Source organism: Lipophrys pholis, assembly GCF_963383615.2.
Source record: "Lipophrys pholis genome assembly, chromosome: 8".
Lineage (NCBI taxonomy): Eukaryota > Metazoa > Chordata > Actinopteri > Blenniiformes > Blenniidae > Lipophrys > Lipophrys pholis.
This window is the reverse complement of record NC_137630.1, coordinates 27,739,200-27,882,115: the sequence shown is the minus strand read 5'-3', so window position 1 is coordinate 27,882,115 and position 142,916 is coordinate 27,739,200. Positions and strand designations below refer to the sequence as shown.

General features: G+C 42.4%; 8 protein-coding genes across 14 annotated transcripts in view; 2 read left to right on the top strand and 6 right to left on the bottom strand.

The window, feature by feature from the left end:
- Nucleotides 1-23,029, top strand: part of camta1a (calmodulin binding transcription activator 1a) — a gene marked incomplete at both ends in the record, with an annotated part of 307,848 nt that extends 284,819 nt beyond the window's left edge. The window contains 13 exon segments of the mRNA XM_080468566.1: nucleotides 1,000-1,134; nucleotides 14,147-14,355; nucleotides 14,541-14,737; nucleotides 14,848-14,926; nucleotides 15,020-15,919; nucleotides 16,661-16,839; nucleotides 17,114-17,357; nucleotides 18,271-18,342; nucleotides 18,441-18,461; nucleotides 18,600-18,799; nucleotides 20,107-20,181; nucleotides 20,560-20,590; nucleotides 22,997-23,029. Coding sequence (XP_080324692.1) covers nucleotides 1,000-1,134; nucleotides 14,147-14,355; nucleotides 14,541-14,737; nucleotides 14,848-14,926; nucleotides 15,020-15,919; nucleotides 16,661-16,839; nucleotides 17,114-17,357; nucleotides 18,271-18,342; nucleotides 18,441-18,461; nucleotides 18,600-18,799; nucleotides 20,107-20,181; nucleotides 20,560-20,590; nucleotides 22,997-23,029 — 2,375 coding nt within the window.
- A 5,818-nt stretch (nucleotides 23,030-28,847) lies between these two features.
- On the bottom strand, nucleotides 28,848-31,996 carry LOC308112802 (urotensin-2-like; the record flags this gene model as incomplete). The annotated part of the gene is made up of 4 exons (XM_080468565.1): nucleotides 28,848-28,961; nucleotides 29,046-29,089; nucleotides 29,184-29,309; nucleotides 31,891-31,996. The coding sequence occupies 4 exons, from the start codon at nucleotides 31,994-31,996 to the stop codon at nucleotides 28,848-28,850; spliced, it is 390 nt and encodes a 129-aa protein (XP_080324691.1).
- A 3,120-nt stretch (nucleotides 31,997-35,116) lies between these two features.
- On the top strand, nucleotides 35,117-53,881 carry ccdc187 (coiled-coil domain containing 187). 5 transcript variants are annotated; one of them, XM_080468607.1, is made up of 13 exons: nucleotides 35,181-35,457; nucleotides 37,046-37,138; nucleotides 43,945-44,007; nucleotides 44,366-44,504; nucleotides 44,667-44,757; nucleotides 48,390-48,468; nucleotides 49,273-50,625; nucleotides 51,050-51,171; nucleotides 51,260-51,331; nucleotides 51,421-51,555; nucleotides 51,684-51,778; nucleotides 51,853-51,935; nucleotides 52,021-53,515. In XM_080468607.1, exons 2-13 carry the CDS (start codon nucleotides 37,090-37,092, stop codon nucleotides 52,164-52,166), a joined length of 2,427 nt encoding a protein of 808 aa, XP_080324733.1. In that variant the 5' UTR covers nucleotides 35,181-35,457; nucleotides 37,046-37,089; the 3' UTR covers nucleotides 52,167-53,515. The 5 variants fall into 5 exon arrangements, with proteins under 5 accessions (XP_080324736.1, XP_080324733.1, XP_080324734.1 ...); XM_080468608.1 differs by having other exon boundaries at nucleotides 35,193-35,457; nucleotides 51,442-51,555; XM_080468610.1 differs by lacking the exon at nucleotides 49,273-50,625 and having other exon boundaries at nucleotides 35,117-35,457; nucleotides 52,021-53,881.
- On the bottom strand, nucleotides 53,865-58,056 carry tnfrsf9a (tumor necrosis factor receptor superfamily, member 9a). Of its 2 annotated transcripts, none has more exons than XM_080468628.1 (7): nucleotides 57,698-58,056; nucleotides 56,236-56,355; nucleotides 55,917-56,054; nucleotides 55,764-55,836; nucleotides 55,540-55,646; nucleotides 55,308-55,442; nucleotides 53,865-55,160 (listed from the first exon to the last, which is right to left on the bottom strand). In XM_080468628.1, the coding sequence occupies exons 1-7, from the start codon at nucleotides 57,825-57,827 to the stop codon at nucleotides 55,045-55,047; spliced, it is 819 nt and encodes a 272-aa protein (XP_080324754.1). In that variant the 5' UTR covers nucleotides 57,828-58,056; the 3' UTR covers nucleotides 53,865-55,044. The 2 variants fall into 2 exon arrangements, with proteins under 2 accessions (XP_080324754.1, XP_080324755.1); XM_080468629.1 differs by having other exon boundaries at nucleotides 55,938-56,054; nucleotides 57,698-58,021.
- Nucleotides 58,057-63,394: 5,338 nt separating this feature from the next.
- LOC308112846 (segment polarity protein dishevelled homolog DVL-1-like) lies at nucleotides 63,395-91,666 on the bottom strand (the record flags this gene model as incomplete). 2 transcript variants are annotated; one of them, XM_080468615.1, is made up of 15 exons in its annotated part: nucleotides 91,244-91,666; nucleotides 85,753-85,822; nucleotides 79,732-79,853; nucleotides 77,042-77,160; nucleotides 70,429-70,570; nucleotides 69,446-69,539; nucleotides 69,229-69,298; nucleotides 69,006-69,145; nucleotides 68,435-68,511; nucleotides 67,556-67,623; nucleotides 67,384-67,461; nucleotides 67,134-67,268; nucleotides 66,272-66,439; nucleotides 65,942-66,157; nucleotides 63,395-63,915 (listed from the first exon to the last, which is right to left on the bottom strand). In XM_080468615.1, exons 1-15 carry the CDS (start codon nucleotides 91,411-91,413, stop codon nucleotides 63,395-63,397), a joined length of 2,190 nt encoding a protein of 729 aa, XP_080324741.1. In that variant the 5' UTR covers nucleotides 91,414-91,666. The 2 variants fall into 2 exon arrangements, with proteins under 2 accessions (XP_080324741.1, XP_080324742.1); XM_080468616.1 differs by having other exon boundaries at nucleotides 70,429-70,567.
- A 2,095-nt stretch (nucleotides 91,667-93,761) lies between these two features.
- LOC308112852 (matrix remodeling-associated protein 8-like) lies at nucleotides 93,762-103,440 on the bottom strand. Its single transcript, XM_080468626.1, has 10 exons — nucleotides 103,293-103,440; nucleotides 99,162-99,188; nucleotides 98,735-99,046; nucleotides 98,513-98,614; nucleotides 97,966-98,427; nucleotides 95,516-95,674; nucleotides 94,926-94,956; nucleotides 94,764-94,843; nucleotides 94,611-94,664; nucleotides 93,762-94,523 (listed from the first exon to the last, which is right to left on the bottom strand). Exons 1-10 carry the CDS (start codon nucleotides 103,318-103,320, stop codon nucleotides 94,498-94,500), a joined length of 1,281 nt encoding a protein of 426 aa, XP_080324752.1. The 5' UTR covers nucleotides 103,321-103,440; the 3' UTR covers nucleotides 93,762-94,497.
- Nucleotides 103,441-104,341: 901 nt separating this feature from the next.
- On the bottom strand, nucleotides 104,342-108,008 carry aurkaip1 (aurora kinase A interacting protein 1). Its single transcript, XM_080468630.1, has 4 exons — nucleotides 107,907-108,008; nucleotides 106,358-106,463; nucleotides 105,812-106,275; nucleotides 104,342-104,606 (listed from the first exon to the last, which is right to left on the bottom strand). Exons 2-4 carry the CDS (start codon nucleotides 106,407-106,409, stop codon nucleotides 104,490-104,492), a joined length of 633 nt encoding a protein of 210 aa, XP_080324756.1. The 5' UTR covers nucleotides 106,410-106,463; nucleotides 107,907-108,008; the 3' UTR covers nucleotides 104,342-104,489.
- Nucleotides 108,009-109,177: 1,169 nt separating this feature from the next.
- On the bottom strand, nucleotides 109,178-133,129 carry rap1gapa (RAP1 GTPase activating protein a). Its single transcript, XM_080468617.1, has 23 exons — nucleotides 133,042-133,129; nucleotides 125,841-125,888; nucleotides 125,438-125,476; nucleotides 125,137-125,328; nucleotides 124,137-124,240; nucleotides 123,585-123,663; nucleotides 123,428-123,481; nucleotides 121,305-121,388; nucleotides 120,213-120,313; nucleotides 119,909-120,038; nucleotides 118,904-119,059; nucleotides 118,126-118,197; nucleotides 117,919-118,005; nucleotides 117,663-117,803; nucleotides 116,164-116,295; nucleotides 114,796-114,873; nucleotides 113,713-113,822; nucleotides 113,505-113,624; nucleotides 113,230-113,365; nucleotides 112,816-112,927; nucleotides 111,694-111,773; nucleotides 111,394-111,441; nucleotides 109,178-110,982 (listed from the first exon to the last, which is right to left on the bottom strand). The coding sequence occupies exons 2-22, from the start codon at nucleotides 125,877-125,879 to the stop codon at nucleotides 111,433-111,435; spliced, it is 2,055 nt and encodes a 684-aa protein (XP_080324743.1). The 5' UTR covers nucleotides 125,880-125,888; nucleotides 133,042-133,129; the 3' UTR covers nucleotides 109,178-110,982; nucleotides 111,394-111,432.
- Nucleotides 133,130-142,916: the final 9,787 nt, after the last annotated feature.

Genomic DNA, 142,916 nt, shown 5'->3' with positions numbered 1-142,916 from the left:
AGCAGCTGCATGCAAGTTAGTTTGGACTTTCTGGACACAATAATGAGAAGATATTTTGTGTTTGAGTGAAAGTGAAGTGCTGTGATGTTCATTTTTAAATACTTTATTACTGTACTTGTCATATGTCTCATTTGAGTTATATGCTGTAGGTGATACTGTGGTGACTAATAAAACAAATGTGATGATGTACAGAGAATTCCATTCGCCTGTCTATTATACATTTTTATATTTTTTATATTTACAAATTTCTCCACATGCGAGATAAATAAAGGGATATCTTATATAAAGAAGCATAACTTTTTGTCTTTTTGGCCACGGTGTGTTTGTTTTGGATCTTATCTCTCATCTGCCATCAAATTGAAAGCTGTATGTTTAAACCTGTGTTGTTATTTCTTGAGTGTAATATGCTGGGACACTCTTCAAAAAAGTAAATGATCTCAGTTTGTTTACCCTTGCATATTTGACAACATACCTTCTCTCTGTCTGATCCCAGTTGAGGTTGTGAGGAGGACAGGTTACCAGTCCATCACAGGACGGACACATAGGAGCAGACAATCACCCATTCTCACAATTTCTTCTAGTTATCGCTCGGAAATGAACTATTTCTTTGTAATGCGGGAGCAAGTTAGAGTTTCCTGTGAATCTCTTCACGGGACCATGTACAACATGCAAATAGGTGAGCACTGCTCACCACTGTTCCACCATGCCACCTACAGAGGCGCCTTGTTAAGGCACTGAAACTCAATTAATTCCACAACTTAAAATGGTGATAACCAAAGTCAGTGTTTAGTTGCTCTTTCTGCATTTATTGATTCTAAAGGTTTAATGACCACATGTTGTTGTGGGAAATCTCCCGGCTGAGCTTGAGCTTTTTATTTTTTTGTTGTTGTTTATGTTTCTCCAGTTTTCAGCAAATTTCTTCACATTTGGACAAAACTTGAACTATTGTGACTGTGTGTGTTGTACGCTCGGATTAATTCTCATCCCGTCCCTCTGCAGCTCACGACACAGGCCTGGTGACGCTACAGGTGGCCATCAGTAACCAGATCATCTCCAACTCAGTGGTGTTTGAGTACAAGGCCCGCGCTCTGCCTTCACTGCCATCATCTCAGCACGACTGGCTCTCTCTGGATGGTACGTCTCCGTCACTCTCTCTCGTGTGTCTGTTCCAAGTTCAACTTTCTGCCAAGCTTTATAAATCTGCTGTGGAACTATTTTTGGGGGGGGGGCGTCAACTTCACATTGCCTTCACATTATGGTTGTTTAGTTTTTGGGATCAGTTCTGCTGAAAATATGAAATATTTATGAAAACAAATATAAGCAAATAACTTAGATCGATACATATATATAGTATTTTATGGGGTAAAGTCGGACATTTAACTTGCAGTATTTTGGCTGCTGTTTAGTGTGTTGCTGATCATCCATGATTCTTTTCTTAAAAGCCGTCTAGACCTGCTCAGTAAGAACTCACTCCATTGGTTGTTCGCAGTGATGAAGGTGAAACGTTTTAAAAACTAAAGCAAGTCCAGTTGTCTTTTCAGTCCAGACTGGCTGTACAGTATATATATTGTACTATGGAAACATAAGTTTAAATCATGAGATCTTTTCATCCGTGATCAGCAAAGTGCTGCTTGTGCTTCAGATTTTCTAAGTCATCATTGTTAGACTCCCGTTATATTTTCTTCACGGCCAACATTTTAATTTACTTGAGTCCAAGAGCAACAATCGATTGTGGTGATTATTATCGATTATTAAACAGGAACACGAGCAGGAATCGGGATTCATAAACATCATGTTTCCACATCCAACATGACAACATGGAATCTGTGGTCCTGAGAATGAATAGAATAAAATTACATGTTTCACTTGAAGCATTTTGGCTATTGTTAAATGTTTGGGATGTTAAGTGTTTTACTAAGTTAAAGTTGCTCTGGAGATTGAATCTTTGCGATGGAAAACGTTCTTGCAGTTTGTAGAAAAGTTTAAACAGGAGACACTAGTATCCGCTGTGACTTGAGGGGATTATGTTATTGGGCTGGCCGCTGCTCCGTGTACAGTGTTTGTTTGATTACACTGTTGTATGTGTCAAAATCAGTGGATCCTTGCGTGCGTGCGTGCGTGCGTGCGTGCGTGCGTGCATGTGTGTGTGTGCAAGCGTGTGCGTGTGCGTGTGCGTGTGCGCGTGCGCGTGCGCGTGCGCGTGCGCGTGCGCGTGTGCGTGTGCGTGTGCGTGTGTGTGTGTGTGTGTGTGTGTGTGTGTGATGGATTATTCAGAAAGTCGGCCTATGACCCATTATTAGCTGGGATTGTCTCCAGCCCTTTGTGGCCCCAATAAGTCAGATAAACCGAATAATGAAGATGGATTGATGAATGTATAAATGTTTATTTCACCCAAAGCATCAACAACCACTTGACATCCATCATCTGCGAGGAGCTGTTTTGTTGTATTATAGCTGTTGTGCTCAGATTTGTTGATTGTGATTTTAGGGTTAGTTACTCTCCACCTTTCACAGTTGTGTTTATTTTAGTTGGACAAATCCTTGTTTCACGATGCTTAACCATTCAACAAGAAACCTATTAGTGTAAACAGTGCAGTGATGAATTCAGATTTTAATAACGCTAAAAGATGACGACTCTGTGTGTGAGCCTCTTTGCTTTTGTGGAGTGGAAGTGTATATGTAGTTTACATGTAATAATAGATGCTGCAGGGCCGGCAAATGTCCGCTCTGTTTGAAGTCAAGTTAAGCGGGTGAGTGAGGACACTCGACTGTAGGCCTGCTCTCCACAATGTAACGACTATATAAGTCGTGGTATGTCCGTGCATGTTCCGCGTCTGCTGCCAGGAGGAGTGTTGCTGCAGTGTTTGAGCACTGACAGGATAAAGTAGGGCACGGTGAAGCACAAGCTCGCAGGACAGCTGCATTGCAGAAGGCCCTTGAGGGAGTGGGAGTGAGTAATCGAGAGCTGGCAGCTCCCATACATGGCAGCAGCAGCAGCAGTGGATCCCTCCGCCATTCATAGCCTACTGCCTCACTGGCCCATTCACAGAACCAGTTAAGGAGGAGCTGACTGTCTCAGGAAAAACACAGCCCACCCTATTACCTTACTTACATTAACTCCTTGCCTGCCATACCTGCTCATTTGTTTCACGCCAGTCTGTTGTGTCTGTTTGAAGACAGTGAGGGTTATCCACAAATATGAATGCTTGCACTGGGGTATAGCCAGATCCACAGCAACAGAGGGTGATATATGCCTCGATTGTGCAAGAAAGGGCTCAATAAAGTTTTATAAGAGACTGTGTGACAGCGCTGTGCACTGTTCCAAATTAGAAGTGAACATATGTAAATCTGGTGTGTCACCCGGAGGCTTGTGTGTCTCTGAGTGTGCAAAGGGCTTATCGTGATGCATTGATGCACTCAGCATTATCACGCGAGTGTACCGCAGGGTTTGGGGGGAATCGTGTGTCCCCAGGAGCTTCAGCACCACCGCTGGCTGGACAGCGGCTGTGGCGCAGAGCGCAGTTTTATATCCACGTGTACACTTTGGATGGATTTGGACTTTTTTTTGTTCTTGTAATAAAGAAGGAGAAAAAAAAACTTGACAGGGCAACTTGATTTTTTAGAAAGTAGGGCATGGTGAAATGATGTGCGCGCATGTCGATAAGAAGCGCCTTGATTGTGGCGCACATTTATCAAAGGAAACAATGGCTCCGAGCCATTTAGTTACCCAAGACTTTGTGTTTCCTCTCCGAGTCTTGCAGTCGGTCACCTAATTACCAGGAGTAGCTATAGGCTGCTGAGATTTACGTGCCATACGTGCAATATTTAGTCTGGGTCCGCAGCGGCGGTGTGCGCTTGTGTGCAGCTCTGCGAGTTTGTTCCCCCATGGAAGACTAACTGTGCTATGATGTGCTAATGGCACAGCTGCCTGCCTGCCTTGATTTGTCATAATGCAGAGTGGGGGAAGGGGCGCTTTTCTCTGCAGCACTGCAGGTACGGAGCCATGGGCAGGACAGAAAATCTGTCGGAGCTGCAGAGCGCTTCGCCGTCGCCCCTCCAAAGTCCCCGAGCAACGGATCCCACGATCCGGTCCCGGGGAGGGGGAGGGGGAAAGGGGGGGGGGGGGGGGGGTGCCGGGGGAACTGCCCAAATTCCAGCCCCGCATAGCGGCATGCAGCGTGTCGGTGTGGAGGGGAGCGTGTTGACAGCACTCACTCTCTCCGATCCCAACTACACCGGCATGACAAACGGCACCGCGTGCACACACAATGCAGGAGCGGAGGAGTGGGCGTGTTTGGGTAAACACGGTAAACTACCGCAAACAGAACAAGGTTTTTTTTTTTAAGGCTTAGGCGACAGTTAAGTGACGGGAAGGAGACTCCAGACGGGTTTTGGAAGAGACTTTTTCTCCAGTGAGGGAGAGAGAGAGAGAGAGAGAGAGAGAGAGAGACTCCGTGAAGGCGCGTCGGATAGATATGGTCAAATACTCACGTTTTTATCGTTTTGGGTTGTTTTGTTTTTTTATGATTATTATGGCTGAAGGTAATCACTTCAGGAGCGAGATTTGAGGACACCGGCTCGTGCAGGAGGCGACAAACGGGAATTAGGGCGTCTGTTTACCGGCGGCACGTGCGCACCCGCACCGCGCTTCCTCGCTCGCAGCGGCATTTGTCGTTTTACTGCAGGCTGGGAGAGCAGCGACTACTAGAAACACTGGGAAAGTGTGCATGTGTGTGTGAGGTGAAACAAGTGAGGAGGAGGAGGAGGAGGAGGAGGAGGGGGCTATTAGAGGAAGAGGAGTAGTGAGCGGTCTTCCTCTCTCTCTCTCCCTCTCTCTCTCTCCTCACGTCGCTCTCTTCCCTCACTTTGTTCTATTGTTGACGAGTGCTCTGTTGAGATTGAGAATCAGTCCACACCAAGGATAAATACTCTTTTTTTTTTTTTTTTGAAAGATATTTTTTCCTCTCTTTTCTCCGTGTATTACCATGCAGTAGCCCTGACGGTCAGACAGTGGGGGGCAAAAAAAAAACTGCAGTTTGAGTGAAATGCAGCTTTTGGTTGGACTTCTCTGGGTCAGGATGCCAGTGAATGACACCTGCATTTCTTAAAAGACAAAGGGGCTGTGTTTTTCTGGCTTTGAGGTGGACTCTACCAATGGAAAATAAGATAGAAGGTTAGAAGTGTTCAGTTCAACCCTTTGGCTGTGGTGCTGTGCTGTGTTGTGACTGTGTTTGTGTTTGGGCTGCTTTTTCTATATTCTGTGCGTTTCCTGTGTGTGCCAGAAGAAGTTCCCCGTTTCTTTTAGCTCCCTGCATGCAGAAATAATTTTGTCTCCGTGTAGTCCTGCGGTGTTTTGTGTCTTGTTGTAAGAGTTTCAAAGAAATCGACTGGGCTTTTTCTTTTTTTTTCTTTTCTTTTTTTTTTTTCTTTCAGTCACATGCTTTCCAAGTGTTTCATGTGGCTCTGCCTCATTGCAGAAGAGAGTTGATGCTGATAGTAGCATTCAACTCCTGACTCACCACTTGTGCGTGTCAGGCTCTCTGACCACAACAATATTTCATTTTATTTTTTTTAACCTTTAGAAATAACAAAGTTAACACGTGCATCTCTCGTCCCTGAAGCCAGGCTTTTTAAGTGGTTTTTAAGTGTGCACTCTTTCTCTGCAGTTTTAGTCCGCTTGGTGTCAACTAGCAGGTCACTGTGACCCAGGCTGATGCAAGTGCAGTTTCACGTGTTGTTGGATGTACAGTAAGTCTCTCCAGTCTAGCGCATTAGAGGACTGTCGCATCCCTCAGAGCTGCTGAGGTTATCGGGGCCAAATGGGCTGCCTTGAAAATGCCTGGATTCCTTGCAGTGTCGACCTTATCACCTTCATTGGCGTATTTACAAGAATTGTGGAAAATCTATATTCCTCCGTTGCAACAGTGCTTTCAGCACCACATGTTTATGGACAGCAACTTTGTTCTAAGTGCAATTACTCCTCAAACTTTGCTGTAGTTCGGAGCTCCGTCTGTTAAAAGTGAGAGACAGTCACAAATACATGTGAATCTACCTGTTGCTTCTCTGTGAGGTTTGTCGATTTCCCATACAAAATAAATGCATTAACCCCATTCAAGCCTATTAATAAAGCTGTAACACATGTAAGACTGGATGTCTCAAAGTGTTTGGATGAGTCACCCTTCACTATATGATGCTTCACAAAAGCCTAATGCACAACCATGTAGAGGTAGCAGAGATTTGTGGCCACTTAAATGCATCGTGGTTTTGAGTTGGCAGAAGCAGGAACAGCACAAATCCATTTATCAGGTGTACACGTGGTCAAAGCGTTGGAGGTTGTTGGTTCTAGGAGGAGTGATATTAATAATAATGATACTGTCATACAGTTCTATTTCCTTTATGGTTGTTCTGTCCCATTAATATAGACTGTGTCAGTGTGTTTAGTATCGGTTATGCTGTGGTGGCAGAAGTGTTGTGTCTCCTATCTTGCCTTAAATCGCGGCAGTTTTATTAGTTCTTTAATGATTTTAGAGGCATTGTGTTGCTGTAGTTGTACCAGTTGTATAAAGGGAGCAGTAGTAGTTCTAGTAACAGCAGCAGTGACGTGGGAACACTTACACCTGGAGGTGATAGATCACCTCAGACAAGACAGTTTAAAGAGATAGTAGCATTTAAAGAGAAACAGTCATTTTGGAAGAGAATGTAATTCCTTGCTGTTTATGTGCCTCTAATCATGTTTTTAAAATAACTAGAAATTGCTGCACTTAATCCAGCCTCAATGTTATTGATTCAGTTAAAGATAATTCTTTTTTTTTTCCTTCCAGTTTTTTTATTTTTTTTCAATCAGCAGTGTGTGTATACTGTGCATTGTATGACTGGAGGTGTGGTATTATTCACACCTGTACTGTATGAAACAACCAGGTGTAGAAGTTATGCAATGACTACCACCTCAGTGAAGTGTGTTATTTCTAATGGTGCTGTCACAGTGATGCTGTCAAGTTATTAGTGAGTTTTACAGCTGTAGTTTGTGGTTCCATTATGTTACGCATGAATCAAATGATGTCTGTATGAATAATGCAGTCTGCATCTGCGGTAAGAGGTAGTTTGGGTTTGTTTTGTACTTTGCTGTCTGCAGTCTGAGTACAGTATATTTTATTTTACTTTTTAATTGTTTTTTTTATTTGCAAATCAGTTTGCTAATGTACTGATTTAACTATGTATATATATATTTAGTTTGTCAATTTTTACTCCAGGACATTACACATGTGTCCAGTGTGTAACAACAGTCCAAACTGTGGTTTCAATCACAATGTTAAGAAGACTCAGAAAAAGGGCAGAGGAAGTTGAAAATCTCTCTGAATGCATTCAGCACAGCTCGTTGTTTCACTAATAATGAACACCATTGAAGAAGCCCTGCCCCTGGGCCATGGCGCTGTATATTAGATTGATTTATCATTGAAATTATTTCTCTACTGATACCTCATTTGAGCCTCTGCCTGCAGCAGATGTGTCAAGCAGTCTTAAGCTGTTCATGCAAATAGAAATCTAATGAAACATACTTGAAACTGTACCAACTGGACACCAAAAAAGAAGTCCAGCTACCTTTCCTTCCAAGACATAAAGCCGATTCTGCATCACTCTATTAGTGTGATAGCAGATGACAGAAAATCCCAGTGGTGTGCGCTCTTGGCATTTTACCTTGAATGTGACACAGTGTATCTAGTCTGCATCCAGACTGTACTCATATTGACCTAAACAGCTGAGCAAATGCCAGAAGGTTAAGAGCAGCATTGAAGCATTGTGACCTTTGCTGTAACCATAGAGGATATGCCAGAGCATTATTTATTTCTATAAGCAAATGCCATGGACACTGAACCTCCAGGACTCTTATATTGCATTTGTACTTGTGACTACCACTAATTTTATCACTTGTATTTAGCAGAGAGTAATGCTTTTATCCGGTGTCTTTCATTTTCAGTTTTTTTGGGTTGAAATAAAAAATAACACTGACATTAGCTGATTGTCTCTTTCATGAGTAATTTCTGTTGGTTTGCACAACTTGATAATTCATGTTAACAAGGCCAAGTGGGTTGTTATTTTTTCTATTGACATGATTGTAGATTAAGTGAGAAGTTATAAAAAAACAGGACCAGTTACCTGTTGAAAAGCAAACAGCAGATGTATTTCACAATATTGGATTTAAAAAAGGGAAACCATATCTTTATACGCGTGTGCAGAGATTGCACGCACCTGAGAGAGGCAACCCTCCTGCAAAAGTTAACGCTTCCAAGCTGAAGTAATCGAGAGCGTTAAATTACAGCTACTTATTATTGCCGCGGCATTTGGCAGTTTGCACGTGCCTCCTTGTGACTGACTGACAAACTGTCCAGCGTGTCTCTCGCCCCGCCCCTGATGCTGAACAGAGGGAACTGTGCAGCAGATGGACTGATGAATAGATGACAGCCTCAATAGGTTTGATGCCCAAATAACAGACTTTATCCTACACTCCTATTATTCAAGAAGAGACAAGCTCCTCTTATCACATTTCTAATAAAAGCCACGAGAAATAATAAAACACAACCACAACCAGTCATTACACTATGTCAAAGTACACTCTGTCGTCGATCAATGCAGCCATGTGCTCCAGCTGTGAAGGCGGCTGCCAGATGGCCTGGCCCCTTCCTCTGCATGGTCACAAATACCAGCCCCTGTCAATCAGCTCACGCAGAGACCCATGGGGAGGCTGGCCTCTCGTCCTTCCGCTGAGTTACATGTGGGAATGTGACTGGCTGAGGAAAGATAATGAGACTTAGCAGTAAACTTGATTGGCATGAGCAGAACCAGAGGTTGAGAAGTGACGATTAAAGATGTCCTCCTACAGCCTGTCAGGGGTTTGCTCCATGAATAACTCCTTTTCGGGATGAAAGATGAGTGTGTCTATTAATAAGAGATACAGTGTGTGATGATCGGGACCTCCGTCTAGTATGCGTTCTTCATCTAAAATCAGAAAAAGCATAAAGATCCTTGATAGCTTCAACACAACAGTCACTTGATATTATGCACAACAGGCGTCTGACACTTCAGTTTAATTTTCTTCTGGCTCAAGGGTGATCTAAATTTTATATGAGTGTGTTTCTCCGTCACGCAGGCTGATAATAGCTGCCGTGCTCTCGCCCGTGATGTTTCTGAGTTGAGACAAGCACACTGCCCTTTGCTGTCCACAAACTTGACCCAACTACTAAATTCTCTGGCCTGTCTTATTGACAGTTTGTCTCCTGGCATGTCCTCTAATTCCTGCCCTTTTGCTGGCCCCTCGTTTCCCTGCCGCTCTCCATCACGCCCAACTGTCCTGTCTCATCTCACTCCACCCTTGTCCTGTCCTTACTGTAATCTCTTCTGCTGTATTCTTCTTCCCATCATCCTCTTCTCACTTCCATTGTGCCCCACTGTGTCTCAATAAGCCGTCCCGTCCTTCCTCTTCTTATCTCGGCGTATATCAACCTGTGTCATGAGGAGTTGCTGCAGGCCCCCTGAGATGCGACAGATGACACATGGGCCAGGCCTCGCACATTTCGCAGGTCTTCTCTTCTTTGCTCCTTTCAGAGGACAAGAGTGTCCTTCAGTTCCCTAATAAGTGTAGCTTACTCTGCAGACATCTAGCACTGGTTTTAACCAATAGAAACTGTGTCGTGTATTTCAGTAGAATCGTGACTTTTCTTTTGCATCATCTCAAGTTATTCTAGAGGACCTCGTCAGACGCCAGTGTCTGGAGGCTCCCTGGATGACAACATTCGTAATTTGTTCTAATGAGTAACAGTCCCAGAGAAAACTACTGATTTGGGTTAACAGTCACAAAAGTTCAAGACCTGTTTTTTTTTTTCCCTCCACACGTGGCGCATGGCGTTCCCTTTTTTAGCCAGGGAAACAGTTTTTAGTTTTTTTTTCTTCTAACGTGTCTATGTTGAGATGTTTTCCAATCCTCTTTATAATTTCATCCCAAAAGTGAACATTTTTCCTCTCACCTTTAAGGTGTGACAAGTCAAGTCATTAGTTTAGCAGCACTTTATTATCCAAACGCAAACTTTTTGTGTCAATAAATATAACAATAATAATATAAATAATGGACTTTACGGAGAGAGAAAATTTTTTACTTGTGTTATCTCTTCCCCTTGCAAAGACGCTCACAAAATAACACTGAACACGCCATGGGCTTACTCACAGCAGAGATGAGCTCAGGGACATAGAGGTGTGAGACAACATGGAAACAAGTGCTGCTCTTTATGTGGAAAACCTCCTCCTCCTTTTGTGTTTTCCACATCTATTATCTAAGGTGAAAGTTGGGAAAAATCCTATTCTACTATGAGGACTGAGCTTCCTGAACGTCATTGACAGTCTTTGACATAGTGAATGAGCTACTTCATTTTGTCAACGGATTGCATTTTAAAATAGCACGCCACAGCCTGCCCTAAATGCGTGAGAGTGACCACGTCTGCTTCCACACACCGTCATGAGGGAGTAAACCAGAAAGAGGGAGGGAGTTAACAGCGTCATCGTGTTGTTCCAGTGCTGTTTGGCTGCTCACCTTCCCTGTCTCCTCCCTCTCCCCTCCCACTCGTCTCTACCCCCATCCTCCCTCTGCAGTGGACGTGCATCGCATTTGGAGCAGCAGGCAGCAGGTGGAGATGACATCATCTGCACTGCAGCACACTGCAGCACTGGGTCTGAACAAAGACATGTCAGCCTACTGCTAACTATCCCCCCTTCGCTCCCTCAGTCTCTCTGTCCATGTCTCTCCCCTCTCGTCAGCCAGATGGAGAGGAAGAGCGTTGCCTTATACTGACGCAGGTTATAGTGCCATGGCTTATCTCGGCCCCCTGACTGCCCTCCTGACACAAGCACTCAGTCTGGAACGTGGGTCTGCAGCCTCTGCAATCAAAAGAGCCCCCATTTTTGCCCTTTCTCCCCACCACCTCCTAAAAAAAACCACATGTTTAGCCTTCAAAATGAAGATGACACAGCAAAGGCGTCCATCTACACCAAATTAAAATGTCTATTTTCCTCTAAGAGTTTTCCTATTCTTTCAGTTTTGGTTAGCTCACTTAGGGCCAGGCTCAAGATTATTCACCAGCAGTGAAAGGTGTCCAGGCAGGTGACAGAGTTCAATGTGATGCGTATTTCAGTTGACGAAATATTGAACAATTCCTTAGTCCTGGTGTCACATTTGTCCACTCTACCTGCTCAATAAGTGTCCCATTAGTACATGAAATAAAAATAAAATGGGAAAAACTGTTTTTTTCACATAATTTCACACAATTTGTGAAAGTGACAGAGTGGGACTTAAGAACGGCCGGAGAACCGCGGATTGCAGACCTCCGGTCTCGGACATGCTTGCAATTCTTTACGCCGGGAGCCTAGATCAACACAGTAAGACGAACAGCAAACACTCTAAGCAGCTTCCCTGTTTTACATGGGAAAGATCTTACTATCTGACAGCGCGATCACTTAGTAGTTCACAGCGCACACAGAAATCGAAGGGAAGGACCTCATTGTTATCCTGTGAGCCCATTATTCACTGCAAAGCATGTAGTCACATTGAAAAGTCATTTACCACCCGGCTGAAATAATTGGATTATTTCATTTCCTTCCTTTTCCTGTGTCAGTTTGTGCTGCATTACTGTTTTATGGTTCAGTTGGTGAATCAGCATGTCGTTGCTGCTTGTCACCACCAGCATCAAAACACAACATGTGCTTTTATAACCACCGTAATGCTAGTTTGTCAGTACAAACCTGCCTCAGACTTTTTCATTATGGTGCATAGATCTGCATATGGCCTGCACAAATAGAATACGTTTACATAATTTATTAATCCCAAAGGGAAACAATTCACGTTTCTCCAGACAGAGTATTAGTTTACAGTCAATACGATAAAATAGCAAGGGCCAGCTTTAATCCAGCATAAGCCAGCGTTGACCTGATATGAATCTATGCATTAAGCCAGACTAGACCTGCATTAGCTCAATATAAACCAGTGTAAACCAGTACAGACCAACTTAGGTCTGCATAAATTAGCTTAGGACCACGATGTACATATAAAAATACATATAGGACAGCGTTCAATCACAAAAATCAGCAAACTATGGGATTAAACCAGCACAGAGCAGCCATAATTCAGCATTTGGCTACCATAAACCATCCACAAAATTATGCTTTTTGGTGTTTTAGTCAGGTCAGTATAAAACCACAAAAAAAAAAGCCATTGGGCCAGCGCAGACCAGCATCGACCAGTAACAAAATCAGTTCAGCCAGTTACAATATGCTTTTGCTGTTCAGTCACAGAAGTTGACCTCTTTCACGTTGGCTTCCAGGAGGTTTCACAATGACATTAGCTCTCCATGGAGCCCTTAGCGGTGACTGCCAAGACACCGCAAATGTCACCAGGTCGTGCTGCAACGGCTCCCCTCTTAGAGTCATTACGTCCCTACCTAAGGCATCGACACAGAGAAAATAGAGTATGCCAAGTACTCAGGAAAAAGATTTATAGCGTCTGTTTTTTCATTGTTTGGCTTTGTTTTATCGCGCTGGTGTACTGAGTCCTTCTCCTCCCCTTCATCAATAAGCCAATAGCACACAGGCAGACCATACACACACACAGCCATGCTCCTGTCGCCTAGTTACCGCTCGACAGCAGGTTGCCACAGAAACGCCCTCATAGTGGCTAAATGGGGAATGCTAATGCAGTCTTCTGTACTCCCTGCTGCAGTGGGCTCTCCGTGCCCATCCCAATCCACTGTCTGTGCGCTGTTTACTTTGTGTGTGTGTGTGTGTGTGTGTGTGTGTGTGTGTGTGTGTGTGTGTGTGTGTGTGTGTGTGTGTGTGTGTGTGTGTGTGTGTGTGTGTGTGTGTGTGTGTGTGTGTGTGTGTGTGTGTGTGTGTGTGTGTGTGTGTGTGTTTACATATGTGCTCGTACTGAGGTGTTTGTTTTTCGCTAGTGTGTAGTTGAGTGTTTGTGATCAGGTTTATCCTCCCTGTTTCAATTAGCCTTACAATCAAACAATCATTTATTGTTTAGGAAAGTCTATTTACTTTTTAATGTTAGTATCTCTAATGCCTTTTTTCAAATATTGGGAACTTAACTGTTATTTTATATATGCTGTGTTTGCTTCAATTTAGATAGTCTTTATTGTTCAGCAGACCACCACAAATGAGCATTATGTTCCTGCTGAACAGCATGACCCACTGAGAAAATTACACCTTTTAAAAAATAAGGGAAATGCTTCTGACCTTGTTATTCGGTATATTCTATATGCCTCAGATAGAAAATAGCTTTTCTTGTTACAAAGCTATGAATCTGAAAAAGTAGGACTTATTGACACAAGCGACAAGGTGGTTGTTGCCTCCTAAAACAACATATAGACATTCGCATGTCCACCACATTTCCATCCATCTTTTAATGTGAAGGCTGAATTTTCAAGGACGGTTTTATTGCTTCAAGTTGTGATTGATACTGTACTGTCAGTTTAGGGCCCTCTACTGTAAAGGTACAGGGAACAAGGGCAGGCTGGGCCTCTGTAGCGATAATAAGCTGTATTTAATCAGCTGGAAGTTTTCAGCTGTAACGCTCTCCGCTGAGCTTGTTTGAAGGCCCGTATGACTGGGTGGGCACATTTAACATGCCCCTGCTTGCTTGGCCAATAACTCAACCGGCATTTGTCTGCCAGAGCTGTGCTTTAGCGCTGTAAGAAAGATAGCACTTTAGTGATGGCAGCCATTAGCAGCTGATTGACTGGTGATAAAATATTTTTGAAAAGCCAATTATTTTGATGAAGTTAATGATTGATAATAGGGTTTCCACCCAATCAAATAAATCAACTTTGCTTCAGCTTTAATACAGTCTGGTGTGTTTGTTCTGCATCGATTTATTGCTTGGCTCGCAATGTTGAGCATCAAGCCATTGCAAAAGCCTTTGAGCATCTTTGAGCAACATGTTGGAGCCTTTTGTGGTAAATATTGTGTTGTCATTTGTCTTGTCAGGGTACAAGATTGTTTGCCCTGGTACTAGCAATCTCAGCCAGACTTTTTTTTTTCCCCCTCATGTTGGATGTTGCTTGAGTGCTGACGCATTTTTCTTCTGTGCCCCTCTGTTTGTCCAGATAACCAGTTCAGAATGTCTATCCTGGAGCGCTTGGAGCAGATGGAGAGGAGGATGGCGGAGATGGCCAGCCACCAGCAGTCGAGCAGTGCAGGGAGTGGCGGGGCTGGGGGAGGAACAGGGGGAGGAGGAGGAGGAGGCGGTGGTGGTGGAGGAGGAGGTGGAGGAGGAGGAGGAGGAGGAGGGGGAGGCAACAACAGCCAGTCACAAGTAATAAGCCACAACAAGCTGTGTGTATGTCATCTTGAAACCCGACATGTGGCAATGTACAGCAAACACATTATGTGTCATGTCACGACTGATTGACAAATGTTCTCCATAACCAAATAGAACTGAAATGATTGATCTGTGGGGCTACAGCAACCAATAACCGGTGGTTGCTTTGTGTATTTGAGTGTGTTTCTGGCCAGACGCAGGCCAGCAGCTCCTTCGAGAGCCGTGTTGTCGTGGTCTGTGAGAAAATGATGAGCAGAGCTTGCTGGGCCAAGTCCAAACATTTAATCCACTCCAAGACCTTCAGAGGCATGACACTCCTTCACCTGGCCGCAGGCCAGGGCTACGCCACCCTCATCCAGACACTCATCAAGTGGCGGTGAGAACAAAATGCTCTACATTGTGTATAATGGGGCTCTGGTTTGTAATTGGGGAAATTAAGCCAGACATAAGTGAGATACTTATTCTTCTCTCTCCTCTTCTATTCAGCACCAAGCATGCTGATAGTATTGATTTGGAGTTAGAAGTGGACCCGCTCAATGTAGATCACTTCTCCTGCACACCACTGGTAAGAAAGCTAATGAGGAAAAGTCTGATTTGCGGGTTTCTGTTATAAGCTGACCCCATATTGACTTTTTGTTTGTTTCTTTCCCCCATCCAGATGTGGGCATGTGCACTGGGTCACCTGGAAGCAGCTGTGGTCCTCTACAAGTGGGACAGACGTGCCCTGGCTATCCCAGACTCCCTTGGCCGCTTACCGCTGTCTATCGCCCGCTCTCGCGGCCATACCAAACTCGCTGAGTGTCTGGAGCAGCTACAGAGGGAAGAGCAGCAGCCTCCAGCCCCTCTGCCACCCACCACTCGCATGTCTTTCTCCCCAGCCCCTGACCCCCCCACTACAGACAGCTGGATGGTCAGCTGGGCAAACGACAGCGTAGTAGCACCCGGTGGCAAGAAAGGTCCTGTCACCACCACAACCACATCCAGCAGCACCAGCCTCAATCCAGGTCAGCAGATTTCAGGAAAACGACCTTCAAGAGCCTTTCTTTATGAGTTGCTTGCTAATTGGTATGTTTTCATTTTCGCAGACTTGAGAAGGCCCAGGTCAGAGCCGTCCAACTACTACAGCAGCGAGGGCCAAAGAGACCTCCCGCTAGCTAAAAAACATAAACCCAACCCAGAACTGTTTCAAATTCGGCCTGACAAGGCCATGTCTGTTCCGCTGAGCCTGGAGCAGCAGCAGCTCCACAAGCTGTCTTCGAGCACTAAAAGTCTGTCCTCAGAGGGCCTGAGCTCAGACAAAGGCCTGTCGGCGGGAGGAGGTACGGGGCCCAGATGGTCCTCCAGGGAGAACTTCTCCAGCAGCAGCTTAGGGAGGAAAGCACCGGGTATCAGTGGAGGCAGCAGCCTGGGGAAGGAGAAGCTGGTCAGTCGGTTACGTCAGCGGGAACAGCTCGGCATGCTGGTGATGGCAGACAGAGAAATGGCTGAGTCGGAACTGCTATCATATCGGGAGGATGTGGAGAACCAGGACTGTCTCACACAGATGGATGACCTGCAGGTGAGAATGGAGAAAGCAGTGTGTGTCCTCAGGCTGCTAAACGTGTAGGACCTGGCATCAGAGCTGCCAAACAACTGGGTCAGTTGTTCTTGCTGAATAAGACTCCATCCCTGAAGTATATTTTCTAATATAGTAGCAGGAGCAAAAATTACATGATCCATATACAAGACAAATATTTTACTTTTGCCAGTTTTAGCAGATCTAATTATTTTCATATTATTTTGTAAAAGTTAATGGAAAAACATTTGGATATATAGCACAAGTCATTTCCTGAGAGAGTATTATTGTAGAATATCGAGTTTACACACAGCGGGGCTTCACATTTATCAGTGAATAAAGCAGGGCAAAATTATTTAAATTCAACAATACAACCTCTTTTACGTCTTACATTGAGTAGTCAGTAAACCCCAGTCCATCCTGGCACTCTGTCGATGACCATCACTGCATAATATACTCTCTCTATTGATCCACTTCAATAGCCAAGGGATTCTTGACTGCATCCATATCGGCCTACCTACACCTCCAACAAATGAAGTGTTGGATTAAAAATATTTGCCTCCAGCATTATCACTGTCATCATTATCACCCGTCTGTACTGCCATCTAAAGCCATCCTTTCTGTCACAGAGCCAAACCCGCAAGATTAAAGTACAGACTCCATAATAGAAGAGCCGCTAAACCATAATATGGTGATAAAAAATTTCATTCATTTCAGTCTTTCTTTTTTGTCCCGACAAAACAGGTGAACATGATGACTCTGGCAGAGCACATCATCGAAGCGACGCCTGAGAGAATCAAAAGGGAGAACTTCACCCCTGCAGACTCTGTGCCCTTAGACACGTCAGGGGTCAGCAACACCATGAACTGGCTGGCCAACTACCTGGGAGACGTAGAACAGCTGCCAAGTATCATACATCTACGGTAAATAACACTGTGGTGCAGAAAGTCGGGGAAATGCACCTTGAATAGTCAAATAGTTTTGATTGCATATGTGTGTGTCTTTTTTCTTTTCATTGTGCCAGTATGGTGCAGGGAGAATTTATCTTTGATGTGATAAAATGCACAAGCAGCAGAGTAAAAGATACTGTAGTTTTAGTTTGATCCTGACATTCGACATCTATTACACATACTGACCGCCTGCAGCATTTTACCACGAAACACATGAAAAAATGATTCGCTCATCCTCTTCCCTCAGATCTTTGTACAATGAACCACTGACCCCATCATCCAACCCCAGCCTGAGTCCTGGGGGGTCTCCGCTGAGAGAAGGACCCCTGGAAAGGTCAACGCTCCCTTCTCCCGCTGACTGGAGTGAGTTCATCAATGCCTCCAACAGCAAGGTGGAGCGAGACTTGGCCCAGCTGACTCTGTCAGATCCAGAGCAGAGAGAGCTGTACGAGGCCGCCCGTCTAGTTCAAACTGCCTTCCGCAAGTACAAGGTACAGGCTCAGGTGCCTTCAGCTGTGTGTACTGTTGCCCTCACTGACAGGGCTGCAGCCTTATTACAACTGGTGTAAGATTAGATGGATATGTTGGTTGTTTTTTTTTGGGGGGGGGGGGGGGGGGGTTAAAGGGGGGGTGTGGAACGGTTCAGTTTTATTTGACACCAGTTTTGAAGCTTTGATATTTGATGTCATTTCAAGTTTTCAAAATGTTTTATTTCTTATTTTTTTTACGTGAGGGGTTCTTTTTCTCATCACAGTCAATACTGAGTTAATTTTGTTTAATCTCTGTCTCCTTCTCTGTTCCTCTGCTGATACATACATTACCGTGTAAATTAGAAAAACAACAACAAATATGTCCCTGTGGTTTCCGCATGGGAAAGGTGGCTTGAGCAGTGCATGGCCTTGCTTAGAGGAACGACTGCACTGTCCCCCGTGTCCCTGCTGCATTTAGACACAATTAAGCTTATTTTCTCCTCTTTTTTTTTTTTGTCTCTGCCTATACTTCTCTCTTTCTCAGTAAGGAGTATGGAGCTTGCTACTGCCTGTTTTTAAATAGCTCTCCACACGCCAGCCCCTGTCCCCCTGCCCGATCCCATCCCTCAACTCCTTATCCACCCCCAAGCTACTACAAACAAGTTTTCACATGACAAACTGTTTCCTGTCGTTCACAGTCGTCGGTTGCGCCCGTCTGGTCTGCCAGCTGATACTGGGGGTGGACCTTTGGCCCTCTGTCACACAGCATCTTACCTTCTCCTCCTCAGTATTGATAGGAGCTCCTTCGCTCCGGGGTGGCATTCACATGCTACCTTCCAGGAGCCTTCTGGGAGACAGAGCCACAAACATCCTCTGTGGTGAAACGCAGACTGTGGTGTCACCGCTGACTTGTCCCAATCTACTCTCCCAACAGGGGCGGCCTCTCCGAGAGCAACAGGACGTAGCCGCTGCTGTCATACAACGTTGTTACAAGAAATACAAACAGGTAGGCACCACAGTGAACTGAAATGTCTCCAACATGAGCCCACGGCTCGGTACTTTTCTGTGCATCGTTCATAATCTTTAATTTTTCCTTTTTACAAGCTAACATGGATAGCCTTGAAGGTAACAAAAGTTCATCAAATCAGTTCTATTCAGTAAACTTGTTGTTTTTGTTCAGTTCAAACCCGTCTCCTCCTTATAGTGTTCACACACAGAAATGCATGACTTTTGTTTTGGGGTTTTTTGTCATTTTTCCTGCAGTATGCACTTTATAAGAAGATGACGCAGGCCGCCATCCTTATCCAGAGTAAATTCCGCAGCTATCACGAACAGAAGAAGTTCCAGCAGAGCAGGAGGGCCGCCGTCCTCATTCAGCAATACTACCGCAGCTACAAGGAGTTTGGCAGGCTGAAGCCCCACCACCGTGGGGCTGCTGCTGCCCTTGTGCAGCACAAGCTGAGGTAAACATTCAGCTCCATACGGAGTAATGCTTCAATACCCCAATGTACTCGTCCGATTTAAGCAGTGAGTGACTAAGGAATCTACTCCAATGAGCCACAGTTTCGAGTACAGACACATAGAATGCAATGAGGAACTGTTTTATCTAATTTAGGTAGGCCAGAGTTGATCCCAGCTGACTATGGGTGGTACAACCTGGTCAGATCTCTAGTCCATCACTGGACAAAAACATGTGTACATCATCAAATATTAAAATTGAGAATCTTTGGCATATTTGAAAAATATTTGCCTTTTTTAGTGAGGGATGACTCCTTTCAAACAAGCTGCAATGACAGAAATACTTTGCCATAGATTCATCCTGTGGTAGTTGTGGACTGCAGGTAGGTCAGTTAAAGTAGCTTCCACGCTTCCATGCATAGTTACATCATGAAGGTCATACAGAATGGCCCACCTGAGAAACAGCCTATCTGGACAGTCTTCTCAAGTAATCTGAATCAAGTCAACTGGACGAGGTCCTATGTCTCATAGGACCTTTGCCTGAGCTGGTTAGTGGCCAAAAGTGTGAACAAGTCCAGTTGACCTGATTCAGTCGCTTTGAGACACCTCAAATGAACAATGGTGGAGAGTTACATTTGCTCCTCCAAATACTTACACGTACATATTGTTCAGTATTACTGGTGGCCTCACCAGTGTGAATGCATAGAAACAGAGGTTTCTGGCTGTGGGATGCTGTGCACTGGCTTCTCCCTTGTTTCTGACCTAAAAGACACAACGTCCATGATTTTCAAGGAGAAAAAAAAAAATCGCACTTTAAATGATCAGAATATTGAAAGCCTTTGCATTGCATTTGATAAATATCTTTCTTTAAGCTCTGTTTGCAAAGAAATGACAGCGATGAATTTTTCAGTCAGTGATTATCTACTATAGACCAGCAGTGAGTTTCACCACTGAGTCGTATCACATTTTTGTAATGTTGTCATATTGCCGTTTTCCATTACGTGTAAATTAATTATGCATCAAAGCATTTTGTTTAGTTTGTGTTTTCACTTTACACAGTGTCCTCGCTGCACATGCTACTAATGATCTGTGTAATTGAACAGTTAAATGATGTGGCTGAAGAATTAAAGGATGATCAAGTCTCTCATACATGGGACATATTTATTAAAGAAGCCTGAGCTGCTGAGTTATAATGAATAGTCACTCTCTGTGTTTTGTTCCACGTTTCCCACTGATTTGCAGGCAACAAACACTCATTTAACTTATTGCAAGATGATGTTGGCTACTCTCTTTTTCTTTCTTGTTCCTACAGAGGTAGTCTGCTCACAAAGAGGCAGGATCAGGCTGCCAGGAAGATCATGAGGTTCCTACGACGCTGCCGCCACAGGTAGGCCTCGACACCGGCTCCCACACATACTGACCTAATCAATACAGCGCACTTCTCCAAAGGCAAGATAAAGTTTACTGGCAGATATACTGCAGGGATTCGTTCCTTGCCCCTAAAGAGTGGAAAGAAACTGAGGTAATTAGTGAAGACACATTAGACTCGAGCAATAGTTCAATAACTTCTCTATTATTTCTTGACTCTGTGTGATTTATTTTTGTTGGAAAAATCAAATGGGTGGTTAGAAATGTTCCCAAATCCTAAGCTCCACCTCCCTCCCCCTCACTGTATTTGGCCCCCCCGACCTGTCCTCGCCCCCTCCCTCACAGTGCCTACTGTGTGCTAATAGCTGTCTGGTATTGTTTTGCTGTTTATGCCAAGCCCCTTGATGGACCATAGACTGTTCAAGCGGGTGAGTGCAGCCTCAGCAACTCAGTTCGTGCCTCTCTCTCTCTCTTTCTCTCTCTCTCTCTCTCTCTCTCTCTCTCTCTCTGACTTTCCAATCTCTCCTTCTCTCTTTTTCTACCTGCGTACTCTGTATGCCTTTATCTCCCTGACTCCCTCCTACGTCTCCCTCTCGCCCTCTGATAATTCGATTTTCTCCCTCCTTGCCTCACTCGTTTTCTCTTTTCCTGTCCCTCCTCCTCTCTCTCTCTCCCTCCAACCCACCCCACCCTTCCTCATTCTCCATCACTGTTGCTTGATGCCTGCTTGCATGACGGCTGCCGACTGGAGCCACAGGTGGACTGAGAAGCTCAGATTTTAGAGCAGAATCGATCTCAAACTAACAAAATGCTCATGAATGACAATATCACAACACTTAACAGGCACTTCTCTGACTCTCTTTACCTTTCTCTTTCTCTCCTTGGAAATGACTTTTCCTTTCTGTTTTCTTTTGTTTTCTGTTCCAGCTTTGTGTGGTTATGCAGATAGCCAGTTTGAGAGAACGGGGGGGCTTTTTCTTTTTTTTTCCTCAACCATGTTTTTATTCTGCTGCATGTCAAGTGGTGACAACTCCCTGGGCCTTGCTCTTCTACCTTTTAGGCATGCTATGGGCCTGCTGTTTCTCAAGTAGTTGTCTGTCTGGCTGGCTGGCTGTGTGCTCTGTTTCTAGCCACTCGACAGACCGCGAGGGGGGATTTGATGATGCCTCTACTTTCCGTTTACAAGAACTGTGTCAAGCCGCTGAACGTGATATTCCCACCGGTTCATGAAAACAAAAAGAAAACGACGCCGTGCCAAAAGTTACACAATAATATCTGTTTGAAGAGGAAGTTTGAACATTTTCCTGTAAAAATATTGAACCTCTTTGCTTTCTTCTGCTGAGAGAATCGGGTATTTGCTCATTTTAGGTGAGCTGTAAACTGTCCCTAAAATAGGTTATCACACTTTTCAGAACAGGAAGACGTGTTGACGCGACCGCCTCTGATTGTCTGTGATATAGGTTACGAAGCTGTGATAGCATATAGGTCACAGCAGAAAAACAAACAGTGGTTTCCTCCTCCCACTGGGACTCCATCACAGCGCCGTAATAGATTCACACCTCCAGGGAGTTTGCCAGCTCAGCATGTGAAGATTCAGCACACACACACACACACACACACACACACACACACACACACACACACACACACACACACACACACACACACACACACACACACACACACACACACACACACCTATAACTTATGTGTGTGTCCACACACTGCATCTCACCGTGCGTTAACACAGTGTGCTCCTCTTCAAAACACCGGACACCAGCTGACCAAAACATGTTAAAAATGTATGTTTATGCAGCATTTCAGCCTCTGCGTGTTCAACTAAATCAGAAGATAAAGTAGGACAAATTTGTATTTCAAAAAAGAATGTTTTGATAGTTTTTCAAACTGAAAGAGGCATCACATCCTACAAGCCAGTGACCGTCACATTTAGGTGAATAAAGCTCGAACCCCAGTATTCTCATTCATGGTAACATCATGATGTAAATGTCACAACCGCACCTCTTTTGGTTTTACACTAAATCTTACTATACAATTTTAATTTCTCAATGGCTATCATAATGAAACTTTTTATCAAAAAATATGTATTTTTAAGCGATTTGATGAAATAAAAGTTTAACCCTCCATGTTCTTCTAGTGAAAAGCACGGCTACAAACCAGCAAAACTAAAAGTCCATAAACCAGCTGAAAAGGGTAAAAAAAAAAGATTTAATTTGAAAGTGCAATACAAATACAAAATTTATAGTTTTTATTAAAGGGTATCTCCCAGGAAAATATCTCATATGCGAATCTGTAAAATACTTTTGTGACTTGTAAAGGTTTTGAATCAACAAACTTTTCCTGGATTTTACTGGTGTGTATTGAAATTACACAATGTCTGTTGAGAATGACTCATATTTTAACTCACTTAATCAAACTGACTAAATCAGTGCGGACTCGCTTTAATTGAAATGATCCAGTATTTCTGTCTTGTATTCATTTTGTCAAAGAAGCACATTTCATATGTAATAGTTTAACCCCAGATTGATTCTGTAACTGTGTTATATTAATCTCCTTTTGTTCGTCCCAAAGTGAAGACTCAGTTGAATTCTGACCAATATTTTCCTTCACAGACGAGCTGTATTTCCTGATGATCGGGGCTGAATTGATGTGTTTCTGATGAGTCTGCCTGAACTGTTTAAAACTGTGTTTTTGTGTGTGTTTTTGTGTGTGTTTATGTGTGTGTGGGTGTGTGTGTGTGTGTGCAATGAAAAGACTCTGGTCGTACTCATGGACTCCTCTCTCTCTCTCTCTCTCTCTCTCTCTCTGTGTCGCAGGGTGAAAGAATTGAAAAGGGCCAGGGAACATGAGACCCCTCAGAAGAGCCCCCTTGCGATGTGACATCACTCTCCTGACTCCTCTGATCTTTTTTTGTTTGTACCCGAGACATTTTACAAAGAGAGGGGAAAAAAAAAAAAAAAACACCAATACAAAGCACTGCAAATTATTATTACTACTGCTGCAGTGTTACTGTTTCGACTATTATTACATGTGCTTTTTTCTTCTTTTTTTTTTCCACATATCTTTTCTTTCCACTGACTTGATTTTCGCTTGGAGAGTGGCGACATCCACTGGATTATAAACTAAAAAGGGTCGAAGGGTGGGCGGGGGGAGGGGTGGGGGTGGGGGGGTGCAAAACATTTGCTTCTTGGCATTTTTTGCACTTTTTCATGGATTGCTTTGTCTTTGTTGGATAACGAAGAGGCTTGGAGACGGCGGAGGAAGCAAACGCAGGACGCGCGCGAGCACCTGACGAGACGTAAACTAAAAGGCTGCTGCAGAAGATCTCAGAGGACAAGAGAGACCATGCAGAAACACTCTGGGCTCTAATTGTGTTTCATAATTTTTTAAGTGACCAATCAATTCATTCGAAGAACGATTAATTTTTTTTTTTCTTAGCCAAATATATGGATAACCCACACACACACCCACTTCTATCCACTGCTGTAGATGCATACGAAAGCCAGTTTTAGCTCGACTCTCCCTCCTGTCCCGCTCTGCCCCTCCAAGTCTGGAGCTACAAAATGAATGTAGACGGGGTTCAACCACGGAGAAGCAGACGGGAGACAAAATATTTGTGTTTTACATTTCTTAACAAAAAAAAACTAAAAAACTATGCTTTATCGTAAATATCGTCACTTTATTACTTGAATTTGTTCCATACTGTCCAGTGTATTTCTTCCATCATGTCCAATGTATTGGTGATCTGTATCTCCAGGCTATATGTTGTTTAATCCTACCAAGAAAAAAATTGCATGACTTCTTGGCAAGAAAAGTCTTTGCTTGTGTGCTTATGGTCTAAGTCTTTCAGCCTCCCCTCTGGTTTTCGTTTGGTTTTCCACGTCAGTGGTCCGTACGTCCATGTTCCCCATGAGTTCGAACATTTCAGCGATGAAATGCTTTCCCTGTATCGTCCTGCTACGTACGTTTTTCTGTTCTATTTCCGTTTGCCTCCTTCAGTTGGTTGCTCCTCTGAAACCTAACAAGAGAAAAGAACTTGCCTATTTTATGTTGTAACGGTTATGGTCATGCAGGTTATTACTGTTCTTTTTAAACGAACTTCAGAGCCTGAGAGGGCTTTTGAGGGGAAGATCACATACATTGCCTTGACGTCTTAGAGATTCTTTGAGGGGTCCCTAAGCTTGTCCCAAAATAGGGGTTTGACAAATCCATATTTTTGACAATTGAGCGATTTCTGTATATAAAGAAGGCTGAAAGTACGTAGGGGGAAAAAAAAACATGTACCCAATGGGGATTGTATTTTAGAAATATATTATTTTATTCATTAAAAAAAATGGGTCAAAAACAGGTACGAGACAAAAACAGAATATTTGTATAGTTTTGTTTGAATGCCTAAGAAGTATGGTTGTATTGTTTGTATATAGTGTAAATACCTGGGATAAAAATGAGCTATGTGCATGAAAAGTATGAACAGAGTCAAAAGGGAAGAAAAAAAACAACAACAACAAAAGCAGTAGTGGCTATGCTCTGTAAAATTAAAACTATTTCACTATTAGAGTATTTTATTTTATTTTGATTGTTCTTGAGAAGAACATTTTGCTAAAGCATGATATTATTGCAATATAAAAAGTAAAAAAATACTGTATTTAGTGTTAGGAGAAGTCTTCGAAATTATCTTAAAAACAAGTATGGTTATGTTTATTTATTTATTTGATTTTTTTTTTTTTCTTTTGCCATTTCTTTTGTTTTGGGCTACCAAGAACATTTTGCCAATGGTGCCAAGGTATGTGAATGCTATATAGCTTAAGAAGAGAATTAAGTTCAACTTTTTTGCAGAACAGATAATCATACAGTGAAATACACACTCGCACTGAAGACCATAACATCACAACTGGCCGGGGATCGCAAAAAGAAATGACAATAAGGTACACAGTTTGCAAGAGGGAGTCGTATTCTAGAAGCCAAAAGCATTTAAGTCTATCTCGTCTTCACCGCTCCCACATCACTGACTTCACCGGATCAAAGTTGGGTTTTTGTTGTCATTACAAACAGGAATGTGATATGATTACTAAGGTATCTTGACTGATCTTAAAGATTGTAAATGGCAGCCGTGCCCATGGCGTCCCTATAAAGCAATCCATGTTATTACTCTCTGAAAGGATCGTTTTGGTTTGTGAATTCCAGGCTGATCCCTGTAGTATAGTGGTAACGGGATTATCTCGACACCATACTCTTTAATGGACAACGTCCTTGATCGACGCTGCCGGGGTCTAAATCGACCTTTTGTCCAGAAAACAAAAATATAAAGGACACAAGTCGTGTGGTGTTCCGTAGATTTCTCTTGTCAGGCAGCTGAAAACACATTTACAAAGTAGACAGTCAAGAGGTGCTATTTAAAAAGACAACAATATGAGATAACGATGAGCCAAAACGACTGTATAGAACAAAATATGCATAACCAGTGCCATTTATAACTACAAAGCATACGATATATGTACATTAGAGAATATATAGCATATTGATATGATAGCACAGACGTTGTGATTGGGCTGTTGGAACAATCTGAGAGAGAATAACACATGAGCTGCTGGTCTAGAGGTGCCTGCTGGCTGCTGTCTGATTCCTAGAATATATTCATACCAGAAAGTGTATTCTGTCTCCAAGTGATGATATGTGATTATTCAGCCAAGTGCCACTGGAAAACTTGAGTTTTCTTAATTGAAGTGTTGTCATGTTTGTTATATTATAATAATTAGGCTGAATGGGTATTTCTCTGATTGATTGAGTTCATTTGTTTGTTTGGTTTGTTTTGTAATTGTTTGCCACACACTTGGTATGTACATTTTATTTCCAGAGTGTTTATGTAGAAAGTGCCTATTCTTATCCAGATATATCGCCAGATCCAGTTTCAGAATGCGTTCGATGTACCTGAGGTTGCGGGAACGTGAGAGAACTTGGCCTCAGTGCTGAACCCTCCACACCATCACCGCGTTACGCCGTCACGCTCGCCAAAGCCGCAGCGGTATTCCCCCGTACTCACCCGCCTCCGTACTCAGCTTGTCGAAACATGCTTCTTTTCATTCTTTCTTCTTTTTTTTTTTTTTTTTAATGTATTTATTTAAAATTTTGTACTGGGACAGCTTGTTAAAAAAGAAATCACACGTAAAAATGCCACTACTGGGCTTTGTTGCCTTGCGTTCATCCTCCAGTCTGTGGTTCGAATGCATAGCCAGTGCAATGTTTCAGCAAAAAGGAGAAGGATTTATTACGCTTGCATGGGTAAAATAGTTAACTGGGTGACAGAACTGCACCTAAAGCATGCTTATTTTCCTAGAATCGGTAGTCAGATAGACTTGTTTAAAAGACTTACTGTTCTGTAAAGCAACAGGCGTCGGTTTTAAGTGTCACGGAACTCAGAAAGACAGAGGACGCGTTGAATTGAGCCGACGATCAACACTCGGTACCTGCTGACGTTTTCGCGGCCGAGCATGAGGACGGGATTCTTAGAGCGAGCTCTTAAATTTTTTAGACTTTTTCTTTTGTTTGTATGTTGTTTTTTTTTTGGTTTTTGTTTTTTAAAATTCATTTAGGTTTGATCCGTGTACTCCCAACTTCAAATTAGGAACAAAAAGGCGAGGACTGGAGACATTGTGCTATGTATAAATATATAAATATATATATATATATACAAACAAACACACATACACACACACACATATATATATATATATATATATATATATATATATATATATATATATATATATATATATATATATATAGATTAACTAAGTGACACATGGTATACACCAAGACACGCACAAGACATCGCACAGCACACTTGCAGACATGTCAAGATGTCGGTTTCACTTGTACACTGAGTTGTGGCGAAGGCAGCGTTGCTCTTTTCCAGACTGAGGGACTGGTTCACCTCCCTTCTGTATTTTACTCAGGGTGCCAAAATGGGGAGGAGGAAACAGAGCAGGACATGTGATTCACAGCAGGAGAAGCTAAAACTCAAATACCTTAATACAGCAGGTTTTTTTTTTTCCTGGTGGGGTGGGGAAAAAAAACACAAAAGTGAAATCTACCCCCCCCCCCCCCAAAAAAAATAGAATATATTTAATCTATTTCCTCTCAATAACCCAGACTCTAGTGGAACCCTGGATTTACAGTCTGTTTATATATAATGCGCATTAAGATGACTGATTTGGCTTTCTTTAATAGAAATCTGTCAAATCATTGTGTAATTCTGGCCAGTTCTTTAGGCCTTTAATTTATCTGTGTGATTAAATGTAGGGGGTATTTAAGATTAAGAGTGTAGTTATGTTACACCTGCAGATCTTGTTTTTACTGCCATTTATGAAGGGGACGACAGGCTGGCTGGTGGGCACTCGACATCAGTACACAGTATTCTCAATTTGAAGATGTTCTGTGACTTGACCTGAGAATCTGCCTTTCCTCCTCTTCTTTTTCCGAAGCACCCACACCAGAGAAAGGTAGGCACATCAGGACAACAGAACAGAAACAGTTTTACAATATATTCCACGTGTTTGACACAGAGCAATAAAGAACTATTTTGTGGAGACCTATAGACCTAGCAAAGTTTAAAAATGATTGGGACACATGTAGTCGACTTACTCTTATGCAAATGCCAGTATTGCAAGACAAGCATTCAGTAGTTTATGGACAGCAATTATATGGCACCCTTTACCGAACTGCACGTTTTCATCAATTCCAAACTGAGAAGAAAAAAAAAAGGCCCTGCTTTGATAGAAAGTCACGGGTCCTCGACACTTTGCATGTGAACTAGTGTTAGATCTATTTTCCTCTCCTCTATAGCTGTCTTTCTCTCTGTCTTTCCCTGTTATGTGACCCAATTTTTCTCTGCCCCCCCCCCCCCCCCCCCCCCACCCCCCGACGACCTTTGACCTCAAGAGTTTCATCTCCTCTCGGTTCCCCCCCTCGCCCTCTCCAATGTGTTTTTGCTTTCCTCCTTTTTCTTCCCTTCTCTTGTTTGTAAGTTTTATTTTTGTAATTGTGCATGTACAAGCGTCACTGACTCGATGGATATGTTTAAAAAAAAAAAAGGAGAAAAAAAAGAGATTTCAGCTGCTGAAGCCATGCAAAACGTTTTGAATTGCCCTTAAAATATGGAAGATGTTTTCTGAATGCTTTATATTCTTTCTGCTGTAAAATAATAAAAAAAGGAAAAAATGGAGAAAACTCGAGAACCACGTTTGCAAAGTCTTTTTGTTTCCGTCTTTTTTTACTCGCAGGGAAGTCGTTTCTTCTTCTGTATCTTTCCTCTCTTTGACATGTTTTTGGCACAAAAGACTCGGGGCGGACGGTTTATTTATAATACAGCTTTTATTTCTATTCAGCGACCTCCGACTGCCACGTCTCAGAGGTGTCTAGTCATGCATAATCACAACAACATAAAAGTAAAGTCTTAAAGTCTCATGCAACATGTCTCAATCACACACTTGTTCTAGTTCCCATGTACATGCGCCCAGGTGTGGATAGTGCACATACACTTTACTATGCATGCCTGATGGTTCACTTTTATTCAATATGCATGTACCTATAATGAGCGCAAGATGTTTGTTTTATTTCTTGATTGGAGTGCCGGCCCTGCCTCTTGTGTGTCGCGGCACCGCCGCCTGTTTAGACGCAGTACTTCCAGAAGCACTCTGAATTCCCCCCTCTCTTCCTGAACTGTTTCCGGATTCCCAGCACGTGGCTGAAAGGATTTAAGAGACTTTGTTTCTCCAAAAGCACCTGAAAGACAAGATAAAGGAAGTATGTAGTCGACTTTCTCGGCTGTTTTTTTTTCTTTAAAAGACAGAAAAGAGGAAGACTCGCCTCTCTCTTGATCCCCCGGGGGAGCAGACCTGTTGTTCTCACACCTGGAGAAGAATCAGCGGGATGGTTTAGTTTAGTTTTCTTTCAACGGGCTGCGACACATTTTGCCTCGTTAGTGCGTTTCCACATGTTTCTCACCATCTCTGTTCATCTCCCCAGACATCAGAGCGGAATATCTGAGTCCAGCACCGTCCTGAGGGGGGAAGTTTTGCTCGGAGAGCGTCAGATCATCCAGCCCGTTGATCCCTCGGTCCTCCACCGACACTGGAAACGGTAAAGACTCACAATCTCACACTTCGCGTCAAGAACGCCGGCGTCAAACTCGTTTCAGTTCAGGGGCCGGTGTGATCTCAGCTGGATCAGACAAATAAAACTATACTGTTCAAATTTATACGTACAATGACTCTTTCATGATGTGCAATATTAGTTATTATGTCGTGCAAAACCTCCACTTTTTATAGGAATATTTACTGGTTTTGCTTTGCAACACCAAACTTATCATGTGCAATATTGTTTTTCAATTCATTTCCCTGTTCAATAATTTCTTGACTGTTAAAAACCTCCAGTGCCCATTTTTTATAATCCCCAAAAATATTTTTGCACAGATTTATTTATTTTGCACACTTACTTACATCTATACGGGAAAGTTTTAGGGCCATTGAAGAAAAAAAAAAATTCGGAGGCTACAAAAAATAAAAAACATTCGTGGCCCCAGAAAAAGTCGAAAATCAAAGTCGAGATTTTTTTTTTCACGGTTGGAAAAAAAAGTCCGTCCATCCACACGTGTGTGACCGCTCCTCAAAATGCGTATCAGGCGGTTTAATAAAGTGATGAAAAGATGCTTCAGGACAGAATGTAGCTCATAAACACGGTGCAGTTATCATCAGCATCAGGATTATAAGAGACAGAGCAGCCTGCTGTGTTGTTCCGTCGCGGAAGTTCGTCGAGTACGAAGGACAAAGGCACGGATCCCGGGCTGCTTATTTAAATGTGTTCTTATTAATCAAGGAAATCCTGTGTAAAATCACATGTCCATAAGCAGTAAGCAACCAGATATAGTCAGAATTAAGTGATTTAATGTGAATTCACATCTACGGGCAAATGATGAGGGATGGATAGACGTCTCTCCGTGAAAAAAAAAAATCTCGACTTTGATTTTCGACTTTTTCTGGGGCCACGAAGGTTGTTTTTTTTAGCCTCCGAATTTTTTTTTTTCTTCAGTGGCCCTAAAACTCTTCCATACGTCTACATTCATACTTCAGTCATAGCTTTATTGTGCATTGTTAAAAAAAAAATATAGTGGAGTGTTTATCTTTATCTGTACAGGGTATATTCTATATTTTTCTTCTTTATCTGTTTTGCTGCTGTAACACGTACATTTTCCCATTTTGTGGGATGAAAAAAGTACAATCTAATCTAAATCTAAAGCCTTTTAAATAACTCCCAAGTATTTATGTTTATGCAAAGATGTGCAGGTATGAAAAGATCTACATTTGAATAACGGTTTTAAATGAAAATAAGGTCAATTTTAAATCTATTTCATTTTTACCAACGTTTCTTCGTGCAAAATATCGTGACGAATTCAAAAATCACACCCTTGGCTTGCAACTTGTGTTTGTTGCTTCAAAAAATTCAACAGAAGTGGCAACGCTTTTCGCCTTGTTCAGTAAATCGGCTCTGAAATCCTCCTCGCTAAAGTGTTTCTCTTCAGTTAGAACAAAAAAAAAGGCTGTTGAGCTTCGGGCTGCATCGTTTCTGTTTCTGTTTTACAAATTCCCCCTCACATCATGGCAGCGAAGGCGTACCTTGGTCATTAACATCACTAATTTATAGCCACAGATTGAATGTAAAGAGCCAAATGAATGTTTGTAAATTTGATTTATTTTTAATCCAACTTGAATCGCGTTCAGTTTTCTAATGTTTGAGCTGTAATACTGAATTCAACTGTGGTTAATTGATTTTCCTGCTTGCGCCACCATTTTTAGGGATCATCTCGTAGCCCACAAATAAAGAGCAGCACAGTTCCCTGTGTTTCACGTTGTAGTTAATATGCCGCCAGTGTTTTTACTCTTGTGTCCCTGAACTCACGGCTTTATGTCCAAACGACGCGATCCCCATCGGACACGCATCAAACCACATTTATCTTATTTGAACAGTTTTAAGTAACAGATTAAGATGTTTTATGCCCACCCTGCGTCCAAACAATTAACCTCCTGGTTGTAATGCCATTTCCTGCTCTTAATATTGATTTCTACTGGCCTTGTTTTAATGTTGGCTTTTAAATCCCTTCTTTATCTTGAGTGAGCTTGTAACCTGGACGACTTGTGTCAGGAAAGATGTCCGCTGTAAAAGTTTGCAGCAGAAATGTGAAATACAGCCCGTATTTGTTTTTTTTTTTTTATTTCAGAGCACCTGTTCAAACTATTGCTTTCCTGATTTTATGCGGTTCAAATGTGTTCAGCTCTTCCTTTCTTCTCGAACCGTCACAGCGAGTCGTCGCATTGGAGACTTTGAAAGTTTGAAGAGTGGCTCCAACTCAAGGTCAGGACTTAACCCAGCGCACCACAAAGATCCACGGGTGTGGAAATAAAGATTATTAGGGATAATTACTATGATTTACCCTATTCAGCATCGGAATTAACTACACAAAAAGAATTGGGTTCTCTTCTTCAGTGGCAAAAGTTTCAGTATTCACTAAAGTAATTAGCTCAATGTCCAAGGACGTGACCGGCCCGGCATTTAATCTTCACAAATTAAGTTTTATGACTGAACATGCTAATCAAGGTACTGGATTAGTGCATGACTGTGCATAGCAGCCATAACAGACGGATTCCTCTCCACTCACCGGGTCCTGGGTAGGGCATCTCGGCAGACTCAGAGATGGGGTGAGCCAGCAGGGGGCCGGAGGCCACCAGCACCAAGGCCCAGGAGAGCAGCGGGTTGCACTTCATCACTGGAGGACGCTGCCGTGGGAAGTGGCTCTGATTTGCACTGAGGTCTTCAGGTGAAGAGAGGACGTCTACATCATCCGCTGCTTCTCACCTGGGTTATATACTTCAAGCTGTGACCTGCACCCCCCCCCCCCCCCCCCCCCCCACCTCACCCCTCCTCACCCCTCCTCGCTCGCCACACAGTCCAAACACACTTCCGTGCAGTATCCCCCTGGAACTGCCATCAATCAACAGGCAGTCACAGGTGAATTATAGACGCAGTAAAATGACAAGTGCCACGGCCCGTGTTTCAAGGGCACGGCCGCGTTTTATCAGCTCTTCAGCTTGATTGACTGTTTTTACAGACTTTGTAAATGACAAGTGAAGCCGGTGTTTCAGGTGTCACATCAACACACGCGCCCGCAGGGGATCAGGTGGGAGAACTGGGCAGACAAATGACCCGTTTCTTATTTATGCACGTCGGGTCAGTAAACTTTCAGGCCATTTGAATCCTCCCGAGTTAAACCTCCACAGCATCGGAAGCAGAGCGGATTCCTAATAAACCTGCGTAATTACTCTACCGCCGGCTCGGTGCGAGCACAGAAACATTGTCGTCAATAAGCCGTCTGACATTTTAAGCCAATCTAAAGACAACAGAACATTTTCTACAGGCCACTGCCTCACAGTGATTAATGCACAACATGTAGAGGTCCGTCTCCTGCCACTTGTAACCATGAGATCGCGTCACTGCTCGGCGCCAGAGGAGATTTCTGATTGGTCTGGAGACAAGCGGACAGGTGACAACAGCTATTTACCATTTCAGTTACATTATGCACCTTTTGTATGTCATTTATGTATTTATTACAAGAGACACGTCACTGCGCGGTCTCGGGTAATGTGGGCAGATGACGTGATAGTGACATTTTATTTTATGGCTGGAAGGCCAGACGGTCTATTAGTCGTCGCTCTATATCATGAAAACCCATTAATGTTTATATCTGCGTTCGTTAAAGGCGTCACAGCCAATTCCAGGTTATTTCAACGAGTTCCACAGAGATTAATCCCACTGTTTATGGAGCACAGTGTGAATCAGTGTGTTGTTTGATGTTAGAAATATGGTGGATATTTACATGCAAAGAGTTTTTTTTTAATTTTTTATTTTTTTTTATTATTATTAATTAATTTCAGGCATATGACATTTCAAACATTTGCGCAATCACATACGTAACCAATACCAATATAGTTCGTATACACATACATACATATCTATATATATATTCCCTTTTTGATGATGATATAAATAAATAAATTAAAACATATGAAAATGTTGTCAGACAAACTAGATAATCTATATTTAAGTATACACACACATACATACCTCATTTATCTAATTAACATGTGTAAAGGGGTAGTTGTAAAATTGCCAAAATATTCAAAAGTATACATTAAACATAAAATATGCAATGGTTGGTATGAACAAATAAGAAATTATGCTTTTTGAAATGCCACTTTTGCTCTAAGGAAATCACTGTTATTTGTCTTGTGTTGCAAATGTTTCAACAGATTCCATCCATCTTAAAATAGGATCCGTCCACTCTTGAAAATGTTTAGTTGTTCTTTCGCTTAAGTCCTTATTGTAATAGTTTTTGTAAGATTGAAATATTTGAATTCCAAAGTAAATTTAGTGGCTCCGATAATAAGAATAGAATAAATCTCAGGCTACCAGGGACAGATTGATAGACATGACACTTCCAGCACACAATCATGTTTCTCAACATTTTCTTCACATTGTGCATCTAAGTTGTATCTCCTCAATGAAACTACATGACTTCTGACACAAATCTTTAGACAAAATCAAAATAACCAGTCACCGCCACCAAGAAAGCACAACCAGGCATGAAAAACAAGCTTTTTGTTTCATCATTTCCAGCAATGTGGCCTGGCAGGTTTTCTTCTTCCACTTATTGACAGTTGCTGCTCTGTGCTCTCGTTGACATAAACACAGCCAGCAGAGGGCGCCCTCATGTGCAGAAAGCCTGAAAACTGCAGGCAAGGCTACTTTTTACACATCATCAGCAAAAGGCTTCTGCAGGAAAGTCATGCAAATTGCTCTGAGGGGAATAAATTTTGTTTTCATACAGACTTGTTAATTCCTGGTTTTGGTACTGAATTTATATAAATACAGTATTAAAGAGTCACAATGCGTTCAAACACACAGGATTGTTGGCCATTGCTGTACACATGGGATCTATTGAAAACTTATGGAAAATGTGACAAGAATACAAACTTTTGCAGACTTTTGCGAATGTATAACCTCGAAAACTCTCAACATTTAAAGCCTGTGTTGCTCGTACAACTTCAATCTACCATTAAAATATCTGTTTATTCGCGCGTTTTTGAGCCTTTGGATCTGAGAGAGTTAAAAAAAAGAGCATTTCTCGAAATGAAAGATACAGTCGTAGCATAAAGATACTATTTATCTATGTGGAACTTTTCAGACCAAAAGAAATGCAGCTTAAAGTTGTTAAATAACATAGAACTGATTCATGAATAAAAAGTAAGATAAACAATGAAGATAAAAGTTGATGTTTTATTAAACAAACAAAAAAACAACATTTTGATGTCCATATGAGTCCCTCAGCAGTCTTTTACTTACAACGTCCCTTTGTGACCTTTTACATGCTGTATGCAAACTACAAGACAGTTTATATCAATTAAAGTAAGGTGTTCACAACTTTAAAATTTAGACTGGAACGTTTGGCTCATTGAGTGTTGCCTTCACGGGATGTTGGAATTGTAGCATTTAAATAGTGAGATGCGCTCACACCTTATGCTCTGTTGTTGTTTTATAACTGTATTATTGTGAGTATCTCACTCCATTATGTGAAGGCAAAATACTGAGTTTACTCCTTCGTCACTCTCATGTGGTTTATTGTCTGAAACGACTTTTGACCCCGAGTTTATCATTCACTTTTATTTCCGGATGCACTGAGCTCAAATCTGTCAATGTGACGTGATCTTAGGAGGGGATTTATTTTAGTAGGCGTACGATGCATTCATTGAGGTCGTGATTAGTTTATTTATTTTTTTATTTTTTGTTTTGTTTAATTTTACTTTCTTTCTTTTTTTGTTCTCTCGCCTGAGTTGAGTGGGAGTTTTCAGGAGCACCTGAAGGCATCATCCGTTCTTCCGCCCACGAGAGAGAGAGAGAGAAAGAGAGAGAGAGAGAGAAAGAGAGAGAGAGAGAGGTACACCACACAAGTTTGTCCTCCGCCGGGCTGTTGATTTTCCATCACGTCTCCCGGGTCTCGGGCCCCGGGTCTTTGTCCGGACACTGGCCGAGGCTCGCTGCTGGATTCCGGGTTGAGTCGGAGCCGTTGAGCCGCGGTGCTCGAGACATTTTGAAGAAGAGGGAGGAGCGGAGGCACTTTGTTGTCATGTTTGCTGGCAGACCTGTTGAACAGTGTCCGTGAGGGGAACAGGTAGGCTGTGTTCGCTCTTATTTTGGACTCTTTCTGCTGTATTTCTGGTCACACTGAAGCCTTTTATTGGATGATAATAGGAGCTCTGTTCGTGCCTGAAAGGAAGCCTTCAGCTTTTACTGCCAGTCTGCAGCTCGGCACCCGAAAAAAATAAAATAATATTTAACTGTAATATACTTTATTAAGCCTCGCGTTATCCCTCTGCTATCTCAGTGTCTTCGAGTCTTTTACGTCACTTTTCATTTGTGCAAAACATTCAACACAAGTTATGTCAATTCATCACAAATTAGTTGGTTTTTTTTTATGGGAAAAGCTGATATCTCTATAAAACATGAATAAAATTAAAAAAAACTTGCAGGTAAAAGCAGCAGCTTTGATATTTTATGCTCTTTTTCCCAATAAACTACCACAAATCTGTCAAAATAAAGTGCAAAAGTGCTGTAAACCTTGTCGAAACAAAGCTTCCGATTTCATTAGAGCTTCTTGTACTATAAAATAATGTAAAAACACATTGAAGACAATAAAAAGGTTGCAATGCAGCTTTCATAGATTTACTATTTACTGTTGTGGCTCTGCATGTGGAGAAGTCAGCAGTTGTTATGTACACAATCTATGATGTGTCTCATTCAATCTTTTTTAATTTCTATAATCTGGAAATAAACTGTGGTGTAACTATCATTACATCCCTTCATTCCACCCAACAAATTGTACCCTGGTGTGAAGTCTGAAACTTTATCAGTAGCCCTCTTTACTATTCCTCTCAGGAAACAATCATTCATGAAATAACACCAAAAAAAAAAAGATAATTAGAAATGCATGTGCAGCACTGCCCTGAATAACAATACTTTAGTGGAACAAAACAATCAAATCTTTTTAATGTTTATATCAGATCAGACAAACTGATCCCCATCCCCAATGGGGTTTTTTCTCGCTGTATGAGGAGGAAAGTTATTTTATTCACATTCAAACTCATAAATTAGTCATAAATTAAGCATTAAAGTTGACATTTTCAGAAATGCGGGAGCCATAATTTCTGCATGTCCTTGTACTATATCTGCTTGGTCGGTGTTTGGCTCCATGTTGGTCTGAGGGGGAAATTTTTGCGGCTCTCAGAATCATCCAAGTTTCCCATCTCTGGGTTACACAAACACATTAAGCTTTCTAACACAGGAGATCTTGATCCTTGGATCTATGCAACGTGTTCTCTTATTGCCGCTTTCAGAACGCTGACACGACTAAATAAACCTGCAACAAACAAGAACTTTTCACTTTTGATAACTGTTTTGTGGACATATAAAGGACATTGAATGTTGAACATAATTGTGTATTTTCTCCTGGTGTTGGATTGTTTTGTTTTGAAAAGTTTTTTTTTTTATGTTTTTGGTTGGTTCAGCTGGCCAGGTAGAGAATCCCACAGATGCTGATTCATTGTAAGTGTTGGGAGACGACGTTGTCCTGCTGCAATGCAGATTATAGTGATTTAAGCGTATAAGAAAGTCTATTTATTGGTGTTTTTGCTTCTTTGTGCAAAATTTTTTTTTTTACCTGATCACAACTGACACAGAGCCTCTTTCTTTCCTGTTATCAGGGTCTTCTGTTTCACCATGAGGCAGTGACAGCTCAGGGGCAGCAATGGCAGAGCTGGAGATTGACCAGTCCAACCTTCCACGTGTCCAAGAGGGTAAACACACACACACACACACACACACACACACAGCCTCTGCATCTACAGAGCGTTGAAACCACGGGAGTGTGGAAGAAATGAGCGTGGAGAACGAGCCAAGGTTTGTGGCGAGCGCTGGAGTAGAAGCTGTTTTTGTTTAGCTCCGTTCCCAGACGGGTCAGAGATCGGGGTGAGCGACGGAGCTGTGGAAGTGGAGCCAGGAGGGATTAAGTGTTTTCTTGGACACTTCAACGCTGCGGAAGCTCATAACTGACATGAGAGACAAGACAGCTTTGTCTTATCGTCGCTCTACCATGATAACCGGCAGCAGAATTTCGTGTCCATATCAGATACGATGCGTTTTTTTTAACGTTTTGGCTTCATGCAGCAGATGCTGTAGCGTCAGGAGTTAGAAATGCCGTCTTGAACGGAGTTCTTCTGTTTGCAGTTGAAGCCATTGAAGGATGAATTATCCACATGAGTTCAGACGCTTCTCTTTGTTCAGAGTAGCTTCACCACGGTGGCTCTCGGGGAACACTCCAGGAGTCCTGCCATACAGGAAGCATTTATTTCCAGGTGAAAGCAGCGTGAGGTAGACGGGTATTGTTTAATACTCAGCCTTACAGCCGAGACGAAGGATGAGATTACTTGGAGTAACTTCTGGGAAAACAACTGCTGTCCAAATAGACGTTTATTGCAAAATATGTGCTTGAATACATGTTTGATGAGGCAGCGCTTTATTGTCTCATGAAGTTGTCAGACTTGTCAATATAACTCGGCATAGCCTCACAATCAACATGAATGGCCTCCGAGGTAAACTCCTTGTGCTCTTGTGAGTTCAAATAAAGGTATTTGCTGAACGAAATTGTAATATTATCCCGAACTCGTTTCAAAGTGAGCGTAACAAACGGGCATTGGAGTGTACCTCGCTGTGTTGCCGCTTAATGTGCTTCTTTGAAATGTGATTCCAAATATTTGATTTTACACAGATTAACCTCAAATGCATGTTTTTGGAACATGGGAGGAAAACTGGATTAAAAAACCAACGAACGCTCATGGACAACATGCAGACTGCACACAGAAAGCCTTCTCAACCTTCCAAACCCCGACTCAGTTAAGCAATAACGCTGAGTATTGCGATAATGATATGATAAATACAAACATAAGTAAATTATGTTAATATCTTTGTGCTTTGGGATTTGTTCTTATAAATAACCCCCCCCCCCCCCCCCCCCCCCCCCCCCCTCAGATCAAATCTGTTAGAATCTTGTAAAATAGAATACGGCTCAGGGTTTGCTTAACAAATATTTCCCCAACAAATGACAAACTTGGTTTGAAGCTAGAAAGAATAACAGTGCTCCGTCACTTGTTTCCAGCCGTGTTTGAGCCTTGTGTTTTTTGTTCCCATCACATGTGCTTCTGCTATTTGTGAAATTAGTTGTTCCAGGATATTTTTCCTTGATTTTTGTGATGCTGACTTCTGCGCTGTTACCACCAGTTTTGAAATTATTCAGGCTGCCAATTAATTAACCTTTTTAAAACAGTTAATTCTGCCATTTCTTCTTTTCCCCCCCTATATTCAACATTCTGGTACTTAGAGTCTTTGCAAATTATTCAACAAAATACAGCAGTAATGAGCTTTTTTCTTTCTTTCTTTCTTTTTTTTTTAATGCAGCACTTCAGTGTTTGTTGTTCTGAAAACATTTAATCTAATTATATTGGAGTATCAAAAACATTCACAGGTTAGGAATTTCTCAGCTGCACCCTGGATGTAGACCGTTGACTCAGTCTTTGGCATGTCTACGCTAATGAAGTGGACAGAAATAGGCCTGCGTGCCTTTTTATCTGGGGAGATAATTCAGCACTCCACACACACACACACACACATATACACACACACACACACACACAAAGGCCACTGTGTGCAGCTTTGCGTTTTCATGCTTTATCGAGCGGTAGGCCGGCGCACAAACAAAGCCAGTAGCAACATCCATAAAGCTGTCAGTGAGACAATGCTCGTATGTAAATCAGCTGTCTGGTTAGTGTAAAGTGTTTTCCATCAACTTTCAGTCTGATTTGTCAGACTTGGCTTGGCATGCGGAGGCCGTCCATATCCTTCCAATGCATGTTTATGCTTCGGTTTTCCCCGAGTTCCTCGTGCCCCTCTTCACCGTCACTTTCCTCGTCCTCCATGAATCTCAGCTGAGGGAACCTTCTTTGTCTTCACTGCCCTCTTTTTCTTTTTTCTTTCTTTTTTTTTTTTTTATCAGTTCCTGTTTGGTTCGGGCTCTGGCTGCTCCTGATATAGCCCGACGCGGGGGGGGGGAATGCAGCTCCCGGAGGAATTCCCCCACCTCCCCCCACCCCTCGCTCCTAATTTCACTCTCACCAACTGACCCAGAGTCCCGTTACCCTTCACCTCTCTCTGTTCTCCATGACAACCTGGTCCAGTTCGTGAGCCGCCTGGCCCACTTCTGAGTGCGAAGCGTGGCGCCATGGGCCGGTCGGGCTCTTCACGCTCAAGTCTTGCGCTATAAAAAAAAAAAAAAGATTGGGAAGAAAAGGAAAATGCAGTGAGGAGGAGGAAGAAGAGAAGGAGAGGGAGCGAGTGAGTGTGTGGGCGGTGTGTGAGGGATTTTGGCTGAAAATAGAACCCTTGTCATTTTCTCCTTTCGCCAGTTTCTTGGTTTGGCAGATTCTTTTCGATGCTGCGACCCGAGGAGCCGCGAAGACGAGAAGAGAAATACCTGCGACTCCGGCCGCTCCCTCACGCTGGATGCTTGACATAATTCTGTGTTACGTGACCGAATGAGAGTTCCTCAAAGTTGTTGAGAGATTTTTCAGTTGCTGTACTAAAACATGAGTACACAAATTCCCTTTCGACAGATTATTTGAAAGGTTACGGATTAACGACACTGGACCACAGAACTGACTTTCCTTCGCCTGTTTTTCCTTTAAGATTTTGCAGATCATAGTTTCCATTTGTGTAATGTCCTTTTTCCTGGCGACAGTCGGCACAAACTACAAACTGCAAGAAAAGTCCTATACAGAAAAGTTAAACACTAATGCCCCTCACTGGCTCTTGGCCTCCTCCAGGCTGGGTTCCCTGCTGGATGTTTGATTTAATATCCTCTTAGAAAACACACACGGGCACGTTTGGGCTCCTCATTAAGAAGCTTACAGTAGGAGAGGCTGGAGACGCACTGGACATCTGTTTTTCTTTTTTCTTTTTTTTTTTACTGCTGTCCATGAAGGCCTCGCAAAACCTGTTTAGCAGTCGTAATAACACGGTCTCCTTCTCCCTGCTCTTCAAGGGAAATGTGACCATACTTAAAAGAAGCTTGGAAAACGAGTTAACCCACAATTCAGACACACCCGCACACACACACACACACACACACACACACACACACACACACACACACACACACACACGAGACGAGTCTGTCGTTTCCTGCGTGTTTTCCTCTCTGCTCCTTCTCTGGCTCTTCTTCCTGCACGCCACACGGGAGAGTAAAAACTCTTCAGAGCTGCTCGTTTGTCTCGCGGGGTAAAACCAGGCCTCTTCTTTAATCCCTCCTCATTGACAGACTGGACCCATAAGGACAGGTTGGCGATCCATTTAGCGGATAGTCTCTTAATCTCCACAACAGGTGTAAGTGGTAATGCACGTCCCTGTTGGACGGCGGGGGCAACTCTCGGTGTTACGGGTTCATTTATGGTGTAAACAGACTCTGTAGGGGCTTAGTGCTGTCTGAGTGATTTCCATGAAGTCTGAGAGAGTCGAGCTTCAGCCGACTGAAATATAACCCCAAGACACTTATTCACAGCTAGAACCTTTATTTTTTTTTTAAGAAGTTTTTTTTTTTTTTTAAATAGCCTTTGACAAAATTGCACCACAGCAAAGTTTCACTTCCCTTTTGACAGATTCTTTACACAGGAGATGTTTCCTCACATGCTTATAAAATCAGAGAAGCTATTCCGTGATACCATTCGTCTTGTTTATCTGTTTTCCTAGAGGCATTTTAATCCAGTGCGATCACTCTGGGTCGATCCTTTAAATGCATTTTTTAACAACTCCGGCCGCATATTTCCGGTTTCCTTGGCATTCTATTGTCACATCATTAATACCTTAAAAAGCTCTTTGAAGGCACCGACATGAATTAAAAAAACTTCCAACAAAATTAAAGTTATTTCAATTACGACTAATGTGCTTTTAGTAGACTCTCGTGTCCCTTCTGGTGGCACTTCAGGGTAATAAGTATGTTGCCTGTTTTAAATCTCAGCATTGAAACTAGTTTAGAGAGACGATATGAATGGAGACGTCAGCGGCTCTGTGCAGCAAATTGTAAGTGAAGAGGACTATAAATTCGGAGAACTCTGAAAAGAGGTTTTTTTTTTAATTGAAACACATACACAATGAGACGTTTTCAACCAAGCAGTAGGTCACACACTTGATATTTTATTTTCTTCCATTCAGCCATGCAGATGGTCACATCTGCACTGCAGACTGAGCTCTATTTATCACTCGCATAATGAATCCTGAGGCCTCCCATTTGATCTCCAGCTCCATTCAGTGCTGCTTCAGCAGATAATTCAATCCTCTTGAGTCGAGACTAGTAGTCTATCTCTATACTTTTTGTTCATTTGTTTGATTCATTTATATCTTTTGGCGGAAAGAGTTCAAAAGTCCATTCACACTTTAGGTGAGCAAACTCACTCTTCCAGTTTACACCAATATACTATCTCGGCTTGGAATTGATGGTATTTACAAGCATTTGAGGGTGTTCTGTTTGGTAATATACATCAACTCTGTAGTCAATTTAAGAACCACAATGCTAACATCTTTAAATGAATTGATAAGCATTATTGAATATGGATGAATTTATTTATTTATTATCTAATCTTGCTCATTGTTGAAGTTTTCAGTTGCATGAAATGTCTTTAGTGAAGTGAGGAACACATTAATCGGAGATAATTCATGGAGTACCACTTATTCACGGTTAGTCCATCACAAGATAACCGACTATCACAAACGATACCAAAGTGGAATCAGTGAAACAATGGCGTTCCAATCACAGCTTGTGTCAAGTTTGAGTAAATAAAGACATGGAAATAACGTCCAAGCAGGGATGTCAAACTTTTTTCAATTCACTTGATCTCAATGAGCTTGACTGGTAAAAAGTTTATGTTTTTGTTTATACAAAGAGGTAAAAGTAAAAACAATGATTTGGTGAAGGAATAAGTGCAATTCTGATATTATTCCATTTGCAGCTTGTATTTATTTCACTGTCATGTCACAGATCTTTCAGGTCTGGGATGAAAAGGAGCCGATGGCGGACCAGTTCTGGCCCAATAGGCCGTATGTTTGACATTAATGCTTTGAAGAAATAAAGGAGGGATAAAAAGGACAGATACGAACAACAAAACCCTTCATCTAACGAGAATTGTCACTCGTTAGATTCCTGGATGGAAACGTCTCTGGCTCCACAGGTGTGATGGAGCCTGATCTGATGGGCTCAGTGTTGGATTAACAGGACGACAGGTGTTTTTAACTGGCTCTGTCTGCGGGTCAGTATGGAACCTCTTCAGCAGAGAGTCAAATCTCATTTAAACACCGTGGTCGGTCCTTTAAACACCGTCATCGTCCTGGCATTTCAAAACCTCCGGTGTAGGAAGACGTGGCCATTCTGGGCTCCTGGAGCACAATCAGTCGGATATTCAAAGTAATTTTTTGTTTCTGTTCGTCTGCAGAAATGGAAGAAAGTGGAGAAAACATCTTTGGCACAGTGGGGCTGCCCCTCTGTTTTTATTTTGTTCTTGAGGTTTGTTTGGCAGCCCTTCAAACACTCGTGCTGCAGCAGACACAGACTATCGTGGCTCTTTAACGGCTGCTGTAAACTCTCAACATGTTTATAGATCAGCGTCAAGGGTCTCCAATGTTAAAAACATTAAGATTAATATTCCGATCAGAGAATTCAGCAATACTGAGTTGTTGCTTTATTTGGAAACACTCTTTACATAGTTTCATGAATGCTTCTTGTCCGTATTATTGCCTCCTTCTCTTTGTCCCCCCAGAGTGTTAATGGCTTGAAACTGATATGTATTGTTGCCATATGACTCAGCTGGAAGCCAGACAATGGGATCATAGGATAAGGAAGAATCTGTTCAGCAGTTTATCTCCGATATGGAGCACCAGACAGAAAACAACAAGTTGGAAGTGAAAGCTTTGGGATTCATGGCAGCTTTAAAGATTTCACTCTATATCGTCAGTGCGTTTGTTCCATCTGCACCGACTTCACAGTGTAAATGTTTACGGGCGCTCCTTCCTAAACTTAACATGCTCATTTGGGAGTCAGATTGAGAACTTCAGGAGAATAAGAATATGTATTTACCCCTTAAGATCCTCTCTGACAACAGATTTTAGTTTTCTCCTGTATACACACATGAACTACGTGTATCTTAGTACATACATACAGTAGTTTATGTCTTTATGAGGCGGACCCGCTGCTCTTTTCTTAAACTCACTGACTAGGACCTTTTTAGATCCCTAAACTTTAAATCCATGCTGTTTATTTCATGTTTTAGGAGGGCTCTTCTGTGCCTTTCTCATAACACAGAATACTCAAATCCCAATGTTTCCATTTCAACAGTGTTTAAGCAGTAAAGGGCGCCAGTCAAAACCGATTTCATTTTCCAGCGGTTTTTGAGAACAGTCACTCTCTGAGATCTCTCCTCGCTATGTTAAACACTTGTGTCTTCCTCCTCTTGTTTTCGAACACTCGGGGACTGTTTGTAAATGCTACTGTCGTGTATTGTTTCAGTGCGCCAGTGTTTTGCTGTGCTGGAGGACGGAGTGTTGGCACACAACCTGCAGGAGCAGGAGAGTAAGTATGAAGTCCATCTACTGGCTGTGCTGGCCGTTCAATTAACAATAAGCTTCACAAATGTCTGAAAAGTGAGACACTTGGTGTTAAAATGTTGTATTTTGTGATTTGTTGTCACTTCTCTGAGGAAGTACTCTTACTGTAAAGCATTAGGTGAACTATTGTTCAAATAAATGTTGATATAATGCAGCCTGGTACCTCACTACCACCACTCACATTTATAGAATTACTCAAAAAGGCACATCAGCGCTGTTACCCAGAGTCGTGAAATGAACGATACTGCATGTGTGGAGTTACTTATCTCTAAATGGTAGTTCAGACGTGGGTATTTAATTCTGTGTTTTTCTCTCTACTCCAGTTGAACAATACTACACCACCAACATCCAGAAGAATCAGCTCGTGCAGAACGACATCCGTGTTGCTAAGAGGCTGCAGGATGAGGAAGAGGAGCAGCGAGCTCAGCAAACAGCCAGCCTCAGACACGCTTCCAGACAAATGTACGAGACCCTTTCCCCGCAAAAGCACAGCTCACACTCCTCTGCCGTGAATCCTCACGCTTTACAGGAAACCCTGTGTTCTCTCTTTATGCAGATTTGTTTTCTTTATATTCCTAAATCTGTACGTAGAAGAAATAATGTTTTGCCCTGACTGGTCTGCAGAGAGGAGGAGGACTTTGAGTATGCCCGTGTGATTCAGGAGGACATTCAGCGACGTGCTGAGGAGGCGTCGAGGAGAGAACAACACGACGAGGTGAGCCTTTCACACGCTTCTCTGTTCCTAACGATCACTGTATCACCACACTGCAGAAATACTACAGAGGCAAAATGCATCGTCTTCTCTTATTGTGCTCAGCAATCAAAGGCTTTTTATGAGAACTGTCAGTTGAAACTGTTGACTGAGTCCATAATCACTCCGCTGTGCTTTCTGTCTGGCACGAGCAGCCCTATTAGCCACATTCAACAATATAATCATGATCCAATGATCATTTAGGCTAATGCACAGCCTTGTGATCCTGTGCCAACCGGCATTGACCCAAATTCATAAAAAACTGATTAGACAGGTCAGTTGGATTTTACCCAAAACAAGAAACACAAAAAAGAAATTATCCCAAGTTGACCTGACTTGTTGCAGAAATGACTTTGGATGAAAGTAATGTGTTTTTCTGTTAGTTCATAATTGAAAATCTCCAAGGTGTTACGCTGTGCTTATGGCTGAGTGTGTTTGCTGATATCAGAGCGACTCAGTTTGCAAACTGAAATATTTGAAGGATTTGCTCCTGAAGGAGGAACAAATCCTTTCCTGTGGGTCTCGCGTTGCTGGCAGTAAACAGAGCAGAACAAGACACTGTACCAAGGAGTTTAACTTTGTTGGAAAGTATTACCTTAAATGACACCAAGTCTGAGGAACTCTGAAAGTATTTTTCTAACCATTATTTAACTGAATATGTCTCTTCGACGTGAGCTGCCTCTTTTGGATTTGGAAGATTTGGTTCAGCTGACAAAAGATTTAATGTCCAATGAGATATTAATATTGAGAAGAAATCCTGATCAAACTGCATAGAGTAAGAAAGGTAAAACACATGTGAACAGATAATTAAGTTTAAACTTCTGCTTGTAGGAGTGATTTAAAGAAACGGGAGCACAATATCAAAGTTATTGAAATGACAATCAGCACAGGGACTGGTGGACTTAACGCGGCGCTCAGGACACGCTTGTATATCATTTAATTACCTGGCTGTTACCAGCAGTTCAGGGAGTATCATATGGTTCACGTCGGTCTCTCTCCGGACTCACTGAGTCATTAATAAATGGTAGATGGAGCAAAGTGCTGCTCTGGGCTTCTGGTGATTCCACTGTTGACTTGCAGGAGCAAAGTCGGCTGTTGAAGAAGCTGTCAGCGTGATAACTCAAGCTATTTCTCTGCTTGGCATGAACCATCATCCTGTTTGTACAGAGCTCACTGATGTGTGTTTATGACTTAGAGAGTGTGCACAATTGACAAGGTTTTAAATATTCTTATTTCACGCAGTTGTTTATCAAAGAGCTCGCCGTAAAGTGAACACTTGCTGAAATGATCCTTTTATGTTCTTATCCTGTCCCTGCTGGTATTTGGCAGCTGTAGATTTAGCCTGCATTCACTTGCATGTCACATATTTGTAACGCACTCAAAAACACACAGTAATGTTTAATGAATGCAAGGTATCGGAAGCTGAAACTCAACTTTTCTTTTTCCACAATTCTAGAGCAAAGATGTCAAAATGAATCAGTCTGATTAGAATTCAGCTCATGAGAGCATTCACTTTGTTACCTGGTTTCCAAGCAGCATTAATGTGATTTGGTAAAATGTTGTTGTTCGTACAGTCAACAACAAAGTGTCACAAAACAGCAGTTTGGCCCGAGACTCGACATCGTGTTTTAATTGTAAATGTATAAGTGAACTTACAAATTTATCAATATCCTAACCGTCATTTTTCTCAGAGCGAGGTCTTTCCAAACCGTTGTAAATACACACAACAATTAATCATGCATTCCAAACATAACGGGCCAAACAGATGGTTTTCATAAATCATGTCTCCTCTTTTTTTTTTTTTTTTGTTTCTTTCCATTTACACCCACAAAGAAACCCATCAAAAAGTCTCTGTGCCTTTTTACGAGCGCCAAAAAAAACCCAAACGATTTGGCTGTTAACTAATAGAAATTTAAAGTTTTGCTGTGAAGGGAAAACGGAATTGTGCAGAAGCTGCGGCGGCTTTGCTGTGAAACTCTTTAGTCTTAAGGCAGCACACACTGTGTGACTTTGTCAGTCTTAGATAAAATCAGTGCAGTCGTCGGGGTTGCCTTGCTTGTGGTTTAAAATTTTCGGTCCCGTCCCACACGGGTTGAGGGTTCGAATGCACTTTCTGTCAAAGCTGTGTGACTGTGACCACAGACGGCCAGTCTCCACCGACACTGCAGCTGGTACAGTGTGCAGACGACACGCTGGATGACGCTGCTCTTCTTGTCTGTTGGAGAGCAGAATCGTTTAGACTTACTGCCATACCCAGGTTTATGAAGTCCAGATTATCAGGTAATAAACTCACAGTCTGTAAGAGCCTTTCACTGAACAGGCTGTGTCAGCCGGCTGCTCCAGAGTAATATTTTTCTTTATGCCACACTTTGCTTTTTAAAGGAGGCAGCCAATAAAAAGCCCCTTGTTTTAGTGGAGCCGAGGTCTAGGCACTGTGAGGGTCATTCATCATCATTAGTGTTCGGGTTTGAACTCTGGTGTCTACAGTGTGTGCGAAATGGTAAAAACCTGCATCTGAGCGCTGATGTGAGGATTAAATGATGAACTTTTAACACACCCGTTAGCCCACCTCCTTTATTGACTAGCTGATCAGAGGTGCTGATTAAATATTTGCCTCCCTGTAGATCGTGTCTTTAATTAAAGGACCAGAAGGCGTCAGGCTGTGCACTTTTTAAATGCCAGATCCCCTTGGCACTGCGCGCCTAACCTGCCATGGCAAGCTGCTTAATTGTCTGCTGATGCCGGCAAAGTCGCTCACGCACACGGCCTGGTCGCGAGGCAAAAGGAGCTGCGCTTGCTCTTAGTTATGATTTATGTTGAGAATACAGTCGGGAGAGGGATATTTCCTTGAATTCACTGGTGAAATCTGCTGAGTTGCTGGGAGCATTATTAGTTTTTGCCGCTCTAAGAAAAGCAGCTCCGGGACACGCTGCTGGGAACTCGTTACGTTGACCTGATTCTGACAATCTGGGTTTATTTTGTTCCAGTTGCGATTGTGCCAATCACAGCTCTGACTAATTGTCCACTCTGGACGGACACCAAACACAAATCTAGACTCTCAGTCAACCATTGAAGAGGTCTGAAACTTTGCTGCTTCTATTGTTGATGCTACTTTTATCAGAATGAATAAAACAGGAGTTGAGAAGATGAAGTTGTGTCCACACTGTGACACTTGAATTCATTTCAGACCATTCTCAATATAAACACACAAAACATTAATGACAACATGAGCCTGTGTTATGCTGCCATCTTTAGGCTGACAATGGCAGTGTCCTCATTCATGCTGTGATGGCTCATGATTTATACCGGTACTGTAACCCCAATGTTTACAGCAAGCGACTCTTGTTTTTATGATGTGAGTTTATCGTAAATAGTCTCATGTAATAACAACATCAATAACAAACTGATCATGATGTGATTACTGTAAATCACAGGCTGCAGTCATTCCCAAACCAAATGAGCAGCAGATAGTCAGTTTTACTAAATTTGCTCGTTTGATAACTGATGATTTTTTTTCTGTATGTTCCCTTAAGCTGAAAATCACAGGGCGCCTCTTATTGTGATGTATAGTAATCAGTGTGACCATGTGTTCGCAGGAACTGGCTAAAAGGATGCAGGAAGAGGAGGAGCATATTGTCAGGAGGAGGAGCAGGGAGCCGGAGGGCCATGGAGAAGGTACAGTTAAAATTAAATAGTTTCAAAGAAAAAAGACTGCCGGGTGTTGGTTGAGATGTGTTTGAAGGATTTCCAGTGTTGTTGGTGTCACCGACCTGCAACTGAGTACTGATGTGAGGATCAAAGAATGAACTCAACATGCTTTGCTGCTTCACTTACTGTCGTATTCATTACATTTCACAACGGCATGAACGCAGTAAATCATCTCCACTGTCTTCATGTTCATTATGTGTTTGCATGCAATGTCTTTATTTAGTTTTACATGTGTAACATATTGTCTTTTTGTTTTATGCATTATTTCTGGGACTCAGTCCAGTCTGTAAATGGATTCCAAAGCCTCAGTTGTGTCTGAAATATTTATATTAACTGTTACTGTTGATAAAAGAATAATCCTGTAGGGCAGTCCAGTATATAAATTAAGGGCAGAGAATATGAAATGCAAAGTAGTTTGCGAAATGAATCAAAATGCCTCAACCACAGTGGACTGAGCTGCTGTGGATATGTTGGTCATCGTCCATATTTCAGCCACGTGGTACGTTTTTAAATCACTCCAACTCTTTATAATTTAATCAGTCCTTGTGAGTGAGGTTTTGTAAGTTTTCTTATTAAAATCGTTGCTTTTTTTCATTGCAAAATAAATGTGCAAATTACCTTTCTAGGTTTTATAGCCCTGAACTGTTATTTTGCTGGCATGCTGTTATTATTTATTTAATGCTATGTTCCCACATCTTGTCACGTAGTGTCCACTAACAGACTCACCCACCCTCCCTGCTTTTTGTGTTTGCATGTTTGGCATTACTAAAGACAACGCCAGCGACTCTGAACTGCCACAGCAACATCAGCACACACTCAGCAGCTGTCGCGCTGGGGAGGAGCGGTGCTCGTCTTCCACCACCAGGTGGCAGTGTTCTACCTCCCAAAACTGTGCAGACTCCACTGGGCCTCAGACTCACTCGCCCAGGGGGGTAGCGGCTCAGAAAAACACAACTTCATGGTCAAATCAAGGACACTCTGATTCCATTAGGCAAATCAGGAGCGAATTGAGAGAATCCCCGAGTGAGAACTCGGATGATTCGGACACCGTTTTCTCTGAACAGCTCTCCGTCTGCTACCAGAGACTGTGTGACAGACTTGAAACAGCTCCCCGTCCACAGCAGGCGCCTTCACATCAGGCACAAGAGAGAAATCCCAGAAGCCTTTGTCCTCGCAGCAGCTACTCAGATGAGCTTAGAGGCTTGGAGGAGCAAAGTGATGAGCGCAACGAGTACCATTATGAAAATGAAGACCTAGAAAGACGCAGGCGGAGGACTTATCATCGGGAGAGGAGGTACAGAGAGGAGTATGAGGACGAGCACAGGAGCAGAGGTCATGACCCTGAGTCTCAGTTAACTGAGTCCAGGAGGCGAAGCAGCCGCAGTGAATCCGTCAGACTCCCCGACAGAAGTAAACGCCACAGCAGAGATTTGTCAAGAACCTGGAGCTGCAACGACAACCCCGACAGACATGTTCATTTTCAGGAGAACAACAGGAGCTCCTGCAGGCGGCAGAGCGACAGCAGCCAAGTGTGGGAGATGTTGGGCCACATCCTCAGAGAGAGGGGTGTGCCGGTGAGGTTCGGTGGCAGCGAGGCGCCGCTGCAAATAAGCGCTCAAAGCAGAGACAGCCAGGTGCTTCATGGGAGTGAGGTCTCCTGCAGCGGCTCCCCGCCACATCAGAGAGACTTCCAAAGAGCTGCCACCACCAGGCACAGTTTCCATGGAGACGTCAGGGAGAGGAGGAGATTGTCATACAGAGAAAACAGTGGGAGAGATCAGAGAGAAGGCCAAGACGGGCGGCGTGACACTGAAGAGGTCTATGAGATTAACTCCAGAGACTCGTATCTCGCCGACGGAGAGCGGCGAGGCAGTAGAAGGTGGAGACAACACAGAAACACCAACGATGACGCGAGGAATGGGCATGATCTCAGGGTCAGGAGGACAACAAGTGAACACAGGCACTGGCACAGGACTGCAGGAGAAAGGTTGAGCTCCGAGGAGGAGCAGGAGGTGGAGAGGAGGGCGGCGCGGCCCCGTCGACGAGCCCCGCAGCACAGCCAGAGCTTCAGCAGCAACGGCAGCAGAGCCTCCGTCAGGTTTAGGTCCAGACACGTGGCAGCAGGTAACACTCGGACCTGCAGCCGATTCCACTTGTGGAGGGAAAGTTTCCGGCTTCGAGCTGCTTCCTCTCTGCTCTGTACATCTCATCTTCTCTCAATCGTTGTCCAATCGAGGCTTCAGCGGTGACTCAGGTTCTTCCGTCCTCCTGTCTCATATCTACAGTTTCAGTTTCTCTGGAAAGATGTCTGCTGTGGGCTTTTCATTCTCGTGTGTCTCTTCATGATTATCTTTCTTTATTTTCATTGTAGGGGGAAAAAATAATTTTGCAGTTTCCATTCCAATGTTCAGTAATATCTTGATTTCTTTATGATTCAAAATGTCTTTCTGTCTCTAACCTTTTTTCAGTCTGTTTGTCTGAATTCATTTCTGATCTTCAACTAGAATATTTGTATTTTCCATTCATCGCTGTTCAATGTAACTTCTAGGATCGTTGCTGCAGCCAGAAGTGAGCAACACGAGCCTGGACCTGGGGGAGCTGCAGCAGGTCCTCGAGGATGAAGAGTTGGCCCGGAAGCTGCAGGAGGAAGAGGAAAACGTGTTGAGGAGGGTGAGCAACTCAAGAATCATTTTTAACGTTTTCCCCGAATGTGTCAAAGCTGCGTTTATTTGGTCGCTTACGCGCTTTGCTTTCGCAGAACTCTCACCCGTCTCCAAGCAGATCTTATCCAATAGGAGACTTCCGAGTTGCACAAGTGGCACAAGATGAGGTATCCCGATCAGCCGACTTGCCGCTATCATTGGATCTGCTGTGCGGCTTCCACCAGAGCAATCACGCCCTGCTTTGTTTTTACACCAGGAAATTGCGCGTTTTATGCAGAAGCAGGAAATCAAGGCGAAGCGTCAGTCCCGCGAGCTGGAAGGCCCGTCGTCGTGGCGCGAGCACCGAGCGATGATCAGTCAGCGCGACAGACGAGCCGAAAGAGAGAGACATGTGAGTGTGTTGGAGATCGACTCCACTCCTCTCTTCTGTACGTTTGGATTCTTCTGCCTCGTGTTAACCAGTGTCGGTGCTCAGTCTCCAAAACGATCCAATAAAGACGCCTTTGTTCGCGGCCTCAGGTCCCACGAGAGAGACTTGACTCAGAGGGACTTCCCTCCCCCACAGAGGACTGCTCCCCAGAGAACCAGCCACCCAGCCCCGTCTCCACTCTCCCGTAATGACACTGTTGATTGTTTGCACTATTACCCGGCTGTACACGTCTCACTTAACCGCCGCCTGCATTCACAGACCAGCCCAGCACATCCGAAACATTGCGGAGGAGCTGGACCCGACGTTCCAGGCCCGGAGCCAAGGCACAGACCGGCCAACAGGTGCAGGGACAGGGACACTCAAACGTGAAAATGAAACCATGACGAACGACGGCACGATCCTCGGTTTCCTTCTCTTTGGTTTCAGGTCCAAACTGCCAGTCGCCGCCCTCGCCGCAGTCCGGCCCCAATGACTTTGAGGAGCCGACGTTCATCCCACCCACCAAGCGGCAGGCGGACAAACCAGGACGCAACAAACCCAAAGACAAGAAGGAGAACTGCAAGCAACAATAATCTCACAGACACCTTGTTCAGTTGGAGTTCTCAGGACCGTTTCCTTCAAGTTTGAAAAGAAGGAAAAAAAAAAAAAGAAGGAATTTCATTCCACCGGCCGACTCGACCAGCACTTTAGACCGACGGAACAAAGAAACAGGACGGACTCATAAAGGGAAATCTTGGAGTATTTTTCTAAAATCTTCAATGTAAAGACTTTCATTAGAACAGTCTCCCCTCCATGTTATATGTATTTACTCGGTTCATCAGTATACTGTCATACAGGCCCGAGCTCGCCAGAAGTGTGTTCCACTTTAATCTTTTATTAAATGGACTGGACTAACCCGTTTTCATTTTCACCTCAGCAGTTTGTTCGTTGGGGGTTTCATCCAACGGCCTGAATTCTGCGGGACATGTTTGCACAGCAAAACTAATGCACGGATTTCATTCAGCCCTACCGGACAGATAAGCGAGCTGCGATAACCTTTGAACATGAATGACCTGGTTTGTCTGACGAGCTGCTTCAAGTTGTTTCTGTTGGAACGCTCCATCAGCGTTGTGCTAAAGTGGTTTGCTTGGAATCCAGCTCTGTTTACATATTGCAGAATGACAATCATGTTACCTTATTTAAACCTTTGCTCCATTAAGACTCGAGGCTACAAGCGTGTGATCCTTGTGTAATTTGTTTGTTCAGCTCTCGAGGTGGAAGTTCCTCTGCTTATAAGTGTACGATGACGTGTTTCATCAGTCGTGGGTCGGAATCCCGTTCTTGTTTTTACCTTTTAACCTGGATCGCAAACATGCGTCTCTGAGTCTTGAATGGAAATCAAATTCGTTTTAAAACAATATTGTCTGTACTGTCATGATATGGCCAATGCGGTGTTTCTCTCCAAATGTATAATTAACTCAGTTGAATTGCTCTACCTTTGCTATGAAGTCACCCTTTCCTTCATTTGTCCCCCCCGACTAACTGACGACAAGTCGACTTCATCGTCCATGAAACCTTTACACCAAAGACCAAGTTTTACTTTGCCAAGTGAGTTATTTCAAGTCCCGACCTGCAATGGCAGTTAACAATACTCCTACTTCAGCATGCTGACCTAACAAGCAGTGATTAGATTCGATATTTATGCAGCGTTGCTCCTTGTTGGTCCATTTGTGTGTGTATGTTGTTGCTTTTCCCCACATTTAAAACACTTTTTTGCTTTGTTTTTACGACTCAAAATATCTGCTTAGTTAGAATACGAATGCAAATGTCCTGTTAAAAAAAATGCAACAAATAAAAAAAAATACAACTTTTATTGTTTGTTTTAACATGTTTTGTCTTATGTACAGTGTAAAACAGTATAATATACAATTGTGTTCCTTGTGACACCGTTTTGCTATTTTTTTCTTGAGAGAAGCGTGAGGCAGACGTACAGTTTTCTTGTAACAGGTAAACTAAACGGCTGTGATTGAATCTAACATTAGATCTTAGCTGCACCGTTTAGGAAACACCCGGTCTCTGAGGTTGAGGCGTCATGACAGTGAAGACGTCTACAGTTGTGGGGTAACATTTCCCCTTAAGCCCACACAGCCTCTTATTCATGTTCCACCGCATCAAACAAACAAACACAAAGAAAAAGATCTCAGCTGCTCTGGTTCAGAGGAGAAACAAAAGAAGAAAAAAAAATTCCATTTGGTCCAATCTTGTTGCCCACACTGCTGAGCATGAAGATAAATAAAACGGAGAGTACACGTTGAGTTGTTTTCATTCCTCACATGAACTTTGAGCCTGATCTTGTTTAACTTGTACACGTGACACATGTGTGTGACGCTTTTATCCAGGTTTTCCCACATGAATCACCACAGAACTCTTATGAGCTGTCTCTGACTAATACATGAATCTTAGATAAAATTACACTTTCTGGCAAAGCCCAGAAACTCTCTCAGCGGACATGTCTGAACCTGTGTTAACGTTCAGTATTTTGGCTCCTGTGGAATTCCCTATGTGATCTGTTGATTACCAAGAAAACCAGGAACTCCCTTCACGAGATTGTTTTTTTTTTTTTTTTTTTTTTCCCTTCAACAGCAGCAAAGTCCTCAATGCTGCCGAGAATGTTAAGTCAATGTCTGGACTCCTGGACTTTGGTGTAAAAACCCCTTTTGATCATCATTTCAGACATGAACGGCCTCTTGGTGAACACAGAGTTCAGCGGTAAAGAGCAAACCTGTGTGATGGGAATGATATGTGGGCTCACGATCAGACGTAAGACGTGACTAAAATCTGAAACGTGGTTTTTTTTTTTTTCCCCACCCACTTGTACAGTGTTACTGCTTCACTGCTCAGACGTGTAAAATGTCACGAGCCCATGAGCACTAATGTAACTTCTTCTTGAACAAAGTGCAGGGATGGAAGCAACACATCACAAATTCTTACATTACTAATGTTGTGTATTCTTTAAGTTGTTTGGGTTACCAGACACACCGACACGGTCTAGTTTGTCAGATGTAAACATAATCAGATGCCTGCTCTTGACCATGCAAATGAATCATTTCGTACTTCTGAGGACTTTCCCAGAAGAGTAACCGTACTTTTAGTTTGTGGTTGGGTATAATTAAAGTCATGAAGGAGTTCACGTTTTCAGTAGCCTACTTATTCCATCTGTTGTTCAGTGTAACTCAAAGGGGGGAAACACAGTTTCTCTCTCAGCAGTAATTTACATGATGAGTGAACTTTTGTTTTTCCCACTCAGAATCCCCCTTCCTTTGTATGTTTACAGTGTCATGACAGGATCACTAAACTTGTATCTTTGTAGACAAAAAATATATCTAAATGTTGCCTCCAACGTTTTTACAGTGGCTTATGTCAGTAAAGTAGATCTTGATCTATCTTATTTTCCTCCTCGGTCGCCTTCGTTCATCTGACAAGCAGCCCTGAAGAATCTTGGGAGTCCAGTGATTCAGAGCTGCTGCCCCGTTCTTGCTCTGCTTCGTGGAAGCTGCACTCGATCGCAATTAACGTTTGAGGATCATCTGAAGAGGGAAGAACAGGGTTGAAATAAAAAGTCACACGATACATTTCACACTGGATTTGTGAGAAAAGAAAATTGACAAATATCTGATATAATCATGGGAATTCAAGCAATCCAGGTAGTTACCATGAAGTACAAGAGCAGTTACCTGAGGGAGGTCTGATTATAGGTTTTTTGGGATTTTTCTTGCTTCTTGCAATTGTGACGACGACGGTGACGATGAATATCACAGCGACGCCGGCGATCAGTGATATGACCAACAACCAAGAGATGTCTGCGTTATCTGGTCGGCACAGTGAAATATGTGAGCTGGACTTCCCCCACAAAAAATCTTTGAAATAGAGGACAAAGACAGAAACAGAATATTTGGATCTTCTCACCAGGGGTCTGTGGTTTGACCACCGGTCCAGGATCGGGAACATCCACACACGTGATGTCAGTGAAGGCATCTCCTTTGGCCACAATGCGTTGATTTGGTTTGAGACACCTTTGAAGAAGAATGAAGGTGAGTGGTATGGTTGGGGTTTTTTTTTTTTGCTTGTTTTCTTTCTGAGTGTAACATGAACTGGACAGTCATAAATACGTAGACAGCAGTATATCTCACATGGTACTCCAGGGTTTACACTTCAGGTGACTTCTGTCGTTGAATGTGCCGTCTGGACACGGTCTGCAGGAACCTGTGCAGAGAGTGGGACCATTAGGTGACTTTGCTGGTCGCTGTGCCGCCGTTACATTTCCTCCTTTTGTTTCAACCGACCATCGTCTGTAGGCTCTTGACCTTTTAGGCATTTCTCCACACAGAAGGAGCAGCGGGCATCACCACAGGTGAGTCCCTCCTTGCAGCCGCACACTGTGTCAGATGTAGGCGTGCAGTTTTTTTTGAGTACCAGAGCTCCTGAACACACACACACAAACACACACACACACACACACACACACACACACACACACACACACACACACACACACACACACACACACACACACACACACAGGAATGGAAATCCAATCATTTCCCTTTCACAAGTCGTTAAGAATGAGAAACTTCTTCGTGTGAGTGCGTGACTTTGACCTACCTGCACATTGTGAACACGTGTCACAGCTGAACTCATTGAAGCTCAGCGTGAAAGTCTCAGGTTCACATGGTGTACAGAGGTCAAGCACTCGTGGGCCGCATTTCTTAACCATACGGTGCCCTGAAAAAAATATATATACAATGAGTAATTCAAGCAGAAAAGACACAACCAGATACACTGGTGTGAATGTCTCTGTGGGAAAAGTGGAATAACATAGAGAGATGAGTAGGTTCCATGAGATCTGCTGCATCCCAAAGAAAAGTTCAAACCTAATGATCAACTAGTTCTGACAGAACGTCATTATTTTGTGGGAGAACTGTGCGTGTGTGTTACGAGAGCACCAAATGATTGGATTCATTAGTAGCATCCTCCGTGGCCTTTGTTGTGGGATTAGATGAAAAACCACTGAAACTGCAATTTGGTTACTATGCATCCGCTGAACAGGAGCTCCTCACAGGCTGGAATACAAACTGTATCCACTTCCACTGAAAACAACTGAGGTTAACGGGTGTTTCTACTTTGTGTACTTTCAGGCTGCTATGAAATACTCATTATGACGTTGTCTACATTTTGTTCTCGCTTGAGGTTTTATTCCTGTTTTTATTTTGTTTGTCTTGCTGTCCACATGAATTTGTTTTCAGCTCTTTGAAGGGCCATGTTGTCCCACCTTATATTCTTTCAATTTTTACTTTTTTTTTTTTTTTTTTTAACAATATAAACAAAGCATATGAAGATGTAACATAAAATCACACCTGTTTCAGTTTATAGTCAACTTGATAGAAATCATATTACCTATACTTCTACACACAACTTATCAGTAAAGTTAATGATAAATCTAACGTCGGAATCACATCTAAATCAAACTGATAAAGACATTCACTGAGTTCTGACTTCTCTCAGGCAGTCTGATAGAACAAACAATTGTACTTACAAAACTTAAACAGAATACTTTAAAATAAAGAATAGAAAATGAGAAAAAGGAGTCAAACTGAAAAAAAAAATGTGGGGGGTGTTTAGCTCTCTAGTGTTTGTAGTCTTCTCTCAAATTTCTATTGTTTCAGTTTTAGTCTTGCTGTAGTTTTGTTTTTTCTTTTCTTTTCCTAAAAACAACAGTTTTTACTCCGTTCACCCTCTGATGTTGGGGATGTGGGGCTTCACCCAGTTGATTGTGATCACCTACCCCATATTCAAACGTGCAGTTTTCTGATAGTGCACATGATTTTCATTGATCAATATAAGAAAAACAAACACATAACACCGGATATAATAAGACAGCACTTTTCCTGTTTGTATCTGTGGTACTGTGGTACTTGAGTTAAAGCGTCATTGTAAGGCAACATTGAGGTCTGTCAGTCTCCAACTATTTTTCACTCCTTATTGAAAATAAATGAGACATTCAGATATTGACATTACTTTCTTCTTTCAAAACAAAAGGTACATTTCAGCATCAGCATTGTCTTACCTGGATGACAGGTTTTGCAGCAAGCATCATCTCCTTTTAAATACCAGTCCATGCAGCCTTTGTTGGTCGGAATGCTGTAGCAGCCCTGCAGGAGAAGCCCGAGAGCCAACGCCAGCATCACCACAGCCATGCTGCCCTAAAGTCCTGCAGCCAAGTCAGGGAAGGTGGGAAGCAGTGTGATCCAAGAAATGTCGTTATTAAAAGTTGCTTAACCCAAAACAATCAACACTCCTCTCAGTTATGTCTTGCTCTGCAGAGCTATTTGTTGGTAAATTCTACAAGAAGAGAAGTCTCTGTGTTGTGACCTTTTGGAAATGTCTCTCTTTAAAGCTGAGCCAAGTCATAGTGGTTCAAGGGGCGGGTCTAAAAGTAACACTGATACACCCACATGAATGTAAAATGGTGACTCACAGCTCAAACCAAGATCTTCATAATAGCCATTTAGATTCCCTGCAAAATTATTTCATACAAAGGTATTTCTTTATGTACAGCAAATGTCAAAATCTAGTGGTATGCGCATATTTCTTTCTAACTAGTTAAGAAGGTGATCCCTTTTGTGTTTATATGACCTTTTTCCTTTGCAAAGTTCCTGTGAAGAAATGTTATTTCCTGGACTTCTATTAATAGCAGCACATCCTGAAGTTATTATGAAAAACAGGACTGACAGCAAGCAATAACTCTTTCCAGGAACACGTTGCACTCTGGGAATTTTACTATGTGTGTTTAAAAAAAAAAATAAATGTACAAACTAAAAATATTTGAAACATGATAATCTGGCTTCAAAATCCCCACAGTGCCATGCCAGGCTTTAGCTTTAATATTTTATTGAGAATAAATGAGCCAATCTCATCTTTATATAGCCCAAAGAACGACATCTACTTCAACTTTTTTTTTTTAGGTACTTAAGGGATTAAATAGTAACCACAAGTGGACTTGGAGAAAGAATTTCCTGCTGCAGATGGCAAACTGGCCATCATTTTATTGAAGCATCTGTGCTTTAACTTAAAAACGTCCAACTTCCTGATTGATTTGGAGTTGCTTTATTTTTGATGTAATGAGGTTTGGACTGCATCCTTTGGTAAACAAATTTCAGGCGCAGTGAGGAGGGACTTTTTCTGCTTGTGTAAAAACACAAATGAGGCTGCGGATTTCAATGGCAATTCAAATGATGAAAACAAGAAGAAGAAGTGACCGTGGAGCAAAAAGAAGCAGCAGAAGATGTTGCTTGTACTTAAATAGGAAACAAAATAGAAGTTACAGTCTGGAGAGGTCAATTTGTTAGTTACAAAAATACTTTTGTACGATACCCAAACACTGATGTGGCCCTTCAATAAGCTTGCAACTTACGCTCTCGTCCATCACAGGGCAAACACACAGAGTCTGGGGTACATGGGAAAGAAAGACGCTCAGGGAAAACGTGTAAAATCAGCACACAAGCTACCAAGCCCATACTTAAAAAATGAAATAGTCTTGCTGGAATGAAAGAGTGAAGAAACCACCAGAGTTTATACTGAAACTGAGTAGGTCCAGGAGTCCAGGAAAGCATGAATGAGTCATGTTAGTCATCTACTCTGCAAACAATAGGACAATCGTTGGAGAAATCCCCATCCTGGCTTATCACCTCGTATTCCCACCATGAGTCACGTGACACGTTTAGTTCCTTAAAACGGAAATGGCAACAAAATGCAGAGTTCAGAGGAGTACACTGTGAAACTGAAAGGAAAAGTGCGACATCATTCTGGATAAAGTGCCAAAATGAAAGTGAAGCTGTCCTGCATCACTAAAATCTTTGAATGATCTTTTGAATACTTGAGAAGAGAACTGGAAATCCCAGTTCTCTTCTCAAGTATTTAAAAGATCATTACCTCAAGTAGGGGAAACGGGTACATTTCCTGATTAGCTGAGTGCATTTCACAGACGCCTTTTTTGCAGTGTCACTTAGAGAAGCAACTGTAAAAAACAGTTAATCACATGATAGTGATGACTCATGATTATGATTCATCACCATCATATGACACCTGAGTGACATTTGGCACGCGTGTCTGACATTTACTACAGCGAGAAGGCGTCACTCTCAGCCAATTTGATGTCACACAGGCAACATTTAGTTGAGAAACACCTCCCACGTCTGCCCCCGGAGAAAATTCTGCCAAGAACCAACGTAAAGTTGATGATCGTGCTGACTTGGGGAAATAACAGATGCCCAGTAAGCAGCGCAGCACTTGTATTCATGCTGCTGGTAAATGAGTGAGTGTAGATTTGCATGTAGGCTGACAGTCAAACTGCAACTTGTGTTATTTGTGACAGTAGAGGCCTGTGACAGGCATAACGCAGGCGATCGCAGACCACGCTGGAGGCTGCTGCTCCAAGTCGAGAGACAAGGGGTTTCAAATCTACACCCACAAGTGAGGGGGTATCAATACGCTGTGACATCACTTCCTTCCTGGCAAACAGCGGCCCATGTGTGGGGGAGTGTTACCTCGTCTGTGGTTGTCGGGTCAAGCGCACAGTGGTCTGCCTTCACTTCACTTGGGTCTTTTGAAAGTAACGGCAGCCGACTGGGGAAAGTACACGCCACGCTGTCGGTGCTTGGAAATTCCACCCTGGAGCGAAAACCGTGGGGCAACGAACTGAACAGACTTTGTGTTATGGGAAGCTCTCGCCCCATTGGGCTTATTAGAAGATATTAAAGATGTGTTTCTCTGAATATACAATTATTTCTGGGTTAGGGTTACAATAAACAATGGCCATCTCCAGTTACCAACAAAATACTTTTTAATCTCACACATTTTGTATTCAAATAAATTAACCAATAAGAACCCAGATCCATTTTTCTCCAAAGGAAAATTATGTCCAACAAACCACAGACGAAGTGGACTACATAGAAGATATTTCTAATTAAAAAATGTTTTATTTTTAAAAAAAAATATGTCAAAGATCTGTGATGTGACATATATGTCACGTTGGGTATTTATGGTAAATCTATTCTGTATTTGATGATAAGAAATAATAATAACAGTTATTCCTGCTTAATAACACAGATTTACCTTTTTAATTTGCATTTTCACAACATATGTCGTAATTCTGACGTTCATAAAGTGGTTTAACAACATATTATGTCACAAAAAAAGTAAATAAGAATAAATAACACGGCCTCTTTTGGGGGGGAGGTTCTCAACAAGCGACTATAGCTGCTTAAACCTGAACAGACTTCAGTACTTTAAAAAAAAAAAAAATTGGTGTCACGACGGTAAATCAACCATGCATTGACAAGGCCCACCAGAACATGTAGAGGTACCACCTCTCTGTGACCTCATGTGGTACCTTGTAATACCTCCATCCAGAAGGATCACAATGTGTGGCCTCTTCACCTCCACAAGAGCCTTGTCTGATTTGCTCCAGTGTCCAGCGTTGTCCTGAGGCTTAATGGTACAGTTATAGGAGATCGGGGTAACAGATATGTTGTAGTACTATTAGACAATGACCATGCCTGCCTCTTTCTCCACCCCGGCATCAACAGATCCGCTTGCAAAAACAAGCCCAAACCCAATGTTTTATTAAAAAGGGAATAATTTGACATTATTTTGTATTGATATTTGTTCAAAGGCACTTTGAATTGAACAACAGAAGATGTTTTAATTCAAACATAACTAAAACAGTTTAAATGACTGGGATTATTATCTTTTTTGTTGTTGTGACACATGTCACATCAGGGTTGTTTTTTTTACTATTTTAAGGTTGAAAGCACGATGCGACTTCTGTCATGTCACAGCAATTCTTTTGTAAACTTGTTCTATATTAATTTGCCAGAGAAATATGGTCAGAACAGGTTAACTGTAACGCAGTACTCACTATTAAAGCATTTGACTTGTTAATTGGGTTTAAACTTACATTTAGTATATATATATAAAAAACAAAAAAACGTAACTTTTTTTTGCCAACCACACCACCTTTTTGAGGAAGTTACATCCTGGCCCAGTCACTTGACCGTCACATGACCACCACACCAGGATGTTAAGTCGATGTCACTTAGAGACTTAATGAGTTAAGTTCAAGCATAAAGCTGAATAAAAAAGATTCTAGGACATTTTAAAATGTGTGCGTGGTTTTAAAGCTGATTAAAGGGGAAAATGCACACAAAAGTTTGAACATATAGATTTTTATTCATATATAATAAATTTCTATGTACAATTTATTCTTCTTTTGTAAAGAAACAAAATTAAAGAAAGCTTTGATTGCAAACAGTGTTTCATACTAAAAGGGGGGGGGGGGGGGGGGGGGGATGCAAAAGTGCTCAAAAACTAGAGTGTGTTATTTCCCTCTGGTAGCAATACTTTTAGGTAGATACAGCTGGAGTCTGTTGCCGCTTTGCAAGGAGATAACCATCTGGAGGTTGAAGAGTTCCGTTGAAGTCACTTTCAACTCAGAATGAGAAGTGTCCGATGATAATCATGAAAACATTGACATCACAGACGACTTCAACATCGTAAAAGAAACGTCCACCACAAAATGTGAGGCTTTGGCTTTTCATCGCACTGACATTTATGGAAACCGATGAAGGAGACAACCATGCAGGAGCGGTTTATCTCGACAACCCTTCGAGTTCGCTCTCACAGCTCCGGTGGCTGTCCACTGTTTGCAATCCTGTCAATTTATTAACTTGGATGCGTTCAAACCGAAGTGTTTTTGAATGCCAGGAGTTCGATCGCTGACAGTGGGGGAGGGAGTAGTGATACATTCGACAAAGCACAGCTAGGACAGTAGAAACTGACCGCTGATTCACAAAGGGTGACGTCTGATTGTCTGTCAGTCGGCTGCAGTAGACAAAGTATGACACCATCAATGCAACATGATCACATAAATAACATCACAAAAACCATCCAGTGTACGGATTTTTCCTTTAGAAACATTGGCAAGAGGCAACGTCCTCGCCCCGACAATGGTAATACTTAACAAAATGAATTAAAATTTCTTTAAAGCAGTTGAGACAGTCATGCAATACACAGCCTTGTTAAAACTAACGGCTGGCTACAGGGTCTCCCTTCTGAAGTCGAAGAACTCTACGGATCGTGATCCGATCGGGGGTTAGCGTTTTAGTAGTTGGCAGGTAAAAGAGCTTATACAAGCTGATGGCAACGCCACCGCGTCAAAGAAACGGGGTCAGAGGTTTTGTGTGGCGCGGCGACATTTCGTCGGCACGCACAGACGCGAGTCAGGAGATCCGGTCCAAGTTCCGGGCCCGGAGACAAAGCTTCATAGTGCGAGGCCATGGGTGTAGGTGTGGGTCTGGGGGATTGAGATCCAGGCCCAGCCAGCGTGAAGGTGGAGTGCAACAGAGAATATCCGAGGTCGAGCACACACTCGGCAGAATGTCTGCGTGGCAGCTTTAAAGAAATCACCGCACTGAATACCACTCACGTTTCACAAACTGTACACATCACGTCAATACAAAAGAGGGTTTTCAGCCGGATGAGCCGAACTTGTGTGTGAGGGGACTCCCTCCTGTCTCCCTCCTCAGTGCTCACGCTGCCGGGTCGCCTTCGCCTGGGACATCAGAAGAAGAGACAGACAGCAGGGGGGCCTCGTGGAGAGTCTACATTCTGAACTTGGAGACTGTGAGAGGGAGAAAGAGAGGGGCGTGGGAGGGTTCAGGGAGAATTGTTTTGTGCTCACTGAGATTTTGAAGGCACTGTCCTGTCACATGATGTCTACAAAAAACTCACAGGGATTGCCCATAGCATGCTGGAAGGACTGGCGGCTGGCGGTGAGCTCCGGGGGCACGGCGGCTAACTCTCTCCCGGGAGGCGCTCCGGGCGGTGTGCTACTGCTCACCGAAGTCTTGGGTGCCAGACGGGCCAGACAATAAGGGGGAGGCAAACCCGGGGGGCCGTAGGAGGAGGCATGGCTTCGTTCGCTCTGGGCACAGGAGCCCGGGCCTGGCTGGGTGAAGGGGGCGTGGCTGTAGGTGAAGGGGGCGTGGCTGTTCTGTGACAGAGCGTGGCTCTTGTGCGAATGACCGTGGCTGAGGCTCGATCGGGCGTGACTGTGGCTGGAGATGGCGTGGCTGTTGTGGCTCATCTGGCTGGCAGACCTGTCGCCGCGCCTCCCTCCACGGATGCCTGGCTCAGACTCGCTGCATGTTGACCTTTGACCCTTCTCCTGTGGAGAGGAGCGTCGACCTTTGCCTGCACTGGGGTTGGATCCACTGCTTCGGCTTCCTGGCAACAAAAAGAAACGCACACCTCAGTTTGATCTTCCTGTGCACACGTGGGTTTTCCCAGAAATACACAGTCAGCAGCTGTAATTTAACCAGCGACTGATTGGGACATGGAGGTCACACGTTAAACAGCTTAATGAAGCACTCATGGACTGCAGCAGACACTCTCCATGACATGAAGGATCTCTTGTAATACACAATGTAATGCAATAATGTCATTCAATGCATTACTGTCATTTGTTTAAGGTGTGACTGGATTTTATTGAGCAAAAGTAAAAATCAACAGTCAAGGACAGACATGATTTTCTCAAAAGGTTTTTTTTTTCCCCTTAAGTTCCACTGCCGCAACTAACATTATCTAATATTTATACAGACACTGAAACATTGTCAGATCATAAAGCATGATACACCTGCATCAAAAAGAGATGACTCGCCAGCACCGCATGTAAAAAAAAAGAAAGTAAAAGGTTTTGCATCAAAAGTAGGTGACTGTCACTTGTTAAAGCTGATGACACACGCTGGCGACATCGTACTGACGCAGGTGTATCGCACAGTTGCACAATCAAAAGGTCCACATCTCCTTATTGGCAATGAGCCCAACAGTACTGGGTAAAGTGGTGCATGATTGCCCCCTATCAGTGAGAATGATAGCACAAGCCTCGGCGTGATCATCCTGCATCATGCACCTCCCAGCACCGTACCAATGCATGCCCAGAGGTGCAGAGAGGGAGAATCAACTGTCAGGAGAGCCACACACAGGAATCACATGAAACCAAGGAGAAATCATGGGACGGGCGGAGGAAAATAAAACAAACCTTACAGCTACAGTAATGATAGGTGGAGAACATTGAGGACGAGGGAGAGACAGGAGTGACATGGGACCAAATGGTGAGATAGAGAGAGCAAAAGGAGAGAAGAGCAGAGGAGGAGAGGGGGTTAGCAGGCTTACCGGTTCCCCCAGTGTCCTGGGACTACCTCCTCCTTCAGTCTAACGTTGCCCAGCAGAAACAGAGGGAACAACAGGATTACACACACCTCCCAGCCCAGACTTTTCTCCCACTCTCCCTAATGCATTCTGCTGCATCAGCCCCACAAGCTCAGGCCCACGGCTGCTACTGGTCTTCCCGTATAGATATATCTATACATATAGATATATATATATATAGATATATAAAAAGATTGTAGAAAGTGCACCTGAAAATGCACACATGCACTCTTCGAAGCAAGCAGACAGAAACATATTGACCAATGAACACTTGTATGAAAGCGCCAAAAAGAAAGTGTCTTTCTTTCTTATCTATGGCTTGTCAACGGTTGCATATAGATTAAATAATTAAAAATATAAAAAAAACAATCTGAAAGCGTAGACGAGAGGATGAGTCACACAAAACAATGGAAATCATACTGATAGATGATGACATATACTAGAATCTGGCTTCATAACAAATGGAAACAAATTGACCACAGCCACCTTCTTACGTACAAACCCCCCCCTCCCCACACCACCACCAGTTCTCCACTCTCCTTCAGTGCAGAAATGAAAAACCATGCAGCACCATCACATTGTGATTCAAAATGGAAACAGAAGATCATTCAAGAACTGATGAAGAAGAATGGACTTGGTGCTGATTGTTTCAAGCTGGCGATTTGGAATCACACGTTGATCAAGAGTTGGTTTTGTTTTGTGTACACACCCAGTACTGCAGAGCTGTCCGCTGCATGACTCAAGATGCTCATGATTGACCTTGACGATACAGGATGGGGTTTGTTGGTTTTTTTTTTGGTTTTTTTTTAGAATACAGAAACTCATTAATGGAAAAAGAAAATGCAAAAACCAAACGTCAACTTCCCGCCCAGAGAGCCAGTAAAGCTAACATTAGCACGAGTCAGACACGTGTTAATATACAGTGGATGTCAGAACTACTTGGGTTAATTAATGTCATGTTGCATTTTGAGTCAAATCAATGTATTAATTAACGATAGAGGAGATCTCAAAGGCTCATCTTTTCCCCGCCGGATTTGCTCACCCTCGCTGTGCTGGCTGCCTGCGCTCCCGCTGTGGAAACTGTGGCACGGATCTGAGTATCCTGGCGGGAAGCTGGGGGGCGCGGAGGGAAAAGGAGGGTAAGGGAATGGCTGCCCGCCCAGAGGCCAGGGGTTGCTGGGGGGAGGTAGCGGTGCCAAGGTGTCCTGCTCGGAGCCCCCGCCACTCGATCCCTCATTTAAATTGAGTGATGCCATATCTTAATGGAAGAAAACACAACCAGAGAAAACATTTCATTTCAATTCTTCCATCCACAAACGGGAAAAGCTGCCAGAACTGTGTGTGCAAAACATAGAGAGAGAAGTGACTTTACTTTGGCAGAGGTCTCCAAACGTGTAGTAGCACTGTTCAGAGAAGGTGATCTTGTTGACGGTGTGCCTCAGGTAGCCGTGCTTCAGCAGGCTGCTCGCGTACTTCCGAGCGTCACGCCGATCCTTGAATCCTTCCACTCTGGAGTAAAGCCAGTCCACCACGTCAGCACCTGACGCAGCAACAAACACAGACCCCGGACATGAAGGCGCCGGCACTGATGTCTTCAACAGATGCTAAAAGAAATACTGTTGATTTGCAACAAACCACAGGGCGACCACGGAGGCTACGGCGAGAACAACAGCACACTGTTGCAAGGAGTTTGAATAATTCCAACAATGTGCAACTGATACTTCCAGGGTCACACTTGAATAAATTCAATAGAAATTCATTCAACCGAATTCTATTTATTTCAGCCTTTGCTGTTTCGGCTACGCTCCAGGAAATATCTTCTTAAAATGGACTTTTTCATGTAACTTTATAAGCGTGACTATGTGAAACTATGTTTTAAAAAATAACCATCAAGAACACAAATGATTAGATGTCAGAATTTTTTTGATAAAAACATCAAGAATAAATAAATAATAAAAATAAAAAAAAACATCTGAAGTGACGCTATTTTTCAAAACTATGACCATTTAAAATGTGACCAGAGCTTTGGCGATTGTTCATTTTTTATAAATTCATAAATCATGTTTTATATGTTAAATTTAAGGTTTGTAATTCAACTTTGGTTTAACCGATTTATTGTAGAATTACTTGTGTATGTCGTTTGCACATAAAAACACAAGATTTGAGTATCAGAGCCCCTCCTTGAGTAATTCCTTGCCTATACAAAGGTTTTTTCATTACTCAGGTTTACTCACCGATTACAGCATTTGCAATAGTGATCTTCAACCACATCCTGTCTCGAATCTCGAGACCAGAGTCGGGCAGCTGCATCACTTTGACAATAGTCGCCATGTCTGTTTTACTTGCGGACAGAGGCAAGTCGTCAAACTCTGTAAAGGAGAAAGATTTGATGACAAACATTCAAACAATGAAGGCTTATCAAACTTAATCCAGTTGTTTCTCGTAATGTTTCATAGTCCGATTAAAGTAGATGGCCATCGGTACCGTAGTGCGGGTAAGGCCCCGTCAGGGCTGTGGTGTGTGATATCCAGGCTGCAGGGTCAATGGGTCTCACTGGTTCGGCTGAAACAGTGACAACAACAAAGAAAATTATACATTACACAAAGAAAAAAGTATTTAGAATGTCTTTGAGATATGGCACGAGTATCTGTCCTACCTCGAGGGATGGTGAAATAGCTTCTCGGAGACGGATCCCAACATTTGGCAACAGTAAGACTAATAGGACTAGAAAGAAAATTAAAAAAAACAACAGAAAACAAGATTAATAACAGAGTATATAGAGCTATATCAGTAGATCAAACACCTTCAAGCAAAGTTTGATAAAGCCAAACAAAGCAGGGGGAGTGAATCAACTTTTGAAAACCATCATCACCATCATCATCATCATTTGTCATAAACTGAACACGTTTCAAATTTCAAGAATGATCATTCAGTGGAAGGTGATATGACTCACCACAAATTACTAAATGAGAACATTGGTCAGCTCATAAAATGTGAAACCCAGGAAGAAACATTATTTTTCCAAAGATATTTCTGTACTGCAAGCCCTAATTATATGAGCCTCATCTAAAACACACATTATATGATGTCATAAAAAAAAAAAACCTAATTCATAGGAAGTTTTGCATAAAAACTATGTTAGAGTCCCACTTCTAGCAGCCTCATACTGATACATGTACAATACTATGCAGCACATTCAGACCTTCTGCAGTGAGGCCAACAGAACCAGGTAAAGTAATGCATGATTGCCCCCTATCTGTGAGAATAATAGCAGAAGTGATCTTGCTGCATCATGCTCCTTCAAACAAGGTATGAATAGATGCCCAGGGGTGCAGTAAAAAGAGGCAGTCATCATTTTTCTCAAATTGCAATTTCGGATTCCAGTGCTCTGCCACACACACAGACTACACAACAACTCAAAGCAGATTATGGGACTGAAATATAGGGGCAGATTCACAAGATTAAATAACGAAAGTCTAAATAATCTTCGAAAGCAAAAAGTCAAATGATGATTCGTTTATTAAAGTGTTCTTACCCCGTTTTGGAAACGATCTCTCTCAGGATCCTCACAGCGTCGTCATTGCTCATGTTCTCGAAATTGACGTCATTCACCTGGAAGGAAGGAAATAAAATAAAAAAAACACTATTAAGCCATTATATCAATTTAAATAACAAAACTAAACGCTGTAGTGAACGCGAAAATATTGCTGTAAAGCTCAGATGTGTTTATTTATGCTCTGATTAATCTCTGTGGCAATCTTTGGACCTTCATATGTCCTAAGCTGCTTTCCATGGGATCGACATAAAACGGTCATAAAACAACCTGTTCTGTTCATGCCGTGGTGCAACAACAATCTTTACTCAGCAGCCGTGTGTTTCACGCCGTGCAGCGCACACATCAAAGTTTGGTAGAAACAGGAAGGAAAAGGAGAGGCAGAATGTTTTACCAGAGGCGTGAACACAACGACGTGGTCATTGACAGGAGACAGAACCACAGACAGCTGTACAGTAATCTCTGTACGCGTCGCTGTTCCACTCGAAAAAAATCGACCCCGAGGTGCACGATGATGGAAATTTCAAAAGTGATGGTAATTAGAAAGGTGTACCTGGAGGAGCATGTCTCCAGGCTCTATTCGTCCATCAGCAGCTACGGCTCCTCCCTTCATGATGGAGCCGATGTAAATGCCTCCGTCCCCCCGGTCGTTACTCTGACCCACAATACTGATGCCCAGGAAGTTGTACTTCTCTGTAAAGGAGTCAGGTTAAACAGGCCGGTCAAAAATTAGAGTTACGTATTGAGTCGTTGCCGTTTGGGCGTGTCGGTTTTACCCATGTTGAGCGTGACGGTGATGATGTTGAGGCTCATGGTGGAGTCTGTGATGCTGCTGAAGGACGACGACTGAAAAAGGCAGGAACAGGTAACGGTGAGCACGGCGTAAATAAAAGTGACACCAAGTCTACTTCAATCAGCCCCCTCATCTGTTTCTCAAGCCGGGCGTCAAGGTCGATTTGAGTGGACGCAGTGACGCGTCTTAGAAGTGCGTACCCGGTCTATCTTGGCCACTTTGTGCCTCCGTCGGCGCCGCTTGTGTCTACGCATCAGCTGTGAAGACGAACTCTGTTCTGTGGAACTACTGAGCCTGAAACAGAGGGGGGGGGGGGGAAAGAGAAATTAGTTCATCACATCTCCACAAAGCTAAAACAGTTAATATAAACAGACCAGCAACATTTAGAGAGATTTTACAAGCGCGCTTAAGAAAAAAACAACAAAAACATTTTCACACCCACTGTTACTTTGCTCGGTCTTAGTGTGTATTTTTAAACTGCTTTCCCTCTCGCAAGGCAAAACAAATAACACAAATGCATCGGCATTGTGTATAATATTGCATCTGCCCGGAGCCACACACTCCTTTACACAAACACTGTTTCAGCCCTGTTAACACCCCCACTGTGGCCCAGCGGCATTAAGGCGACGACAGTGTCGGATACTGTTCATGGACAATATGAGAATATATAGATATGCACTGGAGGACACTGGCATCTTACAAAATAATTAAAATAATTGCCGCCTTGTAAGCCCGGGTGTGTGTAGTAATTATTGTATTGTATGATACTCAAGACAGAAGATGCTCGTTGACATACAACAAATACACAGAATAGTATTCAGATTATACAACAATCATTTCTGCAGCCAGTGATGGTTTAGGAAGTTGTAGCTGTAACAGTTTTCTTAATTTCCAATCATTCAAAATAATGTGTTAACATTATGAAAATACCATACAGCGTTATGTAAGAAGAGAAAAACAAATGAACGTTTCATTTTAAAAAGTTTCCTCAAAGGTAGTGTTAACGGTCTGAAGTGGTCAATATCCATCAAAATAGGCTCATTGAGGGTGTAGGAAGGCTCATGTGTCCTGATCCAACACCGTCCTGGCTTGTTGCATGTGGGGAACAAACGGTGGGACGTACACAATGTGAGGTGGGAGGTCATGACAGTTTGGCTGATCGGTGTATTTTGACGTCAGTTACCTGCTGGCGTCCTCGTCTTCCTCGCTGTCAACAAATGAGCTGGACTCCAGCTCGCTGCTCATTACCGAGGCGCTGTCGTAACCCATGGCCGAGTCCCTGGCAGTGCGCTCTGATTTGGAGTGACCGTTGATGCGGGGGACTGCTGGGATAGAGAGAGAGAGGGAGAGCGAGAGAGAGAGAGGGAGAGCGAGAGAGCGAGAGAGCGAGAGAGGAAGCAGAGCAGCAGTGAGTCAGATGGGAGGTCACGTTGCTCATTGCGAGGTCAGATCAGAACGAGAGGGAGAGCAACCAGGAGTTTGTGACAGTGGCGGAATTGATCTTCTGCAGAGGCGGAAAGAGTGCTGAGAAATGTGTTGTGAAATACTACTACTTTTACACTGTTTTAATTGCACGTGATTAAAGAGCTTTTCCTATAATCTACGGTTTTGACTGCATTAAATCACATTTACAATAGCAGGCATTCGAATCTCTTAAATTATTTCTCGATCAAACCATGATTATTATTTATTCTGTGAAAAGAATTTGAATTAAAACTGGATTTGTCTTGTTTAAAAACCATAAACATATTAGATATCTTTTTTTAAATATGTAACCTTCCTCATACTTGAGTACTATTCATGCCATGTGTACACTATTGAGCGAATCCACAATTTGAATTAATACTCAAACCTTTATCTTTCTTTTTCTAGGTAAGTAGTTAATTCTTTCAACAGAGAAAATTCTTGCTTTATCTCTACATTTGTATACAAAACTAATTGCCGTCATGTCTTTGTTATGTAGTTAATTTGCTGTCTGCGGAATGTCCTTTGAACAAACGCTGCAGCAAATCAGGTGAAAATGAGACAACGTCTCCGAGTAATGAGAATAATGACAGAAATTGTGACAAATAAAAACACTTCAGAAGATGATGTTAATGCCTTTGTGTTTTGGGATATGGTTTGAAAACAAAGATGGTTCCCACCAGCAGTAAATCAAAAGTGGAGCCGTTTGCTGACTGTGTTGTTGTTGTTGTTGATTATTTTTCCTTGATCATTTTTTTTTGTACTTCGGTCTTGTAGCCACAAACTATGAAATAATGTTCATAATTATGGATTATATTATGTATTATACTGCACATGTTGATATCCATACATTTGTGAAATACTGTGCAGCTTCACTTTGAACCTAAATCGCTTATAACAGGGACATTTATTCGTTTCCCTGCTGTTATTAAAAACTAACTGAAATTTTGACTCGTTTTTAAGAGAATAACTTGATACTTTTACTGAAGGATGGTTTAACCATATCCGTGTCTCCCTGTTGACAGGATTTGACTTGTATATTTCTCACAACCGTAACTCCTAGACCATTTATGACATCTACAAAAATTCAAAAACGAACACAAAGCAGAAAAATAGAGCTTTGCGTTCTTTCACTAGTCAGGACGTCTTTATCACACCGGTCCAATCAGAAACAAGATTCACCGCTGCGTCACACCGGGTCTCACAGCCTTTAAAATCACACAGTGATATTGAAGAACTGACAAATACTGCGGTTTGAAGTTATGTTGGCATGAAGCAGAAGGACTCACTCATCACACATACTTTAACAAATCTGCAACCATAAAACTTAAATAAATTGAGGATTGAACGGCAGCACTTTAACTTGTCACTGAGTACAATTTGATTAGTGTAAAGTAGTTGAGTGCAGTTTTTCAGCACTCATTCCACCTCTGGGAATAGTTCACTTAAATCTAATTCAGGCTTACTGTACACAGCTCACAAAATGGGGAAGAAAAAAACACACGAGATAAAGCACCATCTCAGTCTGCCTGTCTCCATACGTACACTGCCAGCGAGGTGGCGCTGTCTCAGGGTAACAGCGGATTGGTTGTAAAGGTCTCATAAGGCGACGAGGGCGCAGCGGCGGCCACCGCGCTCGCCGAGAGCAAGCAAAACATTCCAGCAATGTCGTCGTTCCCATTGCTGGCTCCGCCCAGAAGGTGCTCTCGTGAAAGCCGAGCCAGCGCAAATAAACACTCAATCAGCAGAGGGACTTGACATCCAACCGTCCGGATTCACCCAGACATATTTTCTCCCGCCTCTCAGATGGTCGGCCACCAGAGAAAACACAAATACAAAAAAAAAAAAAAAAAGAAGGAAAAAAAAAAAAAGAGGAAAGTGTGCAGGTTCACCAAGCCCAGACTGAAAATCTGCGTCTTTGTGCTCCGTGCCGTCTGTGCTCGCAGCTCGCTAAAATCCAGCCTGAGCCGCAGACAGTTTCTGCCCACCAGCTGGCTGCCGACAGGCTTCACAGCTTATCTACAACGGAGGGCAGCAATAAAAACAGAGGATGAGCCTGGAGATGCTGAATGAAGAGCAACATGTCATGAAACAAGACTGAGGGAAAACGGGAAACACAATGTGAGAATGACCTTCATCAAAAGTTAGCAACATCTTCAAAGAGCAAAACCAATTTTTGGAAGTTCAGTTTCGACAATAAATTAAAACTTTGTAAATGTGCAACAATCTCAAAAGTACATTTTTCTGTACCGATGTTCTCTTTTGAAAAAGATGACATAAACAACAGCTGAAAGGTTCTCGCAGCAAGTAAATACACATCTATTCAGCTTGCAAACTACAACTTCGTTGAAATGAAAATGTAATGAAGCTTCGATAAATAATCCACATGACGAAAACATCCGCATCACATAAGAATCTATACGTCAAATTCCATCACGGACACAACAAATCCGCTCTCACCACAGCCGGCAGTGCCTTCATCCGATGTACAGGCAAAGTGAGCTGAGAGTGAAGAGAAAGAAAATCCCCCCCCCCACCAAACCCCCCCACCCCCCGCCCCTCTTCCCCCTCCCTCCCAGAGCCTGCAACTATACAATGCCTGCTAATCTGCCTCTGTCCAATCAGATGACTGTATCCTCCGAAACACAGACAGAGATAATATGGGATTTCAGATGACGTTCTCCTCCTCAGGTGAAAACACCATCGGGTTATTAAAAATCCCAAAAGCTTTCCCCGCTCGTACACGCGAAAGGAGATTTAAAGATTTTAAGGGGGCAGTTTGAGCCCACCAGCTGTGTTTGTGCTTTGTATTAATATTTTAATACGAGCATAAGCTCCTTGGCTTAGCTCCGTTATTTTTATTTTTTTTTACCTCAAACTCGATCATCTCCCAGTTTTCCCACAATGCCCCTGTCAGGACGACCACCACCGGCTGCTTTCCATCTTCACACACATGTTGGAGAAATTCACTGCTTCATGCGCGTCTCCAAAACCATCAGGCAGCCCCCTAACTGTGTAGCTTTACAGAAATTACTGTTGGGTATCTGTTGCATACACGACACTGAACATGCTGCAATTGATCAGTTGTTAATGAAATATACCGCACCGATTAACTGGAACAAGATACAATATGACAGCTTCATCTCCAAGTCGGCATTCAAGGTCTTTTAACTGACTTTAATTCTCACTGATACATGCAGCTGCTTCCAGATCCATTACCGGCCCGTTGCTGTTTTTCCGTCTTGCATATTGTATGACTTTATGATTGCTTTAGAAATCTAATTTGAACCCGCTCTTGACGGCCTTGGATGGGATTTACCAGGTCTTCATTGTGAATAGGAATTTGTATTAAATGACTATCCTTTTTGGATGAAGGTTGAAAAAATTTAAATATTAGGAAATGTTCTCTGCTACATAGCGGGCCACCATAGTGCTCAGCGAGCGCCTGTCACAGGGAGACAATCACCGGTCCGACGGCAAGATTTATCGCCTTTCTGGGTGGAGATACTGAAGCTCATTCTGGCTATAAGTGTGTTTTCTCCAGGTTTGAGGTTAATTGGAGACTCTAAATCAACTGTATATGCGAATGCGAATGTGTGTGACAATCTGTCTCTCTGTGTTTTTTCCCTGGGACAGAGTGGTGACCCGTCCCGGGTGCACCCTGTCTTCAATCATAGTCAGCTGGGATCGGCACCGGCCCCTCCGCCCCCCCCTTAAAGATGGCTGCAGGACAAAAGACGGATGGATTTCCTGCTCCATTGTAATGCCAACACTGACGTCTTGTCTTACAATGATGCAAAGCACCTGGCAGCCCCGAAACTGATCACATCCCATCATATCTCCACGCTGCCCTCCAGGTCTTACGCCCGTTCAACCGCCAATAAATTTCAACTGCTGCGTTATTCATCCTCAAATAGTACGGCACGGTGAGAAAATAAGAAGGTGTACATTTACAGCGTTTCCACTGATCACTGCAGAGCGCCACCGTTCACACCGAGGCAGAATGACTTGAAGCGTGTGTATAAAGTGACAGGGGAATTCCTGCTGCAGCCGCCGCCGCAGGCAGTGTGGCGGCGGCGAGACGCGGAGGCCGCGCCTCCTTCTCCATACATCTTTACAGCCGCCCCCCGTGACGGAGCCCAAAGTGAATTACATTTCACTGGTCCTCTGCCGGGGCAGATTTATGAGGCACAAAATTGCTGGTCGACTTTAAAAGGTCCACACAACTTCCCTAATGGCTTCGCTTAATTAAAGCGAACAAACCAGCAGCAAATGAGATGTGAAGCAAGGAAAAGGAAAAAAAAAACGAAAGAAAAAGAGAGAGAGAAGAAAGATTATGTGTAAAAATTCTCCTTTTTTTTGTCATCTACTTTTGGATAAGGTTAGTAAACACAGAGCAGGGGATGTGACACAATGAGGGTTTTTTTTTTGTTTTTTTCCCCAGTTTCGGGGGAACTTCCCACTTACAAAACAACAAATGCTCATTTGGCTTTTCTCAGCGGCAACAGAAACATGTGCCAAGTCAAATGCACCATCACAAGACCCACCAGAGTGAGATCACGATGAAATCACCGCATTTACACGGACGCAGTCAGCCACTGATACACAGATAAAATCGCGTCGGCTTTGCGAGGCAGTTACAGCTCTCTATGCGAGCTCAACCCGATGCCTTCATCTGCGATTGTAATTTGCAGCAGCACATAAATTAGTGGGTATTTGGTTAATGAGCCTGGAGTGCATGATGCTGCGCCAGACTTGCTGACAACAAATAATAAGGAGAGAAAGATAAAAGGAGAAAGACGGAGAGAGTGAAAGAGATTTCCTCATGTGTGAAAACAACTGTAAGACAGCGTGCGGCTGCTAGTTTAGCACACACATACGGTACACACGCAAATATCCAGAGTAATGAAATCACAATAAATTAAATGCGATGCAGAGTGAATAATGTTGCATGAGATAAACCAGTAAGATAAAATGTAAAAAAATAAATACTAATAAATATGTATACATGAAAATATGTATAAAACATACAGACATGTAGTATTTAAATATCACTGTATGTTGCACATGGTAAAATAGTGAAATCCTACAGAAGTAAATGATACTAAAAATGTTGGATAAAACAAATTGATGGGTTAAAAAAAAGAATCTAAATTAAAGTAACATTTACACATATGTTCAGCCTGTGTCAAATCCCGAAAGACTGTCGCAGTGCATGATTACTACATACAGGACGCCAAGAGAGGATAGTAAAGAATCACACTTTGTAGGTGTTTGTTTCTTCCTTTTTTTGTGACTGAACAAACTCTTAATATTCTACGTCAATGTGAAATTGTGGACATGTGTGTTTTTGACCAGAACTGTAGGGCTCCTGGGATGTGTAATTTTATGTATTTGTCTTTTTCTTTATGTAAAAAAAAAAAAGCAAAACAAAGGGATGTAAATGTAAGAAAAAGTAAATGAAGAATAAGTGAAAAACAAATAGAAAAATGGACTGAGAGAAATTCAGTAACATTATAAATGCATAAAAGCAGGTATTTATGAAACAAATGCAGACGTGATTATGCTGATAAAGAATACACCTGTTCTGTGTTCACAAAGCAGATACTGTGTGTGTTTCCCTGCAGCCTGTCATATTAAAACCACTGAGCCTGTAAAGGAGAACTGTACTTTTGGAGAGCGCCGTCTCTCCCAGCTGAAGTGGTTTTAATAGAAACTGCAGCAGTCAAATGTCAAAACAGCAAAGCAATCGTGCGTTTGCACTTGATAACAGCTCCCGGGGGGGTTTTAAAATCAAGATCCCGACAACCTTCTCCTCCACATACACTAAAGATAGCAGCTAGAGTTCAACAGCAGCTACAGCAGACTTTCCTCTGATATTTCACAAAACACTATAGTCCTGTGACAGGTTATAATCATCTGACAAGACTGGAGTGTGACTACCAAGTGGAAAACACCCGCTGACAGTAAACCTGAGCCCCGTGCAGGAAGCAGAGGACGGACAATTACTGGGAACGACGGTAAATTCCAGAAACTTTGACATACAGTGAACTTATTCACTTCATTCTTTACTTTGAGAGACTGAATGTCTCCCTGTTTCTTGGTTTGACACATAAGCTGAAGTTCAACGTGCAACACTTGATCCCCACAGTCTTTTTTTTTTCATAAATGTCTGCTGTCTGTCCACTTTTTTTTTCTCTCTCTCTCTCTCTCTGTGAATGACTTGCGTCGAGGAGAAGAGTGAAATGAGGAGGCAGTGAAATGTAATAACTTGGAAATGACAAGATAATTGCATTTTTGGGATCCATCTGTTCCTGGCTGATAATACTCACGCTCAGTTTCTCGAGCTCTCCGCCGCGCTCGCTCTCTCTCGCGCTCTCTGCGGTGGCTCAGAAGAGACTCCGTGCCCGTCTCGGTGTCCAGGCCGTCGCGGCTGCTCACTGCATTGGCACTGCAAGACACACATTGGTAAAAACTTCAGTCGGACTCATGACGATGTGCAAAACATGCATTCTCTCTGCCTCACTCACATTAGGTACTTCAAATTATTTCTCCAGCCAGCTTGTGACCCAACAGTCCTGAACATAACCCCCATCGCCAGTATACTTCTGTCTGCTGAACTATCTGTGTGGCTGCTATTCAGCCTGAGGGGAATATGCAACTCATCTGATGACAGTGTTTCAAATTCAATCCCACTGGCCAAAATAGCAGTTGATTGTTCTGCGGTATGTGATGTGTATTTCACTAAGTGTCATTAATGACCAGATACCGAGAGGGAGCCGTTCTGGACAATGCCAGCATTAATGAGACCTATTGAAAGGCCCAGATGGTGCCTGGAGCGAGATGGGGAGGGAGACAGCGAGGGGAGAATGACAGATCGCATATAAAGTGAGAAGTGGTAGATCAGGTGTGGGCTGAGCAATGAGCTGGCCTGTGTTCTGGAGGTCTGGGGAGGAGTCTGAGGGTCCTGAAGGGCAGATTGTTATTCTGTCAGAGGGCTGGAGATGCTGTGGCCTCAGGCACCAGGGTTAAAGGGACCTACACAGCCACCGGAGGAAACCTGAAGCTGGTGAGAACTCCTCTCAACCCTGTCAGCCTGTCACACGCACTTAGGCATGTGCGCAACACGTACCTCACACCTGCATAAACAATCACAGTGGCAATCATGCACTCATGCACGCTTGCGCTACAATGGCGGCCCTCATACACACAGTGTCGCATTCGTGGCGCACAAACGGAACAAAAGAGGCATGAAACAAATACGTGTGGATGAACATCATCCTGCCGCTCTTCAGAAACTCTGTTGTCCCACACATTCAGCGGTAGCATGCAAACATTTTTTTTTTTTAATAAACCAGGAGGGGATAGGATGGTGCGTCTGCTGCGTTCACTCAGCGGGATAAAGTGCTCAATGGGGCATGCTTACACGCTTCTGCGAGAGAGAGTGCTAATGGCCGCACCTGGGCCCGGCTTCTCGAGCACAGGTCACTGCATGTATGCAAATATCACATCGATGCATTTTTGATTTTTTTTTTCCTGCAGCTGATTGGGAAAGCAGCGTGACGGCGATCGACTGCCTTCCCATCAGGCCGTCGACGACTGCTGAACCAGCCGGGCGTCAGATCTGCAGATCCGGAGGGAGATTATCCGAGGCGCTGGGCTGCAGCTGTGAACAAATGCCACCCCCTTTCAAGGCCCGCACCTACCGCCCGCCCCTCGCCGCAGCCGATCGCCCCCGCCCCCGCCCCCGCCCTCCCGGGAAATGGAGATGGGTGCTTTTAATGTCTGCTAATCCGGATTACCAGGCCGAAGCACATCAGTTGTGTCCATTCTCAGCCCAAAACACCTATTCTGTGCGCTCATCAAATAGACCTATTCAAGCCGACAAACACATGAACTGCATGAATAAGGCACAAAGAGAGGATGAAGAAGTAATAATATTCTGGCTATTTACAGAGAGCAGCAAGGAGTGGAAGGCCGGGATCATTTCAAGAAAGAGCGCAGGGTCGCTATTGGGAATTCACCACGCTGGTTCCCAGAGAGAAAGCCTCGCCTGTCTGACTCAAAACAGGGATAGAAAAAAAGAAAAGAAAAAAAAAAAAGCGAGAGACTGAGAGGGAGGGGGAAATGACGTGGGGCAAGGAGGTTGCGGTTTGCTCCACAAGGTGGCAGTAGTGAAAGCTGGCTGGGAACAATAAAACCATCAGGCCAGCTGACAGGCAAACAGCAGGGAGCAGCCCATAGAGGGCAAGCTCGAGCTGAGATGTCAAACACTGGATAAAGAGATACACCAAGACATGACAGATTGCATGTTCTCAATATAGAGCCACGGCCATATTGCTGCGCGCTGTAATGGCATCAACTCCAGCCTCCACTGCCCCCCAGCCCTTCTCGCTATTTTTAGACAGGAACCTCTCCTCAGCAAGTGCAGTTGTATTTTCTAATCTGCCGGTTTTAAGCCTGAGTTCAGGTAACTGAAGCCAGGCTGCTGAGAAAAATCTAAATTTCTGAGCTTTTAAGCACCGATATGCTTTTGGTCCACATATGCCTTTATCAAGCGAGTATGAATGGGAGCTCTGAGTGACTGGATACAATGGGCCTCACTGAGTGCCAGTATTTGCCTGAAGATGTTGATGCTGTGAAGGCTATTTCAAGAATCAGCGGCACTGGCGGCGTACGAATAATGTTTACATAGATGAGTGGACTAACGCCTTTCTCCATGGCTGTGTGGGAAGGAGGGAACATACACACGAGTGGGAAAAATACTCACGCCCATGCACCGACCCACACTCGAGCTTTAACACATACTTCGTGATATATTCACACACCAGCCACCTACACTTCCCATACGAGAGCGTGATGATGAATCTCCCCGCCGAGTTTTCCTCGTTTTGATTAACACACATGGCGTGCGGGGGAATAAAAAGGTCAGCTAGTGCACAGGACCGTGCACTTCAACACATCTGCCTACATGCCCATGTGCAATTGTGCATATATGACATGCGGCAAACAGCCTACTTACTGGAAGGAGGGGGGCCGCGAGTCTCCGATGCCCCCTGTTCTCTCGAGAGGAGGGGGGAGCTCTGGATGGCTCTCCATGCACTGAGAACCCCCATCAGAGTGTGCACTCTCGGCCAGGACCAGCTGGGAACCAAGGAGAAGAAAAAGAAAACGTCCATTATAGATCAGAAGTGCAAAGACAGAAACACTAAAGATAATAAATGCGTTTCTGCATGGACCCACGGTGCGAAGATGAGAAGATCAAAAACAAACTCCGCGGACAATGTGGAGCCGAAATTTCTCGCAGCGAAGAGACGCTTCTTGGGTAAAAGTGCACACGAGGAAAAAGTCTAAATTGAGATGCTGGAAGGAGGACCAGAATGCTGCTGGCCACACGTAAACAATGTGAGAAGCACTACAAGTAACAGAAACGAAAAAGACCACAATGCTTTTACCGAGTTTAGTGTCAGCACAAAGGATGGCGTGCAATGACCCGTCCTTTCATCTGAGCCTCGGTAATGAAAGTCGCAGCCTCACCAAGACTAACAACTGTAGGGATTATTTTAATGTGAGCTCCAGGATTATTCACAGGTGTCACCGTGGAGTCACCAGAATTTTAACTGAAGATAGAGAACCTTTTTTTATTTGCTTGTTTCATTATGTGATATCTGAAAGAAATGAAATATTCCAGCAATTTGAAACATCCTAACAATGAATATCCCTCCCTTGGATCTTGGCTTTGTAGTTCAATATCACATTTATTAATAGAGCAACATTTAAAAACAACAGCCGTCGAAAGGTCCTGTACAGTTGCTCATCTATCCTGCCATCTGATTATAGATAAAGGCTTGATGGATCCTGAACAGGTCACCAGTCCAACACGGACAGACAGACGATCTTAACACCCTCACATTCACATCTACAGGCCCTTCGGGACGCATCGTCGCCCCTCAATGGCAAGCCACAACTCAAATTATAAAAGATGTTCAACTTTTCAGAAACGATGAATTAAATTGGGTTCAATTGAAATATATATTATAGTATGCCAACACACAAACAAATTTGTTTAATGATAAAATCGCAAGAAAAATGGGGACGGAGAGGGGAAAATAGTGCCTCTCATTCTGAATCAGCAGAAGCTTCTGGTTTTATTTAACTGATTTAATTTTGTTTTCATGTGCAAATATGAAACAGAATTGAACTATGGAGCTGTTTTGAAAGTTAAGTCCAAATAGTGCATCGGTTTTGACGGTTTCAACCGTCCAAGTGCCAAAACCTTGCTGCACTGAACACACTTATGTTTTTGTCCTCAGTATAATTACATACACTAATTGTGCTTGCTTTGTATATATGTAAACAAACCTAGCTACTAAACCTTCTTTTTTATTGTTTATATGTGTGAATATACCACATTACATTGAGTTTTACCTTAATATTGTCATGCCAGCGAAAGCCCACAACCTCCTGAAAATGTGCCCACAAGCCCCTTTTAGGTTACGACTCACCAAGAATCACGGCTTCTGAGTCATTTCCACACAGGGGAAGAAGATACAAAACACAAAGACTTAAATGAAGCAAAACTGAAAAGCAGTATAGTAGCCAGTCTGACATGCAGACACAGTCTATTCTAAAGTTTTAGGGCAAAGACAACAAAAGCTCAAAAGCTGAATCACTCCTGTGTTTAAACTGGATTTTGGAACAGCCAGAATGGGACGTGAGATTACAGCAGGTCTGAAGAATACAAACAATATTAGAATGAGTCCGAAACCATCCAGGCAGCCAGCGAAGGGAGGCCAGGATGGCAGTGATGTCCTCTTGCTTACATTTCCCAGTTAAAAGATGCAAATACATTTCTGCCGTATGTGCCGTGGGATTCAGCAGCAAGAAAACATTATGGGAACCTGCAACGCAGCACCAAGCATCTTCAATCATTTGCTTCATTTACAGGAGTGGAAACAGCAAGGTTGTACTGCAGTTGGTTAGTTGGACTCACGGTTTGAATCTGTGCCCCCATCCTCACGGTCAACACCAAACCCACCAGCACGAACCTATAAGCATATCTAATCGAGCTCTGTTTTACCCTGAATATGGTAAATAAATAAAAAGAGATGCTTTTAAGTTTGCATGTCAGTACCTGTCCTTGGTTTACAGAAAATACACTTTAAAATGTAGCTTGCCTTTGTTTAAAAATTAAAAAGTTAACATGTATAGATACTGAGTGACGCTGCTGTCCTTCAGAGCTGAACGTCAGTACAACATTGAAGAATGCTGGTAAAAAATTTAAAGTGGTAAAAACTATATATCCGATTAGATGACAAATAATATCCACAGCAGAATATTAGTTAAAGAACATATTTTGGTTCAGATAAAAATATTCCACAACACTGGGAGCTCATTAGATTGTTTCATGTAGAGTAATGAGAGGTCAGGGAATGTTTTGTTGCTGTCGCCAGCCAGCCATCTTTAAATAAACTGAACTGAGATTTACAATGACCCCATTAAGTAAGAGTGGGTTGGTCATGTGAGGATGCAGATTGTTATGTTGCTGTAACTATCAGCTCACATACTAGTGGTGCATTCATGACTCCCGATATACAAAACAATATTAATTTCTGAAGCTTTTCGAGAGTCAGGTTTAGCTTAAATCGGGTCTGCTTTTACAGCGGGAGTATGTTTATCTTGTTTAATGTATTTCCAATAGAACAAAGGGTAGTTATACAAACCAGATCAAACATGCAGACAAACAAAATAACACAAAGCTCAACAGCAAAAAAAGAAAAAGGATTACGTGAAGAAAACAGTGGACCTTTAAAGTAAACCCACAATTAAGTGTGGATATGCTATCGATCACCACAATCATAACACTGAAATGTAGAAGATAGTCAATATACAACTAAATAAATAAATATTACAAAAAACAAGAAAGAATAAGAAACAACCTTTACTGTGGTATTTAACTCATGCCTGAGGTAACAATTGCTGTGATCACAAAGAGACGCTGATCAATGTGGGCGAGGTCATAAATCATGATTTTCCATCCAAGAGCAGCACAGAAGGAGCGTGTTTAATGGTTCAGAGTTAAAATGGTGAATTAATACATGAAAAATTTATTAATTAAACAAAATACTCCTTGTTCGTGACAAATATTTTTTTCTTTTCACGTCAAAACACGTTAAGCGATATGTTATGAAGGGGATGGTGTTATGTGAACAATTTGATTAAAATGCTGAAAATATCTTCACATCTGCTCCAAGATGACGTTGACACAGGGCTGACATTGTTCACGCAGTGAGGGTGAAAACTCACCAATCCACACCAAACTCACTCTCATGACACTCTTTCAACATTAAATGACTTTTAAATGATTTCATCTAGAGGACATTGTTTATTTCCTGTCTATTTATTGTTTTCATTACTGTTTTTATATTGTCATCTGGTTTTATCTTGCTATACGACTTGTATACGTGGGCTACTTATAGGATTCTGACATGTCTCTTTGTTCCATGCTTAAAATGTTTCCTTGGCAGATTGATGGATTATTCATTTACGTTGTGATGGGACGCTACAAATGAATTGCTCTTGGTGGGATCAATAAAGTCACCTGCACTGAACTGAATTGACAGTTTTCAGCTGAATGGAGAATTTCTTTGTGTTTCTTATCAAAATATGTTGCTTTGACTGCTGTAAGCGGTAAAAGGTAAGTGGAATATACTGTTGTAAAAGGACATTTCAGCACATTTACAGTGATCAAACTGCCAAATACAAAATTGGAGGACAACGTGCTCTACCCCCTGAGTCACAGTTGAACCACAAATTGGAAAAAAAAATAGTGACAACATAATAATAAGCACTCACTATGCATAATAATAAGCGCTCCCTATGCAGGAGAGATAAATTCTATCTGTCTTGTAGTAATTGAGCAGAAGGGGGATGTGTAGACCAGAGAGGGGCAAATCCTTCCCAGTCAAACACACCCTGATAACAATCATGGCTTTGTAGAATTAGACATACTGCAGTATTTCATAGCTTTCAATCCGACCCTGTCAGATCTTTGATATTCAATTTCACTTAAAACATTCAATTAGAAAATTGCATGTTTTATTAAAAATAAAAATTTGTTCTATCATCCACCATTTATTCACCATTCCACGATTTCTTCTAAACAATGACAAGGAAGAGGCCGCGCTAGGGAACACTCGTCTGTATCGCAAATTCATTTCTCCTTCCTCATCTCCTCTTCCTGAGGTAACTTGTCACATTCCTTAAATAAATGCTTCCGATCAGGTTTAGATTCTCACATTTCGTCGCACTTAAATGATTTATTCACTTCCCCTTTCCTCAACTGAATGAGATGACTACATGTATACAATTCAAGTTGTGTTTCATGCTCGGCACAGTCATCTAATCTGCAACCCGATCGACAATGATGATACAAGAACATGGATTTGTGACCATATTTCATTTCCACGTACCGGGAAACATTGCCTGCATGAACAAATGATGCCTTACCTTCCTATTATATCCCCACCAATCAGCCCTCATAGGGTGGAAGGTACATTTAGCTCATAGATCTAACAAATCAGATCTTTAGTTTAGCTTTCATGTAGCAAGAGTGAGCATTGTTGATAAAGACCCTCCTATTATTAGATTTAGATGACCTGAACACAACTAACAAGTCTTTAATGTCAGTTGATTGCAGTATAAGAGAGCTTGATGAACATAACTGATTAACCAAAAGTTACTCAGAAATCTTTTGAATGGTGTATTTTTTTTATATGCTATCCATGGTAAGTATTTATGATAAATATTTTAAAATCCTAGTAAAGTGGATATTTAGAGGTTTGTCGAACTAAACAAGACATCCCTTTGGACTTTTCACTACCTGCTAACAGGCACATAAATCAATCAATCAAATTATTTTCAATACTAGATTGAATAATCATCATGATCATCATCATACTTTCAATAATTCATAATTTATCCACAAATATAGTACTACGATTCAAAATGTTCGTGATTGCCTTTAACGTTGGACTATTTTTGATATATAAACACTTATCGAACAGTGTTTGTTTCAATATAAATTCACAAAAATATCAGAATAGATAAAGACTGCCACACTGATCTGTATAGACGGCGACACAAATGGCTACATGAACAGTGGAAACTGCTTGAAGTAACAAGTAGTCCATACAGGCTGACCTACTTAAAATAAAATGTGAATGAAACATGAAGATGCACAGGTTTTGGAGTGACAAGTCACTGACTACACTGTGGTATAGACAGCCCACCTTTAAACACAGATTTAAGACTTCAAGCCGTGTTGTAAATAAGCATCGACACTAATTAAGTGGTATTGAGCAGGACAGTCTCTAACGAGCCGTCAGCCACTACTGTGGAGCTCTGACCTCTGACCTCCGGAGGCATGGAGGCAGGGAAAGTTATGACTTTCTCCACAGAGATCAATAAAGTCCATCTACACAGATCTCTAAAAACCCAGAGTAGATTGAATACTCGTACTGTCAATCAAATGTATACATTCTCATGCTTAGCTTTCAGTCGATATTCAGAGCCACAGCTCTACCCTGTGTCCACTGCCATGTATGACACAGTAATGATTAAGATGTAAACCCTCCTCTCATATAGACAGGTTGATTTCAAGTGACACTTTAAATTCCCAGTAGGAAAACACGGTCTCACTGTGCCATTTATCTTCTATAAATACTACAGTGCTGCATAGGTCAATAGAGTAGTAACTCACTGTCAGATAGAAGTGAATGGTTTGACTGTGCTAATGCCGATTGCACTTTTTAACAGTGGCTAAGTTTAATGGAGTTGCCCACACCTTTATGATATAAGAGCTGAAAGGTGTTTCAAAACCTCTGTGGAGGCATCAAATGGCTACACCCACATGATCTACGAGTGTTCCCGTGTCTTTGGTTCGAGCTGAGGTTGCAAAGGCAGGCGAGCGCCGGGCCAGCGTGCGTGCGTGCGTGCGTGCGTGCGTACGTACGTGCGTGCGTGCACCATCCATCTCACTTACCCAGGACACAACTCGCCCGTTGAAGCACGGCAGCTTGGCGTTATCATCGGAAATCTCTTCTTTGACAACCCTGGGGAGAAAGCAAGACGGATACGGTTAGGCCAGCGGAGCAGAAGTGGGACACAAAGTCACCTCAACAAAACACAACCTGGATACACTTTTATTCCCTCCCATGCATGGCACACGCTCAGTGACATTCAAGCTTTCAAAGTCACATTTTCCACTTTGCTTTAAACCAGCTAGCGCGAGTAAGCGCTGGGCAGCGGCGATGCCGCGATCGGTCCGATTGTCTTCGTCAAGTGATTTATGGACATCATGGCTGTCCACCCAGTTACTCTAAGCACAACGTGATAAAGACTACTCAACCTGGCAAGGATAGGGCCATAAATCAGTAATGAATAGGTTGAATAGTAAGACTGTGTTGGTATGCATGTTTCATGAATCACAGATAGAGACAGACGGCTGGATAGGTGCATAAATATGCGATTAGGTAAATAAGTAGGCAGGTAGATAGGCAGAAGGGTCAGTAGGCGACTAAGCATTTAGGAAGGACAGTCAGGTTGATAGTTTGCTAGACAGAAAGACAGACGGGCACAAAAGAGATGAACAGACAGGTATGCAGAAAGAAAATGTATATCTGCGAATGTTTCATGAGCGTGTAGGTCGGGAAACCCTGATTGCAGCCACAACAAGCCGCCACGGCACACAGAGGCGTGTATTAATAGAGCTATCTGGTGTGAGACACTTCTTCAGTGAGTTCGCCCTGAGCTGTAAATTCCCAACAAAAATACCTCACAGTTACCCCTTGACCTGCAGGGACACAGTTCAGCTGCAACCCGCCACCACACCTGCTCGTCCTGTGTCACACGGATCGGCATCGCCGCACGCCAAAGGGCCAGGAGAGGAGCTGGCGAGCACCTGGCACACTGACACGGCCACGGCGCTGAAACGTCCTCACACATTTAGCCGATTCCTCCATCACTGCGTGTTTTATTTATGCTGTTTCTACAAGGATTTTTACCCAAATTGATACAACCGAGCAACTCTGAAACTCTGTGGAGATCCCATATTAGCCCCTTGGCTTTGGACACGGCACATGAAAAGGGAGAGGCACGACTCGAGAGCAGCAGGAAATCCTAAGAAGATTTTATGCAGGGGTGTCTCTGACAGAGGCTCCAAGGCTTTTATTTTCCACTTCTTGTTTGCCAGAACTTCCCCGCTACTGAAATGATTAGCCAAGCCAGTTGTGTTTTTTGTGTGCACTGCTGCTGTGGGAGCCGCAGTGCTGGGAGTGGTGGACGGCGATAACGTAGCCTCGTGGCTGGAACCGACAACCACAGAGTCTGCGGCAGGGGCATGTTCCACCTCGGGGAGGAAAAGGGAGGGAGGCGACAGCCGAGTCTGCCGGTTGCCTTTTAGGTCGGAAGTGTTTGCATCCTCTCTCTCAAGCTGCACGACCAGATGTAAGGTGACTTGTGAGGATATGGGAGTGGCCTGTACAAATAAAATGCTTCTTCCTAATGTTTGTCAGGAATGAGGCGGGCCGTTACACTAACGCAACTGTATTTTCTGGCCTCTGGAAGACGTGGCGTGCAGAGAGCATTTGTATCTTTGTTGTGAGAAGCGAAACCAAGCAAAACCAGAAACGATTCCAGTGCTAACAGATGACGTCTTTAATAGTGTCCATCTGATGTCAGAACCAGCCATTGCACTACTGGTGAACTTTTGAGGTTTCAAGAACTTCCAACTGGGATTAATAAAGCATTTCTATTCTATTCTATTCTATTCTATTCTATTCTATTCTATTCTATTCTATTCTATTCTATTAAGAAGCCCAGAGAAACACTCGCAAAAGACACATAAGCTCTGTTTAGAGAGGCATGTGTCTGGTGTGGGCCACTATCACAGATCTGACTCCTTACAGCTGACAGATTAAACAGGTCTTAACAGATTTCGCAGGATAATGACACAAGATTTACCCTGGCGATCGCCGAATATTCCACTGCTGGAGATATTTGTGTAGCTGGGGAAGATTAGACGTGTTTGTTTACGCTTTGAAATACAGGGGAGGGCCGGGTAATGTGCAGCCTGAACCAGAAACCAGAGGCAGGAGAAGCCGGCCAACGCCGGCCAGCAGGCCAAACACTTTGGTGGGTTGATGCTAATGATACTATATACAGGGAAGCTAAATATTTGTAGTCAAATAAGATGGTGAATAGACAGACTTTAATATGACACAGAATCTCTCTCAGCAATCGGCTTAATTGAGCTTTAGTCGTCCAGGAAGCTGTTAATGACTGTGTGCTTACGACGTGTGTGATTTCTACGGCTTTGTAATCACAAGGCTCAGGTGTTCTAGCGTAGTTCCTAATGCCACTATACAAAAACGTGTTATACAATCACTCTCGCGGTCAGAGAGTTGCCGTTGATGCTTTGACACTCAAATGCAGTATAAACTTCAAAATCTGCCCCCCCCAAAAAAAGAAAACCCAGCCAGAACAGGCTGGAGTGAATTCGCAGCACATTGCGGCAGATTTTCGTTCTCTAACTATGCTGGTTTAGCATCACTTTCTCAGTACAAGGAATACACCCCCCCGCCCCCTCCACCCCCACCACCCCCACCACCAGCCCCGTTTTTTCGAGGCACAAACAAGGCTGTTTCTTTCAGACCTCCAGCTTGGCTGCTTCCTCAGCTCCAGAGTGCCTCTGTGACTTGCATTATAGTGAGGTCTCAAACCCGCTCACCACCAGTGGCAATGACGAAAAGCCGTATCATCACCTTGAAGTGTCTGGGAGGAAAAAAAACAAAACAACCAAGTGGGTTGTTTCTAAACATCCCCGCTTCAATTAGCGTCCTGCCTTATGAATATTGATGAATGAATGAATATTACTGACAACAACGACAACAACAAGAAAACGAAGTATGAAATCTGAAGGAGATCCGTGTGTCGTTCAATCTGCTGTGCTCTGTTGTGAGAATGGAAATGCCACAGCCCCTGGGTTACACGTATTCCCTTCCATTCCATGGGGAGTCGAAATGACACGTACGCTGCGGAAAGCCGAGGCGTTCGGGGCACGAAACGTTTATCAAATTTGTGTGGCCACTGCTTAAAGAGCTGATATGGCCGACACAAATGTGGTCCAGAAATCCCATAAGAAAATGGCTGTTTTTACTCCCCCCCCCGCTCAGCAGGGGGTCTACTACAGAGGACCTTGTGCTGACTGCTCATTTACATTTCAAACACTGTCTATAACTGCAAGGGATTTGATGTTTTCCCTCTGTGCTCAGCACTCTTATTCCTCCATTGCTAATTCTCCAGCAGCCATACTGTCTGCGTGTATGCAGTACAGCGAGCATGGCTGCCACAAAGCGCTGCTTTCCTCTGTGCCTTTGAATGGGCTTTGCTTCCATACTGTGCCAGTACCATACGGCACTCGCTGCGCCTGAATATTCACCCCTAACTCAAAGGCAGGAATGCTTTTGGAGATGCCTTTATCATCCGTGTGTACAGGCTCCATGTGGAAGTATTGTGCTCACACTGACCAGGCCCACGATGTAATATAACGTGATGCACATGCAGAAGACGGTCGGCCAACGTAGCAGCGCGCTCTGCAACCTGAAGTCGGTGTCTCCATGTGGAGAGAGCAAACACGCTTTGTTTGTTTCCATAATCTGCCTGTCGATCACCTGAGACCCAGTGAGCAACCCGGCCTGCGGTGCAAGACAAGGCAGGAAGCCAGGGCTGGGGACAAAGCGCCGTACTGAGCCGAGCCGAGCCGAGCCGAGCTCAGCCGAGCCGAGCCCGCCACCAGGAAGAGCCCGCTTCCCCTCACAAGGTCAGGCTGCAGTGGAAACGTGTGACGTTTGGCCCCGCAGACACAGCCTGCTCCTACATTTCCTCCAATCATGTTTACGATGGCCGTGCTGGATGTTGAATGTACGTGGGGGCCTGTGTGTGACTGTTCAGACTGGAATGAGAGCGAGCGAGCCCTGACACAAATATGTCATCTTCAGCAGAGGCCTGATACAAGCCGATGTCACAGACGAAGGCAACCGAGGGGCTCTGGAGTAACTCCTGCACTCCAGGATGGGATTACGGAGTGAGAAATAGAGAAAGAGGAGAAAGGACAAGACATTTCTATGGTTATACTCATATTGATCAACACACAGTAAATGCAATAAAGGCAACTTGAGGACGACTTGAGTAAAAGGAGTGTTAAAAATAAAATAAGGTCTGTAAAAAGAGATTGATTTGTTATCCCTCCGCCAACAAGCATCTTTCACACGACATGTGAAATGTGGTTAAAAATGTCCTGAATAATAAATTAAGAATAAAAAGTAATCTCTGTGTGGAAAACTAAACAATTAACTAAAAGAAATGTGTTGACTCCCGGCTGTCTGCAATTTAAATGCAAGCATGTATTTCTCTTTTATAGATGAACATTCTGAAATACTTGGATTACTTTAGATGTATGAATGATATGTTATAACATCTCACACTACAGTCAAGTACGATAGATCTTTTTTTTGTACACAGTATTCAATGTCAATAAAACCCTTCTCTTCAATTTAACTGTATCCTAACAATAGAAAGTGGATGACGCCACGCGATGAGATGGAAAGCCCTTGCCTATTCCGCACGCCTTATTAAACCTACATGCTTTTCTTAGGAGGACAAACAAGAATGCAAAGGCTGTCCGTTCAAATTTACTGCATAATTTACTAACTATGATGCAATTTGAATGGTGAAACTGAGATGAACTCGGGTGTGAGAGACGAGAGGTGTTGTTTGAGGGATTATCACTATGGGGGTAATTACAAGGTGATAAGATGCTGCTGTAGTCACAATCCCTGGCATGTGGTTCCCATTTTGCCCCTGGGATTCACCTGTGGTCTATTGTGTGCATGTGTGTGCAATGAAAGGCAACTTCCTCTGATATGACTGCACACCTCTCTCAACCACGGTGAAAAACAAATTAGAATAAAGTGAAATGACACCATTTAAAAAAAAAAAAAAATTTGTAGGGGTGGAACCCGAACATTAAGGCTTTAGGGGGCATTTCTACTCCACATGGTTATTATAATGACACTAATATGTGGAGCATGAGGGGTCTGGCTGTGTGTAATGCATGCAGGTCTGCGTCATTAAGGGCTCTGGACGGATCTGGTATCACTTCAAACACTCGTGCGTCTCCTCCACTGCGCACAGGGAAGCCTGGAATAATGAGCAGGTGCCAGGAGCATGCAAACACACACACACACATACACACACACACATACACATACATACACACACACACACGGTGAGTAGTTCACACACATGTAAGATTGTTGCAGTCGGTGATATCGGGGCCTGTTATGAGCTCTCCGAAACACACAAACAATAAATAGCGAATGAGCCCAAAACGGTCGGGCTAATAATAATAATAATAATAATAATAATAATAATAATAATAATAATAATAATAATCACCGATCGCGGCCACTCACCCGAAATCCTGGTCCATGGATTTAAAGAAGAATTTGTAGCTATTGACGGGTCGATTGTTGAGGACATTTTTAAAATCCGCCAGGGTGACTTTCTCCGGAGAAACCGAGAGTTTGACCAGATAAGGCGTCTCCTCCTCGTCTATGTGATATATTATTTTAGTCTCCGCCATGAGAGTGAGGGGAGGACAATCATTGACACAGGAAAGGAACAAGGGTTGGCAGCGCACTAAACAGGCCTGCTACGTTACCAGCTACCCGGAGAATAACATAACTGCGGGATCTAATAGAGAAACCTGTGCAGCCCGCGGGGGGAACGACGGCTTCGTGTCTGTGAGAAACACCGTGAAAATCCGGACATAATCGCGTCGCGAGCGCCCGTATTCCTGCTCCGGTGTGGGTCGGTACGGTGGCTCTCTCGGCACTAAAACAGGAAGGGACAGTCCACATCCTTGCGTTAAGGAGTTGGGAATATTGCTATTTTTTCACGGGCTGGTTTGGTGAGACGGTGCTGTCATCTAGTGGCGTGTGTGTGAGCCGCGCGCAGGACGCGAACCCGGCGCCTTTTATAACGACCAACCCGCAGGAGCGCGAGACAAAGAGGACGCGCACCAGGCTCGAGACACGAGGAGACGTCACCCCACCCCCTCTTTAAATCAACAATCAGTTATTGACCGCTTTCATATTTCAGGTATTTCCCAACATTCATCCACGGTATGGTCGCAGAAGAAATGTACCTGCAATGTTATTTAATGTTCATCCAATTAGATTTTATTAGAGACAATAACGAATGAAAAACACAATGTGTCCTTTTAAATGGTGTAACAACGTGTTAATAACTGTTAGAGTCACATCTCCTTCATTGTTATTATTATTCGTATTATTATTATTATTGTTGTTGTTGTTGTTAATATTATCAAATGATTCAAAGTTACAACAAACCGCTCCCGATTTTGCACAACCTATGACAGTAGGTGTCTCCCCTAGGGGACGCCAGAGAGTCAAAGAAAGCATCCCCCCCCCCCCCCCCCCCCCCAAAAAAAAAGAAATCTAAGGGTCATGGGATGCTTTTTACCAGCTTGATTCTCCATCCATCCATCTTCTATATCGCTTTATCCTGTGCAGGGTCGCGAGGCTGGGTCCACCCTGGACATGCCACCAGTCCATCACAGGGCAAACACGGAGAGACAGCCACATTCTCATTTGTTAACCGCATGTGTGCAAAAATTATTCCAGATTTTTCTCAGTTAAAAGAACAACTTCCTTGGCTGAACAAAAAATAAGCAGATCAAATGGTTTGAAAATAATCATTTCTGGTCATGCTGAGTGATCTATGACTTTTAAACACAGGTTACATGATGTAAGTCTTTCACATTTATTTGCAGTTATTACACTTCATGTGATAGATGCAATTAAGTATGAAACATCACAAATAAAGTAGAAGTGTAATTGATTTGATTGGATAACTAGTGGGAAGAAATGTTTTGTACGTTTGTACAGTGAAGCCGTAGAACAGTGGAAAAGAAGGAACTATCCCAAAATACATTAAAATACAGTGAAATATGAAGACTATTTATTTATTTATTTTTAATTGATTAAATGATTCATTCATCAGTTCTTGAATTTATACTATTTTTATGAATATATATCTTTGCAAATCATGTAATGAAATATAGATCAGAAACAGTTGATACCATCATTTGTGTCTTGTATCTCTGCATACTCAAATATTGTATTTATAATCAAATTGTACTTTATTGCACATATGTGTTACCATACATACATTATTAATGCTCTGTGATAAAGTTATCATGCAAAACAACATTATGCAATATTAGACAGTAAAAGTAGATGTTTCATGTAGTTACTATTCTAGACATTTACTACTGAGGAACAACAGTAAAGAAACGTGTATTTGCCTTAATTCTGTGTCATTGTATGTCATACAATTATTACTATTGCTTAAAAAAGAATCTTAAAAAATGGTCAAGATTCATGTGCAATAATCACATTAAGCATTAATATCAGAGGTTCTTATAGTGTTTTCTTAAATGTGTAATATATTCTATTACTTGCAGATTCTTGCAAGTCTTGATAGTTTTCAATAACTATCTACAGTATCTTCATCTCATCACCAAAATACTTAATCACCCACAAGTAATTCCATTAAATGTTCCTTCACTCACATTCACACCAACCTTATATCATAATTTTCCACAAATCTAATCCATGGTCCATGGAGCTTCCTCCAACAATAACAAACACTCTGCTGCTACTGTTTTGATTTTTATTACAAGAAATGCTTCATTAGAGGAAACCAGCGGTACATACAGTGAAAGCAGGAGAGACACAGACTGCAGAAAGAGACTGAAACAAATGGGACAAGCACTATATTTTGTCTCGCGGAGCCGTTAGCCACGACATTTATAACACTTATGTACCAGTAAAATTGACCAGCAGAGTCACTAATGATGTTTCAGTGTTTTATAAACCGGGTTGTGATGTGCGCTCCTCAATCCCATTAAAATGATTAAAACATTAATTTTTCCTGAGTTTTTTTTTTTTTTTACAGACTGAGCCTTTAGTCCATCATCGTAAAATGTCATTATTTAATTATATATATATTTTTTAAAACTTAATCATGAGCAGATGTTGTTCAAGAGGCCATTGTACAATATATAATCATTTGAGTAAAATATTATTGAGAATTTTAAATTGACAAACAAAAGAAAAAGGAGACAATTTTCACTTTGTCATTACAATTGAATTTGCAAGAAATTGTTTCAAAGCAATCTCTGAAGTTATCTACACTTAGTTTTTCATAAAGCCTTATACCTTGTCGAATGACAGTACAGCAGAATTTATGCCAAAAAAAGGAAATCATTTGAAAAGAGCTTTAAGCTTTGTAAGCATGCAAAGTATGTGAAAACATATCTTGATAAACAGCATGCATTTAATAAAAAATACTATTTTATAAAATGATAAAATAAACAAGCCTGATGTTTACCATAAACCAACCAATTATTGCATTGAGCAAAGATCCTATGATGATCTAAAAATGTATAAAGACAATATGAAGTAAAAACATGGCGCATTTTAGTGAAGAAGCTTCGTGTGCTAAGGTTACAGCAGAGGGAGCATTCCTCCTGTCCTCTCCTGGGTTTCCCTTCTTTCCACCCTTTCTTTTCTCTCCAAAGTCCTTTAACTCGTCTGGTGTTCGCTCTGGACCTGCCAGCAGCGTCTCAGAATCATCCCACTCACTTCCACATCTTCCCATCAAATTCTGAAGGAAGACATCACAGAAAGACACCTCAGTATGTACTCTTGCTTCCGTCGAGAAATATACGACGCCACTGCCATGGTTACTCACCCTTATTGCAGTCTTTCGCCCAATCTCTCTCTTTCAGTAGATTGTTTTTGTAGTCTGCATGAAAAGTAATGCACAAAAACACGGGAGTGACAAAAGTGTTTTCTGCTGGTTGACGTTTGTCGGCAGCATGTATGTGTGTGAGCTTCACTGCACCTGAATTCAAAGGCTCTTGGTTACACGTCCTCATCTCTGTGCAGTCTAAAGCGATTTCTTCTCCACTGGCCATGTTTACCCTGCACAGTAAGAAGTGTTGTTCCAGTTACCATTAGTCGTAATGCGAAACAGTAAAAGAGTTGCCGAGTGATGATATCTTACCGATCAGCTCTACCGGGCTCATACTCCATTCCTGTAAGTAAATAAACAAATAAAATAAAATAAATACAACCAAACATAGGTGCATGCGTAATGCATATTTGCGTACACACACACACACACTGATTCGCATCTTTCTCATTGAGATAAAGAATTTCCTCGGCCCAAGCCTAACCTTCATAACTTGCATCCAACCTTCATCCTGCCACAACCTCAACCCTGACCCAATTGTACCCTTAGACTGGAAAACCACAAATTCACCCTTAAAATTATGAACAGAAGGAACAATCATTGTGGAACCACACAGTTTTCACCCTCAGTGCCAGACAAGACAAGACTTATGAGTGTTATGGTTACTGATTGAGTTCAAAAGTGTACGTCTCTGAAATAGGTTTGTCCAATCAATCAACAATCAATGACAGGAAAAGGGGCCACATGAGACCTTGTATGTTGGACCTTAGAACGGAGGTCTGGTCCGTGACGTGTAGTAGTACCCGTTTAACAAAACCACATACGCATGCACAAACTGTCTATGGGCAAATGTACATACACACATGCACGGTTAGTTACGTGCGGACAGGAGAACCCAATACCTCTGTTCCTGCGCCTCCGAGTCAGCATGATGACAGCGACAACGATGAACGCCAGCAGCAGGAACGTCGCCAGGAAGTAACCCAAATGCTGCACAAAGTATCCTCGGTGTTCAGGGAGGAAGACGTTTACCACACGTTGAGTCTCCACTTCATCGCTTCCTGCAGGTAGAACGTGGATAAAAAAATTGTAATGAAAAAAACATAAAAAAAACAGCCTCAGTAATCGACTGCATTTAATTCTCACACAGACTTCAGTGAAGCTTTGAATTACCCTCACATGTTTGTTTTTTTAAATGTATTTTGAGAAGCAAAAGACACAAAGAGGGTGAGCACAGAGTTAAATATCCAAATGCCATTCGGCGGTAACGACTTCCAGACTTGATGTCATGCAGCTGTTATTTTTTTTTTCTTCTTTTCTCCCCATAAAAAAACACAAGCTGACCAGAGATGTGTGAGGGAAGAGAGGCAATTTGTGTTATGTGGTCTGTCTGCATGTCTTCATTCGTTTTCCATTCACGACTGTTTAAGTCTCCCCACAAACACATAGTCTAAGCTTCTGCATGCATGGAAAATGAATCTGCGACACCACCGGGCAGCACATAGTCTTAAAGTGGCCCTAAGCTGTCTGCAAACTCTCAGTGGATAGTTGAGAGTCTTTATTTAAAAATGAGAAACATAAAGGCCCTAAATAATAAACACAAATACAGTACCACCGCAGCATAATTCATCAAGTATATTTGTGGTGCTCTTGCTCGCCCAATCACCGAGAATGAAATTAAGTTCTTGTACTGAATCTCTCGTTATCGATGGACTTCAATAGCATTTTCGCGTGTGGTCCCTCATCAAAGCAGATAAATTGGACACTGCAAACACCCGACGCAATTAAGCGACTAATGAGGAAAACATGCCACACATTAGCTTTAGCCATGCTTTCAAGCCCCCTAAAAAAAAGAAAAAAAGAAGAAGCTCTCATTCAGTCTTAATCACGCACCTCGCTCAGTGGGAGGCTGCTCTATAATTATCAGCTGGCATAATGTACCTAATATGCATGAAAATGCAAAGACGTGTTCCAAGGTCAGTGTCGCTAAAGCGCAACTGCTCAGAGCAGAGCCGCTGCAACGCAGCAGCAGTGGTCCATTACCATTTTCCTGACAAATCTGACATGTGTGTGTGTGTTAAAGGCTACTTCACATATGCTACGCGGAGATTAACAGGTGTTTTTGTTTTTTTGTTTGTTTTTTTTGTTACCCAGTGGGAAAGTGCATCATTTGCAATTCAATGGACTGCAGTAAAGCGTCTTCATTTTCAAAGATTGAGATTTCAGGTGTATTGTTGACAGCCCACAGAAATGCAGATTACTGAGAAGTAATGCTCTGTTTGTTCGTGCTGTGAATAATTACAGCATTACAGGGAAAGTCTCTCGTGAGATTTTGTAATTTCAGTTTAATGCCGGCACCTGGGTAAGAACAAACAATTTAGCTTTAATTTAGCGGCTGAGCTGAGTGATGCGGAACGAAGAGATTAATTCTTTCGCTGAGGTCTGAGTGAAATCGGTGGGAAACATTTATCCACGTGTGCAGATCTTCTCAGCAAGATTTACAGGGTTTTTAAATGGGCTGTCTTTTTTTTTTTTCCTTTTACAGCAGGAGGAGAGCCGTACCTTCAACCCCTCCCCTTACTTTGCTCTTTCATGTCACAGCTGGCCCAGATGTTGAACAGATGTGTCAGACTTCCTGCGAGTGCTGGTAAACAAGCCTCCATTAGAAACTGATGCACATCAGTGCAGAAAGAGAGCGGAGGCTGGGAAAACGTAGGACTGTACTTCAGTACTGGAGATACGGAGATCTGGTGTGACTGAGCGAGACAAATGGCTGGGACTTCTGGAAAATGAGGTCAATTGGAGAGGGGGGAAAAAAACTGAAGATATGGCCATCCACTCCCTAAATTACGAGACGTTGGAGCCGACCCCTCCTCTCGGTTAAAGCATCTCCAGCCAAAGAGAAAAGCTGTAAATGAAAAACAGTTGGCATGGAACGGCCACTTCCGCTGCAGCCAATTTAAAGCTGTTTGCTGGAGACAGCTTCTAAAAGCAGAGCTGCGAATGGCTGACTCCAAAAAATCCTGCCATTCAGCACAGAGTCTAACAGAAAGACTTTTCTTTCCTTCTTTCCTTCTTTCCTTCTTTCTTTCTCACTCGGCTTGTGTCTACATTCCTTCTGCCTCCTCCCTCCTCAGCTCAAACACAAAAACAGAGAGGGCTGAGGAGAAAATTGGCAAGTAGAGGAACTGATTCAACTGACCAACTATGCCTATAAATAAAACAAAACAAAAAACCCCGGAATGATCCTCTTTCTCTACAGTGGAGCCAAGAAACCATATGGGAAAAACCAGTTACCGTCACCATCTCCTAAAAAAACAACATTTCAGTTGAAGTCACAGAATTCTCTTACTTTGTTCTGGCTCGTCATTCTGGAAAATTCTGGGCGCTGTCGTCGGGGCCGAAGGAAGAGGCGGTCCCACGGTGAGCCTGAAGATGCGTCTCTCAGCCAGGCCGCAGTAGTGGTGGTGGAGGTGGCAGGAGTAAAGGCCTTTATCGACCGGCTTTAAATCAGAGATGGACAGCGAGAAGTCCCCCAGCGTGAAAGCGTCCTCCTCCACGCTCATCTTGCGTTGAGAATAGCGCAGTCCGTAGTCCCGACGCTCTCCGGAGGCGTACAGGTCCACCAGCCGCTCGGCCTTGTCGGGACGCACGCCGGGAGGCTGGAAGTCCCAGTGAGCCACCTGCTGCTTCTCCTCCTGGACACCATCTCTCCACAGGGGGCGCCGGTTCACACAGGGCAAAACCACCGAGCTGCCCAACAAGACCACGAAAACGGTCTTTTCTCCATCCCAGTACCGCCTCTCTTTCCGGGCTGAAAACACATTTCGGGTGTAAAAGTCATCAGTTTCACACAAACCTGAGCGGCACCAAGAAGCTCATTGATCAGATGGACTCACCTGACTTTGTGACATTGAGCTGCACCTCAATGGACTGGTGGATCTGACAGTAGTGATGGTGCAAATTACAAGTATAAACTCCTTTATCAGTCGCTACCACATCTAAAAAAAAATCAAATAAAAACATTGAAGTCATGAGTGCACTGTCAAAACGTTGTTGTTGAATTAGAAGCATTTAAAACTTGAAAATAACAGTATGGCCAGTAAATCGGGACGTCTCACTGTTGATGACGAGGGAGAAGTTGCCATCGTTGAAAGCAGAGCCCGGGATGGAGATGCGGCCCTTGTTGAAACCGTTGTAGACCCTCTGGCGGGCCCCGGGTGACATGTCCAGGATTCGCTCCACAGAATACTCAGGAGTGCTGCGCACCACATCCCAGTGCACCACCCTCTGACGGTCTTTCAGCCGGTCCTGGGTCCACACCATGCGGGGGCTTTGGCAGGGCAGGACGGCCCTGGCTCCTGCAGGCAGGGTGATGTTCTTGGCCTCCACCACCACACCGAGCCCACTGCTGCCGCTGCTCTGACCGCAAACTGACAAAACACAAAGACGCATGAGCTCAGATGTGCGGCGATAAAAGAGCCAAACACAGGCCACAAACTATTGTAGCTTCTAATTAGAGACGGCACTCAGACGGGACGGTCTTACCTGCTGGCAGGAAGAGCACAGCAAGAACTGAAAGACACAAAAGCAGGAACGATTAGAGGCTTCTCTCAACCTCCATGATGATGATTCAGAGTTCCCGGGAAATGATCTGTATAGCTGATGGTAAGAGTTATCCCAACTAAAGGTGAAAGTGATCTAGTTACATTACAAATGGTTGAACACCAAGAACTTTCTGTCCTTTAAAAATTCAACTTTTAGTTGGAATTCAGACTGTTTTCTATGAAGTCCAGCTAGTTTGTTTGTTTCTGGGTTTTTTTTTTTTTTGGGGGGGGGTATCTACATTCTGACTCAAATCTATGAGAGAGAGAGAGAGAGAGAGAGAGAGAGAGAGAGAGAGAGAGAGAGAGAGAGAGAGTAGATTTATGTGCATATGACCCCACCAAACTCATTGTGTATCAAGTTTAAAAATCAAAAACGTTTTACTTCAGTATTTCAGTTAATCATAGAAGGTGAGTACCTCCATACATCATATTGTATCGTAAAAGAATATTGAGAAATACTCTCATTGGTGAAATTGTCAAAGTGCTGGGAGATTTCAGGCTTGAGCTGTCATGTCCCAACAGAGAAAAGTTTCAGAATTGGAGCAGATGTGGGTTCAGCGAGAGGACAACTCAAAGAAACAAAGGAGCTCCACGCATGAAAGCAAGTCGAGGGAAAAATACACTCTCAACAATATATCTTGGAAATGCATTTTCCTGTTTGTGTTTGCTCGCTCTGGAGATTTTCCTACAGCTTGCTTGCTATTTGTAATGCTTTTTTTCCCCCCCTCCACAGTGCCGTTTCGTTGTCTGTTTGCTGAAGGGGCAGCAGAGACGCACGCGGCCTGCCGAAGCTCACAGAGCCTCTATTCATCCCGGCTGCTGCTGGCTGGTTGTAAGGCCGTGATCCTGAGGGGATGAAGCACCAGACTCTTATTCAGCTCACTTCTGTCACACTACCTGGTGTCAGAAGCCCAGGAACATGCCCAACACCTGTGTATTACCACTGGACCGGGACAGAGAGACGGGCCAGAAGCTTTTATATTTTATGATGCACTGAAAATATGGAGGGGCTGCACGATGATGTAGTGTTTCGCACTCCCACCTCACAGCAAAAACAAAACTCCAGTTCGATTCCCGGCTTGGGGACTTTCCTGTGTGGTTGTTCTTCCTGTGCTTGGATATTCTCTGGATCTTACCACAGACCAGAAATATGGGTTGAACCCTGCCTTCAACTGGGATCATTAAATGACTTGATTCACTTCGATTGGATTGGGGGAGTGTGTGCGTGTGTGTGTGTGTGTGTGTGTGTGTGTGTGTGTGTGGGGGGGGGGGGGGGGGGGGGGGGTATGATCTGGTATAAATCTTCATTATTACAATATTCATCCAGCAAATACCAATATTAAACATGTCAGCTCGATCATTCAAACACTTTCTGTATCTGTTATGTTTGACTGTGTGTCAACCCTTGTCAGTGTTTTTGAAGAGTCAACAGTTTCGCTGAATACTCTGAATACCAAATATTATTGAGTCATTAGTATTTTCTGATGTGCCGTGATGTTTATTTTCTCTTTTTAGTTTTTCATCTGTAGTTGCTTTATGGAAGTTAGGTACTTGGATCTCTCCCAGCTAAATTGGCACGAGGCCTCCTGACCCGGCCACCGGCCCATTAGAGGATTAATGCTGAGAGACAAACTATCATCCACACCAACCAACAGTTATCTAACAGGTACTGTATGTCTTTAGATTGTAGGAGGAAGCCACAATATTCAGCAGAAACCCCTCAAGCAAATTCCACATAAAAAGACCCCCAGCAGGAATCAAACACACGGTTTTCTTGCTGTGAGGCATCAGTACGAACCACTACACAACCGTACCACCCCACAGTAAGTTTGAGGCAGCGTATAATCGTAGTTGAAGGAAATGAAGAAAATGAATCCAGCGCGCCTCAGAGAGGCGACACGCTGGAAAACTTTGGTGGGTTTTCAATTGAGGGGTATAAACTTTCCTGTCGATGGTAAAACAAAGTGTCCCGGCTCCTGTAATTGTCCCCCAACAGACACACACACAATCTGTGCTGACTCATGAGCCGGGTTCAACAATAAAACTTTAACAATGTGCTCCCGAATTACCGGAGGTAATAACAGACATTTAGTAAATGAACTGCAAAACTGCTGTTGCGATTTGGAACCCGGATCGATTTACAACAGGAATCACGAACCGGAGTGTCGTCTTAAAGCTAAAACGAAAAAAACAGGGGGATTCATGGAGGACTAAAGCATAAAGTATGAGTTTACTCAGCAGGATTTCTGTGATTCACGGGTGTTGCGGGAGTGTGAAGTTTACTCACAGCCCCGTTACAGGTGGAGAATAAATAAAACAGATGTGCCCAGCTGCAGACTCAGCTAAACACACAAAGATAGTTTCAGAAATCTGGAGGGCTTTTTTATTTATTTATTTTTTTGTCTCTGGGGAAACACCGAGGCCCGCTTTTTGAACAGGGGTCTGTGTATCATCTCATGTGTTTATATTCAGATGTGTCCAGCTTTATTCAGTTTTATTTTTACTTGATTGACACACATGCACACGGAATCTATTTCCATCTCGCTGCACCGTGACACACTCAGGTAACGTTTATCGCTGTATGGGTTGCTTTTTGTTGATTCCTGTGGAAATGGGAAAATTACAGCTCAACTCTTAGCGAGTGGGGGCAGACGGAAACTAAACAAGAGAGGCTCAGCTACGAGAAAATTTAACCCCTGCTCCAAACACAGCTCCAAGGCTCGGCCACTTTACAATGCCACAAAAAAAGAAAAGAAAAGAAGAAAGAAAAGCATAAGGATATAAGGGTTTTTAACAGAAGTTTGGAAATCAGTTTTGATTTTGATCGTAAAGGGTTAATCTCATAGCTGAAGAGGCGGCTTAATGCATGGTTCTGGTGAGCATCATCTCAGTGTCAAGGCTCCGTCTTCTAACCGTACGCCAGATAAACCCGACTCAGTGAGCTGAGCAAAGTTTACCGGGGCTTTCCAAAGCATAAACATGGTACCTCGTTGAGACCTTTCAATTTTCTGCTTGAGTCAGTAGCTTCATGCTTACAGGCTTTCGCCATTCAAAACAGTAACCAGAGTCTCCTTTCCAAGCCCTGCCGTTCATTAACACAAAGTCAACCATCATAAAGAGTTTGGAGGCGATCCAGGCCAGCTCATCCATGCTGGCTGGTCTCAGAGAGACCCACCGGTGGTGAAACACTCATTACTGACACATATAATGAGTGGCTGCTGGATTGTGCTGACTCCTGCACTCAGACCACAGTTAACTGGAAACATATTGGCAATAAAAAAAAACTAAAAAACCCCCAAGAGCACAACACTTGTAGGCCAGAAACTACCATGGCTATAGTAGGGGAGAATTGTATATTTGACCTTGATGTTTATGGCTCCTCAAACTTGATTTATTTGGTTAAAACCTTAAATATGCAGACTTAAAACCTGAAAGAGATCATCAACAACTGAATATGTGTAAATACCTCCATCCTGGAACTGCTGGACACCAAATACTGTAAATATTCCTACTACTATGTGCATCTATCCCCCCATCAGGGTCTCCTGTACTTCCATGTATATATCTACATATATTTTTATTTAATGATCTACTTGTATAAACATAGTCTGTTCTCTTGCGTGACACTATCCTAACTATCTATAACTAATTGTGCAATGTGGAGCTGCTGTCGAATTTGTAGGATTAATAAAGCCTGATCTAATCTAAAGACAGATAGATAGATGGATGGATGGATGGATGGATGGATGGATGGATGGATGGATGGATGGATGGATGGATGGATGGATGGATGGATGGATGGATGGATGGATAGATAGATAGATAGATAGATTCAGAAAACCCACAATAAAGCAGCAATAACAATTATACTTTTTATAGGTAAAATAAAAGAGCTTACAGAGACAATACTAATTTCTAACACAGATGTTTATGATGGGAACTTCAGCAGTTGCGTGCGCTCTTTTGTTCCCGACGCGCTGTAACTGTAACCTGGATCCAATTATGGCACAAAAGAAAGTTCCCCTCAACTAATCTCTTTGTACTTTAAAAGCCACGCGGCTTAACAACTCACCCTGCAGGAGATTCATATCTGGGCGCATCTTCTTCTTGTCCTTCCTGTTGTCGGCGGTAAAAGCCCGTCAGAAGTCTGTGAGCGCATCAAACGTTAAAACAGGAGAGACTGAAGTTGACCGAGCAGCGGCAGCAGCTGCTTTTGTTGTGTTTGAGAAGTCTGGAGTCTGCAGATGCTCCGCCTCTGACCGCCAATGAAACCCAACACTGCCATAGTTCGGTGCTGTGCCGCTGGCAAACATGTGAATTAACCCAAAAATTTAAAAAAAAAAAAAACTCTCTGGAAACCATAATACCATGTGCAAACAAAGCAAATAGATAGTAAAAGTATGTCTAAAGTCAAGCAAAGTGTAGTATCGTAAAATTGAGCCGTTTTTTTTTAACACCAAACTTATAAATACTATAACACTTCTTCAAAACTGCCATAGTAGATTTGTTTACATTATCAATCACTTCACACATTCCAAAAGTGACTCTAGAATCTTCATTTGTGCGTCAAAAGCAACATTTTTGTGACTAAAGTGATTGATAGCTCAATTCAGAAAAGTATTTTCTTTGCAAACAGTGAAACCTCCATTAGAACATTCCTCGATTTTGAGGTTGAAGCGGCTCATTTTAGGATTTAACTTAAGGATTTCACCGTCTACTGGATGGATTTTCTTTGGACACAAACTGCGAATAAAAACAATCCAAATACCTTTTGTTGTTGTTTTTGACCCAAAATGAAGCCAGAAGACTCAAGTGTAGGTTAACTGTCTGGGAAGACACTGCCCCCTACAGTCCGAATGCAGAACATGCCTGCAGCTAGAACCGATTGTATAAAAAAGCAAAACATTCATTATAAACAGAAAGTTAAAAGCTGTGTCAGTTATTTAAACAACCATAAAGGTCTCAAACATTTTAACGATAATTGCAGTCTCTGTTACTTTGAGATGATGCTTTTTTAAGTTCCACAACTTCTAAAGATAAAATCTTCAAGGTTTAAAACAAACAAAAAGATTTGGAACTTTTGGGGGGGATGAAACACAAAACCAATTACACACACGATTTGGATTTTGTAGGGAGTTTTTTATTAGACGATGCACACACTGGGTGAATGAGCAGATTTTTAAGCGAGTGGAAACGTTTGTCTGTGAGGCGTGTGGAACCGTCCAAGTGTGAACGACGTGGCGGCGACATGATTAACTGTCGGCGTGTCTTAGTTCCTTCTGTTTCCGTGTTGTTTGATGAAGACCTTCGGTGCCGCCCATCCCTCTGGAGCGCTCTTCAGTCCGGCTCGCTTCCAAATCCTCTCCAAGTCCTCCTCGAATCGTTTCTGCACGAGATAAAACACACAACTTTGTCATGTTGCAGTCCAGCTAAAGCTACTGGTTGATGTCAGAAAATAAATAAACGTTTACAGCTTTTTCAATATTTTCCACCAGATTCATTTAAGATGAACAAAGCAATATTAGTTTTTGTCTTCCTATCAATCGACTACAAAATAATTTGGAAGCAAGAACAAAGATCCCAAAATGATCTGCATAATAAGCAGCGCTGCAATAATTTGTCCATTAATTGGTTGATCAATAGAAGAATGACAATCATTCTGAAGGCAGAAATAAAAAATAAAAACAAATGAAGGATGACAATATAAGCAGGGCTGACTGATAAAAGTTGTTCTGGATGTTACTGCTTTCTAGTTGTTGCTTTTTTACTTTTTCTCTTTATCTATGCTCTGTAGAGGTCAAGATACACTCCAAAATACAAAGAGTGGGATTACCCCGTCCCCCATCATTTCATTATAATTTTCCTGTCGCTTAATTCTTGAATTTTTTTTTCAACACCTCAGCAGTGAATAAATGTTTTCTATAGAAAAAAAAATAAATAAAAAAAATCGCACTCATACAGAGAGACAATCATACAGTGAGACGCACTTTTTTATGCACGCACTGTGCATTGTTAAATCTGGATTTGATTTTCACAACAGGTTTCGTGGAGAGTCAATTAAAATATAGTTATTTAAACCGAAACAAAATAGAGGAAGAACTCGGATTTGTTATTTACAATCTTTCATGTTTCAGGTTAAAACGTTAAATCAGACCAGTAAAATGTGTAATTCTTTTGTACGAGTTAAAATCTCATTTGCTCAAGAAGTACGCTTTTTTTTTTTAACTCGCAAACAATAATATAATTCAATAGAAGGAGCTTTTTTGACTTGGATAATAAAAATCATAGGCTGGAATTAGGTCGTCATTGAGAGTCTGTTCACTGTTGTTAACATTGTGACTATCAAGCATTTTAAACACGATTGTTACTCAAGCCAAATTATCTTATTCAATCGGTCAGTGTGCCCTGCCTCCTTCCTCGCCACCAGAAACTGGGTTAACGTCCCTCAACGTTCCTACAACTACAGAAAAGTTTCTGAAATCTAAAAGCACGTCATCATTTTTATTTACACGTCAAATAACGAATCCTTTGGGAAAGTAACAGCTGATAATGAAGAAAATCCTCAGTCACAGAACTACCAGGAACTCTCACCTGCTTCTTCTTCCCCCTGCCCTCCAACACGCGCCGCTTCAAGAATTTAGTCCGTTTTTGTAGCTTCTTGTATTTGTGTCGATTCATCTTCCGCCGCCGAATCTGCAGAACATTTTTACATCGAAGGGGAGTCGCTGATCCCTCCCCATCCTCCATAACCGGGGCAGCAGTGGGCAGCAGCACCTTCTCTTCCAGCAGCTCCACGTCCTCCTGAGGCAGAGGGGTCTCCGGCAGCGGAGGGAGGGAGTAGCGCAGCGAGAGCCAGCTCTCCAGGGGACTCACTGACAGTTTCCGCGGCACCAGAGTGTCGTCCAGCTCCGGCTCGTACTGGATCCATCGCGGAGGGGCTGTGTTGTCTGCTGCCGTGGAGTATTTTTTCAGTGCTGGCTGTAGTAAAGAGCAGCAAGCAGGAATGACTGGCTGTAGATGACTATTTAAAACGTCTCCATGGGCTTGAAGCGCACCTAGGCATGAAGGAAAACAAAGTGTTTAACATTACTTACACCACGTGGTGCAGAAAATCAGGATGGATTTATTTATACTTACAAGTAACTCGCCGGAGTAAACCGAGACGGGGGGCAACTTTTGAAACAAACATCGTTAACGACCGTCCATAGAAATCCTCAGCAACAGGCCGGCTGGGTTTCAGGTCCTGTTGGGATTCGAGCACAAGTTGATGAATTAGTCAACAACTTCACAAGTTTAATAAAGTTGATCAACGATATCTTTGGTCTCCAGGCATCAATAATGTGGTTGTGAAGTGTTTAGTTGGTATGTTTGGAACATGTGGACAGCACCTGAGTTGTTGTGTTGTGGAAACAAAACAAGACAAAAAGGACAACAGAAGAAGGCAATCACAAACAGCATACAACATTATTTTTTGTTATTTGATTCTTTGAAGTCAAAGAGAAAAAGAGTAAAACATTTACAATCTGGCCCAAACTACTCAGTTATTTTAACACGAATGACAGAAATAAATAAATATATTCACACTATGCAAATGTTGTTGGCTGTTTTGGCATTTCCATCATGTAATATTACTGAGAATATTACTCAAACGTGCAGCCAGTGTTGGTTAAGGACTATCTTCAGGTGGCGCAGTGGTTAGCGACAAGGTTCAAATACAGCCCAGGGCCTTTCTGTGTGGAGTTTGCATGTTCTCGCTGTGTGTGTGGGGGGGGGGGGGGGTTTCCTCCAGGTACTCCGGTTTCCTCCACAAGAAATTTCTATTAATAAAGTACGATTCGTCTTCTTCCAAAGAGCAGCAAGGGGCCCTGGTAGTGGTGTGGCCATCGAAGGGCCCTGATCTTGACGCAGTAAACACTTTCCAGACTTACATGAAAAAACAGAGGCATTTGAACCAGATTATATGCAGAGAATATATGTTTTATATGTATATGTTTTAATTTACATTTGAACAATTTCCATCGAAAACTATGTGCAAGTGTGCTGACAACAAGGCTGCTGAATGACAACAAAAACTAAGTCTAATAGCAGTCATACAAATGTTAATACTCGATTGCCTCCATGTTATTGATTTCATGAATCTCTGTAGTTATAAAACGTTTATATCACGTTGACACCGCTTTCATTCACTTTCACCACGAGGTGTCACTGCAGGATTAAATGAGGCACGAACTAACAAGACGTGACTTATCAGCCACGTTGTGTCAACATATAAAACATCAAATTGTCTTAATAGGGTTTGAGGAAAGGTCAAGTAACTTTACGCGAATTTTCGAAACAAGGCAATACAAGTACAATCGATTATAATCCGCTAATCTGTGTACCGGAGGGATAAATTCAGTTATCATATACTGACAGAGACCGGTGTCCTCGATGTGGGAGGAAATTTGTCAAATGCAGTGACATTATTGACTAAAAGAGGATGCAGCAGGAACTTGAATTCAAAGAAAAAATATCTTTAAAGTTGTCATTTTGAGGTCGCGGCTACATGGAGGAGCTAATGACGTAGCATCGCTCAGGAAGTCGAGACACCGGAAACCTTTTTATTACGATATTTCTATTGATAATAATTATTTGGCAAGACGAATGAAATCACATCACGTACTTTTAACTAAAACATTCAATTTACCTGTTTGTGGCGAGTTTTGACGTAACCAGAGTCTTCAATGTGACTCCAGACAGGCCACTGTCCGGCCTGTGTTACACGAATTCACTCCGCTTCCGGTTTCTCGGACCAAACAATAGTTCCGCCTGATACTAAATACAGTAAATATGCAATAAAAATGAAATGTTGTGCTTTGATAAAGAAAAATACCAGGACGTAAATACGATTTTTTTTTCAAGAGGAAACACTGAACACATTTACATTTTTTTAGCATCAAAAATATTGTAACTCAGCAATTTCATTTAGCTGAATTTGAAGACATTAAGAATTGCAAATTAAATTACGTTTGATTGAAATTAAAAGAAAAAATAATATGTTATCCAATCAATTTATGATTTGGTCGGAGTTGTATGTTCTCTTCTCCTGCACTCAAAAAACAGATGTCTTAGTTTAATTGGTGACTTTTAAATTGCACCTACATTGAAGATAGGATTGTGTGTCTGTCTGTGCCTATCCTGTGATGGACCGGTCACCTGTCCGGGATGTAATATGCCCTCTGCCCATAGGCAGCTGGGATTGGCTCCAGCATCCCTGAATGCTAAACGTATGAAAAATGTTAAGGAGAAAAACAAGAGTAAATGAAGATGCACATATACTGTCAATAGACAGTATTTATTGTATTTTCAAGCTTATTTTGTATTAGTGACCGTATCAAATTATAAATAACTTTTTTGAGAAGCTTCCTCAAGCTAGCATTATGAATAAGTACTCTTAGTTTCTTTCAGAGAATAATTCAGAAGCATTCAGACAAAGCAGAAATCTTAAGCTGCTTTTCTTATTTCTACTGTAAATATGTTAGCTGAAACCTATTTGCAGGGTAACAAAAGATTATGACTGGACACTTTTGTGTCTTGTGTGTGGATGCATTTGGAAACCTTTTTTAGGCATCTTTCCCTTCTTTGGCTCATTAAATTTGAATAGGTTACTTTCCTCCTTGTGACACAGTTATATAACTGGGGAATCCTCCACTTTTAGATTGCTCTTGTTTTACATACTTGTGGGTAAAAGCATCAGATCTTTTATTCATGGGGCTTCTTCCGTCTGTTTTCATTAGATGGTGGGGAAATGGAATATATTTTAAATCAAGGATTTTCACTGTGGCATTCTCTAAACTGTATTCATATGAGAAAATGGGTATTTAAGAAAGAAAATAGGGGCTTTATGCACATTCATGATTTTTTTTTTGCACAGTGAGATGAGATGCAGCATAAGAGATAACATGTGAAATAGAGTGTAAAGTTCTCTGGGCATTTATTTACAATAAAAACAACAAGAACAAAACATTCATTTTATAGTAAATCCTGCTGGCTGCTTATTATTTGCTTCATTAACTATACTTACACCATCTGTTCATGACATAAGGCAACTCAAACGATCAGCAGGATGTACTGTGAGATTCTCCCTTTTACAGAACAGTCTGAATAGCTTTTAAAATAACTTTATTATATAAAACTCTCATAATAATACTTAAAATTAGGAGTACAAGAGATGAAAGAACTCAAACTTGGCAGTAATTTAACGGTGTTGTTCAAGCTTACTTCAAATAGACGGTCCGTCCATTATTCACTCTGTACTCCAGTAAATGTCTATTTACAGAATCAGTAGTCATATTAGGAGTCATTTCATCACTTTCAAAGCAAATAAATATCCATGTTTTATGTGACTTCTTTGCAAATGTACTGCATTTGGAGAGCTCCGACCCCATAAATATACAGAAGTTTACAGGTGACAACATTATAACTCACACCAAAGCAACATACAATATAAGCTTATGACAGGCTGCTGAATGTAGTCACCATGTAGAGGTACAGTATGACAGATGTACGCCTCAAATGCCACTATTGACAGGGACTAAATCAATAAATAAAAACATGCAAAAAGAACAAAACTGAGAACATGGTGTTGACTGGTCAGCAACAGACACAAAAAGCAGGTAAATCACTCCAGGAGGTGGTTTGAGAGTTTTAAAGCCTCTTTTCCAGTTTCACCCATGAGTAGAAGAAGGACTCCACCTGCGAAGCAGTTTGTTCGTTTAACACACGAGGGTCGTCTGCCTGCATCATTCTTCTTTTATCTGAGGTTTGCTTAGAGTCTACAAACTTAAGCATTGTTATGAAGTGTCAACTGTACTGTGTACTGAGAAATCACACCGCGATGATGAGGATTAAAAAAAAATGTCCGTCTGGATGTGTCCATACAAAGACAGTGATTCATTAAATGCTGTAGTCCAGTTATTGGCCCCAGAAAATGGGTTAAAAAAAGAGGTAAAACAAATGTAAGCACAAGAAAGAAAATAATTAGTATTTTCCAGTGCTGTGTTTACTGTGGGCAGTGGCAACAACAAACAGGTATCATGTCAGTTGGCTGGAGCTACTCTGCTTCCCTATATGTGTTTTATCAAGAAAATAATCACATTTAAGCGCATCAAGATGTACAGTTTCACATAGTGTTGGATGCTTTATGAGAAGATACTCATCTTTAATGCTAAATATTTGGTATTATGTAGACATTAGATACCTTTATTAACCTTGGCTGATTTGGTAAAACCCTCCAGGCAGTTATATTATGTATTTTTGTTGCAACAGTTGATCTCAACAGAGAGCACAATGGCACGGTCTTGACTTTATATAGCCAGCACATCGAGGCGTTAACAAGACAACTAAGACAAAATAACACCTCTCACAAGAAAAAAAACAAACGGACAAAAACCAATGACATTTGCTGATAAAATGTGCACTTGTTAAACAAAGGTCAGGTAGAAAAACACACAACCAGGCAAGAAACGTGTGAACAGGCAAAGAAAAGTGGAAGGAAACAACACTGTGCAAAAGCTGGACCCCTTTTTGTGCGTCATCCTCGACAGTGTCCACCAGATCTGTGGGTTTGCTGCTCTCTGCGCTCAATGAGCTGCAGACTGACCAGGCTCCGTCTGCTTCGTCGCCTCTTCCTCATACTCTTCATCCTCATCCTTCTCTTCACTGGTCATGGCGAACGCCTGCACTTGCTTTAGCTCCCAGAAGGATTGTGACTTATGGGAACGCTGCTGGAATAAAAGAGATGCCTGATCAGAACAAATACTGGTTGCTATTAGGAGAGTATTCTCCATTCACTCAATTCGTCTTTATATAAGTAGATATATGTTTGACTGTATAAGGATCATCATTAAAACTGACAGAAAACATAACATTTATGCATGTTGTTCCAGTTTGTGTCTGGGTTTTCCCCTCATACTTCAATTTATTCCCATAATCCTAAGGCATGCTTAATGTCGGTCTCCCTTTGCTTATCATGTTTATCCTGCTTTTTATGCATTATCCGCTGGGATCGGCTGCAGCACCCACAAACCGGATAACGTGGGAATGTAAGATCAACGTATGTGTGTGAAGTGGATTCACTATATTACTCTTCAGTAAATGTGTGGACCATAAGAACAGAGAGAAGAAAGTCTAACCTGAAGATGGGTATCCAGGATGCAACCAGGTGGGTTGAGCTAACAGTTCTGCAGAGATGAACAGCAACAGCAAAAAGAAACAAACACAAACATCAGCGGTACTGAAAACCAACACATCATCACATGGCAGTAAAGCAAAAACAACCGAGTTTAACATCATAAGCTCACATTTTATTTGTGAATTGGGTGGTGTTACATAAGAATAGGAAAATGTTTAAATCGTTGGATGAAATTCCAGATAAAAGAAAGGAAAACTGGTACGGTGACGAGTTTTTAGTAGAGGGAGCAGGTTGGACTCACTGATGAGGACTGATGATCGTGCGATCGCTCCAGTTTGATTCGGACGTCTATAACCTTCCCTCGGTCGGGTTTACCGGGCCCTGAAGGACAAAACAGTAGTGAGTTTAATCTCTTCAATCCGACTGGCAAACAGGCAGAGATGCAACAGAATGAAGGAAATAACAGGCATTACTTTGGGAATATCTGAGAATAGGAATATTACAGAATTTTCATTCCATCATTTATCATTGTCTTATACAAAACAACAACAAACTAAAGATGAATATAATACAAACAATATTTTAAAGAAAGTTAAGAAAACTCAAGAATTGTTGAAAAGTTGAAAAACCTCTGTATACTCTCAGCACACGGTTTTCTTCCTGCCTCACAATCATAAATCACTTCTCTGAAGGTTTCACTCTGTTCTGGTTCATCTTGCTATGACTTATTGAGTACAACTACAAACAAGTGGGTTCAGCTCGGTCTCTTGTTGATGAGTTGTCTATTAATTTTTTAACTAACATTAAAGTTAATAAAGACTTGATTATTTCTTAATGCTGAGCAGCTGGAATTCATCAAACATTCATTTGTACATTGGGTGTAATAATAAATGTTATTTTTTGTTGTATTTTTTGTTTTATATCATAATCACTAACTTTGATGTGACCTGACGTAAAAGTAGGTATTATCCGAAGTGTTTTTTAAGGTAATAGAGATCTCAGATGCTGTTTGCATTACATTTAGAATATGTTGGGCGACATCCTCTGCATACAAACTGACCTATTTCCACAATACCTGGAAGAAAGAAGCTTGAACAAAACTGGCGAAGGGCCCTACGCTGGGCAGTCAGATCAACTATTCATCTGATAATTTCACAACACCAGATCAGGAGTAAATCAGCTTTTGAGCATCCGAGTTAAATGGATAAATGTGCAGATGTAAGCCGATTGTCCCCCTAAAACTGTGGGAAGTCAAACTCGCCTCTGAGGGACAGAGCTGAGGACCCACAACAGATGCAATGAAGTATTTGCTGTTTCATTGCAGTGTGCACTTGCATGACTTAAGTCTTTGAGATGAGCATATGTGACTGATGGGATCAGCTCATTCATGTTCATGGTTCTGTAGCTTCCCCTCATCTTTTACCTGGGGAGCTCCCACGGCTGGTGGCACTGGTGCTGCTGATGCTATCCTCCAGCCAAGTGCTGTAGGTGAGCGAGTCCCGCTTGTGTGGCGTTCCAGCAGAAGAAAGACTCTCCTAGTGTACATAGGAAACAGGTCATAAATACGTGGATAATAAAGAAATACTACTACTTCTGTGAGGATATGACAATGAGAGTGAATAACAGAATGATCTAGAAAGATCCGGGAATTCTTTTGATTAGTACAACATGTATACTCAGCTCTGCATGGACGCAACTTTCTCATAAGTATTTCACCATTTAAAAGGGAAATGAACAGACTTATCAACAGCTGAATGTTTGTTGCCAAGAATCATCGTTAAAACAAACAAATCTGCACAAATCCCATTACACGTGCAGTATTGTGGACACCACCCACCATGCCTGTGTCGTAGTCCTCCGTGGCCTCGGTCTCATTCTCTTCAACCACACTGGCAAAGCTGCTGGCGTTGGACGATGAGCGGGAAAGGTCGTGACCCTCAGGGATGGACGGAGCTCTGCCAACAAGATAAGCACTACACCTGGGGTTAACCACTCTCCAGAAAAGCTGTTTTATCTTACGGAGCATAACCCAACAGTTTCACAGACGCAAGTAACGCAAAGCACGTAATCTATATCATAAACATATGGCACTGATATGAATATTATCCATACCTGTTCTTGGTAGTCGTGAGCACCTCTGGAGAGCTCTGATTGGACGAGTTGTCCGATTTGGGGTCTTGGGAGACGTGGCCGCTATCAGGGGTTTTCTGGGTGTTTGGGGAGCTTTCTCTACTGCGACGTGAGAAACGGGACTTGTGAAATAGCGTTGAAGTTAAAGACAAACGAATGTGAAGTTATTAAAGATGGCTTCCATGCTTACCTCTTTTCGTGGACTTCTTGAATGTTTTCAATGCCGATCGCACTGCTTCGTCTGGAGCTGAAGGGCCCAGATTTTTTTCTGGTCGGGCTTTTACCCGGGATGATCAAAGACTGACGGGAGGAGCAGGAAAAACAGTCAGCGTCAAAACACTCCAAATACCTCTGATACCGTTCCGTGAAAGAAGTGAAAGTCAAAACAATCGATTAGTTCATCACTGAGTAACTTTAACTATTCTGCTCTTACTTGTTAGTATTTATTCAAAAACATGTCACCTTGAATTAACAGGCAGAAAAGTGACACTGTTCCATTTAAAAATGATTTAAAAAAAAGAGTTACAGAAATGTGCACTGAGCAGCTTAATGGGTGGAATTGTTTAGCTCGAGCAAAGCACACTATAGCAGGAAATGAAAGATGAAGGTTTAAAAGCTGAACGGCCTACCACTAAATATGCTTTCTCAGCACGTGCTTTGTTCATTCAATCTCGCCTTTAAAGCTCTCAAAGTAAGAATTTAAGAAGGAAAAAAAAAAGCTTTTCCTTTAATGTGGCTTCAAAGAGCAGCTTTTTTCCTTTTTTCTCTGTAAAGCTCATTAAATCATCAATATTCATCTCTTAAAAAGGATTGAGCGTACTGGAACTACAGTAGGTGAACACATACTGCTGCAAAGCAGATAAGACGGGAAGAACAGAAGATATTTAACAATATTAAACAGGCAGGAGTCAAGCATGGCAACTTCAACTATGACTTTTACCATTCAAATGCTCTGCTCACTTTACAGAGCTGCTCATCCCCTAAGGCTAAAATATGTGTGTTAGATAATGCAAAATGTAAAAGGTTGGACTTTCCATGGAGAATATGTGCATACACGTATGCATATGTTGTAATTAATTCATTCCCAGACTGCAATACATCCTGTCTGTGAAACATGCTGCAGACTGTACTGAATAGGCATTAGAAAGCTAAACTGTGTTTAGAAATACTTTTGGCTATGTGATGCAGAAGAACCATGCAGACAAATTTTTTTTAAATAAAAACAAAGACGAGAAAGCGAGTAGTTAGAGAGAAGTTAGAATTAGACATGAACCTCTTCTACTGTTCCTATCCCTATGGCACTGCCTCGGCGTCCATATTTACTGGGGCTTTTGCCTGGGACAAGCAATGACTGAGCCACACAGGGGGAGATGATGAATGAGAGAGGGAGAGAGGGAGGGGGGAGGGAGGGAGGGAGAGAGGGAGCCGGGGGGGGGGACAGAAAAAAGTAGATGGTGAGAGTGGTTATGGCATGACATGATAAAGACAAGAGGGGTGGGGAAAGGGAGGGAAGAAAAAACATGAGATACAAATATATATATGAGACTCCATGCGGTAAGTCGTGTTGTTTTAAACAAAATACAAAGCATGTGTTAACTGGAGACAGAATCAAAGACATTTTGGCTCCATGGGGGCAACAATGTCAGCTGAATGGGAGAGAGAAATGGTAAACCAGCCATGTGAGACCTACGCCTGTGAGGAAGAGAATGAGGAGTAAATCACAACAGTAGAGGAGGACATAAAGCATGTTATACATCTGGAATCAAGTCAAGGCAGGGTTACTGGCAAAAGAGCAAGGAGCGGCTGTACTCCTTAATAAAACATGTTGGTCAATATCAGTTCTGAAAGCATTTTTCCCCTGTGTGTCTGTTTACAGTCTATTTGAGGCTGAAAAAAAATTGTCCAGTACAGAACAAAAGGGAAGTTATCTTTAGTGGGATTGTATCATTTTAACAAAAACTGAAAACATTAAAATAAAACATACATTGCATGAAACCAACAAACAATGATGTGCACTGTTGGCAAGTGAAAACCTTGTAACTGCAAATTAGCTGGGACCATGTGTTTATTAATAAATTAATAAATCAAAATGACTTTCAGGGAGTCAATTTAGAGTCCATATTATAAAATACAAAAATGACTAATGCCAATGTGAGGTTACAAGGTTTTTCACTGACTAAGAAATAACAATTCAAATCAAAACAACACAGTGGCTACTAACAAAAGTCCACAAGCTTGACCGAACCATGCACATATACTCACATTCACACATTCACTCAAAGAAAGCTTGACCCACATAGGAACTGAAGTGGGAACTCTTGAACTGTGCAGATGCATAGGGACATAAATAACGTGGATACGAGTAAGAGAAGCTGCTTTAATGACCTACATACGTCTTTGAGTGTCCAGTAACTTCATCTTGTGGCAAGACAATGTGTAACCATCACAACGTGAGACTCAAGTTTAAAACCCAGACAGAGACGCTTCCCTCGTCTGAGTGTGCGGCCCTTTTCCGTGAGACGTTAGTGCAGCAGGCAGGTGAAGGAGAAGGGGGCGGGAGGTCTAGTAGTAGCTGCTGCGGGAGGGCAGAAGCAGCGAGGCTCACCTCACGCAATACCAGGACGTGTGGGACTGTACTTACTATCCCTGGGAATTTGGGGCTCTCTGCGGGGTTGTGGTTAAAGGTGCCGCTCAGGCTAGTGGAGAATGTGTGCGGCTTCTTGAAAGTAAGACCCATGGCATCCATAGACTGGCTCCTGCTGCGGATCACTCGCTACGGAGAGAGACGAGGAGGAGGACATACATTCAGATGGCACTGACCCCGGTGATGAGACCCCCCCCCCCCCCACCCTTCCCTCCTGCATCGGTGTATGGCATTACAGGCTGAGAGGAGCCTCGGGGCTGTCCCTGAACACTGGCCACTACAGGCAGAGAGCACTGGCCTAATGCTAATCCTGACAGACAAGGAAGCGACAGTGAAGACCGCGAAGCTTTAGTGCCTGCAGGGGGGCGGTTCAGCTGACTCATTTTGTTTGGTAGGTGGTAAGCGGAGAGATAGGGGAAGTAGGAAGGCCAAATGGCCTACACATGTCCAACCACAGTGAGTTTAAACACAGCAAGTAGAAGTTTAAAGCCCAGAGCACCACTTTGCCAGCACGGAGCAAAGTGGAGAGAGAGAGAGAGACAGAGAGACAGAGTATCTGACAGCAGTGGTAGAAATCTATCCATTCCCTCTGACAGTATGGCATACAAAGACAGATTAAACAAAAAAACCTCAACAAAAAAAAACAAAAAAAACACTGAGCATGCAGAAAGCGCAGCATCACTAAACAGCTCCAAAGAACAAGAAAAGAAAAAGAAAAGCTGGTAAGCAAAGAGCAATGAGAACAAGCAGCACAGATCAGCAGAGCTTCTCTTCATTCAGATTAATGCAGATCAACTGGTAAAGCCTTTACAGCCCAGCTTGAATATATGCAAGAATTATCCAGAAATACTGCCAAAGAGAAGTCAAGTGTTTAACATCGACATAAGAAACATCTGTCAGGAGGTAAAAAAAACAAGAAAGAAAAAAAAATTTAACCACTTGTGTATCAATGTTTTGCAGTAACACTGATCTTTGTCATAAAATGACAACTAAAGTAGTATCACTATTGTGAATAGTTCATTTAATAATTGTTTAATAATTCTTGCTGGGAATCAAACATGTCTGGTTTATAAAGATACTTCCAGCACTGGGTTGTTTTTGTTTTGCATAATATCTGCATAACAAGAAGCTGACTGCTAATTGAAAAACAAAAAGAAAAACATTCCCTCTAAAGCTTACTAATTAGGAAAATGAATCATATTTGTTTAATCCACACTCAACCCAGTTATTGGCTGGTAAAAAGTTTTTAAAAAAAATTCTGTCTGAAAAAACAAAAACTGCCTGGCTGTGCACCAGGTTGGCCACCGCTTCATTTCTCTTGTTTTTATGCCAAGTTGTGCAAGCATAAGTACAATTTCTAATGAGATTTTTTTTTGTCTTTTTTTTTCTCCAACATAAATCCTCTAATTATCCACCTTCTAAAAACTTTTCTTTAAGTTCAGGAAGAAAAGCTGTTCGTAGAAAACCCGAGCCTCATTTTCTGCCTCCCCAGTTACCTTAAAGGACTCAAAGAAGCCCCCTCCTCCAGCACTCCCATTCTCCAGTTTGTCATCCTCTCCTCCGATACCCATGATGGCCTGGCTGTTCACGTGGAGCTCCTCATAGAGCGTCTCCAATAAGGCCGACCTCGTTCGCTCCTAACCAGAGAAATGAGAAATTAAAACAAATGTAGGGGGGATTATTTCTATTCTTATGTCTTACGTCTGACATGCAAAATAATAAGAATATTTTAAAAGGAACTCAACAATTCACCTCCAATTTGGCAAATTTCTCAGCTTTGTAGCAGGCGTACTCGGCATTTATTAGCTTAGTAAAAAGGAATTCATAGAATTCAGGGCCCTGGAATAGAGAAAAGGTATCATTATGAAAACTGAAAGATGTCCAAAGCCGAGGAAATACATTCATTTGACAATGCAGAAGTTCAGGATCCCAAACTCCCCAAATGCTTCTTTTTCTTACTTTTCTAAAGACAGCAGGATTTGGGAGGGCTGGGCCAAAGAATGGGACGTCATCGCGTGCCGTTACTGAAACCTATAAAATTAGAGTGAGATGAATTATTGCTGTGGGTCTTGAATGTACAAAGCTTAAGAAGACTCTCTAGTCATGGGCGCAGAACAGTTAACACTATACGACCTGAAGCATGATTTCCTCTTCCACAACACTCAGAAAACTTTATAAATCTGATTACTTCTCTTGTACACAATCATACCCCATTCAATGACTCAATTATATTAAGCAACAGGCAAAACATCCCTTAGGGAGGGAGGAAATTAGCTTAGGGAACAATCTTTTATCACATAAAAACTGAATGTAAATTGGTTCTTGGCTTTAAATTATGTGGTTCTCAAAGTGTGGGAATACGCTGCAGTCCCACCCACAACTACCACTCACAGCTGGTAAAATCAATAAACATTAAAAAATGCAGGAACATGTCTAATTAGAGGCTTGTTGTTGCTGTAAATCTTATTTTAATCATCCTAATACGTTTCCATTAAACTTCCAACACATTTCGATGAACACATTTACTTCCCACTTATTTATCTTTGTTATTTCTTCAAAAATAACAACGGCAACAAAAAAAAATTATGTTGGGGAAAAAGCCTCCACCTGACTCCAAGACCCACCCCACATAGAAGCGCACATACGCCAACCAAGTGGCCACAGTCCCATTTTTTGAGGGTACTCTGCCACCACTCTGTCCACAATGTGAAACCAGAGGACAGAGAACGCAGGTTACCTTGTATAGAACATCATCAGAGCAGGGGTTGACCACTTGGACGACAACGTAGGCGTGGAGAAAGTTGGAGGCGATCATGTCGGGCACAAACGGAGTGTTTTCTTCTTGGAATACGATGGCCACAATGTCATTTCCTATGTGCCTCTTCCTCTGCAACTGCAACAGTCCCACAGAAACTTTATTCTGGGATGGAACATGGTCTATTTTGTTTTTGTTTTTTTTACTTAACAGTAATGGCAGGATGAAAGAAGACTGGTGCCAAGTGCTGCATGAAAAGTATCACTGTCCTTAATTATCTACTAGTTTCAGAAAGCCACATTTATTATTCTATATTTTCAATGCTCAGTGGAGGGGGGGGGGGGGGGGGGGGGGGGGTAAAAAGCAATAAAAGAGACTTATTGTTGTGCTTTCTGCAAATTGCTGATGAAGCTCAGTCTAAATTAGAAATCACCCTGGACTCCTTTAACACCAGCTCCAACTCTGTGTTGGCAGAACAGCAAAATAGATAAATCACGTGTATCAGTAAAACACCACCAGGGAGTGCTGCTATCCCTCGTCGCAGCCTCAAAGCCACTGTTCAGTGGAAGCAGCCCATATGAAACCCACTCCAGGCTGGGGGGGATGAACATATAGACACGTCTCATCTGTGTTTGTGCAAAACATGACAGCACATGGTGTGTGAGCTTCTCCCTATCAAACAATGTTTGCATGAATATGTGAGACAAGGGAGTAGAAGCAACGCCTGCATCTGAGCTTTTGATCACTACAGCTGAGGCGTGATGTTCACACACACAGAAGCTAAGGCATAAATATGAAGTGGTGTGTATTTACTACCAGGGCTTTTTTTTTCTGCCCCCCCCCCCTATTTACTTTGTGAGTACATCCAGCAATTTATTGGTTCAGCCCAGATAAGAAACGCGGCACTATAATAACCAGAGAGAACCTGTCTGACTGCTTCCTATGAATCATAATAAGGCATGTTGGATAGGTATTGTATTACAGTACCTGCTGGGTGTCCCCTTCTGTGTAAGGCAGCTTCGTGGACACGTGGAACATGACCTCTTTGTTGCGGTAGTTGCAGTAGACAGATTCTGTGCCTGTTTGCCCGTGAGTCACGTCTAACCCTCCGCGGAAACTGCCGGCAAGCACATACAGCCATGTCTAACAGGATATTCTCCATCACTGCAGCAGTAGCATGACCATCATTCCCGTAGCTCGCCCGACGTGATGTAAATTGCAGTTGGCATCATGCTATAAAATGTATGGCAGAATATTTTTGGTGCTTTTCCCACTGCTGGTAGGCTCTTACCCTTTAAAGTTATGCAGTTCAATTTTCTCTCCTAGAAACTCCAGAAATTCTACAAAGGCAGGACTCTCTTCACTGTTGCCAAAAAGCTCTTCCTCTGAAGTCTGCAACCAGTTAAAAAAAAAAAAAATTCCAGTATGAAAACTCAATGGCCTGTATGTGTCCAAAATACTTAAATAATAACACACAACATTTCAGTATGAGATATATAAAACGATTGATGACATATTTAGAGAGTAAAAGTGAAAATGAATTAAAATGGACTAATTTACATACTAGAGTGTTTCCAGTATCAGACAATGAGATGTGTGTGTGTGTGTGGGGGTTTGCAGCAGACCATCCGGGTCAATAACTGAAAGCAGGAGAGTGTGTTTCATGCATGCTCGTTAAAATATACTGCATTTACATTTGAGACGACCAACCCAGCTTCGAACATTTGCAGAAGTAGGTAAGTAGATGTAACGTAAAATTTAGAGATGGGCCACAGGAGAGCTTGTGATTTAAGTACTTGTGATGGACAGTTGATTATCTATTGTTCGAGACTGGAGTGGTGATGCGAGCACAAAAGCCTGCTGAAGAACAAACACAGGAAAACAATGGTCCCATTGCTCATTGTATTTAAGATCTGTTGCCCTCATGCGCGATGCCTACTTAATCATCATGCCTTTCTGCACATGGCTCTCCTGAATACAAAACGTGCTGAAAGAACAGCGGATGGTCTGTACGGTTTTTGTGAGATGGCCTTACGGGTCATTTGCCGCGTATTTAACAATGTATTTACATTTCTGTAGGTGCTCACCTAAACGTGGCGATTTGAAGGTACAAGTGGGCTCGGAAAAGCAAACAACGGACCCTCTCCTCATGTAGTAAACAAATGGGCCTTGATTGCCTCAGAAAATGAGAGGGTGTGCTCAAGACAGCCACAATGACTGAGCTTGAACGAAAGCCACAATTAAGACTGAAAAAGGCTGAGCATAATCAGCTTACTTGAGAAAATCAGAAATTACAATGTATGGCACACACTCGTTGTTCTTAGTGGTTGAATATAAAGGAGTCGTGCTCCTGTCACATTGATGTCCAGGCTTTGTGGCTCACCTGTCCAAACTTCTGATAGATGACCCCAAACTTAAAATTGTTGTTTATTACATGTTCATCAAAGGTGACAATAAGTCTTGAAGCCTGAAAAAAAAAAGAAAAAAGAAATACTGTTATTTATGGTCTTCTAGTCCGTCTAAATAAAGTTATTGTTTCCCAACAAATAACTGTATCATTCGTTTTTATTCAATTTCAAGCATTTTTGTTGTAAATGGCTCACTTTTACAGAATTGCATTTTATTGAGGTTGTTATTGTATCAGTGGCGTAGTATTTGGCACTCGCTTCATAAGAAGGTTGAATCAGGGTTGGGCTTGGGGCCCTGACTGTTTAGAGTCTGCATGTTCTCCCTGTGCATGTGTGCAAATCTTCTCCTGGTCCTCCAGTGTCCTTCCACAGTCCGATAACGTGCATTTCAGGGTGGTTGGTAAGCCTAAATTGAATGATCAGTCAACATGGACTGGCGACCTGTCCGGGGTTTATCCCATCAACCATAGGCAGCAGAGTTCCAGTGATGTGGTGTCCTATTTGTTTTTACTTATTATGATTATCATTCCATGCTGCCTTTTATTTAGTTTTTTTTAACAAGTCTTAACTTAATTGCTTAATGTTAATTCTTGTTATTTGTTCCTGCTATATTTGGATATTTTTTACTTCTGCTCCTACATGTTACTGGTTTCATTGTTGCTTTGTTGCTGTTCTTTTTAGAAAAAGCTCTATATACAAAGATGTAATGATGATGATGATGATGATGATGATAATGATGATGATGGTTACTTAAAATGACTGTAAAACTGATTAAAAAGACTTTATGTTTTAAGTAGATGACACATAGATTCAGAAACAGAATAATAAAATCCATGTCTACCCATAAGCCTCCATAATTAAACAGGTCTTCAGCTGCTTCCGAAAACGCTTCTCATGGAATCAAGTGAAAACGCTGTTACAGCTACGATCGCCTCCTCATATGTTACATGCATCTAACAGTTGGTAAATATACAGCTGATGTTTATATCCGTCCATTATCATATTATATGATAGTTGATGAATTCAGTATAATGTTCATAATGTTGCTCGTGAAACAATGGATTCCTACAAATTGAGCAAACAGGAGATCATACTGATCTTGACTTGGCTAACCTCATCCACAGCGAGTGAACATGTGGCCCAAATTCCAAGGAATTCAATATTGCATTTGTGAGCGTGAGACAAAGTGAGGGAAAACCCCACAACGTAGTGTGTCAGGTCAGCAGACGTGCGGCGGCTCGGCACGTGAATAAAACCACCAATCAGGCGCTTTTCTGAACACTGACGCTCATTCTGCTCGCTGTGATCGCACCCGATCTTTTTCTCCCCAGTTATCCATCACGAGCACGAGTGCAACCAACAGAAACTGGCTTGCAAAGCCACATACATAAGACGATCAAAGAAAACCACAGTCATGATGTTATTCTATCGATGACTTTGTCATGTGCCGTACGTATTGTTATATACTGCACCTTTAAGACATCTGTCCTCAGTGAAATGCATCGATATGTGTTGAAATGCATCGATATGTGTTGAAATGCATGTGGGAAATAGAGGACACCATCGGCTCTCAAAGAACATAAAGGGATAAATGCAAATGTGGTTTCAGGTCTTACAGGGACCAAAAACGTGTTGATGTTCTTCAACTTCAAATCACTTCATTCGCTATTTAGAAAGCAGAGCAAGAGAACACAAGCTCAGACTTCAGACTGCGGATGGGAATTAGCTCTGAGCTAAATCCGGCACATTTACAGCACTGGTTGACTGTACTATAATATGGACTGTCCCATTTCAATAGATTAATTAATGAAAACATACACACAATTAAGATCAATAATGCACTGAAATATTTCAAATAAAAATAAATAAAAAACTATTATTAAACATCTTCTAAAGACTAAAAGTGCAACAGTGCATACAGACGGGCCAGTTGTCCATGTTTTCAAAAGTCCATCTGGGACTTTTGTTCTTTCTTTGGGTCATTGGAGTAGATTGTTAAAGCAGTCTTGAATAACCGTGACCGCTTTCTTTGAAATAACAAATGTTCAGGATGGCAAAGAAAAACTCAGGAGCTGCAACAACACAAGTCAGAACTCACTTTGGGATAAAGGACGGGGAAAAAGCGGTCCACATTGACCTCTTCACAGACGAGCTGGAATTTAAAAATAGAAAATTAAACAAAGGTGAAGAATGTCAGCGTGCATAAAAAACTTCCTGAACATTCTTGGCCTTGTAAAAACTCTTGTTTCCCTCACCTTGGCCATTTGGACCACGTTTGGAAACTCTGTCAGACAGGAAATGGGAATCACATCATGGTAGGTTTTCAGCTTGGTCCTGGTGAAGACATGAAACAGTGAATGTGCTTTCATAGCATGGCCATAAGAGAATTTATCTGATTAAAAGAAAAAGAGAGGGATGATCCGATATGGACCATCCACAAACTTCCCCACTCATGACTCTCTTTACAACCCTCCCTCCCTCCCTCCCTCCCTCCCTCCCTCCCTCCGTCCGTCCATCCCCTCCCACTCACTGGCCTAAATAGTCCATCTGTTACTCTGCTGTGGAAATGACAGTGCTGTTGACACTCTCTATAGCTTTACGACTCTTCTGACAACACCCAGGGAGTGTGTGTTTATCCAGTCAATACTGGGCATTTCAGGAACATAAAAAAAAAAGAAAAGCATTGATTTCTCACCATCTGTCTCTTCTGATCACGAACGACATGACACTCTGCCTCGGCGAACAGATCCATTACTTCAAATGCTAATGCTGATTACACTGAATGGTGTCTACGTGATGAACAGTACCTGAGCATTAGGCGGAGGTGTTCCTGGTCACCGATCACGTCATATTTTAGGGAGAACACCAGGTGTCCGAGGGCACTGTCGACTGAATAGTAATTAAAGTGTTCCTGAGGGCACAGAGGAGGAAGAGCGCCATTAGTGTCTGTCATAAACAGGCACACACGTGCACATGACACATGTAAATGTGCTGAAGCCCATACCTATCCAATCAGAGTAACCTTTTCCCACGGCTTTTCCGCTAACTGCAGATTTGTTCAAATTATGCGCGTGTGTGAACAGGTGGCAAAGACTAATGCATCATCATTAGCAAAAGCATATGCGGTGCCAAATTGTGAGGCTGGTTCCTGTTAATGGGTTACTCTGCTGGGATTTGCTTATTTCTGATTCATTCCATTACTATAATGAGAAGCCAGATTGATTGTGAGATATGCACGTGCGTGTGACCAATCACTACTATAATTCTGAATAAAGTGTCCCTATGTTGCTATGAACAATAACCCAGAAAAGAACGAATTGAAAAATATACAAAGCAACTGCAATTATCATTTGAGGCATTGTCTGTGTGTCATTTCAACAAAATAATGGTTTTTAGAAAACACTCTTGTGAATTCATTAAATAATAATTAAGATATATACTCTGGAGAGCTCATATCACTTAGCGAAGGAGGGAAATTAACATGAAAGCGGCTGCTGGAAATTGTTTCATTAGGAAACATAAAGAAATGAACCTGTTTATTAGATTGTTGCATGTGTTAAGACATTGGTAGGATAGATTACCTCATAGAACAACTCTAAACGTTTGTATTAATATAGCTTTGCTTGGGTTTTTCCCAAATAATCCCTGGAACCAACGACTTACTTCAATACGCAAGAATAAAAGCAGCCATTTCCGTGACATTTGTATCTTCACAAAAGGTGATCTTCCACTTGGTGCTTGTCAAACACAGCAATGATGTACGGAGCAACGGAATGAATCCATGACTGAGTGCGCAAAGTGGCTAACCTTTCCCAGGAAGTGTTTCCGAAACAGCGTTGCCGTTGTGTTACATTCCAGCTTGGAGCGGGTGTTTGGGGAAAGAGGTTGGAGCTGCTCCGTGTCCACCGTGTCGGTCAGCTCATGGTTCGTGCCCTCAATCCAGTAACCCCCAAACTGCGGCAGGAGTATGAGAGGGAACGGGCTTTTTCTCCCCAGCACCTTTTTTTTTTTTTTTTTTTTCAGAAAGTAGAACAGGAAATGTTTATGTGTGATCTTTCTTGACATGAGCCAAAAGTAAAAAAAAAAAAAAGAAAAGTGCTGCTTCTACCTCGTGGACACTTGGATATGGAATATAGTCCTCCTCCGTCTGAAAAAGGAAACAAGAGAAAACTGTTTGGTTTTCTCATCAAAGAATAAAAATAACCACAATGCCCAACTCTATAATCCCAGAGGACGCTGTTTGAGAGGACTTGCATAACTGTTATGCAATGGAAATCTGCTTAGCAATAACAGAGGAGTCAGTTATCAATGTACATCTTGATCAACGCATCGCTTTCCTTTATTTGACTTATTGACTGTTTCCAATGCTGCAAAATCCAGATGTTATATTTCAAGCCGAGCATCCCATGGATGTACAAGTCACTGCAATACGTATACATGAAAAACCCCTGTGTGTAGAAGTGATCGCTCTGTATGTGAATACATTTAAATCTTCCTAATAAGAGCTGTACCTTGAGTGGTGGAGGCAACGTGCATCGCTGCTCGTCCATCCTGTTGCCCTGTTAGAAGAAAGTGTAGGATGAGAGAGAGAGAGAGAGAGAGAGAGAGAGAGAGAGAGAGAGAGAGAGAGAGAGAGAGAGAGAGAGAGAGAGAGAGAGAGAGAGAGAGCACAGACAAAAATGTACACATAAATGTCTAAAATCCAGACAAGGAAATCAATCTATCTAGTGTTGTGAAGATATCACGATATAAACAACAAAACAAACTGCTGACAAAAAATAAATAAAAAAGACAGAGACTCGTTACGTAACGACACAGTTTTCCCGAGAGATATGCAGCAGGCAACAAGGCAAAGTCAAAGAGGGACAGATGGAAAAATACAAAAGGAGATATGTTACGTTCACAGGGAGGAGACGCTGAAAGACAATCACAGATGCTAAAAGGAGGCATTTGGGAGTCTGTCAACCAGCGGCGAGTGGTGGATTATTCAAAGCCAAGTGACACTGTGAAGTGAAACACCCACCGCACCTGAGGTGTGGATGCATGCGTGAAAGAGAGTGAGGAGGATCGATGCAGATAAAGAGATGCGGCGATACTAAATCAGTGCGGCGCGCTGGCGCCCTGCGACCGAGAAAGACGATTCATCACATAGATACAATGCCTGACTGTACTGGAGACGCATCACAGGAAAAAAAAGAATATTGGTTCTGTAACATATACAAGTTATGCTAAACTACACTGAGAGCAATTCATTTTGTGTTTTTTCACGGAGTAACACGCTCTCCATCATTAATGCACAAATTTTCTACCACACATGCATAAAGAAATGACAAGTTCTGATAAACCTCGTGTTAAAAATTCATGGATTATTATGTGTGAGATTGAATGATTAAATGATTAAACATCCTTCCAAAGCCTTTGGAAACCAGGAGATAGCTTTGAGGTGAGATAATAAGCTTACAATGCCGTCAGCCGGTGCTTCAACCAGAATGTTAACAGAGACACAGAGAAAAGAGAAAAAAAAACACAAAGTGCTCCGACAACTGTCCACTGAAGGCACAAGACTCAATATCCTTCTCGTGTGCGGAAAGATAATGAGTGGTGTGGTGGAGGAGAGGGCCAAAGTGCTGCAGGATTAGGAAGAGCCACACTGACTGGTTAGTTGCTTAGTGAGCATAGCTTTAGCAAGTCGAGACAATAGTTAAAAATATATATATATATATATCGATGCATCGTCTTACCTGCATCTTTTCAATCATTTCAAATAAATCTGTGGTCTAGAGAGAGGAGAGTGAGATGAAATGTTTTGAGTTAATTTGCTTGAAACAGGGATTTGTTTGTTTGTTTGTTTGTTTGTTTTTCCTGCTGGACTCGGCGAAAACTCCAGGAATACATTTAATTCTTGTGACATTGGCTTTATTATATTTTTACATTGTGGAGACCAAGAGGGTCACTCACAGTTGCATCTCAAAAAATAAATTTTTGAAAAATGTATTGTTCTGTCAGTTCTTTCTACACTCACAATAAATAACCTGAAAGGTTTCAAGCATTTAGGAAATAAAAAAAGTTTAAAATAAAAAAAAACCACAAAAAAACATAAATAGAACATTTTCATGCTGTTTAACATAAATCTATGAAAGAAAGAAAAAAGGTTTGAAAAAAATCAATTTATGGGTCACAAATCAAAAATATATGGAACCTTTTATTGTCTAATTTCAACTTATATTGTTTTAAACTTTTTAGATGCAACTGTATATCAGCAAATATCAAACCTGAGTTCTTTTTAATGAATTTATGATAATTATTCTAAAATAAAACACAAGAATCTAACTAGCGCTCTTACTTGCATCGAGCTGTTATACCCAGATACAAAGCTATTATTGACTTGTTATGAGCACACTGAGGTTAAACTCTCAAAACAACAACCAGAGTACTAACGTGAGTATTTTGATGAGTTCATCATATGAAAACACGACTAAATGAGAACGACAATCACATTTTCTGTAGAAAACGTCAACAATCTTTTAGATCAATTAGATTAATTGCTTTGAACATGAACTCAAATACTAGAATTCAAGTTCAAGTTTTTTTTCACCAGTTGCACTCGTGAGGTGCATCTTTGCCTACGTCCAGTTATAGTTGCTCTTTCAACGTTTTATCTTTTGGCGGAAATAGATTTGTCCTTATGTGGCTTGTCACATTATTAAAGTCATTAGTCGCCAACTGGCTTTTCCTCCACAGTTCTTTCAAATCCGATAACGTCTGTAACAACACTGTCCTTCAATGTTGGCATGTTTGCTTATGGATCTACAAGCATTCAGATTATCAGTGAGGCTGCAAGGCGGTGGACTGGTTTGCTCCGTCGGTTCAAGAGGGGGAGTTTGCATGTTCTCCCGATGGAAAGGTTTTCTCCAGTGTTCTCCCTGAGGTCTAAAGCGGTTACATTTTTATCGTATTTAAATTTTCACTCTTGTTCATGAAAAGCATTGTACAAATAAATATATTGTTGAATATTGGCATTTCTGATCTAATCAAAATAGAAACCTGAAATGTTTATAATCCTAAACGAGAAAAGGGAAGTGTATCCATGAGGAGCATTTCATATTGTACATTCATTATTGTTTCCATCATTTAATTTTTTCTGTTTACAGGCCACACTGGGGTGAAACGCTCTTATCTTACATCGAGAATATCCCCGGTTCAAAGGCAGTTTTGGGACATGTTGACCAAGAGCACGTATGGATTTTCTCCTCGTCTGAGACTCCGGTTTCCTCCCACAGACCAAAAAACAAACGCTCGAGGTGAACTGGTGACTCTAAATAGCCCACAGGCATGGATGTGAATTTGTTTCCGCAAGAAAATCCGTAAAACATTTGATCTTATGAAATTTGCTGCTATTTAGACAGGCGGTATTTCTGACATTCATTAGGAATAATAATAATAATAATAATAATAATAATAATAATAATAATAATAATAATAATAATAATAATAATAATAATAATAATAATAATAATTTTATATAGCACTTTTAAGAAAAGTCAGGCAAGACTTTTATGTGCACTGAAATTTATTTATTTTTTGTTTAAAGAAACAAAAAAAAGGTGGAATATTACAGGTCAAAATCAATATTAAAAATGACGTTCTCCATTGCCTTGTAAATTTCTGACACACACCTGTAGCTCCTGCAGACAATGCTGAATAACAAGATTCAAGGTGGACACTGGGCGGTTCAGCCAGGTTCAGCCTGACATAGTCAAACACCGTGTATGCACAGCAATCATGCTCGAGCTTTCAGTGTGAGTAAAGTCCTCCGCCATGTGCAAACAACAGTCTTACACTAACCCTGAAAGCAAACAAGCTTGGTTTTAAGCTGAGATTAGAATAACAGAAGTCGTGGTATTGAGCAGCATATTATCATTCGGGTGTACACAAAAACAACCACAAAAACTGCTTTAGCAATTTTAACCGGTACGTCCACTCCGAAGGATGTCAAACCAAATCTAGCCGAATCTTATCTTGTTTTTGATAAAAGCACTCGAAATGTTCCCCCACGCTGACACATCTTTCATCGGCTCGTCAGTTCAATAAACAAGTGATACGAACTGTCGCGTTCGCAGCTCTAATGTCAGTTGGAAGTGGCGTTGGTCCAAGCCTCTGCTGAAAGTGCCGCCAACGTCCCACTCTAGTTCACCATCCTGCCACATTTTCTATCCAACATGTTCCTCAAGTCAAGCTACTTACTTTCCTCCAGTGTGTCTTTGTCACCAGTGGCGCATGAGGCCTGAGATTTTTAGCCATTTTTTGCTCTCCTGAGACGAGAGTCCTGCGGCTTCACAGATTTCTCAACTCCACCGACTTCAACAGGTTTGGATTAAACTCCCCATGACTGCTGTGCCTCTTTCAAATGGTAGACAGACGACTGTGACACCTGAGGTAAAACTGCACCCCCCGTTTAACTGCAGCCATGACTGATAAAGTGCCGGATCAGCCAAAGTTTGAGAGAAGATCCAGGGACTCTCCCAGCGTGAACAAAAAAAAAACACACAAGATTATCAGCGAGTGCGTATCTCCGGTTGCATGCAAAGGCCACGGTTAATGCTTGAGAGCTGAGAGAGGTGATCCTCTGAATGAAGCTAAAAGCGTCTCGTCCTCTGCTGATCCCCCCTCTCTCCCTCTCTCTCTCTCTCTCTCTCTCTCTCTCTCTCTCCAGTGCACCAAACCACACATCATCTTATCTACCTCTGTCTTCCTCCCAGATTGTACCTCGACTCAGGCTGACAGGTGGCGAGAGGTGGAGTCACACACATTTGTATTTGAATGATAACAACTAGAACAAGGTCCTGTTTACAGAGGATCTTGAGGCAGACTCGTCAAACTTGGACAATCCAAATATATATAGAGAGAGAGCAACCAAAGGATCATCACATGTGGGCAAAAGGATGTAGTTAACAGAATCCTGAAAGCTGCAGTGAACGCAGGGCAAACAGCAGCCCTGTGTGAAATAATTTGGGCTGAAAGATATTTATTTTTGTAGAAATGACCGGATTAGAGGAAGCGTAAGGCCGAGACCGCTCATTACTAACGCTAATAGGATTGTTGTTACAAGAAGCAAACACCAGATCTCCACATCTTCAGAGAGCTCATTAAATTGTCAGTGAAGTGTTTTCTTCATGACCAGTAATCTTAGTTGTGTGTTCTACATTTTTGTTCCAGCCAATGGAGGCGCTGCCTGATATTTCCATGTACCCAAGTCACAAATGTCTACAAGCATTCAGCCTGAGTGACGTAACCCCAAGGGTAGAAGAAGTTGCCTGGTAACATGACCTAAAATGTCATTAAAAACCTCAATCAAAGGCGGTGAGATAACACTCTCCACGGGCTGTGGACGCAGTCTCAGAGTAAGCTGTTCCTTCTTACTGTTGCACTCTCAAAGCTGCACCGCCAACTGTCTTTTCTTTCACCTCAACGGTCTTTGGACAGTGGGAGGAAGTCCGAGCACCTGGAGAAATGTGAAGTGAACACGCAAGCATGTAAAGTCCACACACACACACACACACACACACACACACACACACACACACACACACACACACACACACACACACACACACACACACACACACACACACACACACACACACACACGCACACGCACACACACGCACACACACACACACAAACACACGCCCACACAACACAAACGTTCCACTCCACCACCATGCTCTGCTCTTTATTTTCAGAATCTGAATTAGCGTAACGCAGTAGTGCATATCAAACGGCAAACTGATGCATGATTAATGATATGATAGTGTAACTGTGCAGTATAAATTAGGGAGTGACCATAAGACCTGCTCGGGTTAATTGCAGATTGACCTGGATTTTTTTGTAGGGCTCTGATTAAAGTGATGCGCTCCTCTGAGTCTTGCCCCACTAAGCCCTCATTGTACAACGGTGCACCACATTGCCATGTTGTGTCTAAATATCCACTCCGGATGGCACGTGTTTCTCTATTAAATACCAAATCAAGCAGATCTATTCAATCGACGCACTACAAATGTAAACAAACTGCTGTCGAGTGAGTCACTTTTGGAGAATGTACATCAGTGTTTTTGTATTTGAGATGCATGTCGAGCAAATCGATAATCGAGTTTCAGAAATCTTCTGCTCATATTTAATGTGAGGTACCTGCAGATGGTGGGAACAACAGGGGATCAGGAGGAAACGTTAAAAAAAAAAAAAAAAAAAAAGCCATTTTCCAAATTCTTTAATTCTTAATCCCTTTCTATTCCAACTCCCTCTGGCCTCCTCAGATCAAGTGAGATTGTGAAAATCTCATCCTAACGTGTGAGAGACCTTATGAAAGCAATCTGACATGAGCGAGACTGTACTGTTAATCACCACAGTGTCGAGCTCTGTTCAGTCTCGAAGTTCCCAAAAATATCTCCAGCAGGTGTTTCACGTCAGTCACTCATCAGGGATGATTAGACACGTCGCCGGTAAGGATAAGGATTCTTACAGGGCGATGGATTTGCTTGGTGCTTTGACAGTAAAACTGGATTTATGAAAATCGTTTCCCCCTGAGTCATTTTCACTTCGTGCTCCTTGAGTTTTGCAACTATAATCATGACAGTTTAGCAGCATCGCAGATGTTTTCCTCTCAGAGACAGAAAGATTGTGCAGAGCTGATTCAAGGATGCTAAAAGTTTGTTATTAGATCCGGCGTAAGCACCGTTTGTATGTGGAGTTTGCATGTTTTCCCTGTGGATGTGACGGTTTTGTGTTGGTACTCCAGCTTTCTGCCATCAGCCAAAAACATACATTTGGTTAGTTGATGACTCTAAATTGAGGGTAATTGCATTTCTCTCAGTATTTGCCATGTGATACACTGCTGACCTGTGAAATGTGTACACCATTTAGATAAGCAGGTGTGGGCAATGAATAGATGGATTCACAGGCAAATAAATTGACAGCCGCTTTAATGAACTAGTTGAGCGTCCATCCATCCATCCATCCATCCATCCATCCATCCATCCATCCATCCATCCATCCATCCATCCATCCATCCATCCATCCATCCATCCCCTGTCTTTGCTCATAGTCGGGGTCCACCCTGGACATGTCATCAGTCTATCACAGATTTTAGAATGAACTGGGGATAATCTCAATATGAGGCAAAAGGGTTAATCACAACGCCTTCCTGTAAGCTTGGGTGAGTCTCCCCTGAGTCCTCGATGTCTCATCCCTTTGCTTAAACAGAGTAAATGACAGAGGGAGCAAAGAACACTTGGTTAAAAAATGACAATTGCTCATACAGGCTGCGTTTTCTTTGATGAAGTCAGACAGGAGAAACGATCAACATCATCCTGACAATTTCCCATTAAAAATAGGCTTCTATTAATTGAATCAGTCAAACATAATCGTCCCAGACACAGAGCTCCGCGCGCTCTAATTACACAAGTTACACAAAACACGACAAGAATTCAAATCAAAGTAACGCGGCGCGCAGGAGTGGTGGCACTCATACACCGTGAGGGATTAAATATGGACAGAACACCGAGCGAGCGCAACCAGACAGGTGCAGGTGTGGAGACATGATGAGCTGAGACACCTGACAAAGATCACAGAGAGGGAGGTCACGCGGAGGTCTGTGGGATAAGGTCAAGGGTCAATGTGAAAACTCAATCTGGCCTAGTTTTTTTCTCCTCCTACCTTGTTGATTGGTGAGGTGCTGTGTGGGAGCGAGGGCTGGAACAGCTGGGGCTCTAGTGCTGCAGAAATGCGAGGGTCACTCCCATCTTGTTTCCTACAAAGGGAAGAGACGGCAAGAGGACGTTCAGTCAGAAAAGGTCACCCAGTCACAAATCGAAGAAGAGGACAACCAAAGGAAGTGTTTCACTTAGATTTTGCTTTAAGCGGCACACACTATAACTTCACACACAGAATAAGACTTTGAAGTTGCCATATGATAAAAGTCAGAGAACAAAAACTGCAATTCAAGTTAGGAACAATGTCAATCAATCAAAGCCTGTCGATAGCCTTTAACTGGGACTCGTATGCTGATCTGCAGTGTCACAATGATACAGAATAAAACCCAGTTACCCAGAGCCACATAAAACCATGCAACTGTTCCTTTAAGTCATGTCTGACACGCTTTAATACAGTTAATGCTTAAACAAGCAATTATTTCGAGAAAATGTTAGCTCGTTGCTGCACAAGTTCTTTCTTTCAGTGCAAACACTTCAGGGATTTGGACTCAAGACTAGTTTCACTGTTGAAACAGAGAATCGACCTTCTCCAAGCCACCAGAATAGCAGACTGCTCGTACAAAACTCAGCAATGCTACTGTTGTGCATCATTTGCTCAAAACTCAGCATCTCTCACAGAAGGGCTTTATCCTCACAGGATCACTAATCAATAACCGCACTGGTGCTATATCGACACCGACAACTGGCTTTCAATTTGTTTCATTAATTCAACTTCTTTCAAACACATATTGTGATTGATTGGTATGGAAGCACATCCAACTTAAAGCAGCAATAATACAGAAAAATGTGCACTCTGTGTCTGTGATGATAAAAGAAGGCTCTGGCAGCCACAATAAAATATGCATTGCATCTTTGCAAATACAAGGTGCTACATAATCTGGCTGTAAAAAGTCATCAAGAGAAAAGGAATATATGCTGAATTAACACTTTTAGGAGACAATACACTTTTTAATTTAAAAGCCAAATGGTTTTCACAGTGTGGACGGCACTTTAATCCTGTTGCAAACGGGGATGAATTCATTATTACTGATTGTGTGACTATGTTGACACAGCGTGTAGTGGATAGTGCACGGAGCAGTAGGTCCGACACTGAGGCTGCAGATAAGACAAACAGCTGCTCAGGAGGGACAGTGGCAGAGATGTAAATCTGCTTTCGCATTCACTGAGTGAATCACTGAGTTCACTAGGATTCAAATGTAGGTGAAGAAAACAGAGCATGAATCATTAACATACAGCGCAGCCTCCCAGCTATTACGCAATGAGTGAGTGTTCAATCAAGGAAAGTCCTGCAGCATCCAAATTAAATGGGAACCAAAAAATGAATCTTTCCCTCAACAGGCTCAAAACAGATCAACTCAGCAAGGAGCAGCAGCAGTGGTTTTCTCTCCCATGGGAGAGGAAGATAGAAGAGGGCATCAGCTGCCCTAAACTCCTAATTAGAGCTGATTTTCAATAGATGAACGCAGGACACACATGGTCACGAATATATATTCAGGTGAAACCGAATACATGTCTTAAAAACTGTTGTTTTCAAGAAAAAATGACATTAAAAAAAATAATGTATCATAATGAGCAGCATACACCAGCTTTCTAGGCAAAATGTCTCCTACCTGGTGCACCAATACAAATGATGTATTTTGACATAGGTGTCATAAGCAGTGTACACAAGATGATCCCGGCTATTATAGATCGAAAATCAGAAAAGTGGACAGGCATCAAAGTAAATTCCCATTGCAAAACTCCTCCTGCACTATAAGCATGTATTGCAACACGCGTAGCTGCAGTTCACACACACACACATGCAAACATGCAAAGTCCACACACACACACACACACACACACACACACACACACACACACACACACACACACACACACGCACGCACCTGCCTCGTCTAGTAACGTTACCACGTACGCACAACCCCAGCTGGAGATCCGCTCGCAGCGCAAAGCCACAGCTTCATCCCAACACCACAACAAATTACATAACACCCCCCAGCTGGTTGGCAATGCAGAAATCACTCGAGTGGGAGAAGCCACGTCGTGACAGCTGGACGACCCTGATGTCCTGCACGGAGCGGAGGTGCAAACTTATACTCACACAAGTGCAGCGGCGGCGGAGGAGGCGGTGCGCACGCTGGGCGCTCCCTGGGAAGTCCGGACGGCGACCAGCTCACGGATGACTCACTGTCTACGTTTCTCGTCAAGTTAAGCCCTTCTCTCTCTCCCCCCTCTCTCCGCCTCTTACACAGTTGTATCTCCCCTCGCGCGCTCTCTCCTTCTCCCTCGCTCCGTGCGAGTTTTACGCGTCACTCCAGCTCCGTGTCCAGAGCGCACTCACCACTTCTCATCGACCGTCCACCTGCTGGCCTCAGTTTCAGCTCTTCAGGGTAGAGAAACACTCTGAGCGAGCATCCTCTCTCTCTCTCCCTCCCTCCCTCTCTCCCTCCCTCCCTCTCTCCCTCCCTCTCTCTCTCTCCTCCCACTCAGTCAGTCTCATACACAAATTCGCTCTTTAGTTGTCACTTCCTCTATCTGCATACAATCTCTTTGTCTGCTCCACAGCTCTCTCTCTCTCTCTCTCTCTCTCTCTCTCTCTCTCTCTCTCTCTCTCTCTCTCTCTCTGGTAGAAAGTCCGAAACCAGAAACACCACTCAAGACGCACCTCCCCATCCACTCATACCTCAATCACCCTTATCACATCCAAAGCAGGAGACCCTCCCCCACATTTCTGTCGTTTAGGAAGACTACAGAAAGTCTGCCGCTCACGGACACAAACCAGGGATGATTAGTGAAAAAAGGGGGTTGCCTTCAGTTTGTACACTGCCTTGTGAGCCCGCTAGGGTTGTTGCTGTGGCAACCAACATCAGCCACACATAAAAGACACACCAAAATATAAAAAATAAAAAAAGCACACAGACATGAACGTTCATCTTCATTCTGTGGCTGAAACAGAGTGATTATGTCCAACGTTGCACTCCCAGAGGTGAGCTTGCACTGTGGCCCATTGTGCAGCAGGAGAAAGGATGTGTGGAAAGGTTTTTAATTACTGTAATGAGTCTCATTCAATCCCCAATGAACATGTGTGTTTCTTCCACTAATCTGTCATCCGTGGTTCCCATCAGACACCCTGACTACTGTCACCGATAGTGCCTTTCACTTCTAAATCCCTGCTAAGTAATACCCTGACGAGGTGAGGCCGCCTATGGCTCCTTCCTCTCCCTTTGACGGCTTCTTAAAGTAGGCACCTGCACAGCAGAGCCGTGTGCATGTGCGACTGTTGTGTGTTGTGTGTGTGCAAATGTGTCAGACATGAAGAGATAACAGGGGATTACAGCACAGTCCTCACAGTGAACCATTAAAAGCTGTGTATTATGATTAAAAATAGTAATAATAATAATAATCCTTTCAGTGTCCAAAGTCTCCTGGCAGAAAAAAAAAACTAAATAAGAATGTTGTCCATCATTGAACCAAACTTTAAAAATGTTCATATTAACGTTCACTGTGAAATATTCTAAAACCTCATTGCCAGGTGGGTCAAAACTGAAAAAAGGCCTTGGTCAATAATACATATCCATAAACCACATTATCTGATAAAAGCCGATTTTGCTTGAATTTCCTGCTTAAAGTCTGATCAGCAGCATGACGTATTTTAACACAAATCACATCAGCTCATCAAATGACAGCCATATGTATTGAAAACAGGCGTCACATAGAAGAATCAACACATGATTTAAAAAAGACAAATAGAAAAATCCAGTCCCATGCAGGAGCTTTTTTTTTCTTCTCTTTATCTCTCACTGACAAAAATAGTTCAATTGAAACCATCCTTTCATGTTGAAGCTTCATCCTCACAGTCCAATAGTAAATCCCCTCCAACTAACCCCCGCTGCCAGGGATTCCCATCCCATTAGCTTTGCAGAATGGCCTGTGGTCATTCCACTCTCCTGCCCCCACACCAATATCCTCTGAGAAATGGTGTCCTGAAATTTCTCCATCTTCCACCCCCCCTCTCGTCCTCTGTCAGCCTGAGCCGCTATTTCACATCCAAGAAGAGTTAGATAATGATCCAATATCCTTTGAGACAGAAGCTCAAATGATGGCTGCTTCTATAATTCCTGAAGGATTATGACGAGACAAACGAGTCAGATGTGTATTCATGGTGTCTTTTCATTATATTTGAAATTTCTTCAACATTATCAACCATTCTAACTTACACCGCTATTAAAAACACAGCCATCAAGCGTCTGACAAGGTAATCAGTATAATGTGTGCCTGCCAGGAAACATGTGCCCAGCCGGTGACCCCCCCCCCCGAGTGGAGATGATGGTTTAGGTCTCCAATCTCAGACGCATTAAACACCTGCAGCAGTCAGAGGTCTCCAGCAGGCAAGATGGCTGCTGCTGCTCTGAAATATGAATGAATAGTTATTTATGCATAACCGCTGAGTGTCTCCCACAGGTTGAGATTTAATTAGTGGTGGTCGACCTCGGGGGAGAGGAGGAGACGGAGCGCCGGGGAGCGGCAACCGGCACTGAGCCGCGAGACGCAGCTACAAAACAGCTCTGAACTCACAAGCGAGATAATGAATGAACATGAACGCATCGCGGAGGAAGGGTTCGCCCTGCTCCCGCTCTACGTAGACTCGGGGAATACATAATAAACATGCATTACAAAATGATCGTTTGCCTCAGCATATTACGAACACTGCCGTGGAGGTTTTTTTTTTTTTCTTTAATGGTTTGTGATTTTCTTTTATTTCTTATGTTTTGCATATCCCATTCTTGTTTGTTTGTCTGATAACAGCTTGAAAGATGAGGTTTTCTCTCTTTCGCTCTTTATTTAGAGTCTTCAGTGATCAAAATGTTGGTGGAACAAAGATCCAAGACCAACCAGGTCACTATTATTAATTATATTCTATTTGATGTCCGTCACCTCAATGCCTGGATAGAATTTCCTGAAGGTTAGTATACTCTCAATAAAACATAACGCAATACAATACCACATGAAAACACTATCTTCATATGATGTAAAGCTTTTTGGGAAGACGTTTTAGTCCTTTCTAAACTGACTTTGAAGTCACACAACTGTCAATCTATCTTCTTCATCATCTTTATCCAATATAGAATAGAATAGAATAGAATAGAATTTATTCATCCCCAAGTGGGTAAATTCAAGATGTCCAGCAGCTCATAGAATAATGCTAGTATAAATAAAAATTCAGTTAATAAATCAATCAATCAATCAATCAATCAATGAGAGCGGTAGCACAGGTAGGTAAATGTTGCAGACTCATAAGACGTCACTGGCTGTTGTATTGTCTGATGGCACTGGGGACAAAACATCTCCTGAGCCTCTCCGTCCTACAGAACATCGACATGAACTGAGGAGGGTTGAGTTGCCCGGGACAGGTTGCAAGTCCAACACAAGGCTAAGATGGAGAAACTAATATTCATACACTCACAGCTGATTCAGAGTTCCGAAAAAAAAGTCCAATAAACATGCCTTTGTACGGCCTGTGAGAGAAATCTTGGGTATCACACACAAGCAGGCCTTGTCAAACAATGACACTGAAGTCTTTTCTGCTGAGGCAGCAGTTGTAACCGCTGCTCCGCATATTTGAGGCTGCAATACTTGTTTTAATGTAACAGTGCGGATACAGTGTACAGATGTGTGTAAAACTTCGATTTCCAGTTGACAGATCCATCAAAAACACTTTGTTGTTTTTGATGGTGTGAGTGACATGAACTGGCAACTCCAAAATGTCCACGATTGTGAATGTGTGTCTCGTTTTGTTTGCGCTGTGATGGACTGGGACCCGGTCCAAGGTTTCCCCCGCCTTTACCCATTGTGAGCTGGGCTCGGCTCCAATGCCAAGTCACCCATGGATGTATGGATGAGCGGAATAGCAGGATGCAGCAGTGTTGCTAGTAAAAATGACATTGGCCTTAAATCCATACTGTGGTTTTGAAAACATGCATGCTGAAAGCCTCAGAAGTGAGCAGCTTAAAATAATCACTGTGACAAAAGGGATTTCAGATGGCACTTTTTTAAATGACATATCATGTTGGTCATAACAGGTTTTGTGAAGAAGGCATCCAATGTGGACAATTTCCTTTTTCTTATGAGTAACAATGAAACAAAGCGTAAAATTGGAGTATGTGATCACTTTACTGGTTGGACCAAGTTGACATCCTATTAGGCTGCATGTGGCTCCACAACTAAAATAAGGTAAGGTAACGTAATAAAGTCATACTAATCTTTGGTTTTTAATAGATTGCATTTTTCAATCAAATGTAATGCATTACAAGAGAAAATTTAGAAAGGTTCTGGTCCTTTATTCAGATAGAAAACACGGCTCGCGCCTCTCTTAAACAAATCCGTGTGCAATCAAGCCCACAGTTTGTTTGCAAGGCAAAGCAGGAGTGCCAAGTGTTTTCCACTTCCTAACTTCTCAGGAAACTTTGTACTGTTTCCCTGCAGCATGCCCGAACCCCGCTGCGACTGTGATTGCGACTGGCTTGATAATTAAGCATCATTTAAACCGGGTAATGAAGTTAAATCAGTGGGGAGCTTGAAGTAAATATGAAAAGGTAACATGTTCATGTTAGAAACGATTCCAACAATAGATTGATTTGTGCTTAAGTACCCCCAGCTGAGTGAACTGTAAATGAAGTTATCACAACTACCTGCGAAAGGCTTTTCTGGGCGACACCAGTCTTCTATGACATAATCATTGCCTCTTCAGACACCCTGCATCCTTGAAGCAATATTACCATTTATTTGAGTTATATTTGACTGCTTCTATTTTTAGCCTCGCTTGAAGGAAACATGTAGGCTGTTTCTTCTTCTTCTTCTTTTTTTTTTTTTGCTGCAGTATGTTTCACTCTGTTCACAAGCATGTTGGTAACTGTCCACAGGAATATCTGCAGGTTAGTGCAGAGCAGGTACCGACTCCACTGAGAGCAGCTGCCTGTTAGAACTCGAAGTTTGACCCCAATTAATTTATGCAGGCTGTTGATAATCCCCAAGCACAGGTCATTCAACCAGCATGCTGTTTATCAGCGATGCGAGAATCAACTTCGGAGGTCTCCTCTGCAACACTCGCCTGTATTGCGCTGTGATTTGATTTTTTTCTTCTTCCCCTGTGCCGTCATACATTACACTGATGACACCCGGGGTGAGATATTAGCACTTGGCCTCCAGCTCACATTTTTCCAAATTTATCGTGAAGAGGCACCACCTGCTCCCGTCGGAGCTCCAACAGCATGAGATATAAGAAACACCTCTACCATGAATTACAGTACAAATAGACCTTGGAATTGCCCTATTCTCAAGGTCAGCCTCTCAAACAGCCTTACACCTGACCAGAAGCACTCAAAGAAATGGCAGGATGATTGTCCCTGGAGGAAAGCAGTTTTTTTCTGAGCGGTGCTTGTCTCACTAACTCGTCCCCCGTGTACGCGGCTTCGATTTGAGCATCAAACTCAACATTTCCAGATGAAATCATTTTATTCGCAATCAAAACCATTTACCTACAGATAACCCATAAAAATGTGTAGAATATGTGAATAGAATATTAATGTATGCCCTCCTGTGATCCTATGTGTGTTAATCCGTGTGCCTGGAGGAAATAGCAAAGGCAGCTGTGTGACTTTCCTCGGTGTGTTTTGAAAAATGCAAAATGATCTGGGCCAAAAGCAAATATTGGATAAAATTCAAAAAAGCCGTTAAGTCTGCGAAGCTCTTTGTTCCCCGGGGAAAAGTGCCTCTCAAAGTGATTTCATTCAAACAGTCAGATACGGAAAGCCGAATGAGCCGGCCTTATCCAAGAACCTAAATACATAAACTGCTGTTACCAGATGCCCCAATCAGAAGGCAGTTTGATGGAAAATGCCATTGTTCTTATCAGTGAAGTGAGTGAAATCCCTTTGTGATTCACCATCCTCCTTAAAGCAGACGCGTTGTTGAGTGGAGTATTTAAATCAAACCCGGATTAATTGATTCTTCAAGTTCTGATCTTTCTCAGAGACATCAGCTGTGATGGTATTGATTAGGCTCCCGTTGGGCTCTCCACTCATTAAAAAAACTGGCTATACTACTGTGTTGATCTCAAGGATAGAAAATGTTTCAGAATGGCTGTGCTTCAAAATGCTACATGCCAGGAATGATAAATAATTAAATATCTGTGGGATTTGACACATGAGGAGACTAGTTGATAGATTCTCTTGAACCGACGCCTCCCCTCACAGCTGGCCGTATTCAGCGGGCATTAAAAGGCCAGGTATAGCAGGTGTTTGTGAATAAAGCATGTTCTCCTTTCCAATAGGTCCCGATTTCCAGCTTGCTTATCTCTCACAATGTCACTGTGCAGATATCCTTGGAAACAGGCCCCTCGGGGGAATCGCAGCCATGCAGATGTGGCTTCTCAACAACAGAAAGGTCACCGTGGGATCACATTGGGATCTTTTGTTCCAAGCTACTTGTGTAGTCCATAATATTAGCCTTCATATTTGATCTTTGAAGATTACATGCCTCCTGTCTACCAAGAAAACGGCTCACGGAAGGCTTTTCTGTCCAATGAGAAGCTAAAATCAGGAAAATGAAAGTCACTTTCCTCCTACTGGCTTACCACACCTACTTCCTGCAAGACAACTAACAACAAGGAGGCTTTCACATGGGATTCATTCATTACAAATATTTACCCATCTACAAGCCAAACAAAGATCATGACTGACTCTTCAATACATGAACCACGTCGTCAAGACCATACTTGCAGTCCTGCTACTGCAAATTTGTGTCCAAGAAAAGTGAATTGAAAGCTGGCCACAAAAAACACTGCCACATAAAAGCTGCAAACGTCAGATAAAATAAACAGGAAATGTCGTGTCAAAGTTGGCCGGGACGCATTCAAACCTTCACCAGTTCGCTGTCATCTCAGCTTTATGTGTTTTTTTTGTTTTTTGTTTTTTTGAAAAGACATCTTGTGCTGCTTGTGGATGGCGGGTGACATGTTCGGATTATTGAGACGAGTAGAACCAGGGGCGAGCTTGTCACTTCGGTGGCTATATTTGGTCAGACAGCAGGAGATTCACACAGAAACCTTCTAGTCTGATCAGGCTTGACAGTTTGCTCTCCTGCTACGTCCGCTCCTCCAGACAACTCGGCCTGACAGTCACAGATGAGCGTGCACAAGCGAGCATGACACCGAGCCCCGCTTCACAGTGCAGGGGTGAGTGCATGTGCAAAAGAGACAGGCGGAGGACAATGCCGAGTGACATCTCAAGAGAAATCAGTAAATACAAACAGAGGGTTCGTTTACAGTGATACCCTTTAAGTGTTTATGGGCAAAATGCACACCTCCAGGGTGAACAAAAGTCTCAGAATCTTAAAAATAGAATATGGAATCACATGACAACTAGTGGAATAAATAGCAGAGTGATTCAGGAGTATTAAAACGATCTATTTTTGGTTTTCTGGTAGTCACTGAGCAAAACCGTAGATATTTGATCACAGTAAAAAAAAAAAAAAAATTATAATAATAAACTGTAGAAAAAAAATCTAAAAACAAAATGAAAAGAAAAAAATATTTTCTGTTACTGACAGTTAATACAATCAGTTATTGTATACAGTAAATGCAAATGATGAGATGATTCCTGCAGACTGCATCTGTACATATTCTTTACTTTATTTCTCTAAGGAGCGAGTTCAGGGCAACGGGGGGGGGGGGGGGGGACCCCCAAAAAACAAACTGCAAGACCGTGCAATAGACCTGCTGGAAAAGGTACATTTTAATTCATGTGATAAACGACTTTAACT

Excerpts from the sequence above, each read along its gene's own strand:
- aurkaip1 (XM_080468630.1), bottom strand. The coding sequence starts at position 106,409 with ATGTTTGTTTCAAAAGTTGCCCCCCGTCTCGGTTTACTCCGGCGAGTT. Across the intron at positions 106,276-106,357 it reads TTTACTCCGGCGAGTTACTT|GTGCGCTTCAAGCCCATGGA; the intron begins GTAAGTATAAAT and ends CTTCATGCCTAG. Across the intron at positions 104,607-105,811 it reads GCAGGGGGAAGAAGAAGCAG|AAACGATTCGAGGAGGACTT; the intron begins GTGAGAGTTCCT and ends TATCTCGTGCAG.
- ccdc187 (XM_080468607.1), top strand. The coding sequence starts at position 37,090 with ATGGCAGAGCTGGAGATTGACCAGTCCAACCTTCCACGTGTCCAAGAG. Across the intron at positions 37,139-43,944 it reads CCTTCCACGTGTCCAAGAGG|TGCGCCAGTGTTTTGCTGTG; the intron begins GTAAACACACAC and ends GTATTGTTTCAG. Across the intron at positions 44,505-44,666 it reads AGACACGCTTCCAGACAAAT|AGAGGAGGAGGACTTTGAGT; the intron begins GTACGAGACCCT and ends ACTGGTCTGCAG.
- LOC308112852 (XM_080468626.1), bottom strand. The coding sequence starts at position 103,320 with ATGCGCCCAGATATGAATCTCCTGCAGG. Across the intron at positions 98,615-98,734 it reads CTTCTCCCTCGTCATCAACA|ATGTGGTAGCGACTGATAAA; the intron begins GTGAGACGTCCC and ends ATTTTTTTTTAG. Across the intron at positions 94,665-94,763 it reads CCAAGAGCCTTTGAATTCAG|ACTACAAAAACAATCTACTG; the intron begins GTGCAGTGAAGC and ends CTTTTCATGCAG.
- tnfrsf9a (XM_080468628.1), bottom strand. The coding sequence starts at position 57,827 with ATGGCTGTGGTGATGCTGGCGTTGGCTCTCGGGCTTCTCCTGCAGGGC. Across the intron at positions 55,837-55,916 it reads TCAAGAGCCTACAGACGATG|GTTCCTGCAGACCGTGTCCA; the intron begins GTCGGTTGAAAC and ends CTCTCTGCACAG. Across the intron at positions 55,443-55,539 it reads GGTCAAACCACAGACCCCTG|ATAACGCAGACATCTCTTGG; the intron begins GTGAGAAGATCC and ends TGTGCCGACCAG.
- rap1gapa (XM_080468617.1), bottom strand. The coding sequence starts at position 125,879 with ATGGACGAGCAGCGATGCACGTTGCCTCCACCACTCAAG. Across the intron at positions 125,477-125,840 it reads CGTTGCCTCCACCACTCAAG|ACGGAGGAGGACTATATTCC; the intron begins GTACAGCTCTTA and ends TTCCTTTTTCAG. Across the intron at positions 111,774-112,815 it reads CAGCCGTGGGAGCTCCCCAG|GGCCCGGTAAACCCGACCGA; the intron begins GTAAAAGATGAG and ends TTTGTCCTTCAG.